Source organism: Glycine max, chromosome 4, assembly GCF_000004515.6.
Source record: "Glycine max cultivar Williams 82 chromosome 4, Glycine_max_v4.0, whole genome shotgun sequence".
NCBI classification, from domain to species: Eukaryota; Viridiplantae; Streptophyta; class Magnoliopsida; order Fabales; family Fabaceae; genus Glycine; species Glycine max.
In genome coordinates this window covers 42,669,205-42,813,383 of record NC_016091.4, presented here as the reverse complement: position 1 = coordinate 42,813,383, position 144,179 = coordinate 42,669,205, and the positions used below count along the sequence as shown (strand labels likewise).

General features: G+C 33.2%; 11 protein-coding genes, 1 non-coding gene and 1 pseudogene across 18 annotated transcripts; 4 read left to right on the top strand and 9 right to left on the bottom strand.

Annotated features, from left to right (window-relative positions):
• Positions 1 to 19,596: 19,596 nt before the first annotated feature.
• On the top strand, positions 19,597 to 23,146 carry LOC100816777 (hydroxyproline O-galactosyltransferase GALT6). Its single transcript, XM_003522307.5, has 7 exons — positions 19,597 to 20,578; positions 21,067 to 21,299; positions 21,394 to 21,684; positions 21,784 to 21,912; positions 22,000 to 22,173; positions 22,555 to 22,662; positions 22,780 to 23,146. The coding sequence occupies exons 1-7, from the start codon at positions 19,753 to 19,755 to the stop codon at positions 22,987 to 22,989; spliced, it is 1,971 nt and encodes a 656-aa protein (XP_003522355.3). The 5' UTR covers positions 19,597 to 19,752; the 3' UTR covers positions 22,990 to 23,146.
• Positions 23,147 to 36,136: 12,990 nt separating this feature from the next.
• Positions 36,137 to 46,453, bottom strand: LOC100816258 (DDT domain-containing protein DDR4). The gene is made up of 12 exons (XM_003522306.5): positions 45,663 to 46,453; positions 45,464 to 45,574; positions 43,162 to 43,248; positions 43,028 to 43,065; positions 42,862 to 42,943; positions 42,147 to 42,253; positions 41,875 to 42,040; positions 38,708 to 38,800; positions 38,416 to 38,539; positions 37,671 to 37,713; positions 37,329 to 37,523; positions 36,137 to 37,250 (listed from the first exon to the last, which is right to left on the bottom strand). The coding sequence occupies exons 1-12, from the start codon at positions 46,050 to 46,052 to the stop codon at positions 36,473 to 36,475; spliced, it is 2,214 nt and encodes a 737-aa protein (XP_003522354.1). The 5' UTR covers positions 46,053 to 46,453; the 3' UTR covers positions 36,137 to 36,472.
• A 12,565-nt stretch (positions 46,454 to 59,018) lies between these two features.
• Positions 59,019 to 59,092, top strand: TRNAI-AAU (transfer RNA isoleucine (anticodon AAU)). The gene has a single exon. It is a non-coding gene; the product is annotated as a tRNA-Ile (tRNA).
• Positions 59,093 to 59,413: 321 nt separating this feature from the next.
• On the bottom strand, positions 59,414 to 64,668 carry LOC100776176 (HIPL1 protein). Its single transcript, XM_041014907.1, has 7 exons — positions 63,748 to 64,668; positions 63,453 to 63,610; positions 62,061 to 62,861; positions 61,759 to 61,975; positions 61,398 to 61,576; positions 60,596 to 60,837; positions 59,414 to 59,941 (listed from the first exon to the last, which is right to left on the bottom strand). Exons 1-7 carry the CDS (start codon positions 63,836 to 63,838, stop codon positions 59,548 to 59,550), a joined length of 2,082 nt encoding a protein of 693 aa, XP_040870841.1. The 5' UTR covers positions 63,839 to 64,668; the 3' UTR covers positions 59,414 to 59,547.
• Positions 64,669 to 68,976: 4,308 nt separating this feature from the next.
• LOC100815720 (uncharacterized) lies at positions 68,977 to 71,079 on the top strand. The gene is made up of 8 exons (NM_001255370.2): positions 68,977 to 69,077; positions 69,189 to 69,358; positions 69,438 to 69,500; positions 69,614 to 69,633; positions 69,729 to 69,773; positions 69,868 to 69,920; positions 70,667 to 70,803; positions 70,898 to 71,079. Exons 1-8 carry the CDS (start codon positions 68,987 to 68,989, stop codon positions 71,048 to 71,050), a joined length of 732 nt encoding a protein of 243 aa, NP_001242299.2. The 5' UTR covers positions 68,977 to 68,986; the 3' UTR covers positions 71,051 to 71,079.
• A 5,213-nt stretch (positions 71,080 to 76,292) lies between these two features.
• On the top strand, positions 76,293 to 78,902 carry LOC100815192 (thaumatin-like protein 1). Its single transcript, XM_014775264.3, has 3 exons — positions 76,293 to 76,839; positions 76,986 to 77,619; positions 78,339 to 78,902. The coding sequence occupies exons 1-3, from the start codon at positions 76,797 to 76,799 to the stop codon at positions 78,577 to 78,579; spliced, it is 918 nt and encodes a 305-aa protein (XP_014630750.1). The 5' UTR covers positions 76,293 to 76,796; the 3' UTR covers positions 78,580 to 78,902.
• A 3,704-nt stretch (positions 78,903 to 82,606) lies between these two features.
• Positions 82,607 to 86,365, bottom strand: LOC100814668 (protein NUCLEAR FUSION DEFECTIVE 4). The gene is made up of 2 exons (XM_003522303.5): positions 85,349 to 86,365; positions 82,607 to 84,151 (listed from the first exon to the last, which is right to left on the bottom strand). The coding sequence occupies exons 1-2, from the start codon at positions 85,820 to 85,822 to the stop codon at positions 83,012 to 83,014; spliced, it is 1,614 nt and encodes a 537-aa protein (XP_003522351.2). The 5' UTR covers positions 85,823 to 86,365; the 3' UTR covers positions 82,607 to 83,011.
• A 157-nt stretch (positions 86,366 to 86,522) lies between these two features.
• Positions 86,523 to 90,910, bottom strand: LOC100775628 (protein NUCLEAR FUSION DEFECTIVE 4). Of its 4 annotated transcripts, XR_005891160.1 has the most exons (4): positions 90,268 to 90,892; positions 88,527 to 89,744; positions 87,285 to 87,803; positions 86,523 to 87,081 (listed from the first exon to the last, which is right to left on the bottom strand). XR_005891160.1 is itself a non-coding variant. In XM_014774765.3 (3 exons), the coding sequence occupies exons 1-2, from the start codon at positions 90,754 to 90,756 to the stop codon at positions 88,560 to 88,562; spliced, it is 1,674 nt and encodes a 557-aa protein (XP_014630251.1). In that variant the 5' UTR covers positions 90,757 to 90,892; the 3' UTR covers positions 86,523 to 87,816; positions 88,527 to 88,559. The 4 variants fall into 4 exon arrangements, 3 of the variants coding, with proteins under 3 accessions (XP_014630251.1, XP_006578591.1, XP_003523049.1); XM_014774765.3 differs by having other exon boundaries at positions 86,523 to 87,816; XM_006578528.4 differs by having other exon boundaries at positions 86,523 to 87,803.
• Positions 90,911 to 95,106: 4,196 nt separating this feature from the next.
• LOC112997687 (U1 small nuclear ribonucleoprotein 70 kDa-like) lies at positions 95,107 to 98,977 on the bottom strand (annotated as a pseudogene).
• A 532-nt stretch (positions 98,978 to 99,509) lies between these two features.
• On the bottom strand, positions 99,510 to 99,910 carry LOC100813600 (NAC domain-containing protein 158). Its single transcript, XM_026128130.1, has 2 exons — positions 99,802 to 99,910; positions 99,510 to 99,724 (listed from the first exon to the last, which is right to left on the bottom strand). The coding sequence occupies exons 1-2, from the start codon at positions 99,908 to 99,910 to the stop codon at positions 99,510 to 99,512; spliced, it is 324 nt and encodes a 107-aa protein (XP_025983915.1).
• Positions 99,911 to 112,940: 13,030 nt separating this feature from the next.
• LOC100812521 (uncharacterized) lies at positions 112,941 to 114,727 on the bottom strand. Its single transcript, XM_041014671.1, has 3 exons — positions 114,690 to 114,727; positions 113,774 to 114,588; positions 112,941 to 113,698 (listed from the first exon to the last, which is right to left on the bottom strand). The coding sequence occupies exons 1-3, from the start codon at positions 114,725 to 114,727 to the stop codon at positions 112,941 to 112,943; spliced, it is 1,611 nt and encodes a 536-aa protein (XP_040870605.1).
• Positions 114,728 to 131,631: 16,904 nt separating this feature from the next.
• Positions 131,632 to 135,268, bottom strand: LOC100819996 (pentatricopeptide repeat-containing protein At1g18900). 4 transcript variants are annotated; one of them, XM_041014906.1, is made up of 4 exons: positions 134,958 to 135,268; positions 134,702 to 134,774; positions 134,556 to 134,603; positions 131,632 to 134,462 (listed from the first exon to the last, which is right to left on the bottom strand). In XM_041014906.1, exon 4 carries the CDS (start codon positions 134,457 to 134,459, stop codon positions 131,820 to 131,822), a length of 2,640 nt encoding a protein of 879 aa, XP_040870840.1. In that variant the 5' UTR covers positions 134,460 to 134,462; positions 134,556 to 134,603; positions 134,702 to 134,774; positions 134,958 to 135,268; the 3' UTR covers positions 131,632 to 131,819. The 4 variants fall into 4 exon arrangements, with proteins under 4 accessions (XP_040870840.1, XP_014630250.1, XP_006578589.1 ...); XM_014774764.3 differs by lacking the exon at positions 134,702 to 134,774 and having other exon boundaries at positions 134,598 to 134,603; XM_006578526.4 differs by lacking the exon at positions 134,702 to 134,774 and having other exon boundaries at positions 134,958 to 135,267.
• A 5,810-nt stretch (positions 135,269 to 141,078) lies between these two features.
• Positions 141,079 to 141,444, bottom strand: LOC113001427 (uncharacterized). The gene has a single exon (XM_026128128.1). It carries the CDS (start codon positions 141,442 to 141,444, stop codon positions 141,079 to 141,081), a length of 366 nt encoding a protein of 121 aa, XP_025983913.1.
• Between the last annotated feature and the right edge of the window lie 2,735 nt (positions 141,445 to 144,179).

Below are 144,179 nucleotides of genomic sequence, written 5' to 3'. Positions count from 1 at the left end.
GGATGTCAGATTTTCCACCTTGCCTCCTATTTCTTTTATATATCTCCTAATGCTAATTTACCCTACTGTTCCATTTTGTTTTACAATAAAATACATTGTGAATGCCACAAGTTGGGAGTTTTTGATTTGTTTTTGACTTTTTATAGTGCTTTTTATGTGATTAACTACTATATTGCCTAATTGTGTATGATGCAGGCAAGAAAACATGGTATTTTTGTAGTTTTAGAGGCAGGGTGGAAAAAAAATGTCTCAGATGAACATAGAAAGGTAGAGAATGGAGGACTTTTTATGCTTTATATATCAGTAGCTCAAACAATAACACATCTCACCTTCTCTTTGTGTTTAACTTTTTTCCTCTAAAAATATTTTTTCTCTCATTCTGTCTTTATTCTTTCTCTCTTGTATCACTGCCATTCAAACCAGTTCCATACCTTAACTATATATTGTCATATAATAATTTTTCTACGAAGTTGAATCATCATTTTAGGGAATACAATAACAAAGAAGGAAGTTGCTTTTGGGAATAAAAAGTCAGATAAACTTTGTAGAATACACTTTGTACTATAGCATGATATAGATAGAATGAAAACCCCCTCAAATCAGGTTAAGTATTATGCAATATTGTAGTATAGGATTTTTGGTTGAAATTGTTTGAGATTTCTATTGTTTTGTTGTGAACTGATAGGGTAGTAGCTAGCATAGCTAGCAGCTAGCTTCGAGGGCCAGTTCCTCCAAGAAGAAAGAAGAAGAAGGAGAAAAAAAAGGAGAAAAGATGAGTATTCTTATATATGATTTGCAGCTTATTACATAGGCATATTTATACTATGATTCCCTAAGAATGTGTTTGGATGAAGGAATTTAAAATTTTGAGAAATTTTAAATTCTAAGAATTTTAAATATTTTAATTGAAATTCTTTTATTTTCAAAATTTTGTGCTTGGATAAAAATAATTAAAATTGTGAGGGTGAAAGAAAATGAATGCAAAGAGAAGAGAATATATGCTTGGTGTGTTTCCAAAGAGAATAATACTGATGTGGCATGGGAAATCATAAGAAAACCAAGACACGGCGACGTACACCACCACACTCGACCACAGCATTCAGTCAACGATGTAAAGCATGACCCAGGCCCTCCACGCCGGCGAGCACCTCCGCCACATGATGGATAGCGACGATTGCTCCCTTAATTGGCGGGTGCAGCTCTACGTGTCCCCCATGCCCACACCCGATCGATGTTCCACGAGCTCAAACAGTGTTTCTTGAAGAAGAGGATTATTGGTGTGCGGGAAGAGTCACAAGTTCGAGAACGAGATTTCAGAACTTTCAGGTGGAAGAGAGGATGAAGGTTATAAAGGAAATACACGAACATTTTAGAAAATTCTTCTATCAAGAAGAGAATTTTAATTTCTCACATTTTAGAAGGAAATTGAAATTTCACATTTTTAGTTGCTTAAAATTCTATTTTAAAATTCCAAAAATTTAAATTCTTCATAAAAAACATCCAAACAATGAATTTTAGATTAGAGAAATTTAAATTCTTTGATAAATTACTTTCCTCAGTTAAAATTCTCTATCCCAACGCACTTTAACAGAATTGTGATTATGTGCTAGGAAATATTACAATAACAAAAGCAATGGGAGACAACAATATTTTGCAGATCCTTCCTTGCCAGCTCAGCCAAACTAGCATCACACATAATCCCTCAGGTACGTAGGCTTGGTAATTATTCTCTTTGTTCTCTCTTCTAGTTGCACCTCTGTGTTCATTACCTCACTAGACCCACTGCTAGATACTTCATGCACCCCTGTTTTGTTTGATATTTTAGGGATCTTAATAAAATACCAATAATCACCGAAAACACATTACGTTAGATTATCAAGAGGGGTTGTGAAAAAATACCTGGATCCATGATAAGCACCGAAATTGATGAGTCTGAGGAATTGTTGGTTTTGTGTTCTTCCTCAACCAAATCACCATTTTCCTTTTGGGACCTTAGGTTTCTCGTCAGATGGGGAGAAGAGAATACAATTTCTAATTTGGTGTATTGGGGACCACAACCTTACTTTAGGTTTTAACCTGTTAGAGTTTTCATTATTCCCTAACGGGGCAAATTGATTTCTGCTTATCAAGCCCATATTAATTTCTAATGATAGTCCAATAGGCTCACCAAATTAGATCACTTTATTGAGCCCATAAATGTAAATAACTAATATAAATGATAAATATAATATGTAGTCTACACTAATTAATTAATTAGGAATTATAAAATTCGTAACAATCTTCCACTTGAGCTTCATATTAACCTTAATCATCTATATTGCAAAAGCCTTTAGGCGCGCAATCGTATGTTATTTACTTTTAGACTTTCCTTAAACAATCTAGTCCATCTTATATAGTAACACAAAATCATTGCAGTTTTCCTCACAATCCAACGTGATTGAGCCACAATGATCACCGATGTCACATATACTTGATGACATAGATCAAATATGGATAAGCGACATGAAAATAACATGTAATGTGATCTCATTCATGTTCATTTCCAAATAGTCCAAACTTTGTTCTTTATAGAGACCAATCCAAACACAATATAATTATTGCAAACAAAATAAGCTCAAAATGAAATGATAACCTTCAACTTTATTTTATAGAAAATCAATCTATACAAATATCTGAAAAACATAAGGCATATATAGAACATAAATGGGACTCCTACTAAACTAAGGTACTATAAGGAGTCACTCCCATATGAGCAGTGTGTTCATGAAAAACTTTAGGTACCAAACCTTTCGTAAGTGGGTCAGCTAGCATATCATTAGTCCTTAAATGTTCTATGGAAATCTGTCTATTTTGAACTCTTTCTTTAACAACCAAAAACTTGATGTCAATAAACTTTAATTTGGTTGCACTCCTATTGTTGTTGAAGTAAAGAACTGCTGAGTTATTGTCACAATAAATCTTTAATTGTCTTTCAATGTCGTCAACCACACGCAAAACAGTGACAAAATTTCTTGGCCATATCCCATGGTTGGATACCTCAAAACAAACAATGAACTCCACGACCATGGTCGAAGAAGCTATGAGAGTCTGTTTAGCAGACTTCCAAGAGATAGCTGCTCTAGTTAGCATAAATATGTATCCAAATGTGAAGCGTTCGCTATCTTGACATCCAGTAAAATCAGAGTCTGAGTACTCAATGATCTCCAAATTCTTAGACTTCTGATAAGTGAGCATGTATCATTTTGTTCTCTTTAGGTAACACACCACATGTTTTGCTGCATTCCAGGATTAGTCAAATATCTTCCCAGAACTCTTACTACAAATGTTATATCGGGACGAGTGCAAACTTGAGTGTACATTAGACTTCCTACTACTGATGCATAAGGAATCTTTTGCATCTCTATTTTTTCAAGGCCATTATTGGGGCATTGTTTGAAACTAAATTTGTCTCCTTTAGCTATCGGGGTATCTCCTGATTTACTATCTTTCATGTCAAATCTATCTAGGACCTTATCGATATAACTCTCTTGTGACAACCTTAGGATACTTTGAGAGTGATCTCTTAGTATCTTGATTCCTAATACAAAACTGGCTTTCCCAAGATCTTTCATCTCAAAATTTTTTGTCAGAAATTTCTTAATCTCTTGTAAGAAGCTTATATCATTGCTACCAAGCAGTATATCATCAACATATAACACCAAGAATGAGTATTTACTCCCACTGAACTTGTGGTATATACAATCATCAACTGCATTTGCCTCAAAACCATATGAAGTAAAGACTTGATGGAACTTGTAATACCATTGATGGGAATCTTGTTTCAAACCACAGATGGATTTATTTAGTATGCAAACCATAGACTTTGAGTGGCTTGATACAAAGTTTTCTGGTTACATCATAGAAATTGTTTCTTCAATGTCACCATTTAGAAATGCAGTCTTAACATCCATCTGATATAGCTCTAAATCATAATGAGCTACCAGTCCCATTATTGTTCTAAAAGAATCCTTTGAAGATACTGGAGAAAAAGTTTCTTTATAGTCAATGTCTTCCTTTTGGGTAAATCCTTTAGCGACTAGACGAGTCTTATATCTCTCGACATTGCCCTTTGAATCCCTTTTGGTTTTAAATAGCCATTTGCAACCAATAGGTTTCACACTTTCAGGCAATTCGACGAGATCCCAAATGTCATTGTCTTGCATAGATTTTATCTCATCCTTCATGGCATTGATCCAGTTTTGAGAGTTAAAACTACACATGGCTTGACAGAAGTTAATCAGATCATCCTCTATTAAACCAATGTCATCCTCATGTTCTTGGAGAAAGATAATATAATCATTAGGGATTGCACTTTTCCTCTCTCTATCAGATCTCCTTAATGAAACTTCTGGAGGTTGTTGAGGTTGCTGTATAGGTATTTGAGGAAGAACCTCATTGTTGTCTTGTCCTTGAACAATGTCATAAACAGTAGTTTGAAAATTATTTTCTATTACTGGAGTTGTTTCTTGAACAACAATAGGTATGAGGACTTGAGCACTGTCAATAACAGGTTCTTCCTCAAAGACAACTTTCCTTATGTTCTTTTCCTTCCCAAACTCAACTTCCTCCATAAATCTTGCATTTCCCCTTTCAAATATTAATCTTAAAGTGGGATCATAAAACTTATAGTCCCGAGAGTGTTCAGCATAGCCAACAAAATAACAGTTAATTGTTCTTGAATCCAGCTTTCTTTCATGTGGCCTATAAGGCCGCGCCTCAGCCGGACAACCACAAATATGCAAATGCTTAATGCTTGACTTTTTGCCAGTCCAAAGTTCATAAGGGGTTTTATTAACTGTCTTACTTGGCACCCTATTAAGGATGTAAGCTACAGTTGTTAGTCATTATTTACAACTAACTTTTGTATTTAATAATTGCATGAAATTAGTATCTTTCCCCCAATTTATGGTTCTTTTTCTAGGAATTGTATATATTTTCATGTTTAGTTTGATTTTACTCAGTAAATACTTCCAATTTTGTGAACTAATGTAAATCAACTTCAGTTTCAGGCTAAAAGAAGAAGGAGGTTCAAGCAGTTGGTGTCTCGCTAAGCGAGACATATGCGCTTAGCGAGTGACATCCGCTAAGCGAGGCACACAGCTCGCTTAGTGTGATAGGAAACCATAGAAGAGGATCAGCCAGAGATGTGCTCGCCCAGCGAGTCGTTTGTCTTTTCTCACGCTCAACGCGCCCAGCTCACTAAGCGAAATTTCACTAACTCGCGCTTAGTGAGCTAATCTCGCTAAGCGAGCCTTCAGAATCTGAAACATCGAGGAGCCTTTAAAACACTAAAGTTGGCGTAAAATATAGAGGAATTGAAAAACAGAGCAAGAGAAGAAGTTAGAGCGACAAACCACCAACCTCCAAGAGAGTTTAGGTTAGAGGGGTGAGATTAGGGTTCTAGAGATTGAAGGAGACATCCTCAACCATTCTCAACCATTTTCTTCTCTAAAAATATGTCCTTTGTGCTAAAAAGTTCATTGCTTGTAATGGAAGGCTAAATCTCTTGTTGGGGAGTTCTGTTGAGCCTTTGATGTAATACTCTTTTACTATCTATTTAATGATGTTCTTATGTGTTCATTGCTTCTATCTATGCTTATTTTTACATGCTTGTGGCTTGATCACCCATTTGTATGTATAGTTAGGATTTTTAGCATTGGGAAGTGCTTTAAAGCCTTAGAACTTGATAGAGCAAGCTAGAAAACTGTATGTCTAGGAATGGAGTGCAGTGATTTAGTTTTTATTATGTTGTAATCTTAATACAACTCATTTAAACTAAGTTTGTTGAGCGATCAAGGACGAGTTTTAAATAGAGTTAGGCCAATTCACTTGAGGGATCTTGGTTTGGGTAATTTTTCAGCATAACAACACTAAACGACGTTAAATAGAGAAAAACCTTTAGCAACATCAAAGTAAGTTCAGTAGAATGACTCAACGTTTTTTACTTGACTGTTTTTACTTCTCAACTTCTAGATATTTTAGTTTGTAGTTAATTAGATTTTCATATAAAAGCCCATTTAATATTTACTTGCTTTAAACAAATGTTTGCTTATTGAATACATATTTTCTGAATGAAACAAGTTTCCTGTGATTTGATACTCGGTTCTTACCATTTTATATTACTTGTTAGACTCAATACACTTGCTGATTAGCATCGTTGACTATTAGCGAACAACGGTCTTTAAGGCTTCTCCCCAAAATGACTCTGGCAAAGAATAATGACTAACCATACTTGTCTCTATATCCTTCAGAGTTTGGTTTTGTTGTTCTGCAACACCGTTTATGCTAGGTTTGCCTGACATAGTGTATTGCAGAACAATTCCACACTTTTTGAGAAAAAGCGAAAAGGTCTTATACGTTGTTCTCCTGATCCATCATATATACCATAGTACTCACCACCACGGTCAGATTTGACAACCTTAATTTTCTTTCCAAGTTGAAGTTCAACTTTAGCCTTGAAACTCTTAAAAATGTCTAGAGTAGTCATCTATGAACGAGATAAAGTACTGTTGTCCATTCCAAGAAGGTGTTGGAAAAGGACCACAAATGTTCATATGTACCAGCTCTAAGATGTCTTTAGCTCTTTCAACACCTAATTTTCTTATGTTTGTTTGTTTTCCCTTTATGCATTCAACACAGACTTCAAAGTCTGATAAATCTAAAGGTTCAAGAATTTCATCTAACACAAGTCTCTGAATTCTCTGTTTAGATATATGACCTAAGCGTTTGTGCCATAAAATGGCTAAATTATCTTTTAATTTCCTTTTTGTACCACGTGAATTTGTTTGTAGTATTTCATTATAAGAACAATTAACATCCAACATATATAGATTATCAATTAAGGAACCAGAACCAATCAAATTCGAATTTTGGTAGAGACTAACTTTATTATTTCCAAATGAACAAGAAAAACCAAATTTTTCCAAACTAAAAATAGAAATTAAATTCCGTCTAAAAGATGGTACAACAAAAGTCTCAAACAAATCCAAATAAAATTCAGTCTTTAACTGTAATCTAAAAGTTCCTATAGCCTCCACCGCAACCTTTTTGTTGTCGCCAACAAATATGAATCTTTCATCATCACTTGGCAGTCGGCTCCACAAACAACCCTACATGGTTACACTTATGTGAGTAGTAGCACTAGAATCTACCCACCAAGTATCTTTAGGTACACAAGCTAAATTAATTTCAGAACAAACAAGAGCAAGAGATTTACCTTTCTTTACACGCTATGTGGCGTACTTGGGACACTCTTTCTTCATGTGTCCAGACTTCTTGTAGAAGTAGGAGGTAAATTCCTCATCCTTCTTTTGTTTCTTTTGCTGAGAAGTCCCTTCCGCAACACCCTTAGTCTTCTTCCTTTTCTTATTCTGAGAGGTTGAGCTTAAATGAGCACTTTTAGATCTGTCTCTTTGCAGCCTCTCTTTCTCTTGTACACAGTGAGATATAAGCTCATTAAGGGACCATTTTCCCTTTTAAGTGTTATAACTCACTTTGAATTGCCCAAAGTGTGCAGGAAGTGAGATCAAAACTAATTGCACGAATAGGTCTTCACCAAACTCTAACTTAAGTGCTTTCAATTTAGATGCCAAGTTAGACATTTCAATTATGTACTCCCTTATATTACTTTTGTCCTTATACTTCATGGATATGAGTTTAGCCAAAAGGTTACTCGTCTCCACCTTCTTATTTTTGGCAAAGTACTCTTCAATTTCATTAATAAATTTCTTTGCATTTTCGATCACCCTCATAAATAGAGCCCTGAAACGTTTCTGGAATAGAGCGCTTCATGATCATAATGCACATTCGATTGGAATGATCTCATTTCTCAATTTTTACCTCATTGGAGGCTTTCGGAGTGGAAGTGGGTCGTTTCGTTCTCAGTGCTAAATCTAAATCCATACAGCCGAGAACAATTTCTATGGCTTCTTTCCAGACCTTAAACTTTGTCTCATTCAACATAGGGATATTGTTCACTTGAGAGATACATTTGCAACAATAGCAACAGAAACTGAATAATAATAAAAATAAAAAATAATTACATGCTCACAAATAAGCCAATAAGTTATATAAAATATATATATAACAAGACATGTGCAAAATAGTTTACATAACAACCCATCAGAAGATATCTAACACAACATTAATTCATAGTCTTTGGACAGAGAAATTAATTTGTAATTGGTACTCTCAACGCAATGATCAAATATTGACAATAAATTCTGTCAAATCATAGTCTTTCTTTGGACCGACTATAATTCACATGAAAATACCTTATAATTGTCACATATTTATCATCACAGGTACAAAATTATTTGGCCAAATTGTGCCTTCCTTTGGGCTGAGCATAATTCGCATAAATAATTTTATACTAATATCTATGCAATTTTAATTAAATTAATTTACACAATAGAGATTGCTTTGACAATATATTGTTTCAATCAACTCAATCAAAATTATCATACATTAAAAAAGGAATAATTTGAGGGTTTGTAATTTGTGAATTTACACCAAAACATAATGGGAATCACAATTAATACACATAATTCACAAATAAAAATAAGGAAAACAAAAATAAAATGCAAAAGCCAAATTGCATTTAACTATACGCAACAAGGGTTTTCTTATGATGATATAATAAAGTCAAAGATTATGTATCACATGTATATCATGTCATGGCATGGATTCATGGCATGCTTAAGGAAACAAAACCAACAATCATAAAAAAAAAAAAACAAACAAACACGTGAACGAGAAACAAAAATGGATGACTATTCTGGAGCTAGAAAAAAATAGTTTTTCTCATGGAATATGAACGCAAAACATGAACGTGCATATGATTATTATTATATCATGATCGAAAAGAATTTTTTTTTACCAAATTTACAATCATAATTATAATTGCAAAGATAAAATCCCAAAATAAAATTAAGGTTCATGTAACAAAATAATACAGGTATAACACAAACCAAATAACTTTAATTCCTAATATTCTAACAATAATAGTGGCTCTGATACCACTTGTTTGATATTTTAGGGATCTTAATAAAATATCAATAATCACCGAAAACACATTACGTTAGATTGTCAAGAGGGATTGTGAAAAAATATATGGATCCATGATAAGCAGCGGAATTGATGAGTCTGAGGAACTGATGGTTTTGTATTCTTCCTCAACCTAATCATCATTTTTCTTTTGGGACCTTGGGTTTCTCGTCAGATGGAGAGAAGATAATACAATTTCTGATTTGGTGTATTGGGGACCACAACCTTGCTTTAGGTTTTAACCTGTTAGAATTTTTCAATTTTTTCTAACGGGCCAAGCTGGTTTCCGTTTATCAAACCCATATTAATTTCTGATGATTGTCCAATAGGCTCACCAAATTAAATCACTTTATTGAACCCATAAATATAAATAACTAATATAAATGATAAATATAATATATAGCCTATATTAATTAGCAACTATAAAATTCCTAACATGTTTCGCTATCATGAACACACTTTTCTTTGATGTGTGCAGGTAAGGAATGAAGAACTTGAAATTACTTTGGTGGTTAGAATGATTGGAACTGTGGGACTGTGGGTAACTACAATTATGTTCTTGATTTGGAATTCATAAGATGTAGCGTACGTTCTTGATTGGGAATTCTTAAGATGTGGCGGTATAAAAGTTGGGTTTGATCTTTTTCTAGAATCTTATATATTAAATCTTATATATTAAATTGGTATTTTTTATTGTGACTTAATCTGTCAAATAACTTGCCGGAGGGAGATATATCTGAAGGATTTCAAAATTTGTATGGTATGTTTAGTGAGTAACAACTTTGCTATTCCTTGCTCATTTTTTTCATATATGCTATTCTTTATAGATTTATCAATTCATTGATATAACATTCTGCATTATTTTGATCAGGATTTTTGGCATACCAATTGGTATATTTTGGTTTTAAAATGGTTTTACTTTTATTCATGGTTATTTGTTTCCATATGGATTTGACAGCTCATTGTTAAATCGCTATTTGTGGTGAGCTTTTACTTTAAATAATGTATATTTCATATACCATGTTATGAGACAATGAAGAAGGTTTCTATATTAAAATGATTGATTTCATAGCAGATTACTCAGCTTCTATTTGATACAAAAATGATTTTCACGAGCTTAGTTAGCATACTGCCAATAAGAAACTAAGATATTAACAATTGAATTATACCTTACCTCTTTTTTTGGTGGCAGATATAGGTACGATATGGTGTCCTGTGGGAGGCATGGAACATGCTAAAGGAGAGTAGAGTTCTGAAACTATATTGCTGATTGGCACACATGTAATAATTACAATAATATAAAAACAAGATGAAGATGAGGTTAAAGCAGCATATTTATGCTTAACGTTTGAATGTATAGACCAATGAATGAATATGAATTCTGCTAACTATGTCAAGATATATGTTGATCCAACAATAAATTTTCTTTATCATAGTATGTATTACAAATGTGTTTTTTTTTTTAAACTTGAATAGAAGATATAAAAACAGGAAAATCGGTATACATGAACTCTAATTAACACTGCCAAACAGTTTTTGATTCTTGAGCTTTGAGGTATGACTTAAAGAACTGGTTGTTAAATATGTTTGAGCTCTGGGATCACCAAAGGTAACTCACCTGTATCTGTTCAAGGCTTTGAATTTTCCATATGTCAAGTGGATATTCTCCTGTTAAACTAAGATTCAAGTAGAAATTCACGAAGAATGTTATGTTTTGCCAAATGCAATGAAGTTGAAACTGCATCCTCTAATGACTTAACTGATATAACTTTACAACTTACAAGATATGGTTTATTTGTAATATTTCATATTTTTGCTCAATAGTTGTTATTTATTTCGATAATGTTATGAGATAAAATAAGATGTGATGCATGAAAACAAGCAAAAGTTAGATGTAGGATTTGATACATCTATAAATCTATTGTTTAAATAGCCTTCATTAATAAATGATATATTGCTTTGTTCATGACTATATAAGCATGTTCAATATGTGAAAGGGAGGCTGCGTGGACTTGACAAGATTCGGTTTACTCTGGGAGTTGAAGTATTGCACCTTTTTTGCCCAAACTTGGCAGTTAGCATACCACATCGAGCTCTTATTCCTTAGTAATGATATTTTTCAATATAAAACATCGTTTCAAGCTACTGTCCATTTTAAAGCTTTATAACTGATATATTTATTTTTAAAGCCCTTTATAAGTTATTAAACCATAATATTGATTTGATATTTGATAGGAAAACCTATAAACAATAGAATTCCTAATACTCTAATTGTGCTTAGAAGTCTTAGTGATCTGACCAGTTTATAACCTCAGATCAACAAATTTGTTCTCATCTAAACAATATCATCTTACTCATCCAAGTAATTACCAAGGTTGTAATAAATTAAATTGTGCATGCACTGAAAAAGCACAGAGCATAAGCTGTTTGTGGGGGAGTGTAACAATGTAACATGTGCTTGGGTGAATATTTTGTTGGTAATTTCCTTTCTTGGTTGAATATAGCAAATATTACAATTGAACATTTTCACAGGACTAAAGAAAAACAAACATGTGCGATAAAGGAATATATATAGCATTCTAGATCTTCTATTTTTGTTTTCCCCAATAAGGTGGAGTTGTTTTCCACTGTTGAATTTTCTCATAAGTAAATTCATAAAATGAAGAAATCATGCTACTGTGTCTATATTTCTCTGTATATTAGTTTTATGTTTTTCTTCTTTTTTTTTGAAAAAGAAAAAGTTTATTAATGCATTGGAACAAAGTACAAGCACAATGAGTGCCCAAGTCTTGAAATAAAGTATAAATTTTGTTGACATTAGTTGATAGCATATGGAAGAGATCCTCAGGATTTTATGGTGGAGAAACCAATATCATTCCTACTTCCTAATCCAAATCCAATCCGTGACAAATAAAACTACAAAAAGAACTCTGCATTAGATCCATTACCATTTTAGAGCCATAAAAGTAAGAATTATAGTCATTAGCAGACAAAATGAAACCTGCATGGTAGACAACCACAAAATTGCTAGCAAACTAATTTTTTTTTTTAATAAATACTCTTTTACAGATTTTCTAACTCAAGTGGTAAGTATACAATTTATATACATTGGAAAAATATTTTAAACTTATCAAATTAAGTATGCGTAAATTATAGTAGGCATATGCAAAGTAATTATAAATTGTAAATAAATGTTTAAATATTTTAAGAAACTTATATTTAAGAGCAAAATAATTAAAACAGTTTTAATATAAATTAAATTTCTATTTAATTTATTCAATAATAATAATTTAAAAATATCAAATCAAAAGTCAATAATACTAATAATCAATAATATCAGCATTAATATTTACTATAAAAAATAAAAATTATTTATTAACTAATGTCAACAAAATTTATATCTTATTATTATCAAAATTTTATAATTTAATTTTGTATAATTACTAATTAAATATTTAATAGTTTTTTAATTGATTATTGACCTTAAATAACCTTAAAATTTAAATTTATAAAGCTGTATATAAAATAAAACAACGGGGGATAATTCTCTTCTTTCATAAAGCCAAGTAGGAAAAATTTTACTAATTCACGGCATAAATAATTTGTTTGAACATTAATATCTAAATTATTAAGAGAAATGGATTCTGATTGTATTTACCTATATTAATTTAATATGTATAATTTTTACTTTATGTATTCTGATTATATTAGACATAACAATTATCATAAATAACTCTTCTTACTTATAAAGCCAAATGTCGGTTAAAGCACCACTTAAGGGTTAAGAGTTAAGACTTAAGACTCTTATACTTTTTAAAACGTGGAAGAAAAACGTTTTTTCATATTGTTGACTGTCCCATCCTACGCGCCTAGGTAGGATATCTCTTCATGATTAAGGAAAGTCATTTGTTGAATTGCTTAAGGTTTTCTGAAAAACAATTTTTTTTTATCCAATTAAAAGATTAACCAGCCCACCAAATAAAAAAGGACGCAATAGGATTCTGAGAGAGTGCAAGTAGTATCTGTTTAAGTTTTGTTTGATATGTACAGGAGAAGAAAAAAAATATAAACTATAATTAATTTATGTATTAATTAAAATTAACTTTTAGATAAGTTAATGAAAAATAATTTCTACAATTTAAATTATTCATAATTAGTTTTACTTCACGGGAAAAACTTATATTTCTTATATATATATATATATATATATATATATATATAATTACATTTGATTAGTTATTATATATTTAATAACTTTAAATTGGACTTTTTTTAAAATTTATTGTTAGATTAAAAATTGATTTTACATAGATTATATATATAAAATTTTATATTAATAAAAAATTATTTACTACCTCATTTATATAAATTAAAATCATGCAATATAAATTTTTTAAAATATATTAAAATATAAACTATTTAATTATTTTTTTATTATTTAAATTTGACACATACAATTTTGGTTATATAAATATAATTCAACTGGTTGGATCGATAATCAGATTGTATATTAAATTATGAAATAATATAATAATTATTTAAGTTATATCAATATAATTTAATTCATCTTTTATATGAGAATGATCCTCTTGTGTGAGAATGATAATGATCCATTAGATTGAAATTAAATATTAATATTAAGATATCTTAAATTCAAATTAAAGTTTTATTTAACCATGAAATTTCTATAAAATTTATCAAATAAAAAATTAAATATTTTAAAAATTTAATTTTCATCAAAATCATTACCATACCATCACCATCATGATTGTTGTCATGAGCACTCTCATCTCTACCAATATGAGTGGCAGTCATAACGGTGATGACAACAACAACAATGATCATGTTGGTGACGACGATTATGATGATTGTTGTTGTAGTGATAATAATGGTTGTGACGAGAATCTTAACGTAAATTAAATTTTTAAAATATTTTCATCTTAATTTTTCATTTTAATCTAACAAATAAAAATAACCATTGTTATTTACACATAAAAAGACCATTCTCTCATATTCTCATATGATATATCATCTATCATCTATATATATAAGTATTTGAGAACATATGTATACAAACAATATTTAAAGAATACATCAGGTTAGATGAGTCGCATACGTTAGTTATTTAAATCCCTTATTCCCACAAATAAAATAGAAAAATAAGAACAGAGAGAAGCGGTGATACGAGACAGGTCAAGAATGTAATGTTCACGTTATAATTTATAAGCCAACTAATTTGGAAGTGTGGGAACCGAATCTACGTAATTTTATGTTGTGTATGAGCATATATAATATGAATGATCCATGCTTCTTTTGTTCTGTTTATAATTAACATCTGGCACACAGCCAATTCAAGCTCTATCCAAGTATAAAAAATTAAAGTTTCCAGCGCAAGAGACAGGTGCAAAAAACTACCCATTTCGGATGACACAATGATGCTTCTTGCAACTTGTTCCTTTGTTAACATCCTTGTTGTTGCTTTCGTTGTCTCATTACCCAAATTAAGGTCATTGAAACTTACTCCATAATCCATTTTTTTTAGTAAGAATTTTCAACAAAAAAAAAGAAAGGTAAAATGAATTTTTTTTCCATAAATTGAAATCTCCTTAATGCATCTTAACTTTATATAAAAAAAAAAACTCTCATTTATTTTATAAGAAAATTGAGATGCACAACTTAATTTTAATTTATGGAAAATTTTAATTTATTTCAACTCTTTATTTTATTTCTCTTATATATGCTTGTCGAAAAAATGATTGAAATTAAACTTTATTCTTAATTATACAATGTACACAGATGAAAAAGTATCCTTTAGGTAAGAAAAATATTTAAATACATCGTTAGCTTTTGTAAGTACAAGTAAATTTAGTTTTAATTAAAATTTAAGTTTTCATAAATTTTAAAAGGAAATTAAATAATATCTAACACTGCTAAATCCTAATGTGATATACGTCTAGCTGGATTTATATTTGTATTTACTAGAGTAATATATATTTTATAAAAAAATACTTTTTTCTTTCAAATTTGTGGGATGGTTAGAAATACAATAGAGTGTATTACAAGAATAACATAAAATAAGATAAAATAGACTAATGGGGTGATTTCTTCTTGGAAGGAAAAATACAATTAGCATGAAATATACACGTCTATATTGTAGGACACTCTGATGGTTCAACAACTTCACACGTGGTTTACATCGACAAAAGTCATCACTTTTCCATCAAACAAAACAAAGGCAAAGAATGGTGTATACATTGTTGTGTGGTACTTAAAAGCTATGAAAACTGTAAACTAATAAGCATAGGACGACCAGATCGATGGATGACAAATATGTCAAACACTAAAAGTTGGAGTCATTAACACGAGAAATGAACATTTGACAACTTTGAAAATACACCAGAAGAGAAATAAGAAAAATGAAGCAATAAAAAGTGACATACGAAAATTTATCTAATAATAAAAAAGACAAAAATATAAAATATTAGAAGCATTGATATTAAAAAGAGTATATTATCTTTCTAATCCTTGAAATTATAATGTGTTATGGCTTTAATTCCTACATTTAATGAAATTGAAAAAAAAAACTTGAAATTGATATTGTCACCCTTAAATAAGGTACGATTAATGTGGGTTTAATTCTCATAAATAAGATTTTGAATTTGAATCTGAATGTGAATGTAAAAAAGAACATGATTGAGAGAAAAAAAAATCTGATTAAAAATGATAAATTAGATTGATGCAAATTAATCATGACGGATACTACATAAGTAAATTAAGAATGACGATCCAGTGAGACATGAGTAATAATCCTTTCTTAATCACTCATACTTATATTGGTATCTTTTAAGTGGATAATATCCTTGAAATTTGTTTTTGTATGTATCTTCATATTCACCAGTATTGGTGGATATTTGTTAAAATATAAAATTTTAAACAAAAAGTAAACAATATAATAAAACTAAAAATAAATATTTGAAAACATATATTTATAATAAAATGATGATTATGTAACTAGGAGTGAGTAAGGATAAGTTTGGACAAGTTTATCTTGTTTCTACCTGACCCAAAATTTTGCATAATTTATTTAAATCCAAATTCAATCCAATAAGACTTATAATATATAAGAAAGACTCAACCCAACTTTTTAATGCAATATGCCAATTTTATTATGTATAGTTAAATTGTCTAGGTATTTTTATCTCGTATGATACATGTCTAATATGTCTGATATAATTAACCTTTATCTGATACAATTAAGAGATAGCCTTACCTATGATACAATGCATGTGAAGATTAAGGATCAAAGGATTAAGTTGTTATGCGAAAAGGATATTCCTGTGTTCTTATCGGATTCTACCTTGTTTGGCATCCTCTTCATTAGTCTTTAATGGTTCATTTGAAGAAGGCTCTCCCTCTGATCTCCTCTAGCAGTCTGAGCTCCTGCTTTGAGTGTCGAGTTCCTTAGAGTGATGAAGATATAAAGAGATTTCGATACTCAAGTCAGTAAATAAATAATTATAATTAATGTGTAATTAGAAAATATTTTAGCCGCAATGTACCCTGTAATTATAATGGTAAAATATGTCAGTTAGTGGACTAAGTGGTTGAGTGGTTATAGGCCTAACCAATACACTTTGGTAAGGTGATTTGGAGTCACAAAAATGACGACCATACAACTCTTTTGAAGATTAGAAAAATTTTGAGGGCAAAAATTCTTAAAGGAGTGGAGATTTGTAACCCTTCGCTTTTGTTTATTATCTCTTTTTATTTCATTTGTAATTTATTTTAGGAGTTCATATAGGAATTCTGAAAATTTGATAGACAATATTGTATTTTTTTTCCCAGAATAGACATTACTGTATTGAGAATTATGAATATGACTACTTTTGACATTTAATTTTTCTAGAACGAAGCTTGAAAGATGACTAAATTGCCCCTAGAAAATAAACAATAAAAAAATTAATAAAAATAGCTACTTTTTTTATAAAAAAAACCTTGAGTAATGTTTAGAATAATAAAAATTAATTATTCAGCCTTTTTTTCTGAAAATTATTTGAAATTTCTATGCAAAATTATCAAAAGTGCGTCTGTTTGATTATGTAGTATCCATAAGTGTCATTTTAATTTAGAAATAAAAATCTAGAAAAATAAACTATACAATATTTTTAGATTAGGATAAACTGGTGAAATAATTTTATTTTAAATATACTTAAGTCAACTTATAATTATACCATGGGAGACCCAATTTATCAAACCTTTATTTAACATGATTAAATATTATTTTATACTATTTATCTAATAATGTAACTTAAGTGGATAATACCAAAGATTTATAATTAAAATAAATAAGATATTTATAATCTTTATTAACGTACTACACTTTTTTTTACCATATTTAGGTTAATTCTAGTCACATTCTCTCTTCCAACCAAAGATAACAACAAATTTGGTTTTTCATCTTATTTGATGCTAAACACCACACTTCCAAATTTTCTTCATTTTGCTCAAGTTTTCTTCAATATCCCGAGGTTATTCAAGCTTTCATCAACTCATTTGTCACCTTTCATTCAAATAAACCTGCAAAACTATTTTGTTTTTGGAACTCTTGTCCTACTTTAAGTGATGCAATGAGTATAATAGAGTTTAGTTATAAGTTAACTTTTTTGTTCTTGTTTTTTCTATTCTCATGTTTAAAAAAGAAAAACGCCTCTACTCACCCTCATATTCACTTTAATTTAAATATTGTACTCTCAAGAGAACGATGGGCTTCATTCTCGTAACTCTAAACATTTATCTTCTATATCCTTTTATGCTTTTAAATTAATATCAATTAAATAGTTTAACAACCTATAACTATAACTGAATATCAAAAACTAATTTTATATATATATATATATATATATATATTCAAAATTCAAATGTGCTCATGTTTTAAATATTATTTAAATAGTTTAACTTAATTGTCTCTTTCAATCTATTATTTTCAACATCATTAATTTTAACTTAAATTTAATATTTCTTTTAAAAAAATTATCTATAACAATATATCATAACAATTCTTTTTACCATAAATATTATTTTTGACTGAAAATTTTATCATAAATATAAAATATAATTTATACGTTAAAATATATGTATTACAGATTTTAATTATAATATAACTTATATATTTAGAAATATTTCTTTATTATAAATTATAAATTATAAATTTTAGTTATGTAAAATAAACATTTATTATGTGTCATATGAAAGATAAAATATGAGCAATATCTATTTACATAATAATTTTTTTATACTAATATAATAGATAATTAATATATATATATATATATATATATATATATATATATATATATATATGATAACTAATACTTGATAATTTGTGGTATTGTTGTAAAGATACTCTAACACTCTACTTGGTCACACATAGGTTAGAGCATGTATCTAAGTATGTTGGATTATAGTTAGTTCACCTTAACCTTGAAGATCCTTTTTATATAAGTAAAATTGAATAATAATATTTTAATTTCTTTTATAAAATAATATAAATAAAAAAAATATGATTCTATCTTATATTTTCCATGATAATAAATAACTTTTTATTTTAAGACATATCTTTATTTCTTTATAAAAATGAAATTTTTCTTATTTTAATTAAATCTATCAAATTCTTTAAATTCCATATCCTAAGATACTTTCATCCATTAGGTTAGATATTAAGGAAAATCAATTATGATTTTAAAGAATACGCATGTTTTGATAAATAAATGAAAATATTATTTTATCTATTTATGTATTTTACAAATAAAGTTAAGAAATGACATTTCATTAATGTCATTTTATATATATATATAATTGTCATTATTTATATTTTTAGTACAATGTAACACTGAAAAATTATTAGTTAATATATCATCTTACAATGACATAGAGAATTATTAGTTAATGTATATCATCTCTTACAATGACGTAGTCGACCAATCATATCAATTAGGACATAGTCCCTCTTACTTCGTTATCCTTTTTATTTATTAATCTTACTTCATCATTTTTACACTGGTATTAAAGAAAGAAAATGATAAAACACATTAACATATTTTCCTGAAATAATTTAGAAAACTAAAGTTATTTTATTTTGTCAGCCTTATAATTTTGTTTAATTTTTAATTATTCAGTACGTGTCTGTAAACACACTATAAAAAAACTAAATATATTCGATTAAACATTTTAAACTAAATATTTTCAGACAACTTATAAAACAAATTCCAATTTCAGTTTCTAGTCACATGTAATGATCTTATTTATTTCATCAACAAACCCAAAAAACAAAAAAAAAAAAACCAATTTAGTAGTACAGAAGATTTGGTCTGATATGCCAGATAACTCGTTAAAGCAAAAGAATCCGTTAGCAACGAAGTTTAATGCTGCAGAGTGGGTCCACCCCTGGGCCACTTGAACGAAATTTCAGTACTTCCACTATTATTATCATCATTTTCCCCTATTTTTTTTCCTTTTCAAATTTTCAAACAACCCGTTGCCGTTTCTCTTCATTATTTTATTATTCCACAAATTCGGTCACGTCCTCCTTCTCTCTCACCCGGTGCCTGTGCCTGTTCTCTTCTCCATAACTCTGGTGCGAGAGAATCTTCACCAAAAAAAACCTCGGAGATGATGAAGCGAAAGCTAGAAACGTTGGTGTGGCTAACACGAAAACGATCGATTCAGTTTCTAATCGGTGTTTTTTTCCTCTACCTCGTACTTGTCACACTCGAACTCCCGTTTGTTTTCAGAACCGACTTCGCCACCGTGACCACCACGCGCTCCCCGAGGCTCCTAAGTGAAGAGGATTCGCTACGAAAGGACTCCCCGGCGCGTCCTTTGAAAACGGTTTCCAACGCTGACTCGCCGAGTCAACTCGCGCGCCGCCGCAGCAGCGTCGTTTCCGCGTTGGTCCTAAACGACGCCGCGTTCGGCTCCCACGTAAACAACGGGTCGTCGGAGCTCTACAAGCAAGTGAAGCACGCGCGCGAGGTTGGGCGGAGTCTCTGGGAAGACCTCGAATCTGGAAAGCCGCTAACCCGAACCGTTGCCGCTCGGGCGGCCGAGAACCGGTCCGGTTCGTGTCCCGGTTCGGTCTCGCTTTCCGGTCCGGACGTTGTTGACGTCTCGGGCGTCGTGCCGTTGCCGTGTGGGCTCACGTTGGGGTCCCACATAACGGTCGTTGGGAAGCCGTTGGAGGCTAGGCCGGATTTCGAGCCGAAGATAACGGTGGTGACGGAGGATGAGCCCGTGATGGTGTCACAGTTCGTGGTGGAGTTGCAGGGGCTAAAAACTGTTGATGGTGAAGAGCCTCCTAGGGTTTTTCACTTCAACCCTAGGTTGAAGGGGGATTGGGGTGGAAAACCTGTTATCGAACTAAACACGTGTTACCGCATGCAGTGGGGTTCTGCTCTTAGATGTGACGGTTGGAAATCTAAGGCCGATGAAGATACCGGTGAATTTCGGAACTGAAGATCTTTTAGAAGCTTGGTTAAATTTGAAAATTCTTAAATTAGGAAATGTTTTATGATGTGGATGGTATACTAGTAACTTTGATGTGTTCAATTAGGTTTTTATTGATTTTTTTCCTTATTTGGATTGATGAATTTAATTAGAATAGCTAACGTTCTTTACAAGCTCATCCAATCATCCAATCATAGTAAGTTATTTGATTTTTATTATAATTATAATTGGAGTCATCTCAATGATGATTTCTGATGGACTGATGGTGAACATTTGAAATGTGTGACATTCCAATTTTTGTTGAATTTTGGTGGATTTTTTTTTAAAAAAAGTGTTTCTTTTTTCTTCTCATCTTTGGATTGATGACTGTGTGAGATAAGAAATATGTGATATTCCAACTTGTGTGATGAGGTTACTTGTGTTTGGTTGTGGCTTGTGATTGATTGCATTGAGTTGAGTTATTGCTTGCATTATATGCAGTTGATAGTATGGCAAAGTGTGAGAAGTGGATTCGGGATGATGAAGATCATTTGGAGGGATCTAAGGCGACGTGGTGGTTGAGTAGACTGATAGGGCACACGAAGAAAGTAACCATTGACTGGCCATTCCCGTTTTCTGAGGGGAAGCTGTTTGTTCTTTCTATTAGTGCTGGGTTGGAGGGGTATCATGTTTCTGTGGATGGGAGGCATGTGACCTCTTTTCCTTATCGCGCTGTGAGTGATATATCATACCCCTTTAAGTTGTTAACCTGGACTTGTGAAGATTGATTTGTATGGTCGCTTGATTTTGCCTTTTTGATTTTGGCAGGGTTTTACCCTTGAGGATGCCACCGGGCTTTCGTTGACAGGAGACATTGATGTCCACTCTGTATTTGCGGCGTCTTTGCCTTCATCGCATCCCAGTTTTGCCCCGCAGCGGCATCTTGAATTTTCCACCAGGTGGCGTGCTCAGCCACTTCATGACTCTGGCATCGAATTGTTCATTGGTGTCCTCTCTGCTGGAAACCATTTTGCTGAGCGGATGGCTGTGAGGAAATCATGGATGCAGCATAGGCTCATCAAATCTGGAGTAGTGGTTGCTCGTTTCTTTGTGGCACTGGTAACAGTTATTACTTCACAGATTTTTTGTATTTAGAGTTAAGATCTTATTTCTGATATTCAGTTGGGGTTTCTTACTATTTGATTGAAATCTTGGCAGCATGCAAGACAAGAAATTAATGCAGAGTTGAAGAAGGAAGCAGAATTTTTTGGTGATATTGTTATAGTGCCGTATTTGGATAACTATGATCTTGTTGTGTTGAAAACAGTGGCCATATGTGAATATGGGGTGAGATAAGATATAGATTATTAAAAAAAGAGTTGTGAAATACAAATTCTTCAGTGATATATAAGATTTGCTTCTTATTGTTCATAGGTACATACGGTTTCTGCTAAGTATGTCATGAAAGGTGATGATGACACTTTTGTTAGAGTGGATGCCGTTATCGATGAAGCAAGGAAGGTTCCAGATGGTACGAGCTTTTATATTGGGAATATAAATTACTACCACAAACCCTTGCGCTATGGGAAATGGGCAGTGACATATGAAGTAAGTAATCGGCACCCATTGCAATGCTTCTGTTTAGAATTAAGGATTGAGAGTACTCTAGAGAACATTGTAATTTTGTTTTTATTAATGTCAATTAACAAAATGTCTATATTTTGATATAAAAAATGCCTGAATTGCCTGTTTTCTTCTTAGCTTCTACTTCCCATTTTGTCGTGCATTCAACCATTCTGTCCTCTCCTTTTATAGTTAGCTACTTAGCTCCAAGTAGCAGTTGCACCCTTGAATTTATGGACTGTATACCATGGTCCTTAAGTGTGTTTTGCCATATTGTGATTGATTTAACTAGGCCCCATACTTTCATACTGTGACCACATTAAACTTGTATTGATTGTTGTTGATGTTACCTTTTTTTCCCCGCAGGAGTGGCCAGAAGAGGATTACCCACCCTATGCTAATGGACCTGGTTATATTTTGTCATCAGATATCGCACGCTATATTGTATCTGAATTCGAAATGCATAAATTAAGGGTTAGAAACATTTTATATTGCACTTTTTTCTCTGTTCTTCCATAGGGGCAGGACCTGAATTCCTTCCGTTTGAAATTCTGTTTTGGCTGAATGTTTCTTGATTTCTTCTTGATGCAGTTGTTCAAGATGGAAGATGTGAGTATGGGAATGTGGGTGGAGCAATTCAACAGCTCAAAACCAGTACACTACTCGCATAGCTTGAAGTTCTGCCAATTTGGTTGCATAGAAGACTATTACACTGCCCATTACCAATCGCCGAGGCAGATGATGTGCCTGTGGGATAAACTGCAAAGGTATTCAAGGCCTCAATGCTGCAACATGAGATGACAAAGAAAACATAGGTTCTGATCTTTTGATTCCAGTTAAAGAGGGACAGAGAAAACAAGTTTTGCAGTGAAGCCATACCATCGAATATTGTATATAACTGGAGCTTGGTTAGTTAAACGTCGCCCTGTATAAAAATGGCCTTTTTTATTTTTTTAAATCTCTATTTATTATTGTTTTTCTGGTTCTTTTTTTGTACCCCTTTTTCGGCGTTCTTAATTCTTTTGGCCCGGCATTGGAAGATGACAAGGGGAAAGTGGGAGGGGAATATATTGATGCAGATGCAAGTTCTGTATAATAATTTGAGGGATAGCATTCGATATCCATAGAAAATATAGATTTATTTATTACACCAAGCTGGTGCTTTTTGCCTTTTCCCTAATTCCATGTTTCCAACTTTCTTCCATTTCACCATCATTTTGACCTGGTTCTGCTTTATTGAGTAAAATCCCACCAAGGTGAAGGTTTATTTATTTTTCTTCTACAGTAACAGAATACTACTATTAAACAACGCTTGGTCAACTCTTTTGGAGTAATGATGATGATAGCTGCTAGGTCTTATTCGTGAATTATTTGATTTTATTTAAATAACTCAAGTTCAGATTGTAATTACATAAATTTTATGATATTATATCACATGTTTAACATATATTTTTTATTTGTAGATCATTATATTATATTAAAATGTTTTATTAAATATTAAATTGATAAAATTAAAAATAATTTGAGGAAAAATTTTACAAAATAAAAAAAGTCAATTTATAATTTAAGTTGGGATGTAAGTGAGCTGAGTAAGATATAATATTGAAAATTTAAGTTTGACTTGTGGGAAAAAAAATTGATAATTTAAGGTTGATTTATTTATTTAGATGAGTCTAATTAAAAGTCTGTTTGGGCTATTCTTTAGAATAATTAAAACTTGAGTTTGACTCTTTTATTTTATTTATAATTTTTTTTTATTTTGTGATTTTTTTTCTTAAACCTTTTTTTTCTTTATCAATTTAGTATTTAATAGAATATTTAATATTAGATAATAATCTATAAATGCAAATATCTGGTAAATATGTATTATGATATTGTAGAGGGTATATAATTTTAATTTTTATACATGTGTGTAACGTAAACAAAGTTTTTACGAGTTATTGATAATTCATAAATAGCTAATTTATTTACACCCGGAGATAATTCACAAGCTTAAATTTCTAGTTCTCAATTCGGCTCCTCTCGGTTACACACCTAATTACAATACCTAAAAAGGTTTAATTTCTTTTGTTGTTGAATTGACTACTTTAATTTCGTCTCAACTACCCTATATAGTTGCAATTCCTATAATCGAAGCTGCTATCTGTCCCTGTTAAATCTTGTGATTAATACTATAGTATTATACTAATTTTCTCTAATTATTTAAATTTCTTAAATTGAAGACACGGCGAGATCTTTCTTCTTTCACGAAGTTTACGATCAAAGGTCGCATTCGCTCTTTCGAACAGACACGGTCCACCCTTTTGAAAGTGTGGGGGAGAAAAGTTAGTGCGAATAAATTTTGTGAATTTCTAGTCAAAAGAGAAATGGTGAGTCCTCTGATAGCAGTCTCAACCAATGATAATTAAACTCAATAATTAATGAGTACTTACATAAATTATTTATATTAAAAAGGAATTTCATCGAGTTTAACCTTGATGTCTACGAGTAAAATTTGTGGACATGAATGATGGTGACACATCGTGGTGAGCACTCTAGTCTTAGTCGTGAGTTAATCATTTCTCTTCATTGTTTAGTGCAATGATTATGGTTCATTGTAATTCACTTGGCCAAAGAAGTTGGGAGTTAGGATTTAATTTTGAAAATAGACTTTTATTTGGAAACTAGCGTGTTAAGTTGGAAATTAGAATTATTATTTTGATTAGACCTTATTGATTTGTATTTAGAAATTGTTCTTGATGATTTATTTGCAATGTCTTATCACGTTGACGTTAAAATACAAATTGGGGAAACCTTGAAAATGGAATCTGTGTCTATAATGGGGTGTGTTTAATTTAAAGATTGGATGAATATGGGCTCTTATAATGGATCACCAAGAGCAGTAAAGGTATCAAGAAAATTCATATTAACGAAAGTATAGGTGCTACTGTTTGTAAGAACAGATGTCGATGGGAAATTAATACTACTCTAACATGCCATAATGTTGTATTTTAAAGGTATTTTAAAAGGCAAGAATTCTCATATTGCCTAGACATGTTTCTGTTGTTTGTATATCAACTTGTGATTAAAGCTTTTAAAGTGACCAGTAGTTTGGGTGGATGAGATTGGGTCTCATGGGTCTTTCGCAATGAAATCCGCTGACTCAGTTTTACATTGCTCTCAACCCTTCTCTTTTTTCTAAATTTTCGACTCGTGGGTTTATTCTTGACTTGCTAGTTTTATTTATTGTCTTAGCCATTGATCCAGAAGTTTTTGTTGTATCTCGAGGGACTTGCAGGGACATTTAATATGACACCATGAAAAATATCAATTGCTAACAAATTTTCAACACCTCACATACAAAGGTTCATTACTAATCTGTCTTATAAAAATAATGATGGAGCTTTATGGGTTTATCTTAAAGAGCTTCCAATAGAGATTTTTAAGAGACGGGTATTGTTTCTCTCAACTCTAATCACTTTTGTCATGCTTTTGCCCCTTATGGGTGTGAGGAGTTATTGAGTTTTGAAACAATGGGGGAAAAGAATTGAAAGAATGAGAGGAAGAAAAATATGGAGATGGCATGGAAAAGAGAGGACTACATGTGTTAATATCCAAATTTTGCTACAATTCAGTTGAGGATTTAACAGAATGACTACTAATTAAGGTAAAATTCGGTTAACTTTTATGTTAGATGAATGAGGTGAATGTTACTTTGGTTGAATATGGAATTGAAGACTTCTCAATATTAGCTAAATAAGAAGGTTAGCCGAATGTCAGAATTTAGCTAATATTAATGTTAGTTGAATAAGAAAAAGGTCAATTTAGTTGATTGCGCAACCAATTAATCTTCAATATTTGTTGAACATGAAGGTTAGCTGAACATGAATAAGGTCAATACTATTATCTACAATGTTGATTGAATTGACAGAATTCGACTAATTTTAAGGTTAATTGGATGAGTAAAAGATCAAATTGGCTACATTCAATATTAGCTGACTCGGAGATTAATCTAACTTCAGTGTTAGTTGAACATGGATAAAGTCATTTTGGCTACTTACAATGTTAGTCAAATGATAGATTTTGCCTAACTTTAAGCATAAAAAAATTAGTTGAATTAAGTTAGATTTAATTTAATAAAGAAAGATGATATTTTTCACGATTTTTTAATATTCAAATGGCTTGTAGCGATTAAAACTAATCAATGATAGTGCTCTTTAAATAGGAAGCAATTGTCATCTTTTCTAACGTTTGAAATAACTTATCAATTGACTTGTGTACAAAGGAGAACGTCCTTAGATTTTAAGAGCAGTGACTAGAAGTTTTCAGAGGATAAATCTACCTCGGAATTGGTTAGCTGAAATGTTAGCCAAAACCAACTAACTGTTGCTTGCCAAAATCAACCATTGTTTGTCGAATTCAACTACTAGAATTAGCCGAATCAATGCAAAACTAGCTAAACGACCCCCAAACCTAGTTGTATAACTCCCAAACCATGTTCTAGGAAGTTATCAATTGGAAAAACGTGGTCTAGTAGATGATTTGATTTTGTAGCCTATAAATAGGTCTTATACTTCAAATTTTACACACACATACTTCAAATTTTACACACACAATCAATCTAAAACACAAGCCTGTTTTATCTTACACTTATTTTATCACTTTTCTTTTACCATTTCTGTCATTTATTGCTTTCATTTAAAGTTTTCCTTTACAACCTTTCCTTTATCACTTTCCTTTATAGCCTTTCAACCTTTGTCTTTCACGTAAAATCCTATCTCTTCACTTCTTCATTCTCTTACACCAGGTGCTTTATGGAGTTGCTTGAAAACCCATAATCAAGAAGCAGATTCCCCTTCTTAACACAAATCGTTTGATTATTTTGAGATCTTTTCGAGATATGACTAGCTGAAACGTATTTCGGCTGACTTTGAATTTTTACGCAACAACAACATGAAAGGTAGAGGGAGGGGCTTGTTTTATTTTATTTTCATTTTAGTAAAATTGTGTGCTTCATTCAATCACGATTAAGGTGTTTAAGGACATTATGCCTCATGTACAAATCATAGGTTGTGTATCAATCATATGTATAATCAATGTTTTAATAAATGGTTTGCAACAAAAGCTGAGTTTATGGGAGAGAATTTGTGTTCAATTTTCACAAAATATATTCTTGGGAAAGGTCAATGAGCTTTAAGTGTAACTAAGTCTCAAATCGAAACTTATGTAGATACTAGATGTCCCACCGAAAAGCTAAAGCTCTTAATTTCCGTGGTTATAAAAAGAAAATTATTCGCATGTACAATTTTGACCATAATATTAAAGTTTTGAGTTTTTGTGACCATAATTTAATTGCATCGTCATATTTATTAATAATTTTTCATAATATAAGAATCATGATAAAACTTTGATTAACAATGCAATTTAAAACCTTATGTATAATATTAAAATATCTTGTCATATCATTACGTTATAATAATCATATCAGGTCAATATTAATTTCATAACGTTTTTTTTTTAAAGGAATCTCATAACCTTTAATCTCTATGCTTTTCTTTTCCTCCCTTTATATGCCTAATATCTCACAATTTCAATATATAACATTTAAAACTTGACACGGAATGTTACAATAGCATTCAGAGAGTCAACACAATTGTCACACTAATGAGATTAAGAAAATTGATGAAAATACATTTGATTGGTTAAAGTAGATTTAATCAAAACTTTATGGTTCACAGATAGAATTTGAATTTAATCCTTGATAAAAATAATTATTAATTAGATTTTATTTATTTTTTTTATCGAATTTCAAATTAATCAATATTTTTTTTCTTAATGAATCCGAAGATTAAGAAAAAAAAAAAAAAAAACCTTAATGCATGTCATAGTTAGGGAATCCGTTGTATTATGATACATAATACTCTGTTATGATAAATGCTTTCTGTGTTGGTACATGGTTTGGTTATTATTTTGGTAAATTTGGTATATTTAGTGCAATGTAGGGTACCATTTGGTTTATGCGCTGGTGTGGTTTGGGTGTGGTCACCAGATCTGATTTAGTGCATGTTTGACTTTGAAATTTCTGGTCTATTTAGTGTGCATTTCTAGTTGGTGGTTTGCTACCAGTTTAGTTTGGTGTGCATAATGAATCCGCTTTAGATTTTGGTGGAAGTCTAGTTTTATTATTTTATTTAGAGCAATAGAAATGCATTTCCTAAGGATCTGGTAAGTTGCTGTCTTTGGTGGACTGCAAACGGTTTTGCAAGTTTGCTTGTGAAGGGTCTTTTGATTGGTTATGGCAATGGTGAAATGCATTTCTGGTATGTCAAATGTGAAACTGTATTGACATTAAGTAGTGAGTTTGGCTTGCCTTTTCTTCTTTAGACTTAAGGTAGAACATGAATTCTTTGTCCAATAACTTCAAGAAAAAAAAAAAAAAGGAAAAATAATCTACAATTGATCCACATATATTGTTATAGTGCTATCCATTTTCAGGGTTTTTTTTAAGGAAAAGGGGTTTTTTTTCTTCGTTTTTTTCATATGAGGGTTGTTCTTGAATTAATTATTGAAAGAGGATAAGTCGTAACAGGTGTTATGACTTCTGAATTAGAAGTCGTAATACCTGGTATGACTTTAATTTTTTTTAACTAAAATCCTAAAATGATTTATGGTTTCAATGTAAATTTTTTTTTACTTCAAAGTCATAACTATTTTTTTTTTACTTTTATGACTTTGAACTCGTAAAAGTTTTTTTTTATGGTATTAGTGTATTACAACTTTAAAATCGTAATACCTTTTTATTTTTTTAATTATTACAAATTTATTTTTTGACGCATTTTTTTTTATTTTGTTTTGTTTTCAATTTTTTGAAAATTGTAAAAAAATTATTTATTTAGTTATTAAATAAATAATTTTAATTATACTTGTTATTAGTTTATTTAATATGTTATATATTTTATTATTTAAAATATATTATATCTTTTTAATATTATTTTATTTAAATATTTTTGTTTATTTAAAATTTAGATAATCTATTATTAAAAATAGATACTAAAATTAAAATGAGATATTAAAATTTTAAAACACTTTAATTTAAAAATCAAAGATATTTATATGAAAATTACATGTTTATTTTTTTAAAAAAAAATAATGAGATGATGTCTCACAACGAGTTTTTCTAAATATCCGTCCAGGTCTCTCATCTTGTTGGAGTGAATTTGCATGTATTTGTTATCCTCTTGTTCTACGACTTCTACCTTCTCTTGTTCTAGGATGATCACATGTAATTGTGTGTTGTTGTTGAGGAACATGATCACCATCGTTGTCGTCATTATCATCATTATTGTTGGTATTGTTGTAATCGTCATCATCCTCCTCATCTTTATCACCCATGTCACGCATTTGAATAGGCAATGACGGACGATAACAAGAGCTCAATGATGGTAGATTATATGCAGATGGTGGAGTGTTGAAAGTGGTGTCAAACCTTTGTGAAGGTTCATCAAAAACATTTGAAGTAGAAGGAACTTGAAATGAGTATTGAGGCATATATGATGAGAACCCTAATGGTTGAAAACTTCGTTGACATCCTTGAGATGCATATCCAGAGAAGGCCGCTGATTGATATTGTGCTTGTGATAGATGATGTTGGGACATATATTTAGGAACATGTACTAGAGGTACACTAGGTTCAATATGTGATTGATGTTGGTGATGACCAGGATAATATACTGTGAATTAAGATTTACAAAGTTAGAAATAATAATGAATAATAATATCAATAATTTTTTAATGTGATGAAAGTGTCCCTCACACGATAGTGATTGATGTTGGTGATGGCCAGGATTAAACTTACAACCTCAGTAGATAATGTCCCCTCATGCGATATATATTGTCTAGTTTGACGAATATATCATTGCATGTATTCTAAATTTTCATGCAAAAGACCTTGGTCTATTTCACCGTGAAAAATATAATCATTCTAATGATTTCATTTGGCAATCCGGTGATGATGATAGTTAGGCAAAAAATATTTGTTATCCCTCTCATATATATGTCATGGAGTTTATCTGGGTTTGATGGTTCATTTGGAATAATTTGTCGCAGTCCAAATTGTCTCGTGACCCTATCTATTGGATGTCATTCCACAATTGCAAAACATATGAGAGACTTTTTCTTGAACAATCATTGATACCTCAACATCATTAATTAATGACATTATTTCTTGTGTGTTATAAGGAGTCCACAAGAACTGCGAGACATACATTATTATTGTCACATATTTAAGTTTGAATTGGAAACAAAAAAAAATACTTAACTCATCAAAATTAAGAAATGAACCTCATTCTTATGAAGTTTATCAAATATGACGTGTATCAATCTGACTGAATTGGTGGGAATGTTTGTATGGGTTGTTGGACGAGACCACCTTTGTGCAAGAGGAAATCCAAGTCCTTCTTGTACTTCTTCCATAGATAGGTGATCTATCTTTGGGGCAATAAATTTAATGCGGTCTCACACCCATGACTATAGCAGCAACAAACATCCACCGATTTTCGTTTGGTCAAGCTTCACATCCCGATCAAGAGCTCGGAAAAGGGATGCTAATACTGCTGCACTCCTACTGTAATGACTTGCCTCAGTCAAATTTGATAATAAAATGAGATACATAAAATGAACTCTTGCACCTGATGTATCTGGCATCAAACAGTCGCCTATCAGCATCATGATATGAGCTATAGCATGTTTTGCAATGACAACATCAGCAGCATTAACTGGAAGTTGCTGAAAATTTTGCTGCAACCAACTTAGATAAATCATTTTACCCTTTACATACTTACCAGGTGGAGTGTCCCTTAGTAATGCTTGACAAGCAACACGTACATCACCGGTGATGATACTAGTTATCAACAATCCATCAATCCTCAGGCCCAACTGTAGGGTCACATCTTGTAAAGTTATGGTTGACTCTTCATGTGAAAAATGAAATGTGAGACTCGGTTCTCCAACGTTCAACCAATGCACTAACGAAATGTTGGTTAATATCAATTTTTCTGACATTTATAACAAGATCGAAACCAGCTAAAGTGATTAGGTTTTTTTACATGATTATCTATCTGATCCAAATGAGTAAAAGCCCAAACATAATTTAGCATTAGATACACAAAATTAGGGACTTTTACCAAAAAAATGTATTTTTATTAGTTTTTTTGCAATTTTTCCTGGTTCGGTGTTTTATTTATTTAACGATAGATACACTAAATTATTTACATTTTCACTAATAAGTTACTTTTGTATTTTTTGACAGTTGGCTAGCGAAGAACCCATAATAAGAGATAATGTTATTGACTTCAATGACAATGAAGAATAACATGATTTTCATGAACATGGAGAACCAAGCAATCAAATTAAGTCATCTTCAAATTTTGAAACTATTAGTAGCCAACTTTCAGAAAATCAAGAGTAATCAAATCCTTATTAGAACAGAGGGGGTGCTAGTACAAATGACCTTTACGAAAGCTTGACATTTGAATCAAAACAAGCAGTTGTGAATGTTATTAACCAATTTCATTTTATGCATTCATTTAATTTTAATGTGGTTGAGAAGAAGAGTGACAATTACGTTATCATGTGTAGTCAATATGGTAATGGATGTTATTGGAGGGTGAGAGTATCGTTCAATAAAATACACAAGAGGTGAGAGTTGAAGAAATTAAATGGTACTCACACTTGCACAAATCTTTCATATCACAAGATCATGTTAGGTTAGGTTCATTTGTGATTGCTTATAATATTGTTCATTTAGTGAAAACAAATCCTAGTATCGAAATAAAAACCTTGATTGCAAAAATGCTATAACAGTTTGGTTATATTGTTTCATACAAAAAAGCATGGACAGCTAAACAAAAAGCCCTTGAAATGACATTTGGAAGCTGGGAACAATCATATAGTTATCTGCCTATATGGTTGATAGTTGGGCAACACTTTGTACTTGGTACAATAGTAAAACATAAAACTTCATCTTCAATGGAGGATGGTGAGGATAAGTCTCCTAGGGTGATTCTTAATCATGTATTTTGGGCGTTTAACCCATGCATTGAAGGTTTTAAATATTGCAAGCCAATTGTGCAAGTAAATGAGACATTTTTAACTGGAAAATATTGTGGTACTTTGTTGATTGCCATCGGACAAGATGGTAGTAGGAACAATTTTCGACTTGCTTTTGAAATTGTTGAGAGCGAGATCAAAGAAGCTTAGATGTGGTTCTTGCATTATTTGAGGAGATATGTTACACCGCAATTAAATTTGTGTATTATATCAAACAGGGGAACTAGTGTGCTAGTAGCTTTACAATCGGAACGAGTTGGGTGAAATGAACCAGATATTTCTTCTGTGTATTGCATTTGCCACATTGCATCAAATTTCAACAAACAATTTAAAAATGTTGACTTAAAAAAACAAGTCATCAATATGGGTATGCTTCTAACCATTTCATGCATCAAATTTTTGCTTTATTACATCTTCACTATATTTATTACTCATTGTTTTATCTTTTGGAATAGGATATGAGATGAGGAAACCACGACTTAAGGCAAAGTTGCTCGCAATGCAAGCAGAGTTTCCACAAGCAGTAGATTGGTTAGATCAAATTCCCAAGAGTAAATGGGCCCAAGCCTACGATCAAGGAAAATTGTATGGCCATATGACTATCAACCTTGCCGAATGTATGAATTGTGTTTTGAAAGGAGCCCGAACTTTACCTATTACTGCCTTAGTCAATGAAACATGTAATAAAATAAATGATTCATTTTTTACTAGTGGCATGAAAATCATGAAAATGATAAAGGCAGGACATAGCTACTCTGAACATGTATATGTCATGATGCAAGAAAATCAACACATTGCTACCTCGCATTATGTTTGCATGTATGTTTGAGAAGCAAGGGAGTTTGAGGTTCAAAAAATTACAAATACGCGGCTTAGTCGATGAGCAATGGCATGCACTATCAAATTGAATGAATGATCATGTGATTGTGGACAATTTCAAGCACTTCAAATTCATTGCTCGCATGCGATTGCAGCGTGTGATTTTTATAATTTAAATTATGATGACTTTGTTGACCTTGTATACAAGTTGGAAAACATTTTCAAAGTTTATCAACATCACTTTCATTCCTTTGGAAGTGAAGACAAATGACCTCAATAGGTCCACATTTTATGCCTGATCCTTTGAAACGACGACAGACGTCGGGAAAGCCAACCACTACTCATATACATAATGAGATGGACGAACCAATTACAGATAGACTTAAGAAATGCTCATTGTGTGTAGCACTGAAGGATATAATCGTACTAATTGTCCATACAAACAAGTAGATGACTAATATAGTTTGTACTTTTTATGTTTCTCTTTAATTTGTAATTTTCATTTTATATTAATTTATTATGTTGTTTTTAATTTAACAATTACTTTTATTACTACAAGATTATCTAAATTTTAAATATACAAAAATATTAAAAAAATAGAATATAATTTAAATAATAAAACATTAAAAAATATATATAACATATTAAATAAAATCATAAAAAAATACAACATATTAAATAAAAATAATAACAAGTATAATTAAATTTTTTACTTAATAATTAAATAAATAATTTAAAAAATAAAAAAAATTGAAAACAAAACAAATAAAATAAAAAAATTGCATAAAAAATTTGTAATAATTAAAAAAACAGTATTGCGACTTTGAAGTCCTAATACCCAAAAAAAAAAAATTTACGACTTCAGAGTTTTTAAAGAAAAGAAAAAAATTATCCTGAAAATTTTATGACTTCGAAGTCAAAAAAAATTTACATTAAAATCATAAATAATTTTACGAATTTAATTAAACAAAATTAAAATCGTACCCTTTCAGTAAAAATTTCAAAAACAACCTCATGAAAAAAAAAATACCCCTTAAAAAAGCCCATTTTCAGGGTCAGCTACATCCATCATTTTCCTATCCGCCTTTTGATACGATTAATAATCATCTGTATGATGCATAGATTGAATTTATAATCTTTACTGCAGCTATTAGTCTCTCTGTTGCTTCTATGGGTGTAACAGATGGTTCTATTGGTCTATTATTTGCAAGAAGAAAACCTTCTCGAGATATAAAAGATCTATATTGAAGTTCTAAAATCCAATGGTTTAAATTGTTTTGAACTGTAATCAATGTTTTAAGTTTTAAATTAGAGATAGTGATATTTTCTTTTTTTATTGACTGAAATTGATTGGAAATCATTAATATTTATATGTTTTCACTTTAAATTAGGAAAGAAAATAATTAAATGAGAAATGAAACTTATCATATTTTTAATAAATTTTAGTTAATCAAAAAGTGTTAAAAAGAGAATGTCAGAAAAAGTGTCATTAGATTCTTCAAACTATGATCAATATTTTTTTGTCAAAATCAACTAGAGAGACATCTTAAGTGAAAAGCAATTGTGGCGTCAAAGATCAATATATCCAATATTATTTGAACTAAAGTATTTTCTGTACCAAAAAAATAAAGTTCTTAACAAACTTAACCTCTTTATCCATCCATATATTCTTTCTTCAGTCTCTCACAATTATTTGATTTTGCTGAAGGTTGAAACCCTACATAAACCTCTCACAATTGACTTAGTTGTGTTTAGAACACACTCCACAAATATCAATTCATGATTTTTGCACAATTTTAATCTCTACATATCAATTCAATCCATATATTATTTCACAAGCTTCTCACAATTGTTTAACTTTGCAGAAGGTGAAACTTTATAAAAATCCTTAACAATTGACCTAGTTGTATTTATAACACACTCCAGAAGCATCAGTCCTCTGCACCTCTAATTAGGTATCTCCCATTAGTTTTTATAATGACAATTAGACGAGAGGATCCAATTGAAAAAATAAAAAGCTTTGGGACCTAATTAAAAGAAAAAAATTCTGGAACCTAATTAAAAATTTAATAAAAATATGAAAATCCGCAGAATAACTAAATTAACCATAAAAATGTTGAAATTTAACCAAACACAATTTTAGATTTACACAAATAAAATTCTTTGTTAAAAACATTTCTAAGAATGTCATTTGGTAGAATGCTTTACATTCTCACTTTTCTTCGTATCATATACATTATCATTTTACAGGTCTCATCAAACTTTGCACACATTAAAAGAGTAAAAATTTGAACAAATTATACTGAGATGCCTAACATTTATTGAAATTTCACTTGATATTACTATCTTCAACACCTACAATGACCTCTTACAAAAGTACATAATGTATTTTAAATAATTAAGAAATTACTATAAACTTTAACAAATAAGAATATCATGTGAAATTTCAAAAAATCATAAATCCTATACATTTTTTCCATGCTATATTGTTTTTAGTAGTTTGAATATGTTGCAATACTTTAAAATTACAGATTATATGCCTAACATGCATGTGAAATTTCAAAAAATCACAAATCCTATATACATTTTTCCATGTTATATTGTTTTTAGTAGTTTGAATTTGTTGCAATGCTTTTAAAATTACAGATTATATGCCTAACATGCATGTGAAATTTCAAAAAATCATAAATCCTATACATTTTTCCATGCTATATTGTTTTCAGTAGTTTGAATTTGTTAAAATGCTTTTAAAATTACAGATTATATGCCTTTTGCAATTGAAACTTTTATTTTGTATAGAAAATAAACAAAGATTATTGTATATTAGCAAAATCACCACGAAAATCAATGACATTAAGAAGATAGTTTAAGCATACAATCTTCGAACAGATGAGAAACTAGCAATTATGTAGAGAAATCAAAAGTGAGACCATTTTTTTATCTGATCAGATGAACAAAGAAACACGGTCAACCCTATTTTGCTCAAAAGCTGATCACTATCGAGAGTCCATGAAGACAGAAAGAAAAAAAAGAACTACAGGGCTTGATAATCAAAAGCCATATCTATTTAAAGTTACAGTACTTGTTAACAGTTATTGTACACCGATTGCATGGGCCAAATAACGCCCAAGAATAAATTCTCATTCATTTTCCGTGGACCCTTTTGATGTAGAAATACTAAATACTAAAAAATGACTACCTAATCTACATAACTCATATGCTGCTGCTTCTGGTGGCAAACTCATGCACCAAGGGATGCTTAGATTGCCATAGGAAGAGATCTAGCCGAAACTTCCTGAGGCACATAACAAAATTTATATTTCTATTATCATACATGTCTCTTGGCTTCCTTGATTGCTTTCAAGTAAAAGGGGTAGCTTCAGTTATCATCATTGCCTTCATCTTTCAGTGTTGTTGTATTTGGACCATCATCAAAACCTGAGCTAGGGGCAAGCTCATTCAAATCAAGGAAGCGTCGCTTTGCAGTGCCCTCAACTTCCTGACCTGGGCTACTGGCTTTTTCAGGAGGCTGGTTTTGGTTTTGTTCATTCTCCCCTACAGCAGGAGATTGGTTGTTTTCTTCTGCAGGGTAAGTAACAGGCTCAACTGCTTTGGTTTCTTGTTCTTCCTCGTCATTGCTGTCGGAGTCTTCACTTTCCATCATATACTCCCCATTCTCAGTAGGATCTGAGTGATCGTCTGATGCATTGGACTTGTCGGATTTAATGAACTCTGTTTCTGAATCAGATATCTCGTACCTTCGATAATTTATACGGCTTTTTGTTGTTGCCCTCTTACTGCGTCTTAGACCTGATTGAATCTCACCCACAGACCTGAGTTTAGTTTCCTTCCTAGTACGGCCTGGCAGTTGCTTGATTTTACGAGGCTTGTCACTATCCTCACTGGCACTCAAGGAATCTTCGTCATCGTCTTCTTCATCTTCAACATTATCTTCATCCCAATGATATTCTTCATCTCCTTCAGACCCAGAGCTACTAGAAGCCTTCTTTCTCTGCTTACGTTTCTGGAGATACTCTTCATCATACACGGCTTCTCCAACAATATCATCATCGCTGTCATAGTCAGCCTCATTATCCGACAGTGCTTCAACAAACTCTTTCTCCGAATACCGTTTAGGCTTCTGTCTTCGCCGATTGCTGATGTGAAAATTATCAGTGAAATAAGATACAAGTCATCAGAACAGATTTGAAGGGAGAAAAAACAAAACTACAAACCTTCGATCCAAGTCCAACATGTCAGTTTGATTATCTTCCTCCATATCATCGAAGTCAGGTGATTTTGGTGATGGCATGCCAAAATTCAGGTCTTGAGGGTCATGTGAAGGACCACTCCATTTACCATTGGTTAAAGCTGCATGTTTTGCTCCTGCTTCTCTCCTGGGTATAAGTTCTGGGGATGGTGGTTTCCGTCTGATAATGAAAAAAATATGCTATGCCGTGAGTACAAAGCATAACAGATGCACATGATTGGCCATATGTAATATCGAAAGATAAAAACACATCAAGAACAGCCAAAAGGAGGAACAAGAGTGTAAGATCAAAAGAAGAATTCCATACTTGGTTATCTTAATTGCTTCACTGATGGATCGATCGTAATCATCTGCAATGACAGCGATGTCAAAAGTTAGGTCAATGTAAAATCAGCAAATACTGATACTTAAGAAATAAGTTAACTTTTGTCCAACCAAACAGAATAAGGTAGTTCAGGTGAAACTTGTTATCATAATAATAGCAAAACAGGAAGCTGAAGTATAAAGTTGCATCCTGGATGCACAATGAAACCGTCAACTTACTCTTGTTCAGATTGTTTTACCACTGTTCGTCACTATCGATGCACAGTACAGTTACAACAAAGCTTAGTGATAATGTTACTTTTATTCATTAAAAATGTGATATGGGGTGGGGGCGGGAGGCCGACCATGATAGCTATGCAAAATTCAATGAAACATTTATTAGATCCAACGACTCAATGAATGATCCAAAAACCCAAAGTCAGCCATCAGAAAGCCCCACTAAATTATCCCTGTACTTGCAAATCAGAAGCCCGCCAGGTCCATGGGGAAAACTTTTTAGTTCTGCTAAAACCAGACATTCCTAAAAATGAAATAGATAATGGTTATTCATGCTACTTGCCCCAGAAGGTACCTAGGGTCCTAACATACCCACAACAATCAACTGCAAAAATAGTGAACTCTCTAATATACTCGAGCAGTTCATGCAAAGGAAAGAAAAAAAATGAGGAAAATGAAGAGGCCTACCCCAGCTGTGAAAACAAAATGCAAATTATGATAAAACTTCTTACCAAAAGTGTAGGTAACAGGTTTTCTATCACGAAGTGAACGCCCAGGGGCAAGCCCATCAACACCCAAGAAATTATCAAGAAGAAGAGCTTGTCTGTGTTGTTTTTTCAGCAACTTCTCCTTTCTCTGCACAAGATGGGCCAATTTTGTCAGTTAAATGCTATCAAGATAAAAAGAAGAGCAAACATGAATTCAAGTTCAATTCTCAGAATGCCCCATCTTAATTTTCTCAACCCATGCCACCCATAACCTAAAAATGTTATTGGGCCAGTAAACAATAAAAAAATAAAGTACCCTGTGAACTTTCTCGATTTCAGGGAGCATGTCTATCTTCACCTTCTTCCCTACAGATGCCTCCGTTCTGTTTTTACTTGTGAAAAGCTTCTCCTGCGCAATCAGATGAATAAAGCAAATAAGATGAAGCTCAACTAAAAAAAAAAGGTTGCAATCTTTATGAAAAAATGGCAGAGTTAGGAGATTCTTGTATTATTTCCCTTACTTTGGAGATGGAAAATAAATAAATAAATAAAGGTCAATGCTATCATCTATCTATATATATATATATCAACATTCTTGGGTCTTTCAGAAAACAACATAGAAATAGAGGGAGTTGTAAACCATACGATTCAAGTAGGGTAGCCAATCCCACATAGTGGGAAAAGGCTTAGTTGTTGTATCAGCATTCTGAATGTTTATAATGAAACTATAAATAATATTGGTCAAAGGTTAGATCATTGGATGGGATTGAACAAGACAATAGAAAAACCATCTTATCCCATTAAATAATTGCTGCAGTTAATTTGATCTCTCAGGTTCCCAACACTGATGAAGACTTTCAGTCTGAACAACAATTTTAAACTAAACTACCACCCCCCACAAAAAGGAAGCTTAAGGTACAGTGATAAATATGCCATACATTTTTTTTCTAATGGAGAGTTTTCTTTCTTTTTATAAAGTGCAATTAAGTAAATACAATTTTTCTAATATACTAATTTGTACTCCAATCCTTTTTTATAAGAAACAAAAGGGTGTTCTATTTTTTCCCTGATTATAAGAAAAATAGACCCACTTTAATATGTATTAATTGCTAGTTTTCTTTTTACACTTCATTTTGTGAAATCCATTAATAAGGCACCTAATCATTTCTCATGCATTTATTGGTCTATTAACAATACAAGTTACACCTCAGTAATGTAACCACTACTTAAACCAATTAATTTAAAGGCTATTTTTGGAATAAAATTGAAATTTATAACATTATTAATTAAAACTAACTTAACTATTTTAAAGGACTGGAGGGAGTATTATAAATATGAAGTACTTAATACTAATAGCACCAAATTGCACCCTCAGACTCCTTTATGTTCTCTGTTGCATTGTGTCTGTGCTTCATGCATATTGTGGCTGAGATTGCGGCCTTTCATTGACAAACTCTGCCTATAGCAGGACTCTGAACTGGACAAAGTTCCAGTTTTGTCTGTCCAACGTTTTGCCATTGTCTGCTCATTTTTTTAGGGAATTTTTCTGATTAATTGGAATCATAAGGACTCTAGGGTTGGAACCTCTTCAACCATCAGAAAATCCCACTAGCCACACACGCTGTTTTCACCTTGGTGTTCTTCTCTTCCAACCCATTTTCAGACTAACTCCCAGCAGCTGCCAAGCATTTTCAGGCTAAACATGTCCTTTTTCCAGTGGCCCCAGCCTCTGGCCTCTGTTTTCAGGTCTTTGATCCACCACCTCTGTTTGGTATGACTTCTTCCTTCTCAGGTTCTTCCTCTTTTGCATATTTCTGCCCATCTCTGTTTTGCATAGGTCTTATATATATATATATATATATGTATGTATGTATGTATATTTTACGTAGTCTTTCCTTTCTAGTTGATTATACCTGTTACCTATTTAACTATAGTTTTTGTTTGAGTACATAATTGTGCCAGAGCACACAAACTTGTTAGACAATTTTTATTAGTTACTTGTTATGCTCCTTTAATTTGTCATTGGCTCAGTTTTGGCAAGTTGCCAACCACTGTTGTTCTATTTCTGGCCATACCCACTTCTCTGCTCCAATTTTGCTGTTTGATGATTGACTTGATAATTGTGCTTTAGATTGAAGGCAGTGTTGTTAATGGCGGAAAGCTAAAAATCCGCCATAAAAATATGGCGGATGGCATAGCGGAAAATGACGGACGTCATGGCGGACAAAAAAAATTATATATATATATATATATATATATATATATATTAACAAAACAATAGATAAAAAATAAATATAAAATTAAAAAAACAATGGATTGCATTCAAATAAACTAAAAATGTTTCGTGAGTTCCCACAATAACCAAGTACCCAATATCAAATAAACTCATTCAAGAGTTCAAAATAACAAAAGGATAAAAGCATAAAAAACAGAAAAAGGGGCGTCAAACAGAAAAAGATCATAAAAAAAGGGCTGAACAAAATAAAAAGGGGGTGAACAGAAAAAAAAAAAAAGCACAACCAAACATAGAAAAGGGGTGTCGCAAACTGTAGCGCCAACAACAGCAACAAAAAAAGAAATAAAAAACAGAACCACGATTGCCGTCCGTCGCAGACTATAGTGCCGTTGCCGCCGTCTGGTCGTCGTGTGCGTGGTGCTGGTGCGGGGTGCCATGTTCGCCGTCGTGGTGCAGGTGCTGGGTGTTGGCGGGCCGCATCGCGTTTGCGTGGTGCCATTCCTGCTTGCGCTGCTCACCCCTTTTGCATGCAAAAATCGGGTTAGGGTTGGGTCGGGTCAGCCCAACACCTATCTCGCAAAAAACAAAAAAAAAACGCAATTCCGCCATAGCTATGGCAGCCGCCATGGCGCCGCCATCTGCAACCCGCAACGCCACCGCTATTTGGTGGCATTTTTTCAAATTCCCGCAACGCCATTCCACCATGGCGTCACCATGGCCGCTATTTGATAACACTGATTGAAGGTGATTGTAAGCCTATACTTGATTTCTAATTATTAATGATCAATACATGTTTGATTTTGGTTAATTTAATTTTGTAGTATGAATTATTCATGGTGTATTCATAATACTTGGTATAGTGACCATCCCATTATTCCATTATAGTATTTTTGGGATCAGCAGGATAGAAAACTATGATTAAATCTCATAATTCAATGACAGGCAAAATCTTTTGCAATAATGTGACTCACTTTCACTTGGTTTTTGTTATTATTAGGTTTGATCAATAATTTGTGAATCTAATGGGACAATAATTAACTTTGGATGTTCTACTAAATAACAGTTTCCTATTCAATAAGTTCACTTATAACTTAAGTTAGGGTTTTTAAATCATAATAAAAGTAGTATCAATTTGTGATTCATTATCTAGTTCAAAACTTATAACTCAAAAGTCCCAATTCACAGAAAAACACTGAACTGTTAAAACATAGCCACTGAACATAGATAGATGAGCTTCAGTAACTTACAGAAACATCCTGAAATTCATCAAAATTGGTAGCAACTGTTTCCCACTGGTAGGTTGTATTAGAAAAAACCTGGGAACCTCTTGGTTTCCCTTTCTTCATTTGAACCACCTCAGTTTTCCTTATTTCCCGATACAACCTATGACCAATAATTTGGTCGTCTTCATACCTGCACTCATGTGAATAAAAAAGCAAAAAAAGACAAACGTACATTAACTTTCAGATATGACACTTCAAATTTTGAACAGGTTGAAGTGAAAGCACATGTATATTACCAATAAGAAATTCCGTGTGAATCACCACCAATACGCTCCTTACGGAATGTTGAAAGTGGAATGCCATGTTTGATTGATCTGTCAATGTAACCTCTGATATCTTCTTGCTGCAAAATACTAGTCAAGTTTAATCATGTACATTACCAAATGGATGATCAAAGGTAAGATATTTAATTCAGGCAATGAATGATTTGCCCCACAACTTTCCTTCACAGATGCACTTAGTAGGTTTTTATCTATGGGAATTTGAGTACCTACCTGCTGCACTGCTCCCCCCCCCCTTCCCTTTTCAACCCCCGAAAAAGTTATTGCAAAATATGGGGGCCTAGTAAGACACAATAGCCATTGGCCCCCTAACTACTACATGGCCATGCATATTTTATTACAGACAAACTATTGAGGCAGAAAATCACACCCTTGTTAAATATGCAAGCCCAAAGAACCACTCAATGTGAGAGACAGGATAAAATAAACCTAAAAAGGGTGGTTGCAACTTGAACACAAAAGCAACCAAGCAAAAATAGTGAATAAAGGATAAATCTCATGCATAGATCATAATGGCAGTTAATTCACTGCACCTCATGAATAGATTGCATAATTTTCAAAAACCAAGGAGAGTGGTCACATCCTAGTATCCTACCATACTAACATTCACCCATTCAAGGAAAAGGAATATAAGAAATATAGATACACAAGCATTAAATAGTAAAAGTACCTCAACACGAATGTCACATAATGCTTTTAGGATGATCACACGAACCCCTGGATCAAGTGATTTATATACTTCAACCTCCGCTCTGTCATGTCATGTCAGCACAACATGAGACTTGGTAAACACATAAAGCGGATTTTAGATATTGCAAGCCTAACTGATTACTTACCCATGTGAAGCAACAATAGGTAGATCCCCATCGGCAACCTGCATTTGAATTCCATTTTCATATTAGCTCTTGAAACTACGCAATGTTATATTATTCTGAATTATCAGCTAGCTGAATAAAAAATGTCTTATTACCCAGTGCCACCAATCTCTCAATTTTCTGCATAACACAGTTATCCAAGTATCACGTGAAAGTGCCATTCGCGTAATGGGAGGAATTGCCTATAAAAAGATGAATTGATGTTGTTATCAGACCAGCAGCAACTTTGCAAGCTTGTGACATTGCATACAGAAGAAAGTATTCACTGAAAATCAGGGTAAAATAATATACATTTATTATTAGTAGGAAAGTAGAATCTGATTTTGAGGAAACAAACTACCCTCTCATGTGTTTATTGTAATGACCACAATATAATAGAGCATCCGTTGTGTACTCAGACACATGGTTTTCAGTCCATTATTATACCTTTGTTTTCTCCTATTTTAACAGTATTGATCTTGCAGAGGAATAAATTTGAGAGGGATCAGTTCCCATAACTATGGCTTAAAAGACAATGACACTTAAACTGCAAGACCACTTAATATTAAAAGGCCTTGACTTTCTCTCGCTCATTTAACTATATCTACCTATCCACCCACAAAAGAGACTGAGTTTTAATCCAATTTTAAAAAACTTAAATTAGTTCAAGTATCACCAAAGTTTTGCTTAGCCACTCTGCGCATAACACAATAGATGAAGCCATGAAGGACCAGTGTAAGTATAGACATTGAAAGAGACAGAGTTCATTGCATTACTGCAGCTTAAAATACAAAACTTCACGCACCTCTGCAAGATCTGGATGATGAATAACATTAACAGCCTAAACTTTCTCACTCCCCAGTCCCCACTATCTGTTTATCACTCATCAGCCTATGTAAAAGACTCAGCAAGATTGATGTCATTATAATAGTCAACCAAAAAGTTAAATTTCAAAACAGTTCAACAACCACTGTTTTGATCAATTCATCACCATCTACAAACACATTACGTCAGGAACATGAAGAATAAGAACCACCTCTAATACAAACACTTTCTCATTGTAGCACAGGAGTTTCAGTACAGAGCTATTTTACTTAATAATTTTCCAACAACATTAAATCTGCTAGAAAGCTATAGTTCATGTCATAAACTTTGCAGCAAGAATTAGGTACAATGAAGACTTTTGTCTCAAAAGTTCTGAGAATTCTTCAGAGTAGGCCTTTTCTTTAGTAATTTCTGTGATGATGCCTAAACACTTTTATAAACAGTCCAGCAAATTATACTGGAATAATGATCATGATTATCTTTGAGATTGATTTGAACCCCAGAAAATTAGGAATAGGGCCAACAAAGCTGAAACCCAGTAAAAAATATCCACAGGTACATTTGGAAGTTGTAACCGTTTGATATAGCATATTACTTTGTACTTAGAAACAATAGGAATAAATGAACAAAACTTAATGGTTGCACACTATCCTTCAACAGTGAAATTGGCTTCTAAACCAGAGCAGAGAGCACACCCAATCAGCAGAAGTCCCCAGTTTAACACTGATGCACATGAAAGGAACAAGTGAACAGAACACATTTATCTTTTTCAAAAGGGGAAGAAAGGGTTTCTCATACATGCCACAAAATCTTCCAATCAAGTACCTGCTTTGTGCTTACGAATTTCTGTCAAACATTGAACTCAGTAGCAAAGCAATCATGTCAATCTCCCAATATTATATTGGTAAACCGTATTATGGCCAGGAGTCCATCAAACAAGTAATGTACTTACAAACTCCACATTTGCGGGTGTTCAGTTTTCAGTTCCTTCCATCATTTCCCAGATTCCAAAAGTTTCAACCACCCCATCAAACAAGAAATGTACTTACAAACTCCAAAAGTTTTCAGTAATGTACTTACAAACTCCACATTAGTGATTTGTACCCAAGTTTATCATTCAGATTCGACCCATTCTCTTGGAAAATTTGGACAAGTTCTCACCTTCGTCATTTTATTTACATTCCCAAAACATACGACTAGATTTAAGCTTACACTAACCAAAGCAAATGCCCCATTGCACAATCTATTCTCTTTCAACCACAGCACCCTCCTAATACCCTACACTAACAAGAACTCCATTTCATAGCTCCGAATTTCTCTCCCACCCAGGCAACGGCACACTCAACAAAACTAGCACAAAACTACAACTTCAAATTCAAGACATGCAGCCATAACCAAAACCACTGCAAATTCAATAAAAACACACCAATGCAACATCCAACAAACTCCTAACAATAACAAGAAGCACAATACTAACACAACCCACAACGGCTAGAACTTAAGAATTATCACCCACATTCACAGAAAAAAGAAGAAATGCAGTACATACACAAAAACAAACCAATGGAGGAAAAAGAATAAAAAAGCACCAACCTTTAGCAAAGGCATATGTATATCACCCAATGTGTCATTCGGGGTGAGCAAAGCCGTCTCAAACTCTTCAGCCGAAAATTCTACTGAAATATTCAAAAGTGGCCTAAACAGCTGCAACAACAACAAAAACCTTAGACACAGAGAATGAATGCATAACAAACCCAATGAAAAGCAAAAAGACAATATTTTCGAAGCTCACATTCAAAAAATTGAGTATTGAAGCCAATTCCCACATGGACCGGAGGTTGTAGCGCGGCAACTGCACCGGCGGGGGCGGTTCCACCAGCGGCGTCACGATCTTGCTGCATTGCTGCAGCTTCGGAGACGGCGGCGACGGCGACTCCTCGCGGCGAGGCTCCCTCCTCGCGGCCTTTGGCCTCGCCGGCTGCGACGCCGCGTAGAGGCGTGCAGCCGTGCGCATGGTGCAGGCTCGGGAGGGGCGGCTCCGGGTGGGGGGGCTCCGGGTGGGGGCGGGAGGAGCAGCATCGGCGGCGGTGCTGTTGGTGGTTGTGGCGGTTGTTTCCTCCTTATACGAATCGGGTTCCGGCGAGGGTTCGGTGGTGTCTTGTGGGGGAGATCCTTGGGACATGGTGTGAAACAGAGAGATCAAAAGGGTTTTAGGTTAAGTACGGTGGGATTACGTGTAGAGGACCATGGTTGGGTTCGCATTGAAGGCGGAAAATCAAAGTGAAGAAGGAAGAAGATCAAGGGTTGTAGAGAGAGAAAGGAGGAGAGAGAAACACTTCTTTCTTTTTTCTAGAGAGAGAAACAATAAATGTTGGAAGAAAAAAATTTTGAGCAGTGTTTTTTTTTTTTAAGGTACCGAAGTTAGGGACACAAACCCTCAAATACAAAGTCTATGTGCCTATGTTGTTGTTCTGCAAATATAGGATACTCAAGGAAGGAACCAGAGAGAGATGGATTTTGGAGAGGGTCAGAAACACAGTACTAGGAATTTGGGTTTGATTAAATTGAAGGTTTGATTTTTTATTTTTTTTACACTTATTTGGTAAAACTGTTTCTGTTTTTTATTTTTATTTTTTAATCGTACGGTTGTTATGTTTTTGTTTCGGAGTTACACAGGTAATTTGATTTTGATTTTCGTTGTTTTCTAATTTAAATTTAAATAGCAATAATTTCTATAAACGAAAGGAAAAATAAGTAGTATTGTGATTTATGTATCACTTGTTTCTACTTTCTATTGCCAACTCCATGTCCGATTTGACCTAAGCATCCTCGAGTGATGAATTTCAAATGCGGATTATGTTCCCCTCTTTGGCTCAAGGATTACGGAAACCAGGTTGCATTTTGCAAATTCATTACTTTATTGGTATATAATTAAAAACTTGAAATCTCACACACACACACACAACACAAGTTAATAAGGACCTATATCAAATTGGCCGAAGATATTTACTTGAAATTCATTTTGCAAACTCCTTTTCTTATACGCCCAAAAAAGAGGAAAACACGATAATAATATATATATTCTAAATAAGTGAAAATCTTCGGCCAATAATTCTGGCAAGGTCTAAAAAAATAACTGTATGGGTGCAGAATTATGGTAGACCCATAGTCTATAAGGACCTATAATCATATATCAACAATACACGGTACACTTAAATCGGAAAATCTCTAACATCTTTTCACCTATACGATAATAATCAACTTCTATTTAAATTGGGGTGAATTTAAATGCTAGGGAAAGGAGGGGAAATAGAGAAAAAAAAATTCGCTTGAATACATATTTTTCCATATAAGTTAGTGTTTCTTCATATATCATCTCTATAATTTATTTATTTTACAATTATTTTTTGTATGTTGATTTTTTTTATGCCCTATTGTTCTGGTATGTTAGAAAATTCAATATCGCGTAAGAGTTAAAACTAAACATAATTTATAAACATCATCCCTTAATACATTAAAACGCTTTTTAATAAGGGTAAAATCATGACGAGTCATTAATACCACCAAAGTGGACAATTTCTTAGATGAGATGACTCTAATGATGGTTGAGGCTTTATTTCTAAAAGCTAAAAAGTCTCACATAGCTCAAGAGTTAAGAAAGATGATAGTTTATAAACACATTTTAATAAAAACAAAATCGTGATGGAGTACTAAAGGATATAATACTTCAAATGAGGTGACTCTAATGATGCTTGAGGATTTGAGGTTGGAACACCTACCATAAAATCGAACTTCATTACAAAATGTTAATTTGCTAACATTATGACAATATCATCATGTGTCACTTTAGCAAAAAAGTATCACATCATTAGCATCACGTTGGTAATAGTGTTGTGTTTGAATAACCAATCATAGTAGATAGGAGTGAAAATAAGAACCTACAATATAGCTTATGTAAGGCATGGCCTAACTTGTTTATTAAAATAGATTTAGACTTTTAAAAAAGTCTTTTTAAGGAAAAAGGTCAAGCTTACATACTCAATAATTCCTTTTTGTTGTTGTTAGTAATAACTATAAATTGGAAACATTTTTTCTCTTTTTCACAAAGCCTAAGCTAGCCTGAGTTTGATATGTTTTCATCCTTAACAATAGAGCTCCTATAGACATAACATAGGCTCGTATCTTTCTCATCCACATAACATTTTCTCTTACTCAACACTCATACTTGCAACTATTATTCCCTTTGCACTTACATTACTTTGATGTACCAATCGTATTCACCATTAGTTGTTGTGTTGTCATTAGTGAGTCATCATTAGAACCAACATACACCAACACAACAACAAACATGGTTATAGATGTGATAAGTGATGTAATAAAAAAAATGAAAAGAAAGGTAAAAAAATAAAGTGAAAATGAGATGAAATAGAAAGTTGAGTATATTTATAAACAATCTTATCATATATCTTATATTTCAAAATATTCACCAATTAAGAAAATTCACATTTTGTAGATATTATTTTATAATATTTTTCAAATATTATAACTCACATATAATCAAACTTTATAAATAGTTTATTGGTAAAAATATTATATTGCACACTACATGTCCTACTACTCAATTAATTCATACCATGAATTAAGTCTTTAAGTACATATGCTATCAAATAATCCATACATTTTTCCTCATAATGGTCCTTGTTTCAGACTAAGCTTGTTTCTTGAATCAATGTGAAACAGTACACAATGAAATGTTTTTGGTACATAGTTATGTTAACTACTCGGAGAAAGAATTTATCGTTTATAATGGTCTTAAGCAGGATTGTTTCATCTCCATGCATTTGATGAAGATTCAAAACAGGAAGATTGAAGCAACCTTTTCTCACAATGAACATATAGTTTTTAGAAGTCTATATAAAGCAACTTTCAAAGAGGAGGATTAATACAAAACTATTTTATCAAACTCTAGAAGATACCTTTCTTGCTCCTTAGACAAAACACTTTGTGCTTAAACAACTCATTCTTTGCTTTGCAAAGTTACTTTTATTATGCTAAACTTTCATATTCTCAAATTATAAATTAATCATTTGTAATTTCAAACATTTATTTGTTTGTGAAAGTCAAGAATAACTTAGTGTTAAAGAATACTTGGGTTGACAATCATGGGTTAGATTGTTATTGGTTATAGCTAGAAGTGAGATAGAGAATACTTGTAATCTTCTTTTGTTAGTGAAAGCCTTTTAAGGTTGAAGGAGAATTAAACATGACTCAAGTTGAGTAAACAAGTATAAAAATGAATGTGTTTTAGTTTTTGCTTTCCTTCCACATTTTCTTTTGGATGAAAGCTTTTAAAATTTTATTATTTGTGAAAAACTTTGCGAAATATTTTTAAAAAAAATTCAAAAACACATTGTTGAACCCCTTTTAATGTGTTTCCTTTATTTCTAAAAATTGAGATCATTGACCTTTTAAAAATGAGACACTTAATGCTCATTCATTAATGTAAGATGTCCAACTTGTGCTTGGGGGTATCTGGCTTCCATCAACATGTAAAGTGACAAAAGTTAATATATAAGGTTAGCATCTTACTGATGCACCTAGCTTTCTTATAGTGTTCTTAACACTTTTACGGTCTATCTTTGTGGTTCTTTTTTTTTTCCTTTTAAGTTCAATTCTTCTCCTTTCACTACCTGAAATAAAAACATTAAAAACAATTTTAAAATGAGAAAAATCCAAACCAAAAGATGAACAAGTTTAATCAAATGGCTTTTCTTTCTTATTACAATAAAGTACATGACTTTGAGGATAAATCTAGTGAAACAATTCACATGAATGGCATAATTTATCTAAAAGAACATCATAAAAATGGACAATAGAAGAGATTATCCGATAAACTTTCCAAATTTGTTAGTAAAAGTTTAAAACTAATTATAAACTATGTTGGGAGTTTTGGAAAGAGAAAAATTGACCCTAAACCAATTGCTAAGCCCATCTCCAACGGATGGTTCTTATTTCGATTTTTAAACTAAGAACTAATTCTTATAAATTGTTTACCATTGGAGAATGTGGCTCGGAGAATTAGTTTTTTTGTAAGAATTTAATCTCAAAAGAATTTAGCAAAAAAGGAGAGAAATTAACAATTTTGAAGCATAAATCAACCATCTTGAAAAATCAACAATCAATGTTCTTGAAGGCATGGACCAGAAACAAAAACCAAAACAAGCAAAAAAATCAGAAAAGCAAAAAAAAACAAAAAAAACTAGATTGGCATATCATCTAAAAATCATGCAAAGGAAAACCCATGTCCAAATTATCATAGGCACACCTTAAGTGGTCAATAATGGGAATTGCTTGGGGTACCCAACATTTTTGCTGGTACACCCAACAGTTTTCCAAAATACCGAAAATGTCCATATGGGTATTTTTGGTTATAAATAGCATATTAGGTTTTTCATTTCTGCAACGCCTTTTTTTCGTAAAACTGCACTCCCTTAGTGTAACTTGCTTCTGTTAGTTTCCTTTTCGGAGCGTTTGTTGTCTCCCGTGGTCTACGTGCATTGTTTATGAATATACGGTGAAGTTCAGTGGTTTTTCATCGCCGGAGAAAAAGGGATGCATAATTTTTTAAAAAAAATATACGGATGACAATCTGCATGATTCATACGGATTAACAATCTATATGAATAATACGGATTAGAAATTTGTATGGTCATACGGTATGGTTCATATGGATTAACAATCATATGATTAACAATCCGTATGAATCATAAGAATTGTCAATCCATATATTTTGAATTTTTTTAAAATTATAATTTATTTAGAATTTTTTTATACATTTAATTTATTTACAAAATTTGAGAATTAAACAAATTCGATATTTAATTGAATGTTGTATTTAAATATTTATTACAGTAATTAATAGTTAAAAAATTTGATATTTAATTGAATGATGTATTTAGATGTTTATTACAACAATTAATAATTAAAAAAATTTGGTATTTAATTGAATGATGTTTTTAGATGTTTAATACAGTGATTGAAAATTAAATAAATATAATATTTAATTGAATGATGCATTTAGATGTTTATTACAACAAATGCTAATTAAAATATTTGATATTTAATTGAATGATGTATTTATTAGAATTTATATGATATTTATTAGTCATTTTTTTAATTATAATATTATTTTTTATAATTGAATATATTAATGAAAATATGTAGTGAAAATGTATTTTGTGACTATATGATGTACAATACATTTTTTTAAAAATTTTGTATGGAGCTATATTTGTGTCGATAACAAATGAGGTGATTGTATACTTTTTTTTAAACGTTTTTTGTTTATCATTGAATTTGTTAAATGTTTTATTAAGATGGACAAAAAAAAGTGCAAGTATGATACTATCATGTCTGAAGAAGTTGATATGAATGTTGAAAATGAGCAAAATGCAGGCGTGAAAATAGAGCACGTTGATTGTTCTGATGCATTTAATACTTCTCGAGTATTTGTCTAATTTGTTGTTGGTATAGTAATTATATTACATAAATGTTCCTATACCTTCTTTGAATTGTGTTATAGTTATTTGCTACCCATGATAAAGTTTTATATTGTCGTGATAGTGAGGTCAGACATAAATATTAGTGTTAGAGGAAGAGTCTCATTCATGTTAATAGCTTGCGAAAGGAGTGATGAGTATAGGCCTAAGAAGAAGGATTTGGTTAGAACATGCATTGGCAGTAGAAAATGTGGATGCCCGTTTAAGTTGCGTGCGAAACCAATTTTGGGAGGAGAATGATGGATGGTGAAGTTAGTTTGTGGGACTCACAATCATGAAATGACAAAGTCATTTGTTGGACATCTATATGCGGGTCGATTGACTAAAGACGAGAAGATTGTTGTTGCTGATATAACGAAGTCCATGCTGAAGCTAAGAAATATTCTTTTGACGTTGAAGGAGCACAATGTCAATAGTTATATAAAAATCAAACAAATTTACAATGTCAGAAATGCTTACCGTTCTTCCATAAGAGGGAGTAACACCAAAATGCAACAGCTCATGATGCTGCTTGACCGAGATCAATATATTCACTGGCATAGGATGAAGGATGAAAATGTTGTACATAACTTGTTCTAGAGTCATCCTGATGCAATCAAATTAACCAATTCTTTTAATTTGATTTTTTTATTGACAGTACCTACAAAAAAAATAGGTACAAACGATTGTTGCTTGATATTATTGGTGTTACACCAACAAGAATGACATTCTTCACTGCTTTTGTTTACTTTGAAGTAGAACATCTTAATAATGTTGTTTGGGCTCTATATCGATTTCGAGGTCTTTTCATGAAAGTTGATGCACTCCCTAGGGTTATTGTAACTGACAAAGATTTGGCTTTGATGAATGCAGTGAAAACTATATTCCCGGATGCTACAAACTTGTTGTGTGAGTTTCATATTGACAAGAATGTGAAGGCAAAGTACAAAACCCTGGTGGGTAAAAAAAATGCATGGGATTATGTGATTGAGGCTTGGGGGAGTTTGGTTGATTATCTTTGTGAGAGTTATTTTGATTAATACCTTAAGAACTTTGAAATGGCTTACTCTCTATGGCCTATGTTTGTCGACCATGTGTGTCAAACATGGGTGATTCCGCACAAATAAAAATTTGTTAAAGCATAAACTAACAAAGTGAGGCATCTAGGAAACACAACTACTAAGATGTATGAATATTGTTTTTTGTTTGTGTTGATTTGTTTAAGTGTTGACTTAATTGAAAATGTTGTGGATGTTTATACGTTGTTGTATATTTCATTTGTAGGATTGAGAGTGTTCATTGGTCATTAAAGAGACTTCTACAAAATAACCTTGGTGATATATGCAGTGTTTGGGAAGCAATGAACAACATGATGACACTTCAACACACCCAAATTAAAGCATCTTTTGAGACAAATACACACGTCGTTGGGCATGTGTTTAAAGTTACCTTGTACAAAAAACTATTTGGCATAGTATCAAGGTACGCTTTAAATGAAATTGTTGCTGCGTATGAGCGTGTAGCTTATGCAGGCAAAAACCTTTCACGTTGTGGATGTGTCATGAGGACTATCCACGGTCTTCCATGTGCATGTGAGTTGTCTAAATATGTTGTTGGCTCCATACCACTAGAGACAATCCACATTTTTTGGCGTAGACTCAGATTTTCATATCAAGGGTTATGTGAGGCTGAGGTGACCATAACTGAGAAGATGGAAATCATATCGAAATGATTTAAGAAGCTTGATGTTTACGGAAAAGTACATTTGAATACAAAGCTTTAGGAAATTGCTTATGCTAATCTGAACTCTATGTGTCCTCCTCCAGAAAAGGTGAAGACCAAAGGTGCTCTAAAAAAACTGCTGACCAAACAACAAATGTCAACAAAATGTGATCCATCTTATATTGAGTATATTGATACGTTACATTCTGTGAAAAATAGTAATTATTCAGAGAAATATAGTGCATCATCATCTGAGCAATCAATACAGAGACGAAATATTCCAATGTTAGATCAATTTCATCCGTGCATCCAGAATTCTATTGAAAACATTATTGATGTCAAAGTGAATGGTAACGGTGGTTATCGTGCAATCGTTGCCTTATTGGGTATGAGTGAAGATTTGTGATCATTGGTGTGCAACCATCTACATAAAGAACTCACAAGTTGGTCAGAAGAGTATATCAACATGCTTGGTGGCATAGAAAAATTTGAGGAATTAACGCTTTCCCTACTTGTTGATGGATTATCTATGGTGTGTAAGTTTATTGTTATGTGACTTTTTCTTAAAATAACATTTAAGTAACCACTATTTGTTGTTTGTCCCATGTAGGTTACCATAGACAAGTGGATGGATATTACAGATATGGGATGTGATCGTTGTTTCTCTTTTACGACAACAAAGCATGACATTTTTTCCTTTTAGAAGTTAGCCACTACTAAATTCTTTTATGCATCACATAATATGCATTGCTCATGTGTATGAAAATAATTTTATTCAAGTAATTGCATAATTATTATGTTTGTATAAATGTTGACAATGTTGTTGGTTATCTTACATTGAATCTGTTTGTGGTTATGTAACAGATTTTTTTACGAGACCATTGTCCTTTACCATCATTGGCGTTGTTATGGACTACACATTGTCATTATCAGGAAAAGTAGTGACCCACCCATACATAGGTATAATGCAACGTTACACAAATTTGTCCAGGTTGAAAATCAAATTTGTTGATTTAGGTGAACATAAAATATGTTATTTCCACTGACATTTCTGTAAATAATTATTTTGTTGGCATTTTGTTACGCTATGCATGTTATTTCCACTAATTGTGTTGCTTTGCTAAGATAACTTCAAAAAGTTAGGACATAAATATGTACTTTCAAAATAAAAAACATACGATTTCATTAGCTAATGAACACCAATTTAAACATTACATTAACTTACAAGAAAGTTGAAACAAACAGAAAATGTATCAAAAACTACAATTAAATAATATTAATTTTGCATAGAATCATGTTGCGACGAAGACATGTTGTCTTCCATTTTGTTTACCGATTTACTAAAAAAAAACTAAAATTTCTATTGAGCCAAATCGTTTCTCGTAGTTAGGTTGTACTAAGACCTTCACCATGTCATCGTCAGTTTTTAATTCAATTATTTCAAATTTTATAACTTTTTATGAATGCTCCAAATGACCTGGTTATCGAAAAACAATCGTCTTACCGTTTGTGATTCATGAATACTATAAGAGGGAATCTCTTGAAGTGCAACTTGCTTGATCACATCCTTCAATTTTTCGATGCTACATCCCAAAGGAATGTCCAATCTTTTTGGATTTTTTCCTGTGAACAAGTAACCCACAAAGTCGTCTTGGTGTGGCATGTTCCACCTCTTGTTGTAATATAGGAGGGCATTATGAGTAGGAGTTATAGTGGCTTGAAGTAAGTTTAATATACCATCTGGTGTTCTACCAGTGGTACATAATAACTCAATTAGACTATCACACGAGTATTGATCATTACACATTTACATTGTGTTAACATCATCATCATTTTTCAATTGCATAGATTGAAAGTCAAATTGGTTACCTGCATCTGCGAATGACTGTCAGTAGTAAATTTCATCCAAATATTAATTGTTGGTTAGTTGAAGAGTATTGTGCATTCTGCTCTTTAATGTTTCAAAACTACAAACATTAGGTACTCGCATGGGTATCAGAGTGGGACTTTGGAATTAAACACCAGATTTGTTGTGAATAACTGATCCAGTTGGAAAAATAAAAGCTAATCTGGAGTTGAAAATGGTCTGATTTCTTGTTTCTCCCAAAAATGTCATAGTTTCGAGACTATAATTTGGTTTCTAAAGGTAGATTGGGTGAGAATGTGTGATTGTTGAGAGTGTTTGTGTGGTATTTATAGATGTTGTTCAATTAGACTTTTATAATTGAGTAGGCAATTGAATGTCAGTTTTGTTGGTGTAGTATTTTTTTTTTGAATAGACGAGTGCCACTTCCTATATGTTGTTAAGTACTACAATGTTGTTTCATGCTTTAATGTTACATCAAATATGCATTGTTACTATCAGAACTAAAATAACTCAATAGTCATTTCTATGTCAGTATGTAGGTGTAATATTGATTTTTTTAAACAGACGCATGCAATTCACAATGTGTTGTCAAATTTGAAAATGATTTATGATGCTTAAATGTTGCAAAAAACATACATTCATAATTTGTTAAGGACAAATTAATTTATCCCTCAAATCAAGATTAACAACTAATTATGGATAAACAAATAACAAAAATTTGTATAAAATAATTAACCACGTGTCCGTAAGTAACATGCCAAATTTATAAATTAACCAAATGTCAATGTCAATAAATAAATGTACCAAATAAAAAAATTCTCCACAAAATTAAAAATAGCATATATAAGGCAAAAAAAACTTCAATGATCATCCATACACCGCCTATACCTTGATCTGTGACCTCCAATTGGTTGGCCAATGTAGCTTCTGGCGATGCTTAGACATTCTTTGGCAACAGTATAGGCTTCTGTTCCTTCAGTCAAGATCCTCAGGTTCAGTAGCCTCTCCAATTTAGCATCAATTGCTACATAACCATCCTAGTAAGTGGAAAAAAACAAACATAAAAATTGTTAATAATAAAAAAACAACAAACAAAAAATATGCAAAAAAAAATATTACTACTGCATGTCGAGGAAGATGCACATCAACGTCTGGTTTATTAGGTGTCGTTGCCGCCCTCGATTGCTGAGACACATCTGGTTCAACAAATGTGTCATATTGCTGAACCAGCGGAAATCTAGGAGGATCCCCTGATTGTGCTGGAGTCATAAATGGATGCGAAATCATGTAGAACCACTGCATGTAATATGACGAACATTGACGAGGCACTACAAAAATTTGTCCTACTGGTGCAATATAGTCACCAAACTGCATCCATCTAGCATCCATTTCTTCAACAGAAGTTAAAGGCAAAGCAGGATATGGCAGAATGGTCTGGATGTACCCAAACTGTCGTACAATCCTCTCCGGTCGATGAATGACCGTCAAGGGGCCCATTTGAGATGGTCAGAGAACAAGGAGATGACCTTAAATTCTCTAAATGAGCGGTGATCATCATATGGAATCCAGCACACAACATCAGGGGTCAATCTGTCCAGATGCCTACGATACGTCAACACAGGTAATGCCTTGCCAAAGGTCCATCGACATGCACGCGGTCTCCGCTCGTCATAATCCTTGGCAGCTATGGCAGAACCAATAGACGAAAAATACTTGTAGATCCAACACTATAGATATTTTGCAAACATATTCATTAAAATAAGCGACAACATAGAATAACCAACACCAATGAAAAAATGTTTTTTTAATATGTCAACTAACTTGTAACAGAGTGATATATCCTGCAAGCTGCCTCGTCATGCTCTTTGACGCCTTATTTAAATTATCATACATATGCACAAGTGCAATAATGCCCCAAGCATAAGTCCCACTCTGCGTCAAGTCATGTAGTGCATCTAAGAATATCACATGCACATGTATGACACTCTTGTTAGCAAAGAGTGTGCATCCAAGCAGATGCAACAAATACGCTCGTGCTACTACGATCCAGTGACATGCATCGATTTTCGTCTGATACAGGTCTCCCAGCCAGGTTAGTCAAACATAAGAGTCATGACATTGAATCATCTCAGCTCTTGCCTTTACAACACTGACCTCGAGTAATTTCACCAACATATTGACAACATGGTCGACATAAAGTTGCTCGAAGTTATGGAACGCCCCTATTATCGGCAAATGCAACAATGACGCCACATCATCTAAGGTGATAGTCACCTCTCTTACTAGCAAATGGAAACTACTAGTTTCCTTATGCAAGTGTTCCACGAAAGCAGACTTAAGTCTTCAATCGCCTGTATCTAGGGAACATGCGATCAAAGGACTTAGTCCGCTGGCAGCCACAAGGCCTTCAATCTCTGGAGCAGGCCTGCTGAACTTAGCCTTCCTTTCATGGGAAGATAGCTTAAGCTCAGGACGTTGTTGGAAACAATAATATCGATCATGTAACAAAAAAATAATAAGTTGTAAGCTACATGCTTTATGTTTTTTTTTTAATATTTACATACCTCTCCATTCCAGACTCGTAAAGCAGATTTTCAAAATCTCTTAAAACTAATGTATCATGGGGTCCATCTAAAAAACCCTCAACATTAGTAACACCTTCTTCAACATGTGGTTGTTGTTTCTCTTCGTTTAATTCCTCCGCAGTCGTAAGAGGATCCTCAACAGCATGCGCCTCTTGTTGTTGCCTACGGGCATATATGGTTGGCTTTCACCGTTGTCGGCATCATTATCATCGTCACTAGTCTCTCTCATCCCTAGAACTTTTCTTATTGCTCGGCCTAAACCCGTCCGAGACCTCTAGTTCTAACCATTATCTGCATAATATTTTTTAAAGCTAACAATTTTAAAATATTTTAAATTTTGGTTTCAATCATTTTTTAAAACTAACAAATTTAATATCTTTTAAAAATTGATTTCAATATTTTTTTAGAACTAACAATTTTAATATATTTTAAATTATGGTTTCAACAATTTTTTTAAAACTAACTAACAATTTTAAAATATTTTAAATTTTTGTTTCAATCATTTTTTTAAACTAACAAATTTATTATCACTTTCAAATATTTGTTTCAATATTATTTTAAATTTTGGTTTCGATATTTTTTTAAAACTAACAAATATATTATCGCTTTAAAATATTTGTTTCAATATTATTTTAAATTTTGGTTTCAATATTTTTTAAAATTTAAACAAATTTAATATTACTCTATTATTATTATTTCCAAATTCGTTTATATATATTATAATTTTTTTTACCAATCTTATTACTAATATTGCTAATATAAAAAAGTTACATTACAAAACAAATTAAAAAATAAGGTGTCACAGCGGAAGAAGTGATTCGTATGGATGAGCCACTTTATTTTTATAGAGAAAAGGTGAAAGACATTTTAACCCTTTCACCTTGATTGTTGGGTGTCCCAACAAAAATATTGGGTGTCCAAAGCAATTGTCGTCAATAATTGGTTTGATGGATTGAGCTCATCATATTGCCCCATTTAACAATAAGGTTTTTCTTTTTTGCAGCTAACATATTTCTTCATACATTTAGTGAAAAGAGAAAACCTAAAAACATACACCCATGCAAGTCTCGAACTTGTAATTTTTACATAATCAGCACAACGTTTTAATCAACTGAGTTAATAAATCAATTATATTTAAAAAAATTAATGTCGTTATATATAACACTAAAATTTTTAGTGTATATTTAATACAAATATAAGTTTACATAATAAATTTTATAACAATTAATTTTAATATAATAGCATATTTTTTATATATATGAATTTTTATTAAACCTATAATTTTTATTTTAAAATTTATATATGTAAAAAAGTATAGATTATTAGATCAAAATTAATTGTTATAAGAGTTATTATGTAAACTTATATGTGTATTAAATATACATTAGAATGCTTAATGTTATATATAACTATATTAATTTTCTTTTAACATGATTGGCCTATTAGCTCAGCTGGTTAGAGCGTCGTGCTAATAACGCGAAGGTCGCAGGTTCGAGACCTGCATGGGCCATTTTTTAAAATTATTCGGTAAAACCTATTTTTAACATTATATTGAATGGCTAAAACTTTCTGTACTGTCACTATTGCTTCCTACTGCACCCGCACCCCTTTGCATTTCGAAAAGAGAGAAGGGTTTCACTTCAACCTTGTGGATTTTTTTTTTTACGTACGAGAGCATATATATGTTGGTGCTTTTAATCACTGCACCAATGCTAATCTTTATACATTAGCCTTGCTTATTGTTTACAAAAAAATTTGAACAAACATACGCTAGCTTAACGGTTGCATGCACTAGATTGTGTTTAAAATCAAAACTTCAAAAGCACATTGATTCAGTAACTCAACTTACTTATCTTTTATTAATTAAGCAAAAGGAACGAAACCAAAATGTAGAAAACCCAGAAGAAAGGGCAAACATTCTCCTCTTACGATCTCTACTACATAATGTACAAAGATCATAACACACTACATAAAACCCAACAAAAGCAGCAAGAAAAATGAGCACTGCAAAACCAGATATCCAGAAAGGACCCTCCAACGTGTAGCATGAGAAGTAGGAGAGGGAGCTGAAGTTGTAGTAGTAGTTGCCTTTTCCTGAGAGCAAGCATAACTGCAGCGACTTGGACGAACAGCTCGGTATACACCGGTGCTCGCAAGGATGTAAATGTCTTTGTTGTTGTCTTCGCCAAATGAGAAGATGTAGCCTAAAGCAGGAAGGTTTCCAGGTGCAGAGTCGCACTGTATGGGAGAATCACGTGCACAGCTGAAGGGAATTCTGCTGGTGCTGAAATTGCCACTATTTTGCGGATCTTCTGTGGCTGCCCATATTGCTCCAGCGTATAGATCTCCATACAAGTATCTGAAGTTCAGTGATTTAACAATAAGCAATGTTAATGCTGCATAGATAGGCAAGAAACCAAATTTAACATATAAAATTTTATCAGTACAAAAAATTGAGGTGCACAGGGGAACACCCTTCCTCCTAGTACTTGTCCACTTGGCATTGTTTGTTCCAATAGAGTCTAGGAACTAGTTTCAAGAAACTTGTCAAAAGGGACACTTATAGAAAAGACAAATTAAAGAATTAAAAAGAAAAATGAATTAATTATTTCGGGAAAGTTAAGATTGACTCATGCACTTTAACTATTTTAGAAAATCTTCTCATCTAACTTTTATAATGAGGTACATGATGCAAATGTTTGTCCAGAAGTTTATGTGAATTGGCTCAAGGTGTATTCACATCATGGTGGGGATGTTCAGTGCAAAAGAAATATTTTGCAGATCCAAATCAAAGTTTTAAATTGCATCTGCAGTCGTGGTTTTAATGCAATCCATGTCATTGCAAGATATTGTAGATAAATGCAGCTAATACGGTCACAATGCAGTTGTAGAAAATCTCACAACCTTGATGTTGCAACTGAAGTCACAGTCACTCACCTTTTTTAAAACCCCCAATAAAATTAGAATTTGTTGTTATATTTGACAAACTGTATTGTGGAAGAAGCTTCTTTACCTTCCATACATGCAAGGATCAGTGGTAGATCGATAGACATATCCTCCAGTGATGGATGCTGATCCTTCATTCTTGTTTAATTCAGAATGGTTGTATCCCATTAATGGGAAAATTGGATTTATTGAATTTACCGAAGTATTTCCTCCAGGTGATTGTGTTGGTTGGAATGGATAGGGGCCCTCATAAACACGCCAGCCATAGTTTCCACCCTTGGTGATGAGATCCACCTCCTCATAAACATCCTGAAAATCAATTAAGTTACTGAGAATGTTCCACTAAACTCTCAAAAAATTAGGTAACACTTTAAAGGAAGCATAGATTGTTAAGAATAGAGTAGAAGTTAAAGTTTTTAGTTACACTTTTTTGTATTCGTGTGTTTTTAAAAGTTCTTACCCTTGAGGCACAACAAACTCCAACCTATCTAGGGATTTAACTGTAATGTTATTATACTATATAAATGGATCAATAGCTCTATGTTGGAATGTTAACAGTTCTGCAATTACAAGTAAAGAAAGGTCTATTGATGATGAACCTGTTTTATAGCACTATGCTAGATATGATTAAAGGATATTATAAGTCAAGTTGGTGCTTGCTACTTGTATTTTTACAGTTTTCAAGAATCAAGATGATCAAGGAATCAGAATTTAAAGAAAAAGAAATTCTCATGTTTCTCTATTAAGAAAACTGGCAATTATGTCTCACTTCAAAATGCACATTTTGGTCTCTTGCAAAGTTGTAATGCACAAATGTTTGATTGTGTAAAGTTGTTGTATAAATTGAACACACCACTAAATTCACAAACCTGTCCAACATCTGCACACAAAAAGTAGGAAGGTCTTTCTGCATCAAAACTGCAGCGCCAAGGATTCCTTAGTCCCAAGGCCCATATTTCAGGCTGCAGATCTTTATCTTCACTAAAAGGATTGTCCTTTGGAATGGAGTAGTTACCCCAAAGGCCGAGTTTACTAATATCTGCTGCACCTGAAGATTAAAGATAGATGTCTAGATGTCAATGCCAAGAGTAAGATAAAAATACACACATTACAAGAGAGTGTGAGCGCATGTGAAGAGTTTATCTTAACCATTCATGCATGGTTGTATTGCTAAAATTAAATCTTTTTGTCACTAAATACATCCCCTATATATATATGTGAATTACTCACTTGGGATGTTGTCTACATCAAGCCTCATAATCTTTCCAAGCAAGGATTTCTTGTTTTGTGCAAAATTGTAAGGATCACCTGCACCTCCTCCATATCCCATCATTAAGTATAAATACCCATCATTAGGTCCGAAGAGTATTTGACCACCATGTTGAGATGTAAATGGGAGCCCCATGGTAAATATTCTTCTCACTTCAGTTGGTTTAGCACTTTCCACCTGCAAAAACATTAACAACTCGTGTAAATTCATTGAATTGAACTCATTATGGAAACTACTTTTCTATGTGCGAAGAGGTGCCTACCAAGGAAGGCTGAGATCCAGTGCTATTAGCAGAATACTCTGCAATAACAGTTTGATATTGGCATGGTTGGGCACCGTGATCAGTACCTAACTTTGATGGATCACAGTTAACATCTGAATTACAAGAACATCTTCCAGTACATCCTGACCACTTAGACTTATCACATGTAAATGAAGCAAAGAATCGTCCATTTTTAGCAAAATCTGGATGAAATGCCATGCCCATCATTCCAAATTGAGTATCAAAATAAACTTGATCTGTTAGATCAACAAAAGGACTCGATTCATCAAGCTTCATTGTTCCTCCTGATCCCACATCTGGAAGTGTTGCCAGAAAAACCTTGCCCATTTGGTTAGAGAAGAATGCGCGGTTAGAGCCATCAGGGTGAGCCACCATGTTGAGGTAAGATCCATTACCAATTCTCTCAAGGCACAAGCCGTGAGGGGGGCTAATAGAGGTCTCAGTTTTATTCAGTGAAACAGGTTCACCTTCAAAGCACACTGATGAATTATCAGATGCTCCACCAAATGCAGTGCAAAAGTCAGTTTTGGACTGCCATAAATCAGTGAGTTTGGTAGCATTGGTGTGAGCTGGTGCTCCTGCTTGACCTTGTAATGAAGGGGCAAATGGAGAATTCACTATGGATACATCATTGCATGTGTCCCATACTTGAGAGCAAAAAACGTGCACCTCTGTCTTTGATTGAGAAGAATTTGCTGGTATGGTGGAATTGCAAAGCACAGGAACTGATCTAGGTGAGGATTGAACTGTAAATAGCTCCCCTGAAAATGGGTCGCACCTCTACAAACAAAGGTATCAGAGAAATTAATCCAAGGCAGAAGTTATCATGGATACTTTTATCTTTGATTCATTCTTGCTTTTAGAAATTATCAGCATAGAGGACGTGTCACAGTGGTCTCTATGTCAACATATTGATAAGAAAATTATAGCATCAATAAAACTATAGCCATGACTATTCCTTTTCCAAACAAGAAAATTTTATGACAAAGAAGTTTATATTTTGAAGCCTGTAAAGTGCCACTACCCATCCATGAGAAATTGATAAGGGCGCTCTGGAGTCTTGATCCTCAAATATCAATATATAAACCAGATATTCATGACATAAAATAGGGGTGTTTTGGGATGAATGGTGGTGGGTTTATTTTTGTTTCCATCCTAACCAAAATTTTGCCAAAATCATTTATTTGAACCCAAATTACACCCATTAAGACACGACAACGTATTCATTAATTCTTGATTGCTACTTAATAAAACGTATTAAACGTGAAGAACCTGTTAGTAAAGTTTACCCCAATAAAAGGGGCAGAGAAAAAAGACATATTTCGTGGTCCTTATCTAAATTCATGCTTTTGGGAGAAGAAGAAACCTTACCGCACAAAGTATTGATTTCAAAACCGAGGCACAGCCAGGATCTGATACGTTGCTCGCTCGGAATTGCTTCTCTATCTGCGCATCTTCTGTGGTGTTGCAACACGTGCTTCCATTGTAAGGACAAAATCCAAGTGTCTTATTCAAGGTAAAGGGTGCCCCTACACCATAGACAAAAACTATGCATAAATGATAAAGCACACACAACAAAGGCTAAAACAAAGAGAGAGAGAGAGAGAGAGAGAGAGAGAGAGAGAGAGAGAGAGAGAGAGAGAGAGAGAGAGAGAGAGAAACTCACTTGAATCAACACATAGAGGAAGTGAAATTGAAGAATCCAAAAGCAGCAGCACACAACAAAACAAGAAACTGATGGAAAGAACACCCTTCATCTCACCAACTACACCAATATCATCTCCACTTCAATTCATATATAGAAAAATCCCAGAACCCCAATTCCAAAGACTAAACCTTTTTGTGTTAAGTTGACTTGAATGGGATAAAAAGAACAGAATTTATTTGAAAACAGCTCTGTGGGGTTTTGAACTTTCTGCTAATTTGCCAACTGCTTTGTGTCTTGGCCCCCTCTCTCTCTCACACACTTTCATTTTTAAAGTACCAGTTCTAGAAACACAATCACTTTCTATCCTTTCCCATAATTTCCTTTAATATTCATCTGTTGTCTTCAAATCAAAGTTAGTTAAGTCTCATTGTTTCATTCAAACCTATATATATATATAAAGAAACTCCCTCAATCATCAGAGTAAAAAAAAAACCCTTTTAGTTTCTCCCTTGCCCGTGCTCACAAGCCATAATTTTCAAGGATGGAAAAGGACAGGGAGATCAAGATTTACATGTTTTCTTCTCCCGCAGTTGACTTTTCAACAATTCTCTTAAATTAAGTATTGGTGGTGGTTTAGCCTATAGAGAAACCAAGCACCTAGCAAATCATGCTGACTTAGTTGATTACTTCATTCACTTTTGTCGAGTTCAAAATCAAAACTTTAGGGCATTTATTTATTGCAGTGTTCCTAACCAAAAAAGAAGCGGAAAAGCATCTCTTATTCATGTTCACATTTTATATTCACAGTAGTAAAGAATGGAAACCACTTTGGATTATCACTCGCCAAATAATTCATAAAAAATAACAAAAGCCGAGAGAGAAAGAGTCGCATTCAACTGTGACCATTCCACAATAATGATATGGTAATGGAAAAAACAAAGATATGAAAAGTGAGAATTAAGGTTTAATCCAAATATGGATAAAGACCCATAGGTCATACCACATGGACATTATTGATGTCACTCATGACACAATACGATGTGCTATCCGGGTAAGAATAATAATAGAATAGTGTTTGGTCAAGCGTGGCCACGTTTGGGAGAGGTACATGATTAAGTATCAGCAAATAATTTTCATTTATGGGATAATAAATTAATAATAGCAGAGAAAGTTGGAAAGTAGTGGCCTGTATCAGGACACACGGGGCCACTAAGTATAGGGTGTAATTGCCTAATTGGAAAAATTAAGGATTAATGAATAGGTTTGTTAAAAGTTGAAAAATTAATTAGCTTAATTGGAAAAATTAAGGATTAATCAATAGGTTTGTTTAAAGTTGAAAAATTAATCAGTAGTAGAAAGTTAATTAACTAAACATGTTTTTCACTTTTACTAAAATAACTTTCAGCTAAGTTAATGTGTACTAAACACACTCTTAGTTGTGTTAGATGCTACGTCAGAATATTTTTTGTTTGGAGATTCCGTATTGAAACAATTACTCTGTGATCAGATTAATTTAACTAAATCTGGGTTATTAACCATTGTTCTTTTGACATTGGTTAAATAATTAAAAATATTTTTTTACAGAATTAAAAATGTTACTAATATATATTTAATGTGATTTTCATTGCATCCCCATCATGATTTTTAATAAAAAAAATTGTTAATAATTTCTTAAGCAACACTTTAAGAACATTAGTTATTAAGACTCATTATTTAGTGAATAAAGTTCTCAAAATGTCTATTTTCTTTATTTACAAAATCCAAACTCAAACATTCATTAAATAATTGTGTTGTTTATTATATAATTTGTATGTAAAGTACCACCCCAAAATCTAACTAATCATTTTTAATAGAATCTTGTTTTTTAATTATATTTTTTTATCTACAAAATTTGAATCTAAAACTTTATTTGAGAACACTAAAACATCCCGTCAAATGAATTTGATTTTAAAGTAATAAAATACAAGCTTATTACAATTTAGGTCTCTCTTTAATTCTTGATTTATGATTTTTGTCTACCTATTTTTGTTTGACGATTTTAGTTCTTAATTTTTTTTATAATTTTGATTAAATCCTCAATTTTACATATGTCAATTATTTATGGTTGAATAAGATGATGTGTTAGTATTGTGATGCGGTACAAATTAATATTTAATAATTAAAAAGTAATTTAATTAACTATATATATAAAATAAATATATGTTTGAAGATTTGAACAAAATTTTGAACTTTTTAAAATCTTGATACTAAAATGACAGAAAAAATATTGAAACTAAAATTACACAAATATATTTACCTTCTTCAATTTTAATACATTAAATAAAGATGAAATGTATGTTAAATTAAATTAACAATAAACTGTTCTTGTATATTTGATTTAAAAATAAAATCACTTTAAATGGAAATTATGATAGAAGAATCTTCCAACTCTCAACTCTCCAATGATAATATCCTATAAAACTTTAGCTACTGTGAATGTGAAATGGGATAGAATTTTTTTTTCACAAATCATAAATTACAAGTGTGTCCTAATCTATTTGTTAGAGACTAATCATGTTTGTTCTAGATGATTGTAGTTGACTCACATTTCTTTTTCAGCATACGATGAGAATTAATATGAATTCTCTTACTAAATTGATTATTTTCTCACATATAAATACAACAAGATCTTATACACTTGAAATTTGACATTTGTATAGGTAAGAGAAACTCACCCATTTTCTTATTTTCTAATGGATTGGTCAATAGCTTGAAAAAAATGTGAATCCGATATTTCTTATTTGGCACAAAACAATTGTGTCTATGAAAAAAGATTAAATACAACAATTTTCAAAATACACTGAACTAACAAATACAAATTTAAATTTTAGACAAAAAAATAACAATCATCAAAATTTGAGGGATATTTTTATTGTTACCATGACATTGGTATAAAATATCCATTAATTTTATTAATGATTAATTTTTATTAGAAAATTTGATTAATCACATTTAATAAGATCTTTTCTTTTGTCTACCGTTTTGTTTTTATTCACAAATTTAAACTCAAGACATTAAATAAAATATGATCACAATATCACTTGAAATAATGACTTGTTAGCACATATCTTAATTAATTAGAACTAAGGCAAAAATATAAGAGGCCTTATTTTATTTTTTATAATGATCACGAGAATATTATGCTACCTTTTTCTAGAATGATTACAACTTTCATTGCCATAATTGGACATTTGAGAACACGACTTAGGCAAAAATATAAGAGGCCTTATTTTATTTTTTATAATGATCAGGAGAATATTATGCTACCTTTTTCTAGAATCATTACAACTTTCATTACCATAATTGGACATTTGAGAACACGACTTAGCCATTTATGTAATTTTTAAAAGTTACTTATTTTGATATTTTTTTATAAAAAATTACTCTTGAAATGTAAAAAAAAAAAAAAAAGATTCGTACATGTGTGGATCTAGATTCTTCTTATGAATTCCTCTCTTTGATGCAAAATAATTTTTTTTTCTTAAGTGAAAATGCATATTCTATTATTAAAATTTAAGATCCTCTAATGCAAGTTATTTTTTTAATCTATTTTCTAAAACTAACATACTAACCAATAAAAAGCCTAAGCAAAGAATAATATGTCAAATTGGTATCTGAAATTATGGATATCAATAATTTTAATCTTACAATTACAAAAATTTACTTTAATTTTTGAATTTTGTATATAAAGACTACAATGAATGAAATGAAAAAGGTTCACGATTCGTAACACTCATAAAAAAAATGCGACGGCATTTAAGTGACGAGATAGACTATCTAATTCCAAACAAACTAGCTTGTAAAAAATATTCAGTAAAAAAAAGCTTGTAAAAATAAAACACTTAAAAGTTAAAACTGTTTTAGTGACAAAATAAAGAATAGATTATTTAAATAATAAAAATTAAATAAAATATCAGTACAGTCAAAAAAGGACATACAAATTGAATTTGGGTGCTGAGAACGAATTATAAAGGCGAAATCACATATTTAGTTTTTTATTTTATTTTTTATTTAATTTGATCCAAATTTTGATTTTTTATGTTTTAAAAAAAAGATCAAAATGATTCTTTTGTGTATTTTGAACTAACACCTTAAAGTGTGTTTGGATGGAGAAATTTAAAATTCTAAGAATTTTAAATACTTCAATTAAAATTTTTTTATTTTCAAAATTGTGTGTTTGAATAAAAAAATTAAAATTATGAGGATGAAAAAAATGAATGAAAAAAAAAGAGAAAATATGGTTGGTGTGCTAGTTATATGTGTTCCTCTATGCTCACACCCGATCGATATTTTAGGAGTTCATGCTGTGTTTCTTCGAGAACACCGTAAGCAGAGAATTTCAATTTCTCACCACCTTTTAGAAGAAAATTGAAATTTCAGATTTTTAGTTGTTTAAAATTATGTTTTAAAATTCCAAAATTTTAAATTTTTCATAAAAAGCATCCAAACAATGAATTCTAAATTACAGAAATTTAAATTCTTTGATAAATTACTTTACTCAGTTAAAATTCTCTATCCAAACACACTCTTAATGATTTTAAAAAATTGATAGCTAAAAATCATTGCAAAATACAACATTTTTCCTTCATCTTCCTACTTTTTTTTCTTCTGTCTCCTTCGTCCTTTCGATTTTTCACTAGAACCTGAGCGCATCGTCTTCAACTTCATCCTCGCCATCAACAAACCCTTCTCCAACATAGTGCTTCAACACATTGTCTTCAAGTTCTTCCTTGTCGGCAACCCCTTCTCTGTTGCAGTGCTCCAGTGCATCGTCCTCAACTTCATCCTCATCGACAACCCCTTCTCCGTCATGGTGATCCAGCACATCGTCCTCAACTTCATTGTGCTGTAAGAGATTCACTCCTTTCTCAAACACTCGTTCGTGAAGATGTTGACGATAAAAAAAGAGGACACGTTTGACTCGTGCGTGGTGTGTTGCCTAGTGAAGAATCGGAAAGAGGAAGAAAAAGAGAGAAGAAGAAAAAACAAAACATTTTATGGCCGTTTTAGCTATCAAATTTTTAAAATCATTAGTGGTATTAGTTTAAAACACACGGAAGAATAATTTTGGTCATCTTTTAAAATATAAATGATTAAAATAATTTTTTTAAAAAAATAAAAAACTAAACCAAACAAAAAATAATAAAATACAAGACTAAATAGATGATTTAACCGATTATAAATAAGGTTGGTTTGTTTGTGGAAGGTGCGGTAGAATATGGCGGGAACGGGAATGGGAAGAGGAAGCGATTCGCAGAAACAACTGTGGAGCCTTATCCGTAATTTCGCTGCTGAGAAATCTCAAGGAGGTATTCACTCATTTCATTGCTTCCAATTTTCCATTAGAAGGAAGAGCAATGCTTCATGATATTCATTTTGTTTGAAAATTTGAAAATTGAAATTGAAATTGAAATTTGAAGAACGAAGAGTGGTGAATCTGAGAAAGCAAATCGAGAAGCTTAAATCTGAGCTGAGCGAGGCCAATGCGGAGCTTGAAAATGCGAAGCGCTGCAAAGAACTCGTCGAACAGGATCTTAAAGGCTTCGAAGTTCAATTGATGTTGACTGAATCTTCCGCTCAAACGCTAGAGGTTACACTCTTTCTCATCTCAGTAATCTCACTCACTTTCTTTAATAGAATTCAATTCAATTGAACACACATTGATGCAGGCGAGAGTATCTCTAATTCAAAACCACATCTCTGCCGTCGGATCTGATTTGGAAACTCTCAAGGTGATTCTCACTCACTCTCGCCGTCGGATTTCAAATGTTTTGCTCTTGTTTATAACTTGTCATCGTCGGACCTGTTTGTAATTGTATGTTGTGTTGTCCTTTCATGACCAAAGAGTGAAGAAGCAGATTTGCGGTAACACATCTTTCGCCACTCTCCTGTGCTCGTTTCCACCATTTTTCAAGTTAAATTGATTGTTTGCTTCAATAGATTTCCATGTGTGTTTGCAGTGAGCAATTCTTCCACAACATGCTTCATATGAATGGCAAGATAAGGTTCATCGTGTTAGATAATCGAAATATTGTTGTGCATCAGTGAAATGTACTATAATTGCTACAAAAATAGTTACTGATCCCTCAGTAAATGCAGGAAATTTCAAGAGAGCATTATTACTTGCGACATTGATTCAACAGCTTCCACAGGTTCTGTTATTCTTTTGACTGTTATAGTCTTTTCTTTATATGTACAAAAATATAAAAAAGAAAAAGAAAAAACGAGGACATGAGAAGTGCAGAACTTGAGGATTCTTGTGTTGTAACCTTGTAGGGAGGAGATTAGTTTTTAGTTACTTTGTTTTGCTTCCTTCTCACAAAACAAGAAGAAGCAGATTGTATTTCCTGCTACTCATTTTAGTGACCTCAGCCAGTAGTCTCATTTTTTAATCACTTTCTGCTTATCTTTTGGTACATGATTGTATTACTATCTCAATACAAAAGATATGGATATAGTAAACATTAAATAAGATTTTATTCCACTCCTAATAGAAAATTTTAATTCGCTTAAGTTTTATAGGTAATATTGTTATTAGAGAATGAAAAGCAGGATTGATTAAATTTAACAGCAGTGAGAGAACCCATTGAAAATTATTTGTTGTTTAGCGTTAATGTCCTCTATTTAGGTGCTGTACATTTGTCATTAATAATTAGATTTGATTTGTGTTATTTACCTAAATTCATAGTGTCTTGATATTAAAAATTGCATATTATAGATGATCCTGTTCACCCCGTGGATACCTCCTAGATCTTCTGTAGTAGTTAGACATCCCTCATTCTCATCTAGCTTTTCTTTTTATCTTTGAATTTTAACGTATTGTATTCCTATACAATTAAGCTTTTCTACGTGAAGACTTTTGCCTGGAAACTGAGGATGCACTTTGATATTGTTTTAGATGCATCACAAGTAACAATGAAAGAGAATGATGCTGAAGTAGCTATAATGGCTCTTGAAAGTACACTTTTAGAGGTAGTATCTCAAATTGCTAAAGAGGATGAGGAATACCAAGCAGAACAAAAAAATTATGAGAATGTAAGATGAGAATCAAATCCTATAATGTCAAGGTTCCTTCGTTATCTTTATTTTCTTAGCTTTCACTCTTTCTCAAGTTAAGGAGAACCTGCAGGTTCAGCAGCAATTGATTGATTGTGAAAAAAAGGTGTCTTTAATGAGCATGATAGTCATGGAAACAAAAGAATTGCAGGATTTGACCTTATATCCTTACAAATATTTAACTAGTGCAATTGTTTTAATAGTTTTGATAGTCTCTGCTTCATAGGTTACACAACCAAGAAAAGTAGAATCCCGACCCATCAATATAGAGGTGATATACTATATTCATAAAACATAATAAAACAATATTTTTTTAAAAAAAATTTATTACCAAAGACACTGTTCTATCCCTCCTCTCCCAAATTTTAGTACTAGTTACTCTGGTTGTGTGATCTTAGTATCAATAGTGTAGTTAAAGGATTTTAATTGATTAGCATAATTGGAGCATCTGAGTTATGTACTTAACTGGAAACAAGCAGTCATCTAAATTGGAAGCGGCATACAGCTCACTTGGTGAGGAGCTCCAAAGGAGATGTGTGTGTCCTAGTTGTCATCTGGACAATTTGGATTCTTTCAGTGAACTTCTGGCAAATATGGAGAAATGACATTGTGTAAGTCTACTTCTCGACCAAACCATTTAAGATGTTGATATCATCGCATTGTAATGATACTGAAGTAGACTTTGCTCATATTGTGTAGTTTAAGTTTGAGTAGACCTTTCATTCTACTTAAGACAAATGAAGACTTGTTTGTAAGGAAATAGAAAACAGAACCAATTGGTATACATTATTGCATTATACTGATTTTTATTTCTTTTGTTTGCAATTTTATGTTGTAATATTTTCTGAGTTGGCCAGACTTCTTCACAAACTAGAGCTTAGATAGCTCTTGATTCTTGATATATGTGTAGAAATTTATAAAATAAATTAAGTTTAAATATATTTTTTGTCCTGTAATTTTATTTTTTATTTTAATCCTTATAAAATATATTTATTTTATTTTTCATCCTTAAAACATTTTAGATAATATTTTGAATAATAAAAAAGTAAAAAAAAATATTAGTTAAAGTACTTTAAGAAAAAAATTATTTTGTAAGGATCAAAATAAATAAAAAATTAAAGTAAAAAAATATTAAATTACATAAAAAATGTATTTAAATCAATAAACTATGCACCATTTCAGATAAACCTAGCTTCCATGACGTCCTGTATCGTCAGTTTAACCATAGTTGTGCTGTGTTGGCACTTTGTTTCCTCTTAAATTCTCGCATAACAATGACAGCAAGGTCAAGTTTCTCTCTTCTCCTTGTTTTAACCCAGCCGTAATTAATGAGAATCAAGAACTTTGAACTAGTAATCCAACTTCAATGAAGACGAACTATGTTTCATCAGATTACGAATTTTTTTCATGATTTTTTTTTACTTGGGTAGAAATCATAGTTGTGAAACAGGCATATCTATCTATAACTTTTACGACGTTTTGATGTGACACTTTTCCTATTCATAGAAAACATTCATTTTTTATTTAATTGTAGTTTGTTTATTTATATATTAAAGTTCTTTGTTAATAAATAACTATAATTGGGCCGATCTAGGAATGGGAGTCGATCGGGGCAAATAATTTAAAACAAAATCTAACATAAAATAAGGTAATTAATATGTTGACATAAAAATAATAGATATAAAATATAAAATTTTAAGATAAATATTTATGATTTTATTAAAATAAGTAGGTATATTTACTTATCCTCACATTAAAATAAATTAGAAATTCAAACACATAAAATTATAAGTATGAAATATAAATTTTAAGAAAAATACATTTGACTTTATGAAAATGAAAGTGTGCATGCGTTCACTCTGACAAAAGAGTAGGTACACTGATAATTTGGAAGTACTAAAAATACAAATTAATGACAAAAAATATATATTTATCCATGTTTATTGACACAAAAGATATTGAGAAATGCAAGTTTAACCGTCTTAATTCTTAAACATGGTTCGAATAAATGCATATTGATTCCTTAAAAGCTTATCATTTAATAATTATGCTTTAAATCAAGTATCTATTGGTCTCATTCTTTCATGTTTTTCATACAATCAATTTTTATATGGAATTTTTTACTAGATAGCAGATGGCACAATAATCTATATATATTTAATGAATAATTAAATTAGTCACGTTAATATTTATTACAGAATTTTGATGCATAATCGTCGATCAGACTTGATAAAATTTAATGGACCTAATTATATTAAACTTCACCGTTAAATATATACACCATGAAATAATAATCCTAATTTGTCCGTTGGAATATAAATGAACTAAAATTTCACATCAAATAAAAATGTAAAGATTCAACATTATATAAATAAAGATAAAATACATATATTTGAATCTTAAATTTTTTTAGTTAAAATACATATATTTGAATCCTAATTTAGTTAAAATATGATATTAAATTTATTTATATAATTGTTTATAGTTCATTAGTGAAAATTTATCGAATGTTTAGTTCCATCTTATTAGATAGAAATTAATATTTTTTTTTCTATTAAAATTGTTATATAATTTCCTATTTTATTTCCTTTTCTTTTCACTCAATAATAGATATGTAAATTAGTTAAAGATTAAGAGATAAGTAAGAATATAATTAAAAGATACCGGTAAATTTGCCCCCCCGCCCCCCATCAATTTATAAAAGTTAATAAATTACCTTTAATTCTCAAATCAATTTATAATCAAGCAAGTAGTCTATCTATTCTATTACTCTAAAAGCAATGCTAGTCGAACAACAAGCCAAGTTTTGTATAACCCATTTTCTGCCCATTTTTCCACTCCTCATTTTAGTATATTAGACTCGTATGTAGACAGTGCATGTGACACATTGGTTAGCCAGGGACTAGCTTAATAATCTTGCATACGCATATCAAATTCAGTTTTAACCCGCCCAAGTCTACAATACAGTCACAATGTGATTGCATTTTTTATGAATTTTATTTATTGATATAAATTGCTAATCTTAGACACAAATTGTACTAAAGATTAGATAAATAAAATCAATAACAAAAATAAGAGGTTGCAGATTAAATTATGTAATAGAACACACACAAGCACCAAATGCCTCAGGACATAAAAGTTGGCTGGCAGTAAGATACAGCAACAGTCATGATTATGTAGTGATGATATTAATAAAGACTCTGTCGTTTTATCATGAAAGGGAAAGCTTACGCTCTGTTTTCAAACACATTTATAGTATTTGATATAATTTATACATGTCCAATGCACAAGTTGGAAAATGATGTAATTCAAATTTGGGAAAAGACTAATTAAATAATGATTATTGATGTACAGCCACGTTATTATTTACTTAGTCATAGTTGGTTAATAAAAAAACAAGGTAAAATTAGGCTTAATTATTGATTTTACCCTTAAATTATTTTAAATAATTCAATTCAATCTTTAAATTTTAAAATGATTCAATTTGAATTTAAATATGAAATTGATAATTAAGTCTAAATAATATTCATTTTTCTTATAAATATTTAAATTAAGTTGTCTTTAAGAATTATGTTTTTTTACAGACATCATACGTGAAAGAAAAGTATATTATAATTTAATATTTTTAGAAATATTTTCTTGTATGAAAATTATTGATAATTAATTTTGTAGAATTTACATGATATATATTATTACTGTAAAATATTTTTGCACATATTTAGTAAAAAAATATTTTATCATCACATTATATTAATGAACAAAATCTTCCAAACTCTCAAGATTCTAGTTGAAAAAACTTTCTCGTTCAATTGTTTAAGATAATTATTCTAATATATATATATATATATATATATATATATATAAAAAGTAATCAGTAAAATAATTTTATATTAATAGTATATTTTAATTAAATTTAATTTAGATACATTATTAATGTAAAAGGTTTATATTATTAGTCAATGAAATAACACTATAATGGGGCTTTTAAAATAGTAACCAGTGAATGATATTTAATATAATAATTGATGATTGATTAACATAATAAAAAATATTATGATATCAGAATTCTAATTAAATTCTATTAAAATTGACTTATCAAGCTTTTGTATATTTTAATTGTTTATTTCTAGTTCAAGATAAAACTAACTAATTTTAATTTAAGAATAAATACTTATTTTTATCAATTTTAATAAATAAGTGATTGTTTTATTCCCAAACATACACTAATTATTTATGTGTCAAGTGTTAAATAAATAAAAAATACCTATTGATATGTAGAGTTTTTACTTTTTGCTAAGACAAAGGCACATAAATTTTTTATTTTTTGCTAAAACATGTATTTTTTTTTTAGAGACTTTAAAAAAATGTTTTTTCATTAACTATACGGCCACTTATAATATTTTGGTTGCTAAAAGTAAAACAGTCCAACCGAGGAACAAAGAAAGTAATTTTTAAAATAGGAATTATTTTTTGAGGATTTTCAATTAGAATGTTGGGTTCGTATTTTAAAATAAAATAAAATAAGTATTGAAAAGAAAAACTTTGTCACCTTGTAATTTTGGTTGCACTCAAATCTGAATATTTAAAATGAAAATTTGTCACCTTCTAAAACATAGGCTGAGCATATTTTTTTCCTTAAATTATTTGGAGCCGAATACAGTCAATGTGACCGGCGTCGCTGTAACAATTCAATGAGTTACATGGGGTGATTTAGAATTATCACGCTATTTATCGTCTTAATTAATAATTATGTAATATATAAGTAATTTAATATTTTAAATTGATTAAGAATTTTTAAATTAAAAGATAATACAATTAATTTTTGTTAAATAATTATTAAGTATATCTTTAATTTAAAAAATAAATATATAATTATTTACCTAGCATATAATTATTAATTGAAATCATAAATAATGAATCAACCTAATAATTTATTGGAGAGAGAAGCATAGATTTCAAATACAACAAAGCGCGTGCAAACTTGTGATGTATTTGTACGTAGAAAAAAAAAAGATTTCAAATTCAACAAAAATTAAATGCAATATGAAATTCATCAAAAACAATGGCATATTCTTCTTCTGCAATATAGGAAAAAAACAAATGAAACAGCTGACTCATCTCCACACAATCTAGAAGGTTATGTCAGAAGGAATTGACTTTTGACTTTTCCTTTCCTGTTACGTTATCTTATAACTGCAATTGCAATCTTGTTGCTATCCATTATAAGATAGCTTTCAGAGAAATGGTACAATAGTTGACAATGAGCTAGACTTGAGAGTGAAAGGTGCATGAAGATTTGATAAGTTCAATAGTTGACAAATCGCTGAATGAGAAGGATACAAACAGGGAAGCAAGACACCCATGACTATGATGAAGCCACGTGCCTATAACTTAAGATTGATGACAGAAAATAAATTCTTGTGTTATAACCTTAAACATTATGTAAACTGATACAAATATGGCTTCAACTCAAGTGTTTATTACTACTGTGGTGTTTTTCTTGGGACTCCTATCAGGTGATATTTATTCATATACTTGTCTTTTGTTTTTGGTTGTTAAAAAAAACTTATTTTGAAGATTTCTATTATAAAAAAAACTTCATATCACTTTAAGGAGTAAATCTCAAAGGAATAGGAATGATTGATGGCAAAGACCTTTTCGTCAAAACAATAAGATTAAAAGTCAAAGATTCTTTTGTTTAGAGGAGCGAAGACGTCTAGGAGCGTAAAGGCAAAGACCTTTTCGTTTTATTTCTATGAAGTTTCCTGTGGCTAAAAAAATGACATTGACAATGACAAAATCTGAGAGTTGCCTTTGCTTGGGTTTCGCATGAATGCCAAGTAGTAATAAATGTCGAAAAGGTCTTTGCCTTTCTGCTCCTAGACGTCTTCGCTCCGCTACACAAAAAAATCTTTATAAATACCCCCCCCTCTTCCTACATTCATCTTATTGTCTGTTTAATTTCATCAAATATGGCTTTTACTACTGTGGTGTTTTTCTTGGGATTCCTATCAGGTGTTATTCATATACTTGTCTTTTGTTTTGGGTTGTTAAAAAAAACTTATTTTGAAGATTTCTATTATAAGTGTTGATACTGGAAGTTTTTTTTATTAAATCATATTATTTATCATAATAAATAATTTTGTTTCTCTATTCTCTAGGTTCGTACGGAGCGACATTAATGGTCACCAACAAGTGCAGCTACACAGTTTGGCCTGCCATTTTATCTGCTGCCAGAAGCTTGCCGGTCCACACCCCGGGCTTGGTTCTCCAACCAGGGGACACCAACACCATCCAAGTGCCTCCAACCTGGTCCGGCAGACTCTGGGGCCGGACCCTCTGCTCCTACAACATCACCGGAAGTTTCACGTGCGTCACTGGTGATTGCATCTCCTCCACTGTAGAATGTGGCGGCGCCACCGCACCAGTCACTCTGGCAGAGTTCACTCTAAATGGCACTGGCGGGCTGGATTACTTCGACGTGAGCCTCGTGGACGGTTTCAACCTCCCCCTGGTGGTGGAACCGCGGAGCGCAATAGGAGCCGAAAACTGTAGGGCGACTGGTTGCCGGAGGAACTTGAACAAAAAGTGTCCGGTGGAGCTGCAGGTGATAAAAGAGGGCGAGGGCGTTGTGGGTTGCAAAAGCTCGTGCGAGGTTCATGAGCCATGCAGCAATAATTCCAACTTGTTTTCACACTTTTTAAAAACTAGATGCCCTGATGCTTATCACAATGCCTCTTTCACTTGTGTCTCTGCCGATTTTACCATTACTTTCTGCCCCGCTTTCTCCAAGAGGTACTTTTAATTTCTTAATAAATACTACTCCCTGTTTTATTATAATTATCTTGTCATGTTCATTCATTATATTTTTTTAGAATATTAATGATGAATAACAAAATTTATAAACGTTAATTTTATAAATTTATTATTTGTTTTGTCAGTATAAATGGATGGATGAGTCTTTTTTTTAACCTTGGTTTAAGTCGATCGTTGAATTATAAAAACCGGCAAAATGAGTCTAAGCCTTAAAATGATTTTAAATGTATTAATATAGATTTAGATATTATTATCCCCCTTTTTAAAGGCAAAGAAAAAGAAACTTATTAGCCCTTTCCAACAGTACAAATGAGTGTAGTGTTGTCTACTAAATCAAAACAGTTCACATCTAATCACACACATAAACACAAAAAAAGGTTCACATTTGTTATAATTTGACGTTAAAATTCCACAATTAAAGTTCACGCCGGGAATTAATTAATTTAATTTAATACTTTATACTTGTGTTAATTAATTAACTAGTATGTTGATCCGTACAAGTGAACAGGTCATAATGATTTTTATACATTTTCATTATTTTTTTGTATTCTTAATTTTAGTAACAGAAAAAATCATCATAATTAATAAAAATTGCCTAGTTTTTATTAATATAAAAAAAAATCCAAAGGCAAACTCTCATCTTGAGCATTAATTTGGTGTTAATTTGTTGGATTTGGGTGTTTGAATTTTTCATGCAGAAAATTTCCAGCTGGGGTGGTGGAACGCTCATCCCACTACGTCCTCTTGCTCCTGATGAAGATACTCATACCTATTGTGTTCTCAGTTTCTATTTTAAGTTGTTGCGCATGCAACATATGGTATCGCTCACCAAATAGAGAATGCAGAATCAACATGTTCTTCGGAAGAGCTAAAGCTAAAACCCACGATCCCCAACAAAATACTGCCAATAGTATTGTTGAGATGGTTGATGGGCATTAGAGTATGGCCAAGGTTTTCTTATTGCCCTTACTTTTCCTGAATTAGTTTTGGTTTTACTTGTTGCCTGAATTAGTTTCTTGTTGCCCATCTATATTTCTCTCCCACATATTTCTTGTTGCCCATATATTCATGGTCCATTTACGTGTATTTTTTATTTTTTATTTGTTATATTTTATATTGCTTTTACTTTCAATTGAGAAACTCAGAATGTACCTTTGAAGCAAACATACATTTACAAGTATCTATTATTCTTTTTTTTTTTCTCTCTATCTCTGTTCCAGTTTTTCCTTATAATTTCAACATAATTTTGATGAAATGATGTCAGCATAATTTCATTTATCTCACTGTCCTGTACATAGAGAAGCCAAACATACCTCAAAACGTCTTAAGAGAGTAGCCAGGACAACTATCCATTCCTTAAACTTAACAGAGCACATATGAGATAGGAGAAAGTCAGCATCCAAACGGCTCTGTAATGTTCCCATTGGAAGCTGATAACAAAAAATAGCATTCAATAATGGAGCAAAATGAAACAAGCCTAAAGAAAATATCAGCATAAATCTAGACAAGCTCCTGAAATATCATGAGATCTTTTGGAGCATAATTGATCAATTTTATCAAGTTATAGCAAAAAACCAACCTAATAAACCCATATCTAAACAATAAAATGGGTGCCAAAATACTAGGACACAGAATTTCAAAGGATATAGTTTGAGCGTTATTTATTCTTTAAATTCAGTCCAAGGAAACACTCTGAATAAAAATGAAAATCTGAATAGAAAAATACCAAGGAAACACTACTATACTACCGTTTTCATTAGAAGTGGGATAAGATTGACATTCTTTTAAACAGAATAATAATAATAATAATTATTATTATTATTTTAATTTGAACTGATATTGGCTCAGCCACATTTAGGGTTCACCCAATTTTGCCATTCCTCTTTGTTTTACTTTTTGTTTTCCCATTCAAAAGATTCTGCATATCCTTATCATGAATGAATGTTTAGTCAAACAGTAATTCTTATTGCTACATTCTTGTTATTGATTTGGCAACTAAAAAGTTACAATTTTTATTTAAAAAAAATCTTATATGGGTCTAAATTAGATTTTCTTCTAGAAAACACTTTTTTTACAGTTTGTAGAAAACACTTAAAATATCATAAATATATAATAATTTAAGCACATTATTCAACTAATTAACTGTTCTAGATACTACCTAATATAAATATTATATTTAAAAAGCGAGAGAGTGATTTGTTTTGTATAACTCTCGTTGGAGAAAAGAAATTGAACCTATATTATATATTATTATTATTGATAATTTAGATAAAATATATTACTGACAAAGCTGAAAGAAGAAAATAACAAGAAAGGAAAATATCCCTACCAAATCTTGGCAAGAACCGCACCAGAGGACCCAAAAAAAATAGATAACGGAAAGGAAAATACCATGATCTCTTGTATAAGATATATTGCTTGACCAGCTCCCCAGCAAGCTCGTACAATGATTCATCAAGTGTTGCCTGTGTAAGTTTGATAACCACATTATTGATCTAACTGGAGTTAATTAAATCAAATGTAAAAAAAAAAGGACTAAATATACATCATGTAATGATGTAAACAAAATTCAAGGCAATAAAACCTCCAAACACAAAAAGCTGAAGATACTTACGTTTGCAGCCAATCTCCTGTGTCTGTCCGGGTACTCCTTGTACCATTTCTCTGAAAGCTATCTTATTAATGATTTTGTCTCTACAGTTCAAAGTAATTGCACACAAATCATAGCAATGGCACCCCCAATTATGCTGCAATTGATTGAGAGCGATTGAGAATCGAAAGAGAGTAAGGTTTAAGATGCTTACTTAAACGTAGCTTCTGTTTCCGCACGACACCGTTGATCCAAAACGCAAGCCACCTACTGTGAATGAAGTTCCACCACGCCGCCAGGACGGAACACCCTTCTTTTGTCTTTTGCGTTTTCCCTACTTCAGCCCAACTTCCAGAACTTGCCGCCAGCGCCGCCATGCTCACGTACGCGTACCCGCCATGCTCGGAGATCGCGTGGAGCAGCGCCGCCGATTCAAGGTCCCACTTCGGCGTATCAAAACCGCGAGAAGGAGCGTCACCGCCGGATGCGGAGTTCGTCAACATTGCTGCAGCGGCGCAAGGGGAGAACTCCGGCGACTCAACTAAAAACTGAAAAATAAAGTGACAGGGACAGGGATGTTGACTCAACTAAAAACTGAAAAATAAATCAACGGTCAACAAAGACGGTCATAGACAAGGACTGTCTTTGTGTTCATTCAATGTAATTTTAAAATTAGCACACATTCTAAGATTTCTAATGAAAATAATTGTAAAAATATCATCACACGATGTTTTTTAAGGTGGTTCTTCACAACCAAAGAACATTAATTAGCAAACAATGCCAAAAAATATTTAAATAAAATTTCAATAATATATTATATTTTATTAGCTGTTTCTCTCATTTTTTCCATGGGTCATTTGGCTGCTTCATGGTTAATAAGATTTCTGTTTGGAATGGAAAGAGAAGTGAATGAGTTCATGTTTTAGGTTTTCTAACTATATTGGCCTGTGGTTAATTATTTTTTATTTTTTATTAGTGAATTAAAAGATATTATTATAAAATTTATAATATAATAATTTACACACACTCTGTTTAATTAACTAAATTATAATTTCTTAATGTTGATTATGTTTCTTAATAAGTCAATCTTGTTAAATGTGTTGTATCATATTTTATATTTATGGAATATTCTAGATATTCACGTGAAGAAACTTATTGACATAATTAATGACGTTGTTCCTTCACTATCATATGCACTTCATATATGATAAAAATATTTAAATAAAATTTCAATAATATATTATATTTTATTATAGGATAAATTATATTTTTAGTACCTAAAATTTTTTCTTGTAAGAAAGAGAAGTCCTTAAACTTTTAAAAAATTTGTTTTTAATCTCTAAATTTTTTTTTTATCTATTTTTAGTTTTTTAACTATTTTTTTCATCTTTACTTTTAGTCCTTTAACTTTTTTATCATCCTTAATTTTGATCTTCTCAAGGGACTAAAAATAAGGATGAAATTTTTTTAAAAAACTAAAAATAGATGAAAAAAAATTCAGAGAAAAAAACCAAAAATTTAAAAACTAAAAACATAATAAACCCTTTATTATATCATTTTGTTCATTAATATAATGTGATGATAAAATATTTTTCTACTAAATATGTGCAAAAATATTTTACAGTAATAATATATATCATGTAAACTCTACAAAATTAATTATCAATAATTTTCATACAAGAAAATATTTCTAAAAATATTAAATTATAATATATTTTTCTTTCACGTATGATGTCTGTAAAAAAAACATAATTCTTAAAGAAAACTTAATTTAAATATTTATAAGAGAAATGAATATTATTTAGACTTAATTATCAATTTGATATTTAAATTCAAATTGAATCATTTTAAAATTTAAGGATTAAATTGAATTATTTAAAATAATTTAAGGGTAAAATCAATAATTAAGCCTAAATTTACCTTGTTTTTTTTATTAACCAACTATGACTAAGTAAATAATAACGTGGCTGTACATCAATAATCATTATTTAATTAGTCTTTTCCCAAATTTGAATTACATCATTTTCCAACTTGTGCATTGGACATGTATAAATTATATCAAATACTATAAATGTGTTTGAAAACAGAGCGTAAACTTTCCCTTTCATGATAAAACGACAGAGTCTTTATTAATATCATCACTACATAATCATGACTGTTGCTGTATCTTACTGCCAGCCAACTTTTATGTCCTGAGGCATTTGGTGCTTGTGTGTGTTCTATTACATAATTTAATCAGCAACCTCTTATTTTTGTTATTGATTTTATTTATCCAATCTTTAGTACAATTTGCGTCTAAGATTAGCAATTTTTATCAATAAATAAAATTCATAAAAAATGCAATCACATTGTGACTGTATTGTAGACTTGGGCGGGTTAAAACTGAATTTGATATGCGTATGCAAGATTATTAAGTGAATTCTGTAACTACGAGAAGACATATTCTAACTTCAAATCAGAAAAGTATGAACTATGAAGCCACGAGGTAGAAGAATCAAAGGGATCATGTACCAAGAATGTACATATTGATTTTCATCACCCCTTTACCTCTCACTTGGCCGATACAATACTAAGCCTCTAAAAGCTTGGACATACACATACTTCACCCAGGTAGTGATATAAACATCTTTACAGTGTAAATCAATGTATTTGTTAACATTGAAACAACCTCACATGCAACGGAATGACACCAATTTTCTTTCTAACCCCATGTCAGGATTCAGTAAAGTATATAATCCATTATTCCTTCACAGTATGTTACAACCTGATCTCTTTACTCCATCACTGAATATTTTGAATTCTTCTGAGTATAACCTGACCATAGAAGTTTTTTGTCCGGAAAAACAAACCTAAAGCCGACAGAGAACCCAGAATAGCGGCAGAAGCCATTATGAGAAAAGAAAACATAAAACAATGAGTTCCAATGCAAGTATTTCCATCCCATGCTTCTTTGTCATATATATATCCAACCACTCTCACAGAGAATATATAAGATCCCACTGGACTTGCTATAGTAATGGTGTTGAATATGCTGCCCATATTTCCAACACCAAATATCTCAGAAGTGATTGTGGGCATTAGTGACCACTGAGAGCCATAACAAATACCAACCAATATCGAACCGGCATACAGGGCACCCGGAAGTCCAGAAGCAATCACCACATGGCCAATGCTCATGATCAGTAAAGTGATGACCATGAATAAAGGTCTTGCCCATCCTCTTGTGTGCAAATAATAATCCGACACATAACCGGCTCCGAAGCGTCCCAGGAAATTCCAAATGCTCCACAAAGAAACCAAGGAACCTGTCTCATGGCTGGTATAACCAAGGGATTCCCCTATTTGGCCTAAGTTGTTAACAGTTGCAAGTCCTGATCCCATACCACATGCCACAGAAACAAACAAAACCCAAAAGTTCACAGTTTTCACTGCTTGGAAAAGATTCAGGTTTTCTCCTAGTTGCAAATTAGTCCTTTGATTGTTGAAAGAATCTTTCCTTGCATCCTCCTTTTCTGTAGTATCCTCGGGGCTTGGCTCGACAATTAGTGGTGACCCCTCATCTAGAAAACTTCTACCGGAGTTCTTTTCATGTGCTTCAAATGCAATGCAAAGAAGTGAGGCTAGCAACACCATAAGCACAACAAATATAAATATGCGCACCCATGATTGCAGACTAAAGATGTTCTCTAGGATTATAACAACCATAAGGTATGCAGCAACAACCAGAGCCATCGAAGAAAACATATTCAGGTACTTCCTTTCTTCCGCCTCCTGAGTGTTGTGGATTCTTACAAACCACATAAGTAGCAATGTATTTATAGGTGGTAAGAGCGCTAGCGTCAGAAGATATGACATAGGCTTGTTGTTGAATATTGTTCCGTACATTTGAATTAATATTGCTCCACTCAGACCAAGAAATCCCTATCAAAAAGAGGAAAAAACCAATGGCCAAACTTGAACAGAATGCAACAAACGAAGAATTGAAAGGCCAGGAAAAAATAGAGTTTTTTTAATATATTATATACTATTTTTTTATATCAATTTTTACAATAATAGTATCTTTAATCTATTTTCAATTTCATCTCTTTATTTATGTTTTTCCTTCTTATTTATTTTTAAAATATATTATACATTTATACAGATACAATTTCTCTTAGAATTATTATCCAAAATAAGAAAAACTATTTCAGAAAAATGCCAGTAACACAGATATTTTTTTTTGACGTTCTTTATGAACTAAATATTATTTATTACGCATTGAATTAATCATCAATTTGTCACAGAATTATACTCTCTTCTAAATAGTTATTTCAGTGATTCCTAAGTTTTCTTTTGGAGAGTGAGAAATTATAAAAACATCTTTAATTCCTGAGTTAATGTATTTCTACATTAAAAAAAAGTTAATTTATTACAGGAAAGTTTTAATCTTTTTTACTGTAGGAATAGCGTATGAGGAATTTGATGGTTTACTCGTTAGTTATTGAGCAAATCTACTAACACTCCTTGAGGTTCTTTTATTTTGCTCATAGTGTAGGTAAGTTTAATACAGAGGAGGGTATGGGAGGAAATTTGATGAAACTAACAAACTGAGGTTGTTAGGGTAATTTACTTTTAGTTATTTTATAATGAAAATATACAGAACACATTCTTTACCAGGTTCATTCCTTCAAAGACTTCCTTCAAACACTCTCATTAGCTGAAATTTATGGTAAACTAAGGTATGTTTGAATGAGAGTGGCAAACAGAATGTTGCTAATACTCCTCTATTTTATATGAATTTCACTAAATAATCTGAAAGAGAGACTGTGTTCAAATAATTTCTCACAACATTTTGCTAGTTAAAATTGGTTAAACTAATCTGCAGATTTCTCAACTACTTAATAAACAAATACAGTACAATTTTAGGAACTTGATTAAAAAATAAATACAAGTTAAGAGGCCAATTGAAAAAATAAATAAAATAGAAACCTTATTAAAAATTCGGTAAAAAAAAATAGTAAACCTTCACAAATTTTGTTCCCATCGTCAACTGTAAAATTATCCCCTTTATGTTTGGAATAAGAGTCAGAGAGGAAATGATTTTGGCCGAAAGTGCATCAATAAATAAATAGAAAAAACCTTGATAATGCCGACGATGGTTCCGCTATTGTTGGGGAAATTACGCACGCCGGTGACAACGTTAGAGGTGTTAAAGAAGCTCTGCCCGTGCGCCGCCACGAACATGAACAAGCACATGACGGGCAAGGGCACCGGGGGTAAGAGTCCGGCGACGGCGGCCCACATGAGAAAATAGCCCAAGAAGCATTGGGCCGAGCCCAAAAGGTGGAGGAGCCAGGGCCCGGTCGTAGTTCTGCGGGCCAGGAAGTCGTAGAGGAGGCCGGAGAGGACGCCGACGTTGACTCCGATGTCCTTGGAGACGGATACGAATTCGAGTGTTGACTGATCGTAGCGCTGCGTTGACTTTATGGTTTGTGAGTAGATGGAGAATGTGTAGAGTGACCCGCTGGTGCACTGGATCCATATGCTCGCCACCGTCGATCCCCACTTCGAGTTAAGGAGGAAATTCAATTTCGTGAACTCCATTCGGGTCATGTGGTTCAATTTCTCGGTTCCTTCTTCATCAGAACTGAGTTATAGGTTCTCTCCGGTGGGGACACCTGGTCTTGGACACTGTTCATGGAGACATGGAGACAGCTGTACCTACGTGCTTGCATTGCGTTACTCTTCCAACAAATTTTCCATTTGTTGGGAATTAAATTAGATTATGTTTGTTTCAGCCAAATAAATATTTTATTTGTTTTGGACATGTGGGAAGAAAAGAAAAAATACATTTGATGGGAATACATTTGGAACTAGCAGCATTTTAAGGAAACCTCTCATTTTCTAAGTACAATGAGAATCCTAAAATTGTACAAATAAAGACAGAGAAAGATAAAGATCTAGATGTATTATCAAGAATTTTAATTATTAATGAAGGTTCAAACTAATTTGAAGATTCAGGTTAAATATATTTTTTTTTTCATTATCATTTTGGTTCAAACTAATTTAAAGGATTCAGGTCACTCCAGATACGCGGTATGAACTTGTTTTCAATACATGTATCAAACCATCAGCTCTTAACGAGGATCAGATCAAATGATGTCAATCCATTGGGAAGATAGACCTCGAGGTACTCGTTATTTTTTTCCAATTACTGTCACAATTTGCATTTTTTTTACCGTACATTCCTCTTAAAGTTTGCAGCAAAAGAATATATGAAATACAAAGCAAATTAAACATGACACACGACTTGTAACAAATAAAAAAATAACAACCACTTCCAAATTGGTTTGCTCAAGGATACAAACACAAACCAATACCAGTTTCTTTGTGATATATACATCTCAAGGTACGTTCAAATATATAACGCTTGCAGTTTGAGATTTCCTGTTCTGTCTGACTACCTTCCAAAGTTTATCAACCATAAATTGTATGGAATGCTTATCATGGAATTGTGCCTCCTTGTTACACCCCCCTGCTAAATTTTTTTACCACATACAGACTAGTAGCATGCTGCAACCACAAGAAAACCTTTTCAACTGATTTTAATTGTACAAGTTCTTAACTTTCAGAGTGATTAGTGCCTTCATCAGAAATTTTTAATAACGAAAAATGGAAGAATTTCTCTTATCAAGGAGGCAAGGAATATCTAATGCCAACAAGCAAAGAACATGTCCAGAATTGAGCAATAACAAATGATAGTAATTGATCATCTGTCTTGCAGTGCCATCAGCATTACTTCCCAAGTCATTGATCTTCTAGCCACCAATAGTTACAGTCTTGCAGAGATATTCTCCTCGTTTTCAATGTGCCTGTTGAATGTGGACCCACGTTTAATACTGTTAGGAACTAAGAGGTTCCCATATTAAAGGTCTATTCTAGGAGGCAAAGGAAGGCAATGAGATGTAATGGGTGACTGATTATAGGAAAGCCTAGTTAGTAAAGTGGGTATTTTTACTAGTTAGAGCTAGAAAGGTCTGTTTGACAGTTCAGGAGTTAAGAGGGAGGAACTTACAAATACCATTGGAATAAGGGGGTCATTTTTTCTGTGATTGAAATAAACTGTTTTCACAGTTGTAGAAGGGTTTGCTCTCTTGGGAGCAGAATAATAGATCTTTCTCTCTGATTTTGTTCTCCCTCATCTCTCTTTCTTCTCTTAATTCTCTGTCCTGATCTTTAAGAACCTATATCAAATACCTGTATATGATCAATCCAGCATCCAATTTCAATCCTAAACTGAGTAAAGGAAGTCCATTAAAGGAAATTCCAATTTCAATCACAATTCCATTAACACCTCATGGATTTTCTGGAAAGTAAATCTGAAACATCCCCCAACAACCCATGGTTGAGCATTGGCCAAATCATGACCCTTGTGCTTGACCACAGTTCTAACCACTGGAACGAATTCAATGTCCGTTCCCTTGTGTTTAACAAGTTGCAGTGTCTTCTCTCTTTGCACCTTGAATTCTATCCATTCTCCATTCAACAGCTTCCGAACTTCCCTCCAAGCATGTCAATACCATCCAAGGACTCCCTGCAATGAGGAGCTTTGATACCAACTTAATAGGTACTAGTATCAATATTGCAATATAATAGAACTCAAGGAGGAAACCTCCTTTGCAACTTGAAAGGGAAAGATACTGCTCAACATGGAAATGTATAAACCAGAATAGAAGAAATGCAAAAAATGCAGAAATAAAAGACAACAATCAGAACTGATATAAATATAATTATACAAAGAGTCTCAATTCACTCCAAAATTCTGTTATGCCCCTTCACTATTTCCCACACATTCCTTATTCATGTTTCCTTCACTCTCTCATCATTGCGCAGTTCACATCTCCAATACCTAGCTGTCATGACTCGTGTACATTCAATTACACTGTCACACTACAGTTTCCTCCTTATTCCAAGCACCATTTGTATTTCTCCTCTTCTAATCACGTATATTTTCCCTTGGCCCAACACTTCCCAACCTTCCTCTCTTATATACAAGTTAAAGGTCTATCATCAATCATTTGGAAAGGAAAAAAAAATGATGTTTTCTGAGACGTGGGAACCTATGCTCATAATCAAACATAATGGTGATTATAAATGAATGGACTACATATCTGTTTTTAAAATTCTGTGTACATTTCTCTTATAACAAATAAAATACAATTCAAATAATCCTCATAGACAACCCATAGAAAACTGCATTAACTATATTTATGCCAAACAGACCAGAGAAAACAAGACTGGTTTCCTCAGCCTTTACCTAGTGTTGAAATGCAGGCAAATGCAATCTCCATCATCTTGCATAATGTTTTAATCTTCTAAGCACAACTTGCTTATAGAACCTCCGGGTCCGGAAGAATAATGCCAAACCAACCAAAAACGCAAGAAAAGCAACAGCTGCCAGGATAAAAAATGACGGCATGAAACAGTTGATGCCAAAGCACGAATGATCTTCTTTATCGGCTTGCTTGTCGTAAATATATCCAACAACTCTCACAGAAAGTATATACGATCCAAGTGGACTTGCTGCAGCAATAGTATTGAAAATGGTACCCATATGCTTTACACCAAATATCTCAGAAGTGATTGTGGGCATCAAGGACCAATGTGCACCATAGCAGATGCCCACCAGGACAGGACCCAAATACAAATTTCCCTGGAAACCAGATGCTATAATTAAATGGCCAAGAATCATTATCCCCAGAGTCACTGTCATCAACAGGGGCCTAGGCCAACCTTTTCTGTGCATGATATAATCTGATACATGGCCACCTCCAAAACGACCAAGGAAGTTCCACATACTCCACAGTGACACCAAATTATTAATCTCAATGGCGCTATATCCAAGGGATTGTCCTATTTGGCTCATATTATTTATAGTTGCAAGCCCAGAACCCAACCCTGATATCATGATCACAAACAGCATCCAAAAATCAACCGTGCACATAGCTTGCAAGAGATTCTTTTCTTCTTCACGGGGCAATTTGTCATCTGAAGTCACTTGTACCTGCCCCTCATCACTAGGCAATTCATGGTACTCCACTTGATCCACTGATGCAGAATGACTGGAGGAAGTGGTACCCTTATTAGTAGAAGAACCCCTCTCAATTGTGTAGGATTGCGAAAACTTCCGTGACTCTTCCCAATGGGCCTTTATAGCAATTCCAAAAGGTGTTGCTAGCAGAACCATAAGAATCACAAATGCAAACATCCGTCCCCAGTTCGGTAAACTAACTAAGTTCTGTAAAATTATTATGAACATAAGATAGGCTACAATAATCACAGTAACGACAGAGAAACCATCCAAATGCTTCTTGTAATCACTGCCATGCACTTCATAAATCCTCAGAAAGAACATAAGCAACACACAGATCAACGAAGGCAACACAGCAAGCATCAAAAGGTAGGTTGCTGGGTCCCCATCAAAAAACGTATGGTAGATTTGGATCAAGATAGCTCCACTCAGTCCCAGAAATCCCTGAACAACAAAATTTCAATTCAATCATAACTTAATTAGAATGTTAAAGTTAAAGGCTTTTGACACTTTCATCTAATCAAATGTCATTGACTATGTTAGACTTCTATAATAACTACTTTAAAAGAAGTATATAGAATGATTTCTGATTGGTTTTCTTTTTTAGTACAAAAACACAAACATTTTTCACAGGAGACACTTATGCCCGAACAGAGCAGGATACTACAAATAACAAAATAACAAAACTCTTCCCCTCACACAACTGCATACCCCACATTGGAACTTGAGATTCCAGATTAAACTAAACCTTTTTTTTTTCTAACCATGATAATGGTACGAAGTTTTAAGCGGTGACAAATCTTCGTCAAGGACCGTGAATATACAAGGTGAGTATTCCCTAACACAATTTATTTCATGTCCCTTGAGATTGGTTGACACAAATAAACTCGTTTAAATTAAACTGTTTTATTAATTTAACCCCGTTTTATTTATTTATTTATTTATTTTTATTTTGGTTTTCAGTTACCTTCATGATACCAATGATGGTGCCGCTGTACTCAGGGAAATTGCGCAAGCCGGTAACGACATTGGTGGTGTTCAAGAAGGTCTGACCGTTAGACGCGAGCCACGCGAAGAAGCACATGACCGGCACGGGCGGCGGGCTCACGAGGCCCACGACGGAGGCCCAGATGAAGATGAAGCCAGCGAAGCACTGGACGGCGCCGGCCGCGACGACGACCCAGGGCCCGCTGAGCGAGGTCCATATGGACTTGGAGGGGGAGGCGCGGTGGGTTGTGTAGGGGGCGACGGCGGAGTAGAGGAGGCCGGAGAGAACGCCGAAGTTGGCGCCGATGTCCTTGAAGACAGAGACGGTGTCGAGCGTGGATTGGTCGTAGCCCTGCGTGGACTTGAGCACGGAGGAGTAGATGCTGAAGGTGTACGATGCGCCGCAGCTCCACTGGATCCATATGGCGGCGGCGACGCCCGTCCACCGATTCGCCACCCACCCCATCATCGATTCGGTTTCGTTCTATCTATCTATCTCATGCAAATGGCTTTTGTTTCTTTTTTTGTTTTCTCGGGATTTGGATGGTTCGGTTGATATTGTTTTGTTGACGTGGGTGAATGAACCGAGAACGGAAATTGTTTAAGGAAAAAATGTTACGTCAACAACACGGAAAGAAACAATGTCAGTGACATGTTTGAAATAAATAGGTATTTTTAGGACATTAATTAAATTTAAAAAGTGTTTATTTTATAAAATAAGAAAACATGATTTTTTTTTAATTTTTTAATAAAAAAATTATTTTAAATTCTTTAATTAATAGTTTCAAACTATTAGTTAACATTTATTTTTAAAATAATGAAATATTTGTGTAGGATTAGTATTAGTATTGTTTAAGTGCAATGGGACCCGAAAATGAACTGGCCGCGAGAAACTTGGAAAGCGACACAATTGGATAGGAAGAAAGAGTTTCATAGTGGCAGGTACGCGTCATGTCACGTTACTCACTATCAGACGCAAGCATTTTATGTTTTAAAAAATAATACTAACAAATATTAGACTTTTTAGGTGGCTATCCACTTAGAGTGAATTCATATGATTGGTACTGTTTGTAATTTTTAAATACTGAAATAAATTTATTTTATTTATTAAAATTAAATTTCTTGAAGTTGAGAATTTTTGTAAAGTCGTTTTCAGAATTATGTATGGTAGTACCAAAATGTTTATTACTGTTTCGGAAAAAACGAAATTGCGTGTGAAACATGAAGACACGCTATGATTATTATTACCAAGGATGTAATTAATTAATGTATTAGAGTCACCATAGATATTAAACGCCCTCCCCATTTATTCTTTAATTCTTAGGAATTTACAAATTTATTTATTTTTTGAGAGTTAATTTACGTATAATTTTTTTTAATAATTTTTTGATAGACTTGATAACTTCATAAATTCTTGAATTTATTATCGAATGAATAAGTCAGTAAATTAAAAAAAATAAATTAAAAAGAAAATAATTTTAAATTATTTTTTATCTATTTAATATTCAACATATTCATATAACAAATTTAACCGTTTAATATATTGATTTTGATTAAAAAAATTTCATCTATGTTAATATCAAGAGTGTTCTATCATCATATAACAAACATGCAAGTTATTATTTTATAATTATTCATTATTATTTTTAATTATTTTAGTATTATAAAATTTATAATTTATTATTTTACTTTATTATATTATTAAAATATTTAATTAATATATTATTTATAAATATCTTATTATTATTATTTTTATATGAAGTCTACATATTAAATGTACAAATCAAATATATAAAACTTTCACAAATTTACACAAAGTCTCAAATTTAATAATCTTTCCTCCAACATCTTTTATTTTATCTTTATAATCACTCTTGCGTCCACCAGAACTGAAGAGGTAGCTCATAATATTTGATACAAGCAATTTTGTGTCATATCAATCAATACTCCTAGGTCCCATTTCTACACTGCATCAAACATTTCATTCTACCAGTCTTCCTTACTTTTCACCATCTCCTGAATATTACTTTTTCTTTCCGTTGAAAGCATAATCATCTTGTCACCCATGAAGCGCACCCTCACCTACTCCATTCCTTACAAAATAAAGATCTTCAACCTTGTGCGTTTCTGGAACATCTCTACGCTGTCTCCCTCCTCTTTGTCCTCGTTCATGTCTCCAAAGTCGTGCCAAATTCTGTCCTCCTCTCTCTCCATCCTACAATTGTACAAAAAGAAGTCTTGTGTAGGGCATATTGGGTTCTTTGCACAACACTATCATATGGTGGGTCTGCAACGTGTAAATAATCATTTGCTCGTGGTTTCGCAGTTACGTGAATGTTGAAGTTGAAGATGATTCATTGCCCAAGATAAGTGCAGAAAAGGTGGTGAAACCAGAGGAGCACAATGGTGAGATTATGAGTAGCACGACCAATTTATAAAAACTTTCAAAATTTATAAAATTAATGAAATTTAACTCAGTTGGTTGAAATCATGTTGATGGTGATCAAAAAATAAAGTTGTCGTCTTTCATATACTATCATGTTGCTTTATTTTAACTTTAAAAAATTATTCAATTATCTATTTAAATCATAACCAATTGAGGCTATGCAATTCGTCCTTTGTTCTAACACACATAATGTTTATGAAAAGGTTGAGTTTAAGGACCATGTGCATAGAGTGGAGAGCCACTTCAAGATTTAGGTCCATGATCTTTATTTTTATCTCATCAAAACACTCCATGAATGACCCGAGGGACTCATCATCCTCTTGCCTCAAGTTCATCAAAGCAACCAAAGTCATATAGCATATGGAGCCTAAAAGAAATGTGAGTCCCCAATTAAAATTGTTTTGTTATTTTTCTATTATAACTTATTGTGTTATCAATATTTTAGAACATGCTGAGATGTTATCTTTTTGTTTTTCATTTTTGTCTTTTTCTTCCATACTACAATGTGTATCTTGTATATATATCATATAGCATCTTTCAATAAAAGTATGAAAAATACAATTTCATCATCTTTGTCTGTTTAAGCCTTCTTGCATTTCTGATTTCGTTTTATGGTATCAAAGCTCCACTCTTGGAGCTCTGCTGATTCCCTGTCAAAATGTCAGATGTTTTCGATGATGCTACCCCAACATGGTCTGATCCTTGTCTTGATCCCTTAAGTCCATATCATATTCATCCCAGTGAAAACCCATCTTTCGTTTCTATTCTCCAGCACTAGATGGTAACAATTACCATTCCTAGCACTACTAGAAAAATGGCTTTTTACGACGGTTGTTAAGTGCTTTTAACAACGGTTGTAAACTGTCGTTGTATATAACGTCGTTGAAACGAAAGTGCTTTTTACGACGGTTATTATAATAACTGTCTTTGAAAGTTAGAAAAATTCAAAGACGGTTATTACTGAAAAATCGTCTTTGAATGATATGTCTGCTTGGACATTCAAAGATGATTATTACCGAAAAACCGCCTTTGAATAGTATGTCTGCTTGGACATTCAAAGACGGTTATTACTTAATAACCGTCTTTGAATGATGCGTCTGCTTGGACATTCAAAGATGGTCATTACATAATAACCGTCTTTGAATGTTATGTATACTTTGACATTCAAAGACGGTCATTAGATAATAACCGTCTTTGAATGCTGCGTCTGCATCGACATTCAAAGACGGTCATTACATAATAACCGTCTTTGAATGTTGTGTAAGACAACATTCAAAGACGGTCGCTAGATAATAACTGTCTTTAAATTCTTTGTCTGCTTCAACATTCAAAGACGGTTGTTATGTAATAACCGACTTTGAATGCAGTGTCTTCAATGATATAATTGTGATTTTTAGATAATTCGGTATCTGAATTCCCCACGGAATCACTCTATGACTTGGCAAACAATAAAATAAATGACACCTAACTAACACTATTAAAACCATGGCACGAAATTGAAGTCAATTTTGGGGGAAATTGATTTAATATGTTCTTGAATGATATAATTTAATTTTGATGTCAACTAAAGAATAAAAAATCATAAATCATCCAAACTAAATAAATAATTTAGATCATCAATGATTAATAAACTTAGGAAAGAATCCCAAACAAATACATGAAACAATGCTTACAATTAGTCATAACGACCAAACAACAATGTTTTCAAATGAAAAACAAGGTGATAAATAACACTCAAAATAGAGCCGTTGTTGGGAGCAATTAGTTTATCTTGCACTGCAGAACAATAATTAATTAAACACTAACTCAATCATTGGAAACCAAGAATCATGAGTGTTAAACATGCAAACCAAAAACCAACACGATCAAATGGTGAATAAATCTCCATAAGCACTTATGCGAGAAATAAATAAGAAGAAAAACCGAGTTTATGCACAAGTTAAAAATCAGCTTCTGGAGAAACTAAAACGAGAAAAGTTTTACAAATTCACTTATGCATATTCTTCTTATTATAACACATGATCATATGATTCATACCCCAAAAGAGCAAGAAAGGAAACAAAAAAAAAGTATATATTAAGTCGTAAAATTATAATTTAGGAAAACGTACAATAATGGCATTTAGAATTATGTAAGTTACTAGTCAAATTCAAATCTTATAAAACGTAACCAAACATAACTGAAGAAAATACAAGATTGAAAATGTCTTCCGCCCTCAGAGACTGCTTTTAATTTTTTATCGAAAAGAAGTTTTTTTTAGGACAAAGTATCTTTTTTATACTGTCTTTAAATTATACTAGATCCGGATAAGAGAAACTTAATTGAATATTTCTAAGGAGATATGATTTGTCAAGTTATTGGTATTCAATATAATCATGTGCATTCATATTCCTAATAAATGTAGCAAAGACCAAGAAACATGCCAAAACTCTGCATCCTCACCACAACAACCAATAGGACAGCAACAAAAGTAAAATACCTCCCACAGCTGACTCTCAGTCATGTTGAAGTGAAGATTCCCCACATACAATTTTCGGTCCACAGCTCCATAGGGGCCAGTTACACTGGCTGCTCCACCAGAAGCATTAGATTGAACAAGGTTCTTTTCAGCTTCAGAAGGTTTCACCATTACAAGTTGTCCAAGAAGAAGTTGGCAACATAAGTCAATAATGTTCCAATGGAGAAAAAATAGTTCAATAGGCAAGTCATCACAGTTCCAATGACAAAAGTATATCAAATTTAAAAGCAACTGACCTTGCCAGCTTTTGAAAAGAACTCATACACATTTGTCTCTGTTGCTTTTAGCGGCATCTGAGATCATCACTGAACAAATAGCCAATCATCAGAACAAGACACCAAATATCCAAATATGTAGAACTTATGAATTCATATAATTTAAAACAAACAAAAATAGGAACTTCCAATAAACCTGGTAGGCAAAAACAGTTCTCTGATCCCTTTCTGGGTCTGCCTCAGGTTCTGTAACCTCTTTTTTATCCCTAAATCTCCTGCAACTCAAATTAAAATAAAGTTATTAAAAAAATAATAAAAGAAGTTCATATTAATTAATTTTGATGATCAGAAGATATAATTTATAGCATAATTCCAAATATACACCATTAACATTACAGTCCAAAATTCCACCTAATTTGAGAGGGAGTGATGTCTCATTCTATCCGTATAATCCAAAGTATATTTTGTTAGCATATCATCCACCAAATCATCACTTAATAATCCTTACAATATTATGCATATACTTCAGGACCTATGGTCAGGATTTCCTTACTTTATTATTCTTTGAATTAATAAAGCCAAAATTACACCAGGAACCTATCATAAACCAACCTAGCAGGATCCATTAAATAAATCAATGATATAAAATACTAATACCTGGAAATATATAATAACATAATACCTACATCATGAATCCGACTAAATCTAAGAGTCAGAGTAGCCAAATGAATGCCTAAGGCCCCAAGGTAAGGTGTCTGAAGAGGTGTCACCGCCTATTGGGACCATAGGAGTATCTTTATGGTTCAAAAGAGAAATAGAAATACCTTTACATCTTATTCATAAATCATAAAATTAGAAAAAGCCTAGCCAACTAACTTTGCACTCAGATACTAAAGGGTGTATAATAGTTATCATATTAAAAGAATAATTATTTTTTGGGACTCTTAGCAGCAAGGAACTTAGCATACAGTGAGTTGCACACATAATAATCTTTTATTTTTAGAATTAATGTAACATCACAAAGGGATTTCAATGCCTTCAGGCGATAGGCGCTTAAAACATAAAAGTATACACCTTAGTAAAGAAAACAGAGTTATGTTAATGCCTTGTGGCAACATAGCAATGATATGATTGATATACATTCTCAGGCCACCTCAAGGTCACTAATGGTATGCAAGTTGCAAAAAAAAATCATATAAGAAATATATAACACGAAGAAGCTAAAATGCATAAAATCTACCCTCAAATAATACAAATCCAGTCACATTTTATTAAATCAAATAAAGCTATATTCCCAACTCAGTCCCCCCCTTTCACTAGAAAAAAAGGACAAAACACCAATTGTGATTAGTTAAAGTTCTTCAGGTGCTTTTGGGATTGTTCTCCAATCAAAATTGGTGTTTCACACTTTCACTGCATTAATCCGCATCGTAAAGATTTCCATTAAAGGTTGACAAAGATTACCAACATAAAACTTCAATTCTGATTACAGAATCGAAAGTGCCTACGACACTGTATATAAGTTCAGTCCTTGCATAGAATTATAGCCACACCATTAGCCTTACCGCCATAGACAGCTCTTTAAAAAGAATTCTGGATATGGAAACGGATTTCAAGTAAACTAGTAGCTGACTAGTGAGTACTGAAAAGTAACAACTACATAGCACATAATAAGAAAAACACCAACGCAGCACAAATGAATAAATGCATATCTCATCGCCAATGCACACTTATTTCTGTTTTCTTTTTTGTTTTTATTTCACCATACTCATGACCATCCATTCAAACCATTTGCAAGGACAATTGATGAATTGAACCAACGCTAAACTAAAAAATTAACCCTAGTTCACAAACAAATTGCACAAAACACAAAGAAAAGATCAATTACCGGGCATCGCACATATCAAAATCTTGCTCCCTGTCTCTGTCCCTCTCGGAGCGACTCCTGCTCCTTGTGGATCTCTCCCTCTCCGCTCGTTCCCTCTCCGCTCGTTCCCTCTCTCGCTCCCTATCCTTCTCTCTTCTCTCGCGCTCCCTGTCCCTATCACGGTCTCTCCTATCCTTATCCCTCCTCTTTCTATCCTTATCCCTGTCTTTCCTCTCTCCGTCTCTCTCTCTCGCTCCTGTGACGACCAGAGGAATGTTCGCGGTGACGATCTCCCTCTCGCTCTTTCTGTCATCTCCGTCGAGATCGTCGTCGACATCACGGGGCTTTCGGCAACTCCTCTCGCTCTTTAGAGTTGCTAATTCTAAAAATCCATTTTTTATTTTTTCTAGCCATGAGGGGATAAGGATGAAATGAAATTTTCTTTTTGACTTTTACCTACACTATGACAAACAATTGTAGGTATAAGTATTTTTTTGACTTTTACCTACACTAATTTATGTGTGTAGGCAAAAGTCTCCGTAGGTATATGTCATTTTTTTTGTAGTGCTCTCCACGTAGAGAATCCAAACTCAACAAAATGAAAATAATTTTATAAACTATTAAATATAATGTTAATTATTTACAGTTCAAAATAATGAAGCGGTTTAAGAAATCGAACAAGTAAACTTTGGCAACTAGCACATTTCCTATGGGATTCAAATGACATATTTTATCTATGATACTGATATTTAGACATTTAAACGTACAATATTACAAATTTAATTAATCTAATTGAGGTAAATGGGATTGTGGTAACATAATTACATTTTTAACTTAATCATTAATAAAGTTAAAAGTTAAAGCAACTCATGCCTCTCAGGTCAATATTCTTTTTTCACTTGCCAGCAAAGACTATTTGCAGAAGATTTTGAGATTAAGCTTAAAGTTAGACCAGGTAAATGCGTGATTTGGGGGCCAAACTCTACATTACCGATCCCAACTTGACATTCTCAGACATGTATGTATGGAATGGGAGAGTCAAATTTGTGACGTTGAAGCATCTAATTTAACAGGAAATTGGGCCTTGTAAAAGCCTCTCCTAAATATATGTGCTTAAGTCGACCATCAAGTCAACTCATTGAGACATTGACATTGATATCCTTTATGATTTTGTTATATTTTACTACTATTTATTTTTATAAAAAATAATCAAAGTTAGACTTAAAGCCAATCTTTAATAAACAATATTATTTTAATATCTTTAAAATAATTAACAATTATATATATTTAATAAGAAATGCATTATTTCAACAAATTTAAAATAAATTTAATTTTGATGGCAACTAGGGACCTGCACTTCCCGAAAACCATCCTAATCCAGCATGGGACCGAACGACTAACCGCTAATCTTTAACGGAATGCAGGACATGTGCCAATTTCGTCCTAGTTTTGTTTTACTTTATGCCCTTTCATTTGGGCAGAAAAAGGAAAATAATAATAATTAAAATCAAAAGAAAACATTAATGCAATAATAAAGTATAGCCATACAAACCAAAGCTGCTTACGCCTCCCCGCTCCTAAAGTCGTAACTCCAAACCCACTATTCCTTTTCAATTTTTTGTTCCCTTCTTCCACGCTAACCATGTGGACGCCTTCTACTCAAACCATCATTTTCGTCCCCACTTTATTTATTTTTGAATGCAACCTCAAACTATCCTTCCATTTATCTCAATTTAAAATAAAATTTTCAAAATAAATATCCACCAAAAAAAATAATCTGCTGCATTTCGGCCGTATTCCAGATATATATCTTTTTAGTTATATGACACGAACTCAATTATGAAGAGATTTTGATTTTATTTATTCTTTTCATAAAATCAAAATATTGGACAATATTTTTTTTTTAAAAAAAAATAGTCCTGACCTTTATTAAGACATTTTGATTTTATTTATCCTCTCTCTCATCCTACCCAATCCAAGTACAAAAAAAATAACAAACACTGGTTACTTTTTGCTACAAAGCCTAGAAGAACTCTTAACTTTTCAAAACTATGTTTTCTTGTCCGACTAATCTTCTATTATTTTTTTATTTTAATCTTGTAATTTTAAAACAAAATAAACTACTGGCACATTTATAACGACAATAATTACATAAATAGTAGAAGTTTGTTTGGCCTCACCTTAGACTGAGAGCCGTTAAGGATGAGCCGATACTCGTGCATGATCCAATCAGTTCTGAATCCATTAGGAGGCTTGCCTCTGAAGTAACAATTTGTTTGTCCAAGCCAGTTGCCTTCCAATAACCCGAATTTGTGGCTCTGTTGGAGCGATTTCCGTTGGGATATTTGGCCACTTTGGTGCTAAAGAAGTATCTCTCTTGCTCCAAATCACCTGAAAATGGGGGCATGGAATTGAAATTAGAGAAAGAGAAAGGGGATGATGGGTGTGAATGGAAAATAGAAAGGAACCTGGCAAATCCCAAGGATCAGACTTGCAAACATGAAGCTCAGGAATGATAGAGGCTGGCAAAGGGTAAGAGAAGACCTTGCGCTTCAAGTATTGCAGAACCAGCTCCATACTAATTAATAATATTTTTTGTGTAGAGGGGGGGGGAGACAGAGGGAAAATGGAGTTATTAGTATTGGATAAAGAAACCTAAAGGGTATGGAGAAGGATGCAGTGTGGCTTCTTTTATAGTAATGGGTCTGACAAGAAGGACAGGAATAAGAAGACACATTTGGCGTAAACTAGACTCAACCTTTCTTTTACTTTGACAACTACAGTTTTTATTTTGGTTTTGGTTTTGGTTTTCGCTTGTGTCGAAACTGCTGCTAGCCTAGTTCCGCTAATCCATGATGGGACCTGCACTAACCGGGTCATGAAAATGTAAAATGAAAGAAATTAACTATAGAGAAGCCTGGCCAGCTGGTGCCACTGGAGCTTCCAGAGAAGGAGCATTGCTACCTCAAAATCTGATGTGTTCAGCTTTGTGATTGTTGTGTTGGAGGTGGTTTCTGGATGAAGGGCTATTGATGTCACATACTCTGATGAGAAAATCATGTTGCTTGATTGGATCAGAAGGCTAAATCATGAAGGAAGGCTTGTTGCTGCTGTGTACACAAGGGTAAAAGATGCAACCTACCAATATTTTTCTCTTCTCTCCACATATACATGAAAGAGAAGTAACTTAGAAAATGAATGAGTAAGTAGTAGTCTATCAATGCAAACTTGACCTATAATCCAATCTTACCAACCTCAGTCACAAGCTTAACAGCAGTTACCAACCAATGACCAGGAGCATCGTGCGGGCCCCTCACAACCTCACTTGTATCCACATTTTTAAGCATTTTGCAGGAAGGAGTTATACAACATAAGATTGTGATTTTGAATTTTACACGGTACTTTAGATACTCTTTTGAAAGTTAGGTTCTCGACCTTTGAGCAAATACAAAAGTTAGCAACCATGAAAATGGACAGTGAATATCCTACTGTAAGTTTCCATGATGGCAATATTATTATAAAAAATATTTAAATATGCATTAAATAAAGAGACTTAATTATCAATTCTTGCATTAAGAGATTAGTAGATCCTTTGAAGTTGCATACAAGTACATAATTACATGTTCATAAGATAGACATAATGGCATTCATATAAATCTTAAATAACTAAACATATCAACTAATTTAAGCTTTTGCAGTTTTGCTAGTTAAGAGGGAAGCCACTATCAATTAGCAATGATGAAAGAAGTACATTAAATGCTTATAGAAAACACAATCAATTTGATGATTAAATTGCAGTTAAAAATCACATTGGTCTCAACTCTCAAATGACAAGCTTGAGAAAATTTTAAGAAAATAAGTACTAGCTCAAATGGTTAATAGTTTCTATAATTTTGAAAAGTATAATGTACATTAACATTAGTGACAAAATAGTAAACGGAGTAGAGTTATACCCGATCCAAGAAATATTTAGCAACATTGGGAAGATTATGCAATTCCTTTTTTGTCCTTGTATGTTTCCTGAACAGCAGGATCTCTCCAGATTTCATCTACCATAGGAGCATACTCACGCGTTGCAGCAGGGAAGAAGGCCTCCAAATCTCCGGTGGCCATAATATCCAGTAATTAGTCAGAAAAGTGCTTGAATCTTTGATTGATAGAGTAAACACTCACCTTGTTTTCGTCAGCTGTTGTCTCTGCTAAATTTATTATACAATTAGATTCATTCACAGAACTCTAGCCTTCGCTTTTTATTATACAATTAGAGACAAAAATTAGGGCACTATATATATATATATATATATATATATATATATATATATATATATATATATATATATATATATTGTAAATGTAAAATTCAGAAATTATAAATGTAAAATCTATTAAAGACAAAATTACCCATGAGTAGATTTCTTCTTATCATTTTTTCATGGTCATTATTCAAACTAAAATAGAATGAAACAAAATTAAGGCACAATATATATATACACACACTTTATCATTACAACCTTTATCATTCGATATGGAGAATAAGCAAGGCAACTTTATTCCTTAAGGAATTTCTACTCCAATTGTAGCAATCTGCAGCAGGTAGCCAACTAAGACATAGACCAAAAGCCTCTTTCATATCTATATTTTGTGTCCTTTTTTTTTTCTTCGTTCACAAAGCACCTAAAATTTTTAGAGTGAATTCCATATGCAAAAACTATAGATTTTGAAAATAGACGATATCAGAAGGATACCTAGGAAGGCCATACAAAACAAGTATGGCTGTCACTTCACAACGACGGACCAGCCTAAAAGGCTCGGTTATCATATCTATGAGCTGGTATCCTGCTCCTATCCTTGGTCTCCTTAAAATCTGGAATTGCAAAGAAACAAATAAAAGCCACTGCTTTATCAACAGAGATATTTTATATGAGAATTAAAATCATCAATAAGACTGAAATTCACAAGAGATCCCTACAGTGGGAACAGTTTGCTCTTCGGCAAGCAAAGTCCTCTGGTTTCAGGTAAGTGATGATGACCCTACATTCAAAAGCAATGCAAAATTAGAACAATGGAAGGGGTATGATGTAAAGAAGAGAAATAAAAGGCAAAACATAATGTCAGTCATGGTTCTGTTTAGTCTCTTTCTTTGACTCCCGGAAGCCTTGCAGCCGTGCACTTTCCTTACAAGTATTTCTAAAGCAACCATAATATCTATGAAGAGCAATACAATACCCATCCAGAGGTCCTAGTAAAATTTTCCACAAATAAAGAACCTACAAAACAACTTGTTTACAACAAACACGTGATTAGAACTCTTATTGCACTTGTGGATGCCAACTTGATGCTGTATCTCTTGATAAAACTTTCATGCTGAGGATTTGACTTGTCGACACAGGTATCTTCCTCGTATGTTTTCGTATTCGTGATTGCTGAAATTGGAGCCTATGATTAAAAGAAATGAGAAAGAATTGGTTACTAAGAGCAAGGAATATGTATAACTGATGTTCCACAAAGTTGACACTTGAAAACACTAGTTCAAAACTGTAGGTCATTGGTTTGTTATGCATTAAATCTTGGGCCAACATATTTCGTGCAGAATAGGGAATCTTACTACCATGCATCCATGCCGTGCAGAAAGCACATGCAGTAATACTGCAATAGAGCTCATCACTTTCAATTTTTAATAATTAATTTAAAACTCAGATTTAGAATAATTTCTTCAATTTATTTTTAATTAATTAAAAGTATTAAAAAAAATTATACTACTATATAAAAGTTAAATTCATAGTATAAAAAATTGGTGCATTAATATCCTATCTGCTTATAATAACTTGCGTTAGAACATGCCAATAAAATTTTACTTGAATAGGTTTTATCTTTACTAGTCTTTACTCTAAAAAAAAAATCCTTACTAGTCTTTACAAAGGAATTAATCACACTGAAATTTTCTAAAATTAAATGCCGCAATCACTTAGGCATAAATTAATATAATCTGAAAAAATTAAGCTAACTTTTTAGTGGGTGAGATGTGCAACTAAAATAGGTTGGATGCAAATCAAATGCAGCAGGCATTCATTCGGTTGTTGATGCATTGACAAACCTGCCACGCCAACTCAATACCGACACTCAAATTAACAAAATAGCATTCACTTCCAATTCAAACCTTTGATCATTGTAGCTGATTTCTGTTTTTACAATGCCTTCAGTCTCAGCTATGAAGCTATTCAATAAATCTCAATGACAACAAGATTCACTTTGTTTCCTAATCCTAGTAATTTTCCTAAAGGAATTATAAAAACCCTTTAGATTCTCTCTTATCCTTCAAGGATAAATTGCCAACTACCAAGGATACTTGATAAAAATAAACATCAATAAAACCAACCTTCATCATTGTCAAAATACATGAGCTAAAAGGCCAACACTGAGAACAAAAATTGAACCAAAACCTTGCAATCGAATTAAAAAATGGCTAGATAAATTTGAGTATCACAGAAGGCAGCAATTTACATCCCAAGTTTAGCAAGATAATTAATTTCCTTAACTTAGTATCTATCATGTGCATTGCCTAAGTAACATACCTTATTGAATATACAACTGTTTTGAAAATTGTTCTTTGGACATCCTTCTGTAGTTAAATCATGTGGCATCTACTGCACTTCAAACACCAGAGGTAACTTGGGTCCATTTATACTTCCCATATATGATGTATGGTTGTCAAATGCAGCATGATCCGCAATATTTAGTGATTCAATGCAAATAGGCACTATTTAATGATCCACAATATTTAGTGCATATAAGAATCCATCAAACCAGAACCAACCTACCCTGAATTGTCATAAGCAGCCCAGTGATATTGCAGACAAATACTTAACAAACCCTGACTAGGATGTTAAAAAGAGAATAAAAAATACAAGGTCAATAGTAATTATAGGCAGACAAAGAAACTTTGACTAGTAAAACTGATGTATAAATTAAATATTACCAATGAAGCAAGTATGAGCGCGAAGCTGTGTCCAATGATTGTTGAGTTGAGCGATTGAAGTGTGCAAATCAGTGCTATTATTTTCTGATAAATTAGAGCAGAATAATACAAACAGCAATATTATGTTCCCGTTACAGAAAAACACAAGATGTTGGTCTTATCAACCCCTTCTTCTTGCAATAAGTTAATTAAAAGAAACTAAGATAGCACAAGGCTAGTATATGACAAAGATGACAACTAAAAATTAAAGGAATGTAAAGCATAGCTTCATAAAACAACAGAAGGCAACATGTCACTGTATGCAGATAAAATGGTAAAAAATATACATCACACGACAACATATAGCAGTCCTTGACAAAACTGCCAGCTCAGTGAAAGCTTTACGATAGTGGGTAAGTGCAATCTCAAGTGCCCAGCCATCAACAACAAAAGCCACATCCTGTTTGAGAGAAGAATGATCAGATGAACTTCAAAACCTTTCAAATTATCTTGATCTCAATACATGTTTGCTAAAAGAATGTCCTAGTCAAAACACCCAATATGTCTGTACAAGAGGCCTATCACTAGATTTTATTTTATTTTAGATATGAAAAGAAATTTATTAAAGAGAAAGGGAAAAAAGGTACAAGAGCAAATAATAAGATATCCAAAATTGAAACCATTTTTTTTATCAGCAAAGATAAATATTTATATATAGATAAATGAGTACCAAAATTGAAACCATGAAATGCAAAATCCAGAATGTTCAAGATAAACAAAATCAGTGGATTCTGAAATGATACAGAAATTTATAAGCAGTACCTTGGGTTCTGAGGTAGTTATCCGCATAGTACGGAGCACTCTCTCTAAACTCCTACAAACCTCCTCCTCTGTTTTGCCATCAATTGATAGAAGTTGTCCCTTTGGTTCTATTAGTTTTGGACGGAGGGAATTGTAAGAATAAAGGCTCTCCAGTATTTCCATAACAAATTAAAAACCTTCCAACGAAGGATGCATAACACTAATCAAACAATAAAATTTAAAGCAAGTTGTGAACACACACATATCCAAGCTTTTCGAAAATAGGATTATATGCACAACAGAAAGTTAGGTCAAAGTTCAAAAAGTAGTCTTATTTATGTCGGTAGCCCAAGCTGTGAACCAGATGCTGCACATTTTAAAGCATCTTGGATAGGACTTATAAAAAAAAGTTTTATAATATTTAATGCAGCATAATAATCCAAAACAGATGTGCCTAGCGCCCAAAACATGAGCTTGACCAAAACATCTTCAAGAGACAATACAAGTAAGGGGCAGCAGATGTGCCTAGCACCCAATTTCACCACTGCACTACTACAGGTTATAGCCACAATAATTCCTGCAATACCGCTGAATAGTTTTATGTCAGGCTAAATTCCTTCTGCTGAATATTTGACAATAAAAGCAATGTCCCAAAATTATGTTACAAGTATGCAAGAGATTTATAACTGAACTAGAGACGGGCCAAGATTTAAGATATCATATTAAACCCATTGTAGCAGCAAATTGAGTCAATGCTCAAACAAAACATAATGAGAATCAGCTCAATCATTTGTATAAATATGTAAAAAAGGTGATCACTTATGAATGTAAGAATAATAAAATTAATAATAACATTACATAAAACCCACAAGAAGTTGCACAAAAAATAGTGTGTCTGCCCTTCAATCTTATTTTGATTGCAGACCTACGTTATAGTAAATTCACAAGCATGCATATAGTTCAAAAAAACTGATTAACTAACAAGAGAACACCTTGTAGCCTCTTCGAAGAAATTCTAGACAACTTCCCTCTTCTTCTTGAAGTCCCAAGACCCTCAACAATTCCTCTTTGGCCTATATCAGTCAATGGATTAGTATGAAGCTATTTACAATTAATAAGCAAATGAGGTCAACTATTTACGATTAATTAGTGAATAATGTTAAGATTATGAAATTACCTCGCCAAGGCTGAAGCGGTTTGCATTTTCTGCTATGCAAGCATAAGAACCATCTGCTTGTTTAAGCATCACCTGCCAAGGACCTCAACAGTTTCTGAAGAAAAAATTTAGTGCATTGTCCATATCATCAGCAAATCAAAGTATGCTAGTCATACAATAAGAATCAAATATAAATTAAAATATATCTGGTATTAACTCCTGGCTAAATACAGTTTGTGCCAGCTACTACATGTACTCTTTTGAAGGACAGAGGGACATGTGGGATGGTGAAATTGATAGCATGGACAACAAAGTTAGATATTAAACAAGTGTTCTAAGTGATTCTCTCCAAACAAACACAGTTAGCCCCAATAATCAAGTATTAATGTGAATATGGCCATGCTACTATTTCCCTGACTAAATGTGGTTTGAGTAAAAATTGTCCCTAGCAACAAAGAGAAGCAAGTAATCACATTCTTCTTTGATAACAAGAAAAAAAAATTCATGAGTTCTGGTTTATCAGGTAATACCTACAAAGGAGCACAACATGAGACAATAATAGCCTGGAACAAGTGTCCATGAGTAAAAAGATTCATAGAAAAAACAATTGAACTGATTCTCATAAAAATTAAAAAGAACAATCAAAATAGAATAGCAACAAAGGACAGATGCTTGTGCTCAAATAAAGAAAAATAACTTTCAGGTTGTAAAATTGAATGCTAAATTACTAACATTATGAATAGACAACAAAAGTAGAAAAATATATAAATAAATATAAACTATTAAACCTCCTACATCATATAAAACAGAAAAAAGGATGATATAACAAATTTGGTGAATCATTGATTTTGGAGTCGTTTGCCTAGGGCCAGCTATTCTGCCTACAAAGCAAAAGCCTCAACAAGGAAAAATTAAACTCATTCACAAATAAATAAAAAATGAAAAATTACCATGCTGTGTCGGGATCCTTTGGCTCACATAAGGGTCTATTCTTGGAAGAGTTGTGTAGCTGTCCTCCCCATCATTCACTCTAAATCTAATAGAGGCAAAGAAATCTCATTGCCAATAAGAAGCATTGCTTCTTTACAGTTATAAAAGAATAAGTATGTACAGGAGTTAGAAATTTGTGAATTTTATGTCTGCTGTCTTATTAAAAAAAAGAATCAGCGGTATAGCAAAAATGTAATTATTGAAAACCTAAGGGTCTTCCCTTGCTTGATATCGTTCCATCTGCCATTAATGACAACAAATTAAAAGAAGAAGTTTCATTCTCTCAGTCCAACAATTTTGTAGAGACAACAAAACACAAAGTTTCATAAATATATTTCCAAATAAATACAAGCCAATATAGTGACATTTGTCTCAGTAATGTTCTCAATAACCAAAAAATTTCCTATGTCAACTAAGACTTTGTACATTGATTGCTTTGAACTTTAAGAAAATATGCTGCCCATTTCTGGCGAATCTTTGTAATTGTTTCGTTGTCTAACGCCGTTCCATCAAGAAACCACTACAAAATATGAAGAATACAAAGAGTGTATTTAATGAAGATGTAAAATGAATGAAAATACTACTAAAATAGTAATTTGAAGATGTTAAACCGAACATACCATGCTCCAATCATTCTTTAAACCCCCACTGACAATGTTCTACATCCAATGCATCACGTAGTAGCCACACTCATACCCTCCGCTTTGAACATGGCTCTACATTCAATATAAATAATAATTCGATCTAACAATTGTATTGAGGTTATCATTTGAAGATCAATACTGGAAAATAATGATTAATTGCATCCCTAACCTTGACTTCAATCAACTTAGGAGTTGCTGGATTATTTGTACCATCCGCAGTTGTGTTTGCTGACTTCATTGCACTGCTTATAATAATAGCATGATCAACGTCTACACGACGATAACAAATGATTGACACAAAATATTACACTGCATGATATGAGGGACAATACTAAACTTTACTTGTTAATTGCAGTTTTGATATGAGTATCAGGCTTCTTACGTAACGAACAAAACCATGCAACAACATTGGTAGCAGGACATAGTACTACCAGTTGCCAATGGCCCCTACAAGAAACAAGTATTAGGTACGTAGAACTTCAACATTATTTATAACCATTTGAATTAATAGTACTTACTGATTTAAGTAAGCTCCTAGGTACACCTCTCGTTGCGATTCCTTGAGCCTTGCTTGTAAGTAATGCTCACATTCAGCACGTCGATCCTTTGCATAGTGTATCGATTGTGGCTCAAGGAATCCATACACGGAAGCATGACCCAAAGTTGAGCTCCACTCATCCAAAAACCTGCTTTGATAAAATATACATAAAAATTGATATTGATGCATAACATACAAAATACTACTTATCAATGAATCATATTAAATTTACTTACAACATCCATAACTGTAGTATAGATATGTTCAAACATTTGTATCCTGCTACTATTTCATTTACATCAGAGAATGTCAAGAAGAATGAAGCATCAACATTTGAAAGCCCAAATTTGCTGCCATCCCACTTCAACTCAACAGGTGTGTCGTACATGAAATATAGGCTCTTAATCAGTTGACACAATGGATCATGGTCAAAATCATTCGTCCCCCTTTCATCTGTTTCGGGAAGTTTCTTTGGACTAGTATCGGACTCCTAAATGTTTAATGAAAACAACAATTTACATAATGTCACAAACTAACATATATTCATGTAAACATGTGATGTAGCAAATATAATAACACCAAATTTATCTCATGTGACACTTTTTTCACAAGATTTTTTGGCCATGCAATGAATGTTTGAAGAGCCTGCCTGACATATTGAATCTCTGATGTCGGGAAGGGCACTTCGGCGTCACCTTCTATAACTTTGTCAACACTCACCCTTACAACATCATCAGCATAAGTGACATTGTGAATGGCAGATCCCCCCTCACATATTTTCCCCAAGGCCACCAACACTGTAGTATGTTGTCGTTGCACGTATAACCCCATAGTGGGTTTTAAGCTCACATTTTTGTCGCCTGATGGGTCAACATCAGCAGTTTCTACATTACTTCCTTTAGTGCTAAGACGTGCAGCCAATGCCTGTAAATCCACCTCAATAAGGGGAGAGTATTGTGATCCCATCTGACTCAACTGAATGAAGATCTGACTGGACAACTCCTTCTTAAATTCCTCCAGACTCCTCTTGTGTTGTTCTTCATATTCATTCCTTACTTGTTCCTTTATGTTTCCAATAATGTCAACCCACTGTTGCTGCATTAGTGTTGCTGAGGAACTACTTGACGTACGTGTTGCCCTACCATAAAATTGAGTAAGGGTCATACCAGATCCCGCTGCACGAACTCGACCTGGATGTTCCGGTTTGCCAATGGCCGTATTCAAGATGTCATCCCGACCATGGGGAACAAAACTACCCTGTGTCGTCTGCTCTTCTAATGAGTCCTAAAACAAGCACAACATATTGAAAGAGTTAATGAGGTAGTAATTATAAAGCAAACAAAAATTAGTTCGAAATTGATTATAATCATGCTGCAACTCACAATTATATCCGAAATTTCTTTTGCTGCCTTTGATGTCATCTGGCCATATCGTTTGGTTCTAGCCATTTTCCACTTCACGTGCCTTTTAATGGGAGATGGCGGCTCCTCCGGATCAAACAATGGATTCTCAGTCAAAAGTGCCTGCTGTTGTCTTTGCTTTGTTTTCTCATCTAACAATTTTTTCTCAAGCAAGTCATAACCCCCACGAGACAGTACGTGGGGGCAGTCATTGTATTTTTGACTCTCCTTTGCCTTTTTCCGAATTTCCTGTCATTGACAATATATTATTTGCATTTATTTAATTGTTAAAAATGTACATTTGTAAAGAATTTTAAACTAAATTGAACAAACATGTTACCTGCCAATCCGGGGTCTTGCGACTTGCAACAAATTCGTCCCAAGTTTGTTTATCCATACCATATTTTACTGAAGGATTTTCTTCCTGTCCGGCTTGTGTGTCAACATAGACAAATTTAGTGGTTAGCGAAGACTTAAATTGCCTCCATCTAGTGCCCACCGTGGACATTACTTTTTTCTTGGCCTTTTCAGCTTCTGGGATATCAAATTTAGCCTGCATTACATATTCATCATTTCAATTTTAGTGCATGTAAACATTTTTTTGAAAATAAACTCAATGTTTCAATACATCAAACTGTTAACGTGACTTACCAAAATGTCCCCCCATACCATGTCCTTAAGCGTTTTTGGCACATTTTTCCAATTGCTGTGGACAATGGGGATCTTTTCTTGAGCTACAACCCCTAAAAAACTGTGGAACTTTTGCTTCTCTGGGCCTGATGCTCTTCCAGTTGCAGGATCCACATTAACTATTGGTCTAGGCTGATCTAAACTTCTTAAAGTCAACCTTCTAAGACGTGTGCTTTGTCGTGTCTTCTTAGGTTGTGGCTCCGAATTACCATCTGACTGCGGAGGGGACCTTGGCGGTGTCACCATGATGCTGTCCAAATGAAACAAATTTAGATTAATATGGTAGGATTAAAAATAGCATGTACGCAACACAAAATAAATATGAACATTACATATAACTCAATAACAAATAAAATAATATTGTAACATTACATTGATACAAGGCGGTTAAGGAGCAATTTTCTCCCATAAACCTTCAGCATGATCATGACGAATCGCATGTATGTCATCCACCTCTACTTGTTCACATATTGAAGGCATTTTTGTGCAAAAACGAGGAGTCTCACAAATGTCAAGGGATGCATCATGAATTTGTTCCCTAACACCAATTGGCCTTCCTTGTAGAACCACTGATAATCTACGATTATTTGGATCTTGGATGTAAAACACTTGTCTAGCTTGTTCTGCCATAATGAATGGTTCCTCCTTGTAACCTACCTTGTTAAGGTCTACTAAAGTGAATCCCATTTCATCTTTATGAACACCGGTATTTCCATTAACCCATTTACATTTAAATACTGGCACTCTAAATTGATTATAATCAAGCTCCCAGATTTCTTCAATAACTCCGAAATAAGGCATTGAGGCTTCAATTGGGTTGTTATCAGATGCTCTAGAAAAGTGCTCAGAATGAGCCTCCACAATCACCCCACTATTCTGCACACTACTTTTATCATCTTGTGACTTTGTATGGAACGAATAATTGTTTATGTCATACCCCTGCCAAGTAGGGACATTTAAATTCAGACCAATAGCCAACAATCTTAATGTTTTGGAAGCATTGTCATCAGTCATAATTGTTTCTATAAACCAGTTCATGAAAGTTCTATTATGCTCTTGCAACAATTTCATCATGTTCAATTTTGGGTTAATAGATGTCAAATATTGTTTGTGAGTTTGTATGTATGGAACGACCTCCTGTGTGTTATTCAAGATATACAAATGCGCTTGTGACACATACTAACACAATACTAACAATTAAACATAAAACACGAAAGGATTAAACACACAACACTAGCTAGCTATTATGAACCTTTGGACACTGCTCCCCGGCAACGGCGCCAAATTTGATCGAGGCCGTACCCGAATCAAATAAACATGAAAATGCAGTAACTAGGAAGTGATCCTAGGTCGTTTCCCAACGAGCAGTGACAAGCCAAATGTTCATAATATACTTGCAGTAACAATAACGATGGGGGGAGGGGGTTTGGTTGTTTGGTAATTAAAGAGCAGAACAAATAAAATGGAATACGAAACTACTAATATTAAAAACGGGTTGTTTCCTCTGATTCAGAAGCCACTCTCTTATCCTGGGTTATGGAGAATTTGTCCCTAACAGTCAACCACTTAATCCAACCCTATTTCAATTTACTAAGCGAAAATCAACTTAGGGTTTTCAATACGTGATTAGGCACCACATACACCAGTTAGCCCTTCGTCCATTAAGCATGAACGCAAGTTAGGCTCAGAGGCAATTAATCGAACACGAAGCGTGCACTGATTAATATTCACGAAATTGGGATAACTGGTGAAGGGAAAACTGCCAGGAAACCACATTACAAACAAAACCTCAAAGAGAGTTGGGCTTCGTCCTCAAAAGGAAACAACACCAGAAAATCTAGCCTTCCATGGATTCAAACAGAAAACGCAAATGAAACATGAAGCAGAAACGTAAATGAACAAGAACGTAAATGAACAGAAACGTAAATGAAAGTAGAAGAAGAAGCAAGAATGAAATCGTAATTAGAAGCAGAAAACGGAAATTTGCATTAAGAACGAAAACTGTAACAAGGGCACAGAAAAACGTGAAAACCTAAAACCAAAGCTCTGAATAATGAAAATAGCATAGCAGAATAGAATGCCCTGCACGAATCCCAAGGCAGCTATTTAAAAAGAGTCACTCAAAGTCACTGGGCCCTATTATGATACTCTGGCCCAAAACGAAATAAACACTGAACAACATAAAATAAAATTGCGAAATTTCCTAATTAGAAATTAACTAAGGTAAGCGCTGCTTTATTTGCCCTCTTCAAGTCCACAACCAAAATCCGGATTAAGCCCAATGTTTCATTAATTCCTGAAATTAGATTAAAAACATCAAATTAGCTAAATGAGCCCAAATAATAAAACTGCCTAATTAATTGACAATTAAGACCAATCAATAATTAAAATGGTGCCAAAAGGGTTTAGAAAATAGAAGAAAATGATGGCACATCACACATCTTGTCGACTCATGGTAACAACATTGAAGGCTCGTGTCCCTTGACCTCCTCGTGTCTGGTCATGACGAATTTTCGGTACCCCCACAGCTTCAACTGTTTCCATGTACTGTGAACAAAACTCAATAGCTTCTTCAGCAACATACCTTTCTACAATGGAAGCTTCTGGTCGGTATTGATTTTTGGTATATCCCTTCAACACTTTCATGTAGCGTTCAATTGGATACATCCACCGCAAAAAAACCGGACCACACAACCGAATTTCCCTCACAAGATGAACAATTAGGTGAACCATGATGTCAAAAAATGATGGTGGGAAATACATCTCTAACTGACAAATGACAATGGCAGCCTCATTCTCCAAGTCATCCAATTGATGAGGATTAATGACTTTACTACATATGGCATTAAAAAGAAAGCACAAACGGGTTATGGCAACTCTAACTTTGTCAGGCAAGATGCCGCGAATCGCAACAGGCAATAATTGTTGCATTAAGACATGGCAATCATAAGACTTCAAGCCAATCAACTTAAGATCATTGAGGGCAATAAGGCTCTTGATATTTGAAGAGTATCCTTGTGGAACTTTGACATTCCGCAGACATTGACAAAAACTTTTCTTCTCTGCTGTTGACAGTGTGTGGCATGCTGGGGGTAAATATGTTCGTCGACCTTGTGATATGGGATGCAACTGCTCTCGTATTCCCATGTCAACCAAGTCTTGACGACATTTCAAACCATCCTTTGTCTTCCCTTTAATGTTAAGAAGAGTACCAATTAAACTATCAGACACATTTTTCTCCACATGCATAACATCTAGACAGTGACGCACATATAGATCAGACCAGTATGGAAGATCAAAGAATATTGAGCGCTTCTTCCACATGTTGTTGGGAGATGATGTCTTCTTCTGGGACTTGCCAAACGCAGTTTCAATGTCCTTTACGCGATCATGAACTTGGTTTCCAGTTAATGCTTTCGGGGGGCCTTCATTCTCCTGACTTCCATTAAAAGCTTTTTTCAATCGTCGATAAGGGTGAAAAGCTTTTAGAAATCTTCGGTGTCTGGTATATACTGTTTTCTTTCCATGCTTGAGTTGGATGAAGCTTGTGTTTTTCTCACAGATAGGACATGCATGATGCCCTTTCACACTGTATCCACTTAAATTTCCATATGCTGGAAAATCATTAATAGTACAAAACACCATTGTGCGTAACCTGAACGTCTGCTGCACATTTGCATCCCACACATCTACCCCTTCTTCCCACAATTGTTTCAAGTCTTCGATTAATGGCGTAAGATACACATCAATATCATTCCCTGGCTGCCTTGGACCCGCGATCATCATACACAAGATAATGTATTTACGCAAAATGCACAACCATGGGGGAAGGTTGTAAATCATCAGTAAAACAGGCCACGAACTGTGGTTGCTGCTTAAGCTACCATAAGGATTCATTCCATCAGAAGCAAGATCAAGCCTTAGGTTCCTTGGCTCATCCCCAAACTCTGGATACAAACGATCAATTGTCTTCCACTGTGGCGAGTCGGCAGGATGTCGCAGTAATCCATCAGATTTTCGGTCATCCGAATGCCATGAAAGGTTTTTTGCATCATGTGCATTAGCAAACAATCGCTTAAACCTTGGTATTATTGGAAGATACCAGCACACCTTGGCAGGACGACAATTTTTGGTTCTTGCATCATCAGTTAATTCATCATGTTGCACTTTGTATCGTGATACCCCACACGTGGGGCATTGTCGTAGTTCTGCATACTCATTTCTATACAATATGCAATCATTAGGGCATGCATGGATCTTCTTTTACTCCATTCCCACTGGACACAAAATCTTTTTGGCCTCGTAGTGATTTTTCGGCAAAGTGTTTTGTTCAGGAAGCATGTTCTTCAATAAGACCAGCAATTCAGTGAAGCTTTTATCACTCCACCCAAATCTTGCCTTCAAGTTTACCAAAGCTAACACTGCTGACAACCGCGTGAAAGATGTGCACCCCTGATACAATGGCGTGTTGGAATCACGTTCTATTGTATCATACAGAGGTGCATGCGCTTGCTCAAAAGTCTCTTGTCCAAGATCACAGATCATTTCCTCTATACGCTCTCCGCTGTCTTCGTGAACCGCCTGAGACTGAGAAACAGTTGGAATGTCGGCTGATTCCCCATGCCATATCCATTTTGTGTAATTCGGAATGATGCCATAACATATCAGATGTGATCGGATTTCATCAACTGACTGTCGTCTACCATTAAGACATTTAACACATGGGCAAAAATAATTGCCCCTCAAACTTTCAGCATTAAGTTGCGTAAACTGTAGAAATTGTTCCACCCCATTCTCATACTCATCACTGATGCGTTTTGCTTTCATCCAACTTCGATCCATGTTTCGTCTTTGCTATTCATGACAATCAATAAGTTATATGTGATGCATGCTAAACTCACTTTTTTGCATTGAAGGTGTGGCCCTATCCCATTCAGGAAGACATTTTTTATAGTTGAATCAAACGTACAAGTAAAATCTCTTTCGAGTGATTTGATAAAATTTCGGCAGCATTTCGCATTGGTCTTCAAGTACACAAGATGAAAGCGGTGAATGTGTGAACAATCACCGCGATCAAATATGCACCCGAAGAACAATGTCAAATGCAGTATACCGAAATTTCTTCAAATCATTCAAAAGATAATTTACCTCTACGTATGATTCAACTATAAAAATATGTCATCCCAAACTGTCCAAACGGACAATTCAAGAATCAATACATCGATTAATTCAAACTATCCGTATTAATCAATGTATCGAATCTCAAACGGGCAACTAAGGTTCACTCATAATGCAACTAACTAGTAACATGAAATAATACCGATATTTGAACAACGACATGTTACAATCATACCACTTTTTAAAAATAGAGACATACCTTGAAAGATGCTCAGTGTCAACGACAACGAGTGCGGGGATGCAGTTACAGGGAAAACACTAACACAAATGTCGTAATGAGGACATATAATCTGTACCATCAATGGGGGAAACTATCAGCTGGATCAATCATACTCAAATAACAATGCATCATGTTTGAGGTTTATAAAATAGTACAACCAGTAAAGAGGTTTATTTTAAGTGAAATAACAATGCATCATTTTTTATTGAGCTTTATCCAGTTGCTATCTTTATATAGAAGTTAAGATACATATTATAATGAAAATATATAGAGAAGTTAAGATACATATTATAATCAAAACAAGGGAAGAAGGAAAGTCATCATTTTGTTATTATATAAATAAGCACCATTTTGTTATTTGATATTGCAAATGTAAAACTGACTCTTTCAACAGTAATTTTAAAAATAATTATTCAAAATATATTTTATTTAAAAGCATACTCCTTGTGGACCAGATTTTTAAGATGATGCAGAGTTGTGATCATATTATTGTCAAACAAGAGCAATGTGTTTTATTGTATCTGCTAAAAAAATGCATATAATACCCACCCTATAATTAATTTTCATTTTGTGTTTTGTTTCCATTGGGTCGTTTCTCTTCAGGTTGAATCCAATTTAAGTGAAAGAAAAAGTCATTCATTGGTTCATTTGTGTGAAGGCTTTGAAACTTCGTTGATGTGAAATACTAGTATGTAAAAGTAGTATACTGAGGTCATGATTAAATTTTTAACATGGTTCGGGATAGCTGAACTGCCCAATGAAGAATGATCTCTTCAAAAGCCTTTGTATTGTTATTAATATAATATATATAATATGTTGACACTTTTTATTCAAATTCTCGCAGGCTGCTTTCCTGTCTGCTTTGGCTGGGTCAGAGGTTGCACAAGCTGCTGCTCAAGCTGCATTGACAACTCTGTCTGAGGTTTACAAAGCAACTAAAATAAATTATCGGTCGTTTCCAAGGAATACATTGCTGCAAGGTGAGAATGATAATTAACACAGGCTAAGATTGTAGGCTTCTGAATGAATTAATCTGTCATCTGTCTTAATGTGATTTATCTGGGAATGGATGGACCAATCTTCATTGTGTTGTGTGTTTGATTGGAATAATTTCTAAATGTAGCATTGCAACTGATCTTTAGTAAAAATCGTTGGAATAATTTGTCATTTCCTCTTTTCAATGGTTGACTTTTGGAATAACTACAGAAGAACATTACACTCTAATAGAAAAATTTAGCTGTTAGTTTCTTCTCTTTTTTCCATCTTTTTTTATATGTAATTAATATATGTTCTCTATGATTCCACGAGTTTAAAGTGTAGAAATTAATTTTTGAACTCAATTTCCTTAGTAGAATTGTGGCTTTATGTTTTATGCAGATGTTGGTATCACGTCTAACGATGGTAATACTTCAGATTCATTTCAAGGATCTCGATTGCATGCAAACATACAGCTTGAGAAGGAAGAGTTAGATGTGGAAAAAGCAATTTATGAGATTATAGAAGTTTAGGTCTGTCATATGTCAAGGTTTGATTTGATGGTATCTGCATTTACAAAGTTTGAAAATATTTGCTAAATACTGGATATTCTGTTTTGTAGATGAAAAATATCCAAGATAAGCTTGTTCATTTTGAAGATTTGGACCTGCTGATGGAAAAAGAAGGCCAGCAGATGGAGCAAATGAAAAATATGTTTTTTCTTGATCAGCTTACTCTTTTATTTCATAAATCATCTGCACCAAAAACTGGAGAATGAGAAGAAGGCAATAATGTAAAGACGAACCATGGCTGACAACTCTTAATTAGCTAGTGATCTTAGGCTTAGCGAATGTATTATATGAAAATTATCCTCAATACAGGGCTTATTTGCAAGATTCAGTCATAGAGCTGCTAGGAACAGAAAAGTCATTCTGTAATGTGGTGATAGAGCATACTAAAGATGGATCTGGAATAGGAGGTGCTGTATTGGCTGCTTCAAACTCCATGTACAACCAAGACTTATAGTCCATTATCATGCAAATAAAAATTGAAGGAATAATCCATTTTTCCTTTTGTATATGGGAGAGGAAAAGGTGACTTGATGGAGGTCCAAGATTATTTTTTTTCCTCATAAACGTAGTATTGAAATTTGAATTTAATATAAAATACTCAAGTCTCTTGTTGCTAGATCTTTATATAATTTTAGTGGATTGGTACAGTAATCAGTGTAATGTATATAACTATTTTTTATAGTAACGCAATTTATATAAAAAAATTACAATTTTTATACAAAAGAAAGAAATAAGAAGAGAAGAGAAAAATGTGTTATATCTGTCATCACCAACCAACAAGCCTAACATTCTCCATAAAGAAAACAGAAGTCCCAGGATCGATTGACATGTGAATTGTGAAACTTAACAGGAAAAGGCAAGCTAACCTGATTTCTCCCGTGAAAGCCCCACCTTTTCCCACCCAAGAATTCTGGGCAGAAGTTTCAATCCTATCTGAAATTGAGTTTTTCACCTGATCGATGTACACAAAGGGAGGTGCAACAACAACATCTGTACTTCTCACAAAAATTAAAAGGATTAGAAAACAAGATAAAAATATTACGGCCAGAATAGCTACTGTAATTATTGGGGTTGTAAACTCTAATCGTTAATTATACCTCATAAAGTTAAAAAATAAATTAAGACGACTGTAATTATTTATATTGTATTAAATTCTACATATAAATTATGCCTAGCTATGACTATATATAAAAATTTTAAGCAACACCCATGACTGGTGACTAGATAACAAAACAAAGAGAATAGCTACTGACATTAATCATATACATAAGGTTGAGGTTGCTGAAGCACCTATACTTGAAATTTATGCCTAGTAGCAACTACATTTTATAACAACAATATATTCAATGAATATGAGTGAAGGTGAAAAGGACATTGAACAGAAGTGGACGTATGCACGTGCATGATGGCACGGTCAAGTGGCAATGCAGATTTGCAGTCAATAATTGAGATATAAGAAAAGGAATAGGAACAAATCAGAGAGTGAGAAACATATGGATATGGTGAAAGAGGAACAAGAAGACCAAGAAGAAACCAAACGAGTGCCCAGCTTCTTCAATTTTCGTCTGCAAAAACTAGTCCCCTGCATGCTGTTGCCACTTCATCACTTTATTCTAACTAATTAAATCACCAATCAATTAATATTACATAAATTTGTTTGATCTATATATAAAAAAACGGATATTATTAGTCAAAGTGAGAATCGGTAGAACCGGTGATAATTTGGTGTTGAACCAACATAGAGGACTGCGGTGATAATTTGGTGTTTAAACATTGAACAATGGAGTCAAATATTACGGCCAGAAAACTTCTAAATGAAGTTTTTTGTAAAAAATATCAAGAGTCAGAAAGCCTGTAGTGAGTTATGATTCTCTAATGCAGAAGAGTTGTTTGTCAGTCAGATAACAAGAAAAAGTTATGATTATGACATTACCAAAGCTTCCTTCCAAAGAAATAGGAAAAGGTTGCTCCACTAAAATTTTAGGTTTGGGAAGGGAGAGATGGATGGAAAAAAGGGTTCAAGCAAACTCTACAGTACTTTTGCTACAGGAAGTTAGAAGGTGAGATTTGGAAGAGCTTATTTGAACTAGTCAAAATGGCTTATGACATTCGTATAAGATATTTTTATTCAATAAGGTTCACAACTAAGCTTATGGATAAGCTTTCATGTTATCAGTTTATTGAATAAGTGCTTAATTAAGATGTTTTGTCAGTTGAGCCCTTAAAGACTAATTACAGGTCATTCACGTGGAGCTCACAAACTGGAGGGCTGAGTTGAATTGAGACAGATGAAATAACAGGAAAAATATATTTGTTCAATACTTAAGGAAACAAGTTTACAAAGGCTTATCAGCTAAAATATATGTTCAAGAGTTAAGATGGAGACTTTACATTTCAAAAATTACTAAAGAGCTGCTAAATGAGAGAATTTTACAACAACAATAGCCTTATCTCACTAGGTGGCATCCATTACATGAATCACATGACACCATTGAACTCAATTAAAAACCAAATTCTTATAAATATTATTCACTTTGACATTCTTTTAATAATTTTTTTAATATTCTTCTTGGTCTCCGTCTACCCTTTTGACAGAGCTAAAAATTGTGTGATTTACTCTCCTCATCATTTGCTTCAATAGCCTTCTTTGCACATGTTCAAATAACCTTAATCAATTTTCAGTTATCTTTTTCTCAACAGGTGTCACACCAATATCTCTTTATATACAATCATTCCATATCCCATCTTTTCTTGTCTAATCACACATCCATGTTAGCATACTCATTTTTTTTACTCACTTTTTTCTCTCATTATCCCTTTAAAATATAGCATTCATTATGATAGAGTACAGCTAGTAATAGAACGATACGATAACATTTTCCTTTTAGCTTATTAGGTACTTTGCGATCACAAATAACCCCCCAATGTCTTTCTCCATTCTAGCCACTTAGCCTGTATTGTGTGTGACATTTTCATTAATTTCCCTGCTATCTTTTGTCATGATGCACCCATGTAAGGCCTTAAATCATTCCCTTTTTAACTCTACCCACCGTCTCATAGTGATAGGCCTTGATGTCAGTTCCAAATCCAAGTAAAGGAAAAGGATTGTTATAGGCACTCAATAACCAATGTAACTTCAAACATGGATCACTCATGAAAAAGAAGTTTATGTGTAAATTAAAATATTAAATCAGCTACACGAGGCATTAAATTACATGCTAATAATGAACATACAACCCCTTTCACCAATCAAAAATAGAAGGGGTATAAAAAGCAAAAGAATTTCGGGTGAGACACTTACACACTTCCAATTGCCACCAACAAAGAACTGCAACACACAGAAAGAAAGGAAAAGATCATTATACACAAGAAGTCAGAATTAAATAAATGCTAACTAAATGATTATACACAAAATCATATCATAACATATTAAGTCCTTGACAAATGGAAGTGATTAGTAACACAAATGGAAGTAATTGACAGTCATATGTTAGTCATGAAATCAGAAGAAATTGCAGTACAAATGCAAAGTTTGTATCTAAGCACCAATTAGTAACTAATTGCAATTTAGCAGCTAGCAATAATAAGTATAGTTCCTCTGATCTTAGCTCCATAATTTTGTTTCCTCTTCTTTAAAATAAGACCATTTTAATATAAAATATAAACATTTTCCAAGGTTTAGCTTTTATATAATTTATAAGATCTATAAAAATTAGCAAACAAGCTCAGGTCGCACATGACCCAATCCATTTTCTATGTGTGTCCCGCTTTGCCAGCCATGGTGTCTGGAAATTGTGATTCACCTCCAATACAAGCGATTCATGCCCAAAAATGCAACACACCACAATTCATATCAACAACAACTTGAATTGTATCGTATCATACAATTCATATCACAAATCATAAGATACTTACTACCATGATGGGCATATATTTCAATTTAATACAAGAGTTTTGATCAAGCTTGGAACATGAAGAATAAAAAACAATTCTTTAAAATGCTAGTGAGAGACCAATAAGGTAGGATTGGCGAAGAGCACCAAGGACTGAGTTCTAGGTGATCAAATTGATTCTATGAAATAATATCTGGGTAGGGCTGCTGTTCAGACTATATGCTGTTGTACAAAATGACAATTCCTAATTGAGCTTTAAAGAGTAGAATATTGCTTGATCTATCTTTTTGACAAAAGTTATTGTACCTAGATGATAATAAACTTAGATGTTGTCCAAAGTCAATTTTCTGGCTTGCTGAATTTCTTTATAACAGCCAGATTTTTGTATAATGTATAACTGTTGGAAACATGAGTATCCATCATAGGATATTCTGGAAGCTAATGTACATCTACATTGCACACTTGGCATTGAGTGGGAGAATTCGGACAATTGGACTTAATATCTATGACTCTAGTTAATTATCACTGGATTATGTATTCTGCTAAGAGGAGTGCCAGCAACACACTCTCTACTATTGCTCTAAATTATTGGAAACTGCGAAATCAGTTATGAAGTTCATTGAATGAGAAGTGGAACCCATAAATTATTGTGATTTTCAATAAATTCCAACCAATAATAAAAAGTGTGATCACAAGAGTATGTTAAAAAGTGTATTGCTAGCATGTCTCATTCTGCTGAATCTTATCATTGAGCTCTTCAATTGTAGTTATATTTGTAATTTTATCTTTCTCTTTGATAAATCTATTTCTCTGATTACATATATCTTTCGCTCTCTCATAATTAAACATTTTACTGACACTATATTTGTCATCTTACGTGATGGCTAACAGGATGAAAAGTATTGGCCACTGATGCCTCCATTGCCTTTATATGGGTATGGGAGGGAGCATCCTGGGCCTCGATATGGCAGTTTGATTCATGGTCAACATCTTACAGATGTTGTGATAACAGGTGAGGATTTTTCATCCTGCTTCCAATGTATGTGAAGGAATACAAAAGTCATACTTGGTATCCAATGTCATTGTCACATTCAAGTCTTTATCTTGAGGAACAAGAAGGAAAATTCGCTTTTAGAGCCTCAAAAGGAAAATAATATTGTCGAAACTTGCCTTTGTAGTTGACTTGATATATTTTCAAAGGCTTAAGCTGTTGAACAACAATTGGTATAGTTCCTTATTGACTAATATTTTTTCAAATTAATATTTATAGTGTTTATATCGATTTGAATCAATAATGTTTCAATATTTGTTGAGAAATCATTTGCTTTAGCATTTGCTAATATTTCCTTGGTGTAATTTAGTTTGGCTTGCCTCCTATACCTCATTAATGGGAAAAGGTTTAGCATAACACAAGTCTTCCTTTATTCATGTCAATTCTCATGTTACTTAGACTTATTATATAAACAACCACCTTGAAGGATAATGCACTAGTAGGGAGAAATCTGTGACCAAGATATAAGCAGTGCACTAATTAGGAGGCAATCATTATCAGGATAAGCAATGCTAGCACAACACTGTTCTTTTTTTTTTTCTATCTCCCTTCCCCCATGTTCTTTTTTTTTAGGGTATAAAAGAAATTTAGCAATTAATACATTTAAAAGTGATCATATGTTTCTTACATTAAGGACCAAAAAAAATACTACCATTTGTTTCCTATATAAAGGACTCAACTCAAGGTAGTAAAATACAAGATTGCACAGAAACTTGTATTGCTATTATAATTTGTATTAGCCAAATCTTGCTTATAGTGAAATTGGCTGGGTGGAAGTTGGGTTTTGGTTCAGAATCTTGATTTACTGTCTATATGGCATGAGAAAGTAATGTAAGATGCATTTTGGTGTTCTGTTTGTATGTCCTAAATATATTGTTATAACTGCAGAGGAAGTGAGTTTTGCCGCAAATGGTATAACTGCAGCTGGATTGAGAGCTTTTTCATTAGCATAAGACTAAGCACACTGAAGATCAGGTTCCTTATATTTGTATGAATTGAATATTAAGAGCAACCTGGGTGATATCTTAACCACGTTTTAACATGAATACCATGAAAGTGGTTACAACATTGAATAAAGAATAACTATTATAACCAACCTAAATATACCTCCCCGGTCCCCTCCCCCTTTTTTTCTCTAGGGTGTAACACTAGCCTAAGCTAAGAAACAATTACATGCCACCATCAAGACTCCAAACCCTGAAAGATGTATGCCTCCTCAATTCAGCACTTCAGTCTGTGATCAACAGTCTATCATAGTTAAAAGGACAGGCTGCTGACTTTGAATGGTTGAGGCTAGTATTAAAAAACAAGACAGAATGTATGGATCACAATTTGTCAGAATAAATTATAGAACTAGAGCAGGAAAAGTAGAAAAACAGATAGTAAAAAATAACCTTTATTGATATCACTTTTCTCCCTGAATCCAAATCAAATGTGACCGTAGACTCTAGTATATAGTTATAGCTAACTAACTAGCAGCTGAATCAAGGAAGCACATACACTTCAAAATAGTAACCATGTCATACCCATGTGGGATACTTCACTAACATTTCCATAGTGTTTGGTTGGAGGGAAAGGGAGGGGGTTAAAATCTCTCCTCACTTAATTTTAGCTTTCCCTCAAGAATTGGGGAATTTGGAGGGGAGAGAAACTTTTACATTCATTGAACTAAATTATCGTTAATAACTTTATTAGACCATTCTTAATATATAATGGTTTTCACCTCCCTTCACTTCCCTTTCCCCTGTGAAACAAACAAGGAACTTCTCCCTTGCATTAAAATTCCTCCACTCTCCTCCTTTAAACCAAAAGTAAATTTGAATATTACTAACTGCATCTCACAATTGCTTTAAATTTCTTTTTAAACTTTTATGTGAACACAAATAAGATATTACAATACTTAAATAAAATATAGCATTCCATGATGTCTACAATTACTAGTGTTCACTTTCAAAAATAAATTCCCTTTAGATTTAAGATTAACTTTTCATGTTACTTCGTTTATGATGTACTTTTAGTCATGTTGTGTCTTATAATTTTAAAAATTTGTTGCATCCCCCTGTCCTATAGGTATCATATCTGTGTCACATGCATCATGTTATATCAATGCTTTTTAGCTGTCGATACAAGTATAGCCCCAGTAGCCACCAGAGTTGGCCTAGTGGTTAAGAGATTTGAGTAGTCTACATGAAGTCCTAGGTTCAAATCTCATTGCTGCTATTGTACACACTCAAATAGTAAAAAAAAAAAAAAACAGCCCCAATCAAAAATCAAAATCACTTCACCTAAAATCCCAAACACAAAACTGCAAAGCATACATGCTTGAGGATTATTACATTACACTACACTACACTCTAAAGTCTAAACACAATAATCATAAAAGTCAGCAATATGTGAAGTATGGTCCATGGTGAAGATAGAAATCTTATCCAACTTAACAGAGCTGTTCTTCCCTCCTACCAGCTTTGCTGGGTTCCCGACAACAATAGTCCTTGGAGGAACATCCTTAATAACCACAGAACCAGCACCAAAAGGCTAGACAAGTTCCAAGGCATGCTACCCACTGAATGGCAGACCTTGTGCTTCTGATTAAATTTGTTTTTGCTTATTAAAAAAAATAAAAAATCTTCCAACAACATGTGTGACTGTGACTAAGGACCCTCAAATGATACTTTAAATTTCTCTCTATCAAAAATAAATCTGTTTGAGAAACCATGCAAGGAAGGCAAATGAAATTGCTGAGAAGGTAAGTAAGTGACTAACCCAACTTTGAGATTTCGAAGTACCCTTATGATAATATTCTCAGTTTCTTGATGAAAGCATGATCTGATGTCGAATCGGATCAGTACTTCACAGAAAACAATATGTTATATTTGTTACTGAAACAAAGAATAAAATTTTTCATATCCTCCATTTGATTTTGCTATCTTCTTTTTTTTTCCTATTTTAATTACAGTTATACAGCTAAGGTAATTGTGACTTTGTTAGATAAATTAGAATAGTAACTACCAATTATTTACCCAATGATCTATACTCAACTCAAATTCTAACTCATTGTGGAAGAAAAAAATTGACAAAAAAAAGGCTCTGGCTATACAGTATTTTCATTCTACTTTAATACATTCTCTCTTAATTTTATTTATTTTCGATCTCGTTTTTTTCTTAAAAACAATATTTTCAGAACACAAATTTGCCATTTTTTTTATTATTGTTATTTTCCAAGCGAATAAAATGGGGAACTTACCGAAGTCCATGTGAAAAATGCTAGTTGAAAGAAATTCTGCATGATGCAAAATACTCTAATAATGAGTTTAAATACATGTTTTCCAAGTATAAGAATCAAGAATTGTACGGTGTTAAAGAATAACCTGAAACAATATGAAGCTAATAAGATGAAGTAGCAGCTTGGGACATCCAATTATCCAAACCAGAAAAAGTGGTCACTAGGCCTCACAAGCAAAGTTCCTTTGATCGTATGGGATTTGTCATGACTATCCAAACACATATCTCTTATTATGCCTTGTAGCTTTGTTCCCACCAATTAAAGCACATGCATGCACAACATAAAACCAAATATCACCTATTAAAATTATATCCCATGTATGACAAAAGTACCATGAGTAAAAAAAAGATTACATACTAAGCTATTCTGACCATTAGCGGAATAAAAGGCTGCCAGAAATGGCTGTAGAATGCTGCAGAACAAAAATGAAGAGGCAAAAACGAAGAGAAAGCCTTGCTCTTCACGAACTCCCTGATTCAAAGGAACTTTGAGCCGTAAGAAGAGTCATCCACGTGCATCGTCGGGTTGATCGAATGGAAGAACAGCGAAGGGCTACGTTGCTTCTGTCAATGTGCTCACTCACAGAATAGGAAAGAGGGGCTAGGGTTCAGTAACGAAGAGGGGAAGGTTTTTAACGGGCTTTGTTTTTTTTTTAACCCAACTACGACGGTTTTACACTAAAACCCATCGTAAAGTTTATATAATATAACATTCTAAGGCGGTTTTTAATAACCGCCTTAGAATGTATGTCGTAAAATGTAATTTTTTTTCAAAATAATTGCAAAAATGTCACCGCGTCACTATTTAAATCGGTTATCTAAATAACTGTCGTAGCACAGGTGACGTAAAAGGCAATATTTGTAGTAGTGTAGTCCGGTTCAATTAGAATGGCCTTGATATTTAAGAACAAGATAGGTTTTCTAACTGGCACAATACCTACATCAGATGTCTATAGTCCTTCCTATCCTTCTTGGGAACGTTGTAATACCTTGGTCATGTCTTGGCTGCTAAATTCCCTGTCACCACCCATTGCACAAAGTGTCATCTTCCTGAACCGTGTAGTAGACATCTGGACAGATCTCCGCAAATGTTTTCTCAAAGTGATCTACTTCGCATCGCAGAGCTCCAAGAGGAAATATATGGTCTCAGGCAAGTCCTTTTGTTACGGATTATTTTATAGCACTCAAATCTATGTGGGAGCAGCTTGATAACTTACGTCCATTTTCGAACTGCACTTGTTCTACAAAATTGTATCATCAACAAGATTTTATTATTTGTTTTCTAAAAGGCTTAGAGGAGCATTTATCTACTTTTTCGTTCTCAAATCCTACTTATGGACCCTTTTCCACCTGTTAACCATGTGCTTTCCATGATTATTCAACAAGAGCGTCATAACTCTTCATCTCCAATCACTATCGAATCCAACACATTCGTCAATGTTGCTCAATCGACTTTCGGGAGAAGACGTGGAAGAGGCGTTCCTGCAGGACAATCTAGCGACAATACTCAAACTTTCTCCAACAAAAAGTGCATCTATTGCGGTCGTAATGGACACGCAATAGACATATGCTACGCCAAGCATGGGTATCCCCTTGGTCATCCATGATATCTAGGGCGACCACGTTTCCACAACAAAGAGAGCTCTTCTTCTTCCGCTACTGTCAACAATGTTGCACAGGAAGAAGATCCACACTCCTCAATGAACCCGAACTCTCCATCTAATGGTCTAGGTTACGGTTTCACTAAGGCCCCATATCACAGTCTCCTTGGTCTTCTTCAGCAACAGAGCAACGGTCCAGGAGCCTCTTCTCAGCCCAAAAATGTCAACCTCATCCAAGTGTCCAGCGTTGGCACTTCTAATTCCACTAATATAGGCCTTAGTATTTGCTTTATTTCTTGCACCCTCACAAACCATTTGAAAACTGCACACACATTCAAAAATGCTTTATTGGATTATTGATTCAGGTGCCATTGATCACATCACTTGTTCTTTTGATAATTTCCTAAATTTCTCAAAAATTAAACCCATACATATTAATCTACCCAATGGCTCTACAATAGTTGCTCATATTTCCGAGACTGTTCAATTGTCTCCACAACTCATCATTCAGGATGTTCTTATGTGCCAAATTACAAATTTAATTTACTTTCAATTTCTAAACTCTTGGCTTCGTCTGATTACACACTTAATTTTTCTAACTTTCAATGTCAAATACATGAAAAAAAGTCATTGAGGATGATTGGTTTGGCTAAGTTAAAGCATGGATTATATCACTTGGAGATGCACATCGAGCATAAACATACTTTTCCCAAAGCCACCTTCATCAACAATTTTTCCACTCCACTTGTTACCAACTCCAATCTTTGGCATTTTAGACTTGGTCATCTCTCAGGAACCTGACTTAACATTCTTCATGCTAATTTCCCTTTTATTTCAAGACATGTTGATGAGAATTGTGATATTTGTCACCTTGCTAAACAAAAATTTTATCATATTTTCCAAGTGCTAATAGAGCTTCAAAATTTTTTGATTTGATACATATGGATATTTGGGGTCCCATCTCTCAATCTTTTATTCGTGGCCACAAATATTTTTTAACTATTGTGGATGATTTTAGTCGTTTCACATGGACAGTTCTTCTTAAACCTAAAGGGGAAGTTCGCACACACATTCAAAACTTTGTTTTTTTAATTGAAAACTGATTCAATCTTTCAATAAAATGCATACACTCAGATAATGGTCCTGAATTTCTTCAAAAAGATTTTTTTTGCATCTAAAGGAATTTTTCATCAAACCAGATGTGTTTATACTCCTCGGCAAAATGGTAAAGTTGAGAGAAAACATCAGCACATTCTTAATGTTGCTAGGGCTCTTATGTTACAATCTCAACTTCCAAAACATTATTGGTCATATGTTGTTAAACACGCTGTTTATTTAATAAATCGCACTCCATCCCCTATCATTGAAAATAAAACTCCTTTTGAATTATTACATAAACAAAATCCAGATTTTCCATATTAAAGGTTTTTGGTTGTCTGAACTATGCTTCCACAAATCTTCCTCGTAAAAAATTTGATGTTCGTGCAAGATGTTGTGTTTTTTTAGGATACCAAACAGGGACCAAAGGATATCTCATTCTTAATCTAAGTAATAGAGAAATTTTTGTCTCTCGAAATGTCTTGTTTAATGAAATAGTTTTTCCTTTTACAAAAATCAATCTTGTTCACTAGCCCATTAATATGCAACCCGCTATTCCTCAACCCAATTATATTGACACCCCTTATTCTGATTTCGCCTACCCCAATCTTCAACCTAATAATTCCTAGCCCATTTCTCCTCAATCCACTCCTACATCTACCTCTCCAACATCCCCTGCACCTATTCCAACGTCATCTCCTACATCCTGAAACTCCCCATCTCCTTCCCCTGCTCACGCCAGTTCCCAATCCTTCCAACAAACCCAACCTCTTCGTCGATCCCATCGCCTTCATCAACCCCATGTTTATCTTGCTGACTATGAAGGCCATACTTGCCCTAGTGATGCACTCCCTACTTCAATGCCCTCCCACCAATCTTCTTCAAAGGTATCTTATCCTATTCATGACTCTCTTGATTATTCTCGTCTTTCTCCTTATTCTCACTATCTCATGAGTCTGTCCTCTGAGCATGAGCCCACCACCTATCGCGAGGCTGCTACCCAACCCTGTTGGCAAGAGGCCATGAATGTTGAGATATGGGCCTTAGTTTCAAACCACACCTGGGATATTGTCCAAGCTCCTCCCAATGTGTGCCCCATTGGTTGCAAATGGGTTTACAAAATCAAGCGTGGCCCTGATGGTACTATTGAACGGTACAAGGCACGATTAGTAGCCAAAGGCTACTCCCAGATTGAAGGCATTGATTATCTGGAGATTTTCTCTTCTGTTGTTAAAATAACCACCATTCGTGTTGTTCAAGCATTTCTTCCATCAACAATTGGCACTTGCAGCAGCTTGATGTCAGCAATGCTTTCCTTTATGGTGATCTCACCGAAGATGTCTACATGACTATCCCTTGAGGACTTCATGGTTATTCATCTTCCCAGTGTTGTAAGTTGAAGAAATCTCTATATTGCTTGAAACAAGCTAGCTGTCAATGGTTTGCCAAACTTTCTAATCTGTTATTCTCATTTGGTTATACGCAAGCTCACACTGATCACAGTCTTTTTACAAAGGCGACAGGTTCTTCCTTTACAGCTCTGATCATTTATGTTGATGACATTGTTCTGATTGGCAATTCACTTGCTGAAATTGATCACCTCAAAACTTCTTTGAGTTCTCATTTTCATATTCAAGACCTCGGAAAATTGAATTATTTTTTGGGATTAGAGGTTGCTCACTCCTATTTTGACATTTCTCTCTGTCAGTGCAAATACTATTTGGATTTAATCTCAGATGCTGCTCTTCTCAATTCTAAGTCGTGTTCTACACCCATGGATAATTCACTGCGTCTTCATCAGGATTCTAGTGCTCCTCTTGATGATCTTTGTCGGAAGCTCTCTAGTTTCCTGGAAAATGAAGAAACAATCTACTATATCTCACTCCTCTATTAAGGCCGAATACAGAGCCCTGACAAGTGCTACTTATGAGCTTCAATGGCTGGTTTATTTACTTCGTGACTTGCAAGTTTCTTGTGGCAAATGTCCTGTCTTATACTGTGATAATTAGAGTGCTCTTTACATTGCTGCTAATCCTGTGTTTCACGAAAGGACCAAGTACTTGGAGATTGATTGTCATCTTGTTCGGGATAAACTCACTTCTGGTTTAATAAAACTTCTTCCTGTTTCTTCTTCACATCAGCTCGCCGATATGTTCACTAAAGCTTTACCCTCGAAACTGTTTCAGTCTAATATCTCCAAGCTTGAGCTTCACGATTTGTTTGAACCTCCAGCTTGTGGGGGGCTAAAAGAAATGCGAGTCCCCAATTAAAATTGTTTTGTTATTTTTCTGTCGTAACTATATTTTGTCATCAGCATTCTAGAACATGCTGAGGTGTTATCTTTCTGTTTTTCATTTTTGTCCTTTTCTTCCATACTATAATGTGTATCTTGTATATATATTATATAGCATCTTTTAATAAAGTATGAAAAATACAATTTCAACATCATTGTCTGTTTAAGCCTTCCTGCATTTCTGGTTTCGTTTTAGAGCCCTCAAACCTCGCAACCAAGTTTCAAAGGAATTCATTGAATTCCATGGCAACTAAGTACACAAATTTGATTACATCTTTTTGGAAGTTAAGTTTAATCTATTAGTTTATTTAACTTATTTCATATTAAAGATTTCAAAAAAGTATAATTTGGCATTAAATAGTTTAATCGGTTAATGGGCCAATGAGAAAACAAACTTTATGTAAAATATAATATTAAAATCATTGTTACTCATACATGAGACAAAAAGATAAAAATAGATAGACTTTACCCTTTATAAGAGGCGAATCAAACTTATTTAAGGCTATAAGCTTTTTTTAAGGCCCAATATGATATTTATGATAATTTATTTTGCAATAAGGCCTCTAAATCCAGCATAAATGTATTCTTTAATAAGCTTATATCTTTTAACTCTTCATGTAAGTTAGTATGCTTAATATGTAAAAAAAACAATACATATATCAATTTAATACATTACCAAAAGCTCAATATAATAATAGTAATATTAACAAATTTGTATTGAGTTATATAACTCCATCTGTTACACTTAAAAGACTTTATAAAATTTGGTATAAAAACAAAGACTAAATGATGTCATTTTTAAGCAAGTAAGCTTTTATAGAAAAATTTGGTCTAATTTATTCCTGTTAAAAGGATAGCATGTGCAGGCTAGGACGCTAGGTCACTAAGCAGTATGGCTTATTCCAATCTCAATTTTGTGTACACCTCTTGACAACAAGAAATTTTAAGATAGGAGAGCAAATACTGCCAACAAGCATTCAGTTTTCCATTCCCAAAATAGAAATTTTAAGATAACAATTGGATAACTGCACACTGACCAACTAAAATTACATACAATGTCAGCACTGTGCATAAAAATCTCACTCCGAGTTCATTTCCCGCAACAAAATTGTGTCCAGGCAGAAGGGGAAACGATTCTACAATTACTAACTACAGTAAATGCATTCGTTCAACATAAGAGTGGACCAACCATTGACTAAGAGGCTCCCCACATCCCACAAAACAACCTGAATTGCTATTTTCTGTGAAAAATGGGAAACTGAATACATGCAGCAGTTCTTGCACTGCCTGTCTCACAAGAGAAGAACCTGTCACCCTACTCCTACGACCCCATCCAGTGACAATATCTATCCTGTTAGGGCCAACACCAGATGCCAGCATCTGCCTGCGAAACCAAGCAAGTGTCCTAGACAATGCTGTTACAGCAGTTCCATCAGACATGACATGGAGATTTATAAGCCAATAACAAGTGCTTTTCTCCTTGACAGCATCAGGATACACATTTTTTTGTGCAGCCACCTCCCAAACCGAACCAGCCTCCTCCTTGAGTCCAGATTTGTGAAGAAAATCCACCACTGCATCCACAAGCCCTCTTTTGCCCTCTCTATCCTCGGAATGCATAAGGTCTAAGAATTTGCTTACATGATCTCGCACATTTTGACCATCAGGTCCTGCTGCTGGCATGGACTGTAAAAATGCATGTGCGGGATGGCCAGAGACTGCCATAAGCTCACAACAAAATCCCATATCATACGGTGATTGTGCCTCCGTACAACAACTGAGAAGTAAAGTGTAAGTCTGCAGAGAGGGGTTTAAGCCAAGAGTCACCATGTTTTGGAGAAGATTATATGCGTCTGGCAATCGATGAACCCTGAGGAATGCACTGAGAAGTGAATTGCATGTTGGTACATTAGGAAGCAAACCAGCTCTCAGCATTGTATGATACCATTCCCAAGCCTTCTCCACATTACCAGCCTTTCCCCACAGGTCTACCAGAAGACCATAAACAGGTTCATCTGGAACCCAATGGTTCTGTCTCATCTCAAAAAACACTGCTTCTGCTTCCTCGAGATACCCACAGTGGCCAAGCACCTCCATTACGATGCTATAAGTAACTTTGTCGGGTTTAAATCCTGCATTCTGCATGTCACGGTATAATTCCAATGCTGTCTGGTAGTTCCTTGCTTTAGCTTGCAAAGCAATCAAGATATTGTATGTGACAATATTGGGAACACAACCCTGATCAACCATCTCACAAAATAGCCTATGGGCAGCAGATAAATTACCAGATTTTCCAAGGCAGTTGATCATGACACTGTATGTAAATGTGTCAGGAGAAAGGCCAACTTCTTGCATTCTTTCATACATAGACATGGCCACATCAAGAAATCCAGCTTTTGCATGGATATCAATGAGTGTGCAGTAAGTAACACGATCAGGCTCACATCCCATCTCCTGCATTTGGTTGAACACATTCAGTGCCTCCCTTAGGTAGTTTGCACGGCCATAGCTGTGAATTAGACGGTTGTAAGTAACAACATTAGGCTGGCATCCATCCTTGACCATCTGCTCTAGCAATTTGTTTATAGCACCAAACTCTCTTGCACGGCCCAGGATACCAACCATGGTGGTGTAAGTATGCCCATCGTGCCAGAAGCCTGGTTGACGCTTTAGCCAGCAAAAGAAGCCTACAGCAACTGAATGGTCTTGAAGTTGCTTTAGGATCTGGTTAGCTTGATATGCATCAATTGAAAAATTCAGGTTATAAAGAGTCTTCTCTGTAGCAGGACCCCACCTTAACTGTTTCAGTATATCTTTAACCACTTCCACAACATGCCCTGAATTAGTAAAATGCCTCTTTGTTGGAACAATTCCTGCAGGCATATTCAGATCCCTTGTGTGTTTATTGAAACTTTCCTTGAATGGCCCTGCCATCTGTGGATTTGAACTTTGCATGTTGGAACCAAAATTTGCCACAAAGTGGTTTGAATGGGTTCTTGTTCTCTGTGGCAGGGCTCTGCGATCATGGTTATTTACAGGAATATTTGGAGCTGCTCCTGACTTCTCTGTCCCTGAAGAAGCAACATGCTTAAAGCCTTTAGCTAAATTTGATTTATCAGCTTTTCCCTTTGCACCATGATGATTATTTGTATGTTTTGATGGCCCTGGATGAGTAGGAACAGGCGGTTTGGGATGAACGGCAGTGAAGTTCTCCTTTTTAATTTGCTGCACATTGGAGGATCTGATCTTGGGTAGGGCTCTGGCAGGATCAACCATATAATTTTTAGAGTAGTTTAGTATTCCCATGCCATCTGATAAAGGCAACTTATAATTAACTACATCAGAAATAAAATTAACAGCTGCAATACCGGCCCTATAAAACTGGTCAGCATTAAGAGAAGATGAGTGAGCAACATGATCTTGAACACCATCAACAACACAAGCAGATGTAGCCGAGTCCGATTTGCTCGGTGCATATGAAGTAGGCTGGACTTGTTGCACACGGCCAGATTGACCAACACTCCCAGCCTTGTGGGAAGCAGGCCCATTAGCCAAGTTTCCTGAAACCAGTGTTCCTACAACTTGAGAGGTGGCTTTGGACACCAAGGAGGGCGGCTTCAGCGCAAGTAAATCTTCATTGTTTTTCCTCTGCTGTCTCTTCGACACACACGTTTCATCCTCAGGGCAAGTGCACGAATTGCCATCTGCTGCGTTACATCGCGAACCGCCAAGCAAAATACTCCTAGCATTGCTCGAAAGGGTACTACTGATCTGCTTTGCTCTTAACATATTCTGTGAATAAAAAGTAAAAACTCAACATGTCACCGATCACAAAACTCTTAACACGAAAACGAAAGCAATAAGCATAAGCAAAAAGAAGCCAACTTTCTGTGAACTTTCAGCAGTGGAAGCAAACAAGCAACATACCAGCCACTACAAAATGCAAATACAGTCACTATAAGCACGTGCACATTATTATAACTATAATTACAATTACAATCATAAACAAAGGCTAATACAAAATCAGCTACCCTTATTGAAACAGACAGATTCCCAGAAGAAGAAAATGTAGCGGCAATTCCATTTCACCCAGAATGACACTAACTTTGAACAACACAAGAGGCATATTCAAAGGTTAAAAAAAAATCTGTCATTTAGAAAAACCCAAAACATGAAACAGGCGATGCAATCCCGAAATGACAAAGACATGGGAAATGGAACATGAGAAGCAATTAAAGAAATTTGTAAGGTGTTAAAAGTGTTGAAGGAGTGAAGAGAGAGAGGCACCTGCATCGTTCAATGGAGTTGTGGAAGCATAGAGAGAATAGAACGGTTGAGAAGCTGAGAGAAGAGGGGGATGGCGGCTCCTATGTTGTCGAAGAGGTAGACTTTTCCAACAACTTGGGGCAGAAGCTAATGTTAATGTATCAGCCCTGATCTCACGCGCCCGACCCGCTACAATCGGTGCAACCCGCTCTAGATTTTTTTTTTTTTTTTACATAATTTTGTTAAGGTATATCAGAGAATATTTAGAAAACGTTTAATGTATATTGTTTTGATGGAATAAATTAGTCTCATCATTTAAATTTGTAAGACCAATTTATCAATAAGTAAGTTGTAATATTCAAAAATTAATTTGATAATAATTTATATTTTTAATATCAATTTAATATTAAATTATAAAATTTAAAAAATAATTTATTATTAAATTATCTATAGAATTAATTTGTCATATTTTTTTATATTCAGAACTTAATTTTGAATATTTTATATGTCAGGAATCAATTTGTTCTCAAATGAATTTTACTATTTAGTTTTTTATTTTTTAACATAATTTTGTTAAGGTATGAGAAAATATTAAGAAATTTTTTAATGCATAATTGCATATTATTTCGATGGAACAATACGTGACCGACAGCTCTCCTAGTCTCCTTACAACAAATGTCTTCTTTATTCTTTGTTTTTTTTTTCTTACTTTTTTAAGTGTAAGAAGACGCTGGGTCCAATAACTCTCCGTAGGCTCTTGCTAGATACACCTTTATGTTTGCTAAAGAATCCTCTCTTTCTTCTCATTAAATTTGTTATTACCCATTATACTCTCTTTTTATCCTGTTTCTACACCCCTTACCCCTCCCCCAATTGTGTTATTCTTTAAACCTCCACCTTAATTTTGAACCACCATCTTCACCAATCTTTATTATTCTTTAAACATTATTAATGTAATACCGTGTTTCCCATCAAACATATTCGTAATATTGTGTGTATTTTCTCCCATATGACATTGTGTTTTAAGGTATGTTCATCGTTGATTTATCTATCATATAGTGTACACCATACATTCTTTACACCAAAAGGCACGTACCATACTCAATTGTCACTTGCTCTTTACACCAAAAGGCACAAGATAACAATTTGGTTTTGAAGAGAAGGTAGCAGTTAATTGGGTTTTACTTCGGCTGACATGAAGCAATTTGGGATACTACAAGACACTATTATTTATCAATGTGCGGGGTGTATTACCTTAGTGTGAGAGCCAATTTAGGTTTCAATTAGGGTGCTGTAGTTATGTTTTTTAGGCCTCCTTTGTTTTTGTTTTACTGCCTCCTTTGTTCTAATTTTATATCACTATATATGTTTTGCACATTCCTTTATGCATACATTGTGTATACATTAAGATGCAAGCAGTAGTTGGTTAGTGTTGCATTAAGATTCTTGGTAGGAATATTATGGTTATAGGTTCCTGGAAGGTGGTGGTATGTTGGTTTATTGTGTCACAACTTTTATGCACTTCTTGTGCCTTTTTTTTTATCATATTATATAAAATTACTAATATAAAAAATCAAGTGCCTGCTAAATTTTGTACGACTTCTGTAAATAACTTTCTAGAATAATATGTATCAATTTCATAAAGTAGTTTTTAGGAATTATGTTTATTTTGTTAAAACATAATTTCAGAAATTATATATGTTATTCTAGAAAATTATATCCACAATTATGTTTTAACAACATATATACGATTCTAAAATTACTTTTTGGAATGGATATATGTTTTTCTAAAAAATGAATTTCAATCATTTTTTATTTTGTTTTATCTTGTCACAACCTTATTTTGTTTTCAATTTATTTTTTAATTGTGAACATGAAATACCATTTTAATAAGATGTCCAAGGTGATGGATATACCAACTGATGTAAAAAAAAATAAGATTGTTGATTGTGATGAGGCATTCAACAGTGAAGAGGTAAGTGAATCATAAATTAATTTTATTAAGTTGTGACCATATATGACCATGAAAATCTAAATTTATATCTATATTTTCATATTTTTTCTTCTCAAGATGATATGTCGAATTGGACTCAGTATGTTGCATATGAAAATGAATTTGTTCTTATCATATTTAGGTCAAACATAGATACGAGATGTGATAAAAGAAATACATTTATAATTTTGACTTGTGAAAGAAGTGGAAAATATAGAAGACCATGCAAGAATGCATCATCCAAGGTGATGAGTATAAAAAAAAATGAATATCCCTTTAGGCTAAGGGAAACATGTTTAAAAAAGGCTACAAGATGGATTGTTAAGGTGATATGTGGTTGTCACAACCATGACTTAGTGAAAACATTAATGGGTCATTCATATGTTGATCGACCGAGTGTTGAAGAGAAGTCTTTAGTCAATGATATCACAAAGAACATGGTGAAGCCAAGAAACATACTGCTTACATTGAAAGATCATAATGAGCATAGTGTTACTACTATGAAGCACATTTAGAATGCCCGACCAACCTATTAATCCTCTCAAAAAGGTCATAGGATGGAAATGCAACACTTGCTCAATGATAGTACTTATAAAACTAACAAATATCGATAAATGCATAATCATTGCATGATCATTACGTGGATTGGCATAGAAAGATGAATGGTTTGAATGTTAATAGAGATATATTTGTTGGAATTTTTAAAAAACCTTATAAAATACCAAATGAGCACCAAAACACATTACATCAGATTATCAAGAGGTTTTAAGGAATACCTGAATCCATAAAGCTTGATCAACACGCAGTGGAATCTTACAGCAGTCACGAACAATTGGTTTAATGACCTTCCTCAACCAAATCACCTTCTTCCTTATGGGACCTTCGTTTTCTCTTCAGATGGGGAGCGGAGAAACTGTTTCTTGATTTGGTGTATTGGGGACCATAACCATGCCTTAGGTTTTAACCTATTAGGGTTCCCATTATCCCCTAATGGGCCAAACTAGTTTTCGCTAATTAAGCCCATATCAATTTTCTGTTGGCAGTCTAATGAGTTCATTGAATTAGATCACTTTATATTGAATCCATCTAAATGTAAATAACTAATATAAATGATATAATATAATATGTAGTCCATATTAATTAATTAGGAATTATAAAATTTATAGCAATCTTCCACTTGGGCTTCATATTAACCTTAGACATTTATATCACAAAATTCTTTTGGAGCGCAATCGTATGTTATTTACTTTTAGATTCCTTTTATACAATTTGGTCCATCTCATATAGCAACAGGAAATCACTGTAGTTTTCATCACAATTCAGCGTGACTAAGCCACAATGATCACCACTGTTACTCATACTCGATGACATAGATCAAATATGGATAAACGACATGAAAATTACATACAATGTGATCTTAATCATGTTTATTTCCAACTAGTTCAAACTTTATTCTTTATAGAGATCAATCCAAAGTGCAATACAAATATTGCACACAAAAGAAGCTCAGAATAAAATGATAAACATCAACTTTATTTCTGCAGAAAATCCAAACAATACAAATATCTGGAAAACATAAGATATAAAACATAAATGTGACTCCCACTAAACTAAGGTACTGTTAGGAACTACACCCATATGAGAAGTGTACTCATGAAAAACTCTAGGTACCAAACCTTTAGTAAGTGGGTCAGTTAGCATGGAATTAATCCTTATATGTTCTATGGAAATCTGCCTTTTCTGAACTCTTTCCTTCACAACCAGAAACTTGATGTCAATGAATTTTGACTTGGTTGTACTCCTATTGTTGTTGGAGTAAAGAACTGCAAAGTTATTGTCACAATAAATTTTCAATGGTCTTTCAATGCCATCAACCACACGCAAACTAGTGACAAAGTTTCACAGTCATATCCCGTGATTAGATGCCTCAAAACAAGCAATGAACTCCCCATCCATGGTTGAAGAAGCTACAAGAGTCTGTTTAGTAGACTTCTAAGAGATAGTTCCTCCAACCAACATACATATGTATCCAGAAGTGGAGCGTTTGCTGTCTTGACATCCAGCAAAATCAGAGTCTAAGTAACCGATGATCTCCAAATTGTCAGACTTCTGATAAGTGAGCATGTAGCCTTTTATTCTCTTTAAGTAACGCATTACGTGTTTCACTGCCTTCCAATGTTGCAATCCAAGATTACTCGAGTATCTGCCTAGAACTCTTACAACAAATGCTATGTCGGGACAAATACCAACTTAAGCATACATCAGACTTCCTACTGCTAACGCATATGGAATCTTCTGCATCTCAATTCTTTCAAGGTCATTATTGGGGCATTGTTTGAGACTGAATTTGTCTCCTTTAGCTATTAGGGTTTCTCCTGGTTTACTATCTTTCATGTCAAATCTATCAAATACTTTATCGATATAGCTCTCTTGTGACAACCTTAGGATACCTTGAGAGTGAACTCGTAGTATCTTAATACCTAACACAAAAGAGGCTTCCCCAAGATCTTTCATTTCAAAAATTTTCGTTAGAAATCTCTTGGTCTCCTGTAAGAAGCCTGTATCTCTGCTAGCAAGCATTATATCATCGACATATAATACCAAGAATATGTATTTACTCTCACTGAACTTATGATATACACAATAATCAACTACATTTTCCTCAAAACCATATGAGGTAATGACTTGATGGAACTTGTAATACCATTGACAGGAAGCCTGTTTGAGACCATAGATGGATTTCTTTAGTTTGCATACCATGGACTTTAAGTCACCTAACACAAAGTTTTTTGGTTGCACCATATAAATCGTTTCTTCAATGTCACCATTTAGAAACGTAGTCTTGACATCCATCTGATGTAGCTCTAAGTCAAAATGAGTTATCAGTGCCTTTATAGTTCTAAAAGAATCCTTTGAAGATATTGGAGAAAAGGTTTCTTTATAGTCAATGCCTTCCTTTTGAGTAAAGTCTTTAGCAACTAGATGAGCCTTATATCTTTTGATAGTACCCTTTGAATCCTTCTTGGTTTTAAATATGCATTTACAACCAATAGGTTTCACACCTTCAGGCAATTCAACTAGATCCAAAACTTCATTGTCTTTCATAGACTTCATCTCATCCTTCATGGTATCAATCCATTTTTGAGAGTTAGAACTGCGCATAGCTTGACAGAAGTTGATTGGATCATCCTCTATTAAACCAACGTCATCCTTATGTTCTTGGAGAAATATAATATAATCATTTGAGATTGCACTTATCCTCTCTCTAACGGATCTCCTTAATGACACTTCTTGAGGTTGTTGGGGTTGCTCTAAAGGTTTTTGAGGGAGAACCTTATTATTGTCTTGTTTTGGAACAATGTCAATAGTTTGAACATTGTCTTCTATTACTGGAGTTGTGTCTTGAACAGTAATAAGTATGAGGACTTGATCACTATAAATAATAGGTTCTTCCTCAAAGACAACATTCATTATGTTCTCTTCCTTCCCAAACTCAATTTCCTCAAGAAATCTCGCATTTCCCGTCTCAAAAAAGGATCTTAAGTGGTATTGTAAAATTTATAGCCCCGAGAGCGTTCAACATACCTAACAAAATAATAGCTAATTGTTCTTGAGTCTAGCTTTCTTTCATGTGGCCTATAAGGCCTTGCCTCAACCGGACAACCCCAAATGTGCAAATGTTTAATTCTTGGCCTTTTACGAGTCCAAAGTTCATGTTTGTTAACTGCTTTACTTGGCACTCTATTAAGGATGTAAACTACGGTCTTTAAGGCTTCCCCCCAAAGTGACTCTGGAAAAGAAGGATGACTAATCATACCTCTCACCATATCCTTAAGAGTTCGGTTTCTTCGTTCTGCTACACCATTCATGCTAGGTTTGCCCGACATAGTGTATTGCAGAACAATTCCACACTCTTTGAGGACAAACTAGAGTAAGAAATTTACCTTTCTTCACACGCCATGCGGCATACTTGGGACACTCTTTCTTCATGTGTCTCGACTTCTTGCAAAAGTAAGAGGTAAATTCCTCATCATTCTTTTGTTTCTTTCGCTGAGAAGTCCCTTCCTCAACACCCTTAGTCTTCTTCCTTTTCTTATTCTCAAAGGTCGAAGTCAAGTGAGCATTTCCAATCCTATCTCTCTGCAACCTCTACTCCTCTTGAACACAGTGAGATATAAGCTCATTGAGGGAACATTTGTTTTTCTGAGTGCTATAGCTCACTTTGAATTGCCCAAAGTGTGCAGGAAGCGAGATCAAAACCAAGTGCACGAGCAGGTCTTCACTAAGCTCTAACTTAAGTGACCTGAGTTTCGATGTGAGATTGGACATCTCCATAATGTACTCTCTTATGTTCCCTATGCCTTTATACTTCATGGAGATGAGTTTAGCCAAAAGGTTACTCGTCTCCGCTTTTTCATTTTTGGCAAAGTATTGCTCAATTTCCTCAAGGAATTTCTTTACACTTGGACCCTCAGAAACAGAGCCCTGAAATGCCTCTGGAATAGAGCGCTTCATGATCATAAGGCACATTCAGTTGGACCGATCTCACTTCTCAATTTTTACCTCATTAGAGGTTTCCAGAGTGGGAATGGGTCGTTCCATCCTTAGTGTCAAGTCCAAATCCATACAGCCAAGAACAATTTATACGGCTTCCTTCCAGACCTTAAAATTTGTCCCATTCAGCATTGGGATAGAATTCACTTGGGCAATAACATTTGTAGCACTAGAAATATTAACTAAAGAGAGAAAAAAAACTAATAACATATTCACAAATAATCAAGCAAGTCATATAAAGTATATATAACAAGACATGCAAATATTTCCCATAACAGATCCATCACAAGATACCCAGCACAACATTAATTCTAGTCTTTGGACAGAGAAATTAATTTGTAATTGGTACTTTCAACACAATGATCAAATATTGATAATTAGTTCTGTCAAATAATAGTCTTTCTTTGGACCGACTATTATTCTCATGAAAAAAAATTACAATTGTCACATATTTATCATCGCATGTATGCTATTATTTGGTCAAATTATGTCTTCCTTTGGGCCGAGCACAATTCTCATAAATAATTCCATACTAACATCCATGTAATTTAATTAAATCAATTTACACAATAGAGGTTACTTTGGTAACATAATTGTTCAATCAATTTAATTAAAATCACCGGACACGCAAATAAATGGAAAAGATTCGTAATGATTAAATTTGCACCCAATTATGATAGCAGTCAATATTTGAAAAATAACATCATGGTAAACTAATTACGCATCCGAAACGAACATACCACAGTACTATCATAAATTTATACTAACCACAAGAATATCATAAGCTATCAGCCTATCACCGATTCATGAAGGAAAACCAGTTGGAAAAAAAATAATAAATTATTCATATAAGACAAATGACCATTGTCTTATTACTGATTCATATAAACAAATTATTCATATATGAAATTGTGCCACGTACAAATTAACATCATGATAATGACATACATATTGATTCAGAAATCGCACACAGTGGATTTATATAAAAATATAAGTCCCTGTGACTTTGTATTCAACGTAAAGAGTTTTCAAAAACCTTATATGTATAAAAAAAACTTTCTTGCTCCCGAAATATATATTGTTCAAGAAAAAAAAACGCCGGATACGTAGAACCTTTATCCCAAATAGAATAATATGTAAGCACACGTGACACAAACAAAAACTATGTACAAATTCGTAAACCAAATGCAGAGGCCTTTTATTAAAAAAAACTTTATGACCATAACACAGAAATTTTGCGGGTTTTACAATTTTATTGATTGAAATAGTTTCTCCCCAAAATAAAATTAGGGTTCATATAACTAAAACGATCCAGATATAATACATATCAAACAACTTTAAATCCCAATAATCTAATAGTAATGGTGGCTCTCATACCACTTGTTGAAATTTTTAAAAAACTTTATAAAATACCAAATGAGCATCAAAACACATTACATCAAATTATCAAGAGGTTTTAAGGAATACCTGAATCCATAGAGCTTGATCAACACACAGCGGAATCTTATAGCGGTCACGAACAATTGATTTAATGACCTTCCTCAACCAAATCACATTCTTCCTTATAGGACCTTCGTTTTCTCTTCAGATGGAGAGAGAAGAAACTGTTTCTTGATTTGGTGTATTGAGGATCATAACCATGCCTTAGGTTTTAACCTATTAGGGTTCCCATTATTCCCTAATGAGCCAAACTGGTTTTTGCTCATTAAGCCCATATCAATTTTATGTTGGCAGTCTAATGAGCTCATTAAATTAGATCACTTTATATTGAACTCATCTAAATGTAAATAACTAATATAAATATTATAATATAATATGTAACCCATATTAATCAATTAGAAATTATAAAATTCCTAACAATATTTTGGTCACTCCATTTACTTTCCACACTATTTTGCTCATTGATAGTACTTATAAAACTAAAAATAAATTAAATATAATAAGGTTAACTTTATAAAATTGTTATTATCTTTCATCTATTTATTATATTTTATATTTTATTTGTATGTGTGAAATAACATAGAACCACAATTATAATAAGATAGATGGAATAACATATTTTGTTGTGTAAGTTTAGACATAAGTTACTTTTTTTAAAAAAAACTTTTAATAATGATTAAATTAATCAAATTAGTTATAGTACAATTTAACATTTTTAATATCAATCACATTGAATATAATACTAATCACCTTTTTTAATTAAAATGTTAATCTTATCTTAATAACAGTGGTTTACATAAATATGATGAACATTTTTCGCATAAAGTATGGGTAATATTGACCAATTTAAGTAAATATAATTAATTAAAAGGGTAATTTTATAGTTGATTTTTTTATACATAAAAAAAATAACTTTGAAAAGAAATAATTAAATTGAATAATATTTTCAACTGAAGTAATGTTGTAATTGTATTCTTAGTTAATATTATTTAAATGATTTATTTCAATTATTTCATTTATAATATTGCAATGATCTTATCTTTTAAAAAATTCATTAAGATTATGTTATTATTTTCTATAATTAATTGATATGGTTATAAAAACTCGAGAGTTTATATGTTAATTTTAAGAAAGCACACAAGGTGTTAGATAAACTATAAGAAAAAAAATTAAAAAAAAAGATTTTATCAACAATGGATTTACTTATTTAAAAAAGTAATTTTTTTATTCTGAGTAAAAATAATTATACAACATGT

What these genes read in the sequence shown, in the direction of transcription:
- LOC100812521 (XM_041014671.1), bottom strand. Translation starts at nt 114,727, where the DNA reads ATGAGTATGCAGAACTACGACAATGCCCCACGTGTGGG. An exon ending in GACAATGCCCCACGTGTGGG is followed by an intron (nt 114,589 to 114,689) that starts GTATCACGATAC and finishes AATAATACCAAG; the next exon opens with GTTTAAGCGATTGTTTGCTA. An exon ending in CTGGTCTGATCTATATGTGC is followed by an intron (nt 113,699 to 113,773) that starts GTCACTGTCTAG and finishes TTAACATTAAAG; the next exon opens with GGAAGACAAAGGATGGTTTG.
- LOC100815720 (NM_001255370.2), top strand. Translation starts at nt 68,987, where the DNA reads ATGGCGGGAACGGGAATGGGAAGAGGAAGCGATTCGCAGAAACAACTG. An exon ending in CTGATTTGGAAACTCTCAAG is followed by an intron (nt 69,501 to 69,613) that starts GTGATTCTCACT and finishes TCATGACCAAAG; the next exon opens with AGTGAAGAAGCAGATTTGCG. An exon ending in AGTGAAGAAGCAGATTTGCG is followed by an intron (nt 69,634 to 69,728) that starts GTAACACATCTT and finishes GTGTGTTTGCAG; the next exon opens with TGAGCAATTCTTCCACAACA.
- LOC113001427 (XM_026128128.1), bottom strand. Translation starts at nt 141,444, where the DNA reads ATGAAGCGCTCTATTCCAGAGGCATTTCAGGGCTCTGTTTCTGAGGGT.
- LOC100775628 (XM_003523001.5), bottom strand. Translation starts at nt 90,756, where the DNA reads ATGATGGGGTGGGTGGCGAATCGGTGGACGGGCGTCGCCGCCGCCATA. An exon ending in CCATCATTGGTATCATGAAG is followed by an intron (nt 89,745 to 90,267) that starts GTAACTGAAAAC and finishes TTTGTTGTTCAG; the next exon opens with GGATTTCTGGGACTGAGTGG.
- LOC100819996 (XM_006578526.4), bottom strand. An exon ending in CTGCTGAAAGTTCACAGAAA is followed by an intron (nt 134,463 to 134,555) that starts GTTGGCTTCTTT and finishes TTTTATTCACAG; the next exon opens with AATATGTTAAGAGCAAAGCA.
- LOC100816777 (XM_003522307.5), top strand. Translation starts at nt 19,753, where the DNA reads ATGATGAAGCGAAAGCTAGAAACGTTGGTGTGGCTAACACGAAAACGA. An exon ending in CCTCTTTTCCTTATCGCGCT is followed by an intron (nt 21,300 to 21,393) that starts GTGAGTGATATA and finishes TGATTTTGGCAG; the next exon opens with GGTTTTACCCTTGAGGATGC. An exon ending in TCGAAATGCATAAATTAAGG is followed by an intron (nt 22,663 to 22,779) that starts GTTAGAAACATT and finishes TTCTTGATGCAG; the next exon opens with TTGTTCAAGATGGAAGATGT.
- LOC100816258 (XM_003522306.5), bottom strand. Translation starts at nt 46,052, where the DNA reads ATGTCCCAAGGATCTCCCCCACAAGACACCACCGAACCCTCGCCGGAA. An exon ending in TATGTGACATTCGTGTTGAG is followed by an intron (nt 42,254 to 42,861) that starts GTACTTTTACTA and finishes AGTATTTTGCAG; the next exon opens with CAAGAAGATATCAGAGGTTA. An exon ending in ATGAATTTCAGGATGTTTCT is followed by an intron (nt 38,801 to 41,874) that starts GTAAGTTACTGA and finishes CTGATTGCGCAG; the next exon opens with GAGAAGCTTTTCACAAGTAA.
- LOC100776176 (XM_041014907.1), bottom strand. Translation starts at nt 63,838, where the DNA reads ATGAAGGGTGTTCTTTCCATCAGTTTCTTGTTTTGTTGTGTGCTGCTG. An exon ending in CTGGATCTCAGCCTTCCTTG is followed by an intron (nt 61,976 to 62,060) that starts GTAGGCACCTCT and finishes ATGTTTTTGCAG; the next exon opens with GTGGAAAGTGCTAAACCAAC. An exon ending in GATCCTTGCATGTATGGAAG is followed by an intron (nt 59,942 to 60,595) that starts GTAAAGAAGCTT and finishes ACTGAACTTCAG; the next exon opens with ATACTTGTATGGAGATCTAT.
- LOC100813600 (XM_026128130.1), bottom strand. Translation starts at nt 99,910, where the DNA reads ATGGAGCTGGTTCTGCAATACTTGAAGCGCAAGGTCTTCTCTTACCCT. An exon ending in TGATCCTTGGGATTTGCCAG is followed by an intron (nt 99,725 to 99,801) that starts GTTCCTTTCTAT and finishes CCCCATTTTCAG; the next exon opens with GTGATTTGGAGCAAGAGAGA.
- LOC100815192 (XM_014775264.3), top strand. Translation starts at nt 76,797, where the DNA reads ATGGCTTTTACTACTGTGGTGTTTTTCTTGGGATTCCTATCAG. An exon ending in TTTCTTGGGATTCCTATCAG is followed by an intron (nt 76,840 to 76,985) that starts GTGTTATTCATA and finishes TCTATTCTCTAG; the next exon opens with GTTCGTACGGAGCGACATTA. An exon ending in TGCCCCGCTTTCTCCAAGAG is followed by an intron (nt 77,620 to 78,338) that starts GTACTTTTAATT and finishes TTTTTCATGCAG; the next exon opens with AAAATTTCCAGCTGGGGTGG.
- LOC100814668 (XM_003522303.5), bottom strand. Translation starts at nt 85,822, where the DNA reads ATGACCCGAATGGAGTTCACGAAATTGAATTTCCTCCTTAACTCGAAG. An exon ending in CCATCGTCGGCATTATCAAG is followed by an intron (nt 84,152 to 85,348) that starts GTTTTTTCTATT and finishes TCTTTTTGATAG; the next exon opens with GGATTTCTTGGTCTGAGTGG.